Consider the following 103,828-nt stretch of genomic DNA (forward strand, 5'->3'; position numbering starts at 1 on the left):
GGGGAGACGTTCAGAAGCAGCGCTACACGCACGGCTGGTCCTCCTGACTGCGCATCAGGAGACCAGGATTAATGATCATTTCCATCAGAAACCCTTTAGAATGTTTGCTCATTATCTTGGTTGCCCATCAGCACAAAAAAAACCTGCTGTAAGCTAGAAGATAGAGAGCTGATCTTCGTTTTTGACACTCCGAAATCCCAGATGTATCTGCCCGTACGCCTGCTGTGGGCTGCCGTTGTTGTAGTCTGGATGGTTACTTAGAGACAAAAAAAGAAGAAGAAAAAAAGCACATAGTCTCAATAGTTTTTCTTCTGACATGTGAATTTAGCCTAACATCACTTTAAAAGATGGGAGCCATGTGGTTGATCTACTGTTGGGGGAAGACAAAACAAAGTAAATTAGACTTTCATTTGAGAGAAATAAGACACCACCATCTCATGTTGCTTCTATCTGGTCAACAAATCTAAATCCTAGAGAGAGAAAACTGAGTGCTTTGTCATTGTGATCTGTACCACCACTGGGCCAAAGAACATGACGGGCTTTGGTGTGGTGCCAGGGTAAAAGCCAGCAATTTTAAAGCTTAATGTGTGGAAGATGATATTTTGTGTTTCTCTGGACACTCTGCCACAGTGATGGGCTTATTCTGTCAGGTTTGGGTTTCATAAGAAACTGGAAACAGGGCATTTAGCAGCCAAGGATGATTATGTTTCATAAAAAGTATATTTTGGGTTTTTTTTTAACCATTACTAATCCTAGCCGTGTTTAAAGCGGTTCTGTTATGCTTTTCCTTTCCTATCATGTGTATACTGTTAAAATGATGGAAGCTCACATTACACAATGAGAAAATAAGTTAAAAATAAGGATGTCGCTTTCTGGGCAAGAAATCCCTGTGAGGAGCGGCTCAGTCTAAATCTCTAAATCTTCAGATGATTTTTTTTAAATACATGTGGCTACTTGTGTGAGAGAGAAAAACATATACCTATGTACTCACCGGGTATTCAGGTAAAACTGTTCAACAGATTTTTAAGAAAAATACCTGATCTGCCAATCACATGGCATCAGTTCAATCCATTTAGATGTGTAGACATGGTCAAGATGACCTGCTGAAGTTCAAACCAAGCATCAGAGGTGATTTAAGTGACTTTGACTATTGGTGCCAGACAGGCTAGTATGAATCTTTCAGAAATTGCTGGTCTCCTGGGATTTTTCCCACACAACCATCTGGAAGGTTTACAGAGAGTGGTCCAAAAGAAGGATATATCCAGTGAGCAGCAGTTCTTTGAGTGGTCAGAGAGAGAATGGAGACACTCATTCCAACCAACGTATACAGCAGAGCATCTCTGAACTCACAACGCCAAGACCCACTTATGTCAAGCAAGAACAGAAAACTGAAGCTACAAAGAAGCTTCTCACAGGCTTACCAGAAGATTGGAAAAACATTGTCTGGTCTGATGAATCTTGGTTTCTGCTGCAACAGATGGTAGGGTCAGTATTTGAAATCATATGAAAGCTTGATTTGTATCAACAGTTAGATACAAGTTAGACACTTTTGGGATCTGGGTACCAACTGAGTATCGTTTAAAAGTCAAAGCCTAGCTGACTATTGTTGCTGATATCTATGCCTATCTTACCTATCTTTTGATGGCTTCTTCAAGTAGGATAACATGCTGTGACACAAAGTTCAAAACTCATCTGAAATTGATTTCTTCAACATGACAATGAATTAAGTGTACTTGGGATGTCTCCACATTCACCAAATCTCAACAGAACGCCTTTGCGATGGAAGGATTCAGAATTCGTCACGGTGCAGAAACAGCATTAGTCAAGGTTAATAATGACCGTCTTACAGTGTACTCATCTCTGTGCTTGTCCTGTTAGACCTCCATGCAGCATTTGTTAACACTGATCACAATATTTTACTGCACTCCATTACAGTTGTTTGAATCGTATCCATCTAATACATTTCTGTTTGTTCATTTCATGCAGAGTCCTCTTCACATGCTAAGATTAATAGATTAATTAATAATGGAGTTCCACAGGGTTCTGTGCTAGGACCAGTTCTGTTTACATTATACATGTTCCCCTTAGGCAGTATCATTAGAAGGCATAGCATACATTTTTACTGCTTTGTAAATGGTGTCCAGCTTTATCTTTCCATGAAGCTAGATGACACATATGAACTAGTTAAACTACAGGCATGTTTCAAAGGCATATGTATAAATAAAATAAAATAAAACAAAGTTAAATTAAATTGGTGGAACAGGATATTCTCATGTGTGATGCTATCGTGCCAATATGGAGAAAAATCTCTGAGGAATCTTTCTGGCACCTTGTTGACTTTATGTAGACTTAAAGAATAAAACCGGCTTATAATAATATTTTAATTTAATAAATAAAACCTTCTGATTGCAGGGGCCAGCCAATCAGAAGAAGGTTAAGTTAAAGTTTAGGGGAAGGCCCTAAATTAACTTGTTTAAGACAGTGAAACTCAGGCACAGGCCTACTTCAAATAAATCAGGATGATTTTCAAAGATGAATCAAGCAAAGCTAATAGAATGCAGTAATAAAAATATGGTGCTGAAGATGAGCCTTAAAGATCTACTTTGAGGACAGCTGTTCCATTCTTAATGTACAAATGCTAGCATGTGTAAGGGTCATAGCTCACTTTATTTAATTTATAGCATACTAGCTTGCGTCACTTCAAATTATACAGGTGAGGTATTCAGTCATTAACCTACCTGTCTGGTGAGCACCAGCATCAGTAATCAAGCATGTCAATCAATGCCTGTATCTGAGGTACTGCCACCTCCACAGCAACTCAGCGGAAACCTAAAAACACAGCTTTCATTTGAATAACATTCATTTACTCTTCACTGGTGAATGATTGCTTGCGATGATCATGGAATGGAGGCTTGAAGGGGTGATTACAGGAAACCTTGGAGAGAAATAAAAGAGATTAGACAGTGAGTGGTGGGCAGAAAACACCAAAGAAGGGAAACAACCTGAATACCATGTGGCTTCTCTTCCTGGAAAGAGGAATCAGTTTAAAACACCTTGCTGACGACAGTGGAAAGGTTGCACGGTCAGCTGCAGAGACATCTCTCTTTAAAAAGTCACTTAAGACACCCATATTTAATCCATCACACCCTGCATATTTCCTGTAAAACATGTCTGCCTATGTCAACACTGACCTTGAACTAAAGATAAATTCTAATTACTCATGAAGTGGTGAAGGCTCCAGTTTATGACATACACATTTGTGATGTTTAAGTGGCAAGAGAAATTTTACTTAACTACAGAAGGCTGAGGGCAGCCATTTATATGTCTTTGAATGCACCTCTTTTTTTAATAAAAAGAGGAAGCAGTGTATTCAAACACAAATAATCGCATTACACACAAGCCTGGATAAGAATGCCTAAATGGGATCTTTAAATTGAAAACACTGACCTACTCTAAGAACAACACACTGCTCTCCCTTTTGCCTTGGCAGAACAAATCTTATGAAATACTGAATCGCAACATTGTATCCAGTTTATTCATTCATTGTAGGTGGGAGCAGATGGTGATGTATGCGCCTTCAGAGAAAAAGGTGTTGCTCAGACAAAACCGTGACTCTGATGCAAATGATACTGCTGCTTTCCCCTGAAAGCACACACATATATACTATTACATTCTTCAACGTGTTCAGATTAGCTGGTATGCTTGTCACATTTCGGTTAGCTTGAGTAATGTCGCTGTTGTTCAGCACCATGGACAGAGCCTCTTTTGATACACTATATGTGCCAAAAGTATTCGCTGGTGTGGCTTCACACACATATGAACTTGAGTGACAACCCATTCTTAATCCCCATATTTTTAAATAAAATGTGGGCCCACCCTATGCAGCTATAACAGCTTCAACTCTTCTGGGAAGGCTTTCCACAATGTTTGCAAATGTGTTTATGGGAATTTTTGACCACTGTTTCAAAAGCGCATTGTGAGGTCAGACACTGTGGTTGTACGGGAAGCCTGACCTGGCTTGGCTCCACTCTAATTCATCCCAAAGGTCTTCTATCGGGCTGAGGTCAAATATGCTTTTGTTGAAATATGTATTATAAGATCATAGTTAAATGTTGCTTTACAGGAATAGATTTTACAAAGAGGTGTCTTTCCTATTTAACTATTAAGCTGCATCCCACAATTTATAGCAGGGTGTTTAGAAACAACTCTTAATATAATGCAGCGATTGCACAGCTAAAATATAGAATTGAAGGAACTCTGGTTTGACACTGAGACGGATAATAATAATAATAAAAGAACATCAAAACCACAGGCATTAATGGACTAGATAGCATGAAAGAATGTCTGCTTTCTTGCCCTTTAATAATGTGGGTGTGCTTCTGTGATTAAAATCAAGGTAACATTTCACAATACAACATGCAACTAAGGGTGTGACTTCCCTAAAGTGACAAACACAATAATTTAAATGTATCACAGTCTGCACACCAACATTTTTGCATGGTTACAATGTGAGAAAGAGGTGGTTATAGTACGTTCTAATACAACCAACATTCATAATAGTAATGTGTAGTCTCAGTATAAGGAGGGGGGTAAGGATACTCTATAATATAGTCCAAACCCCATAATGATACAGTTTCTCTTAAAGTATAACCTGCTCCTGACAACTCTCTTTTATTATGCCATAACTAGATTTTAAGTATCAGTAAGTATTTTCAGTATTAAAGACATGGAGCCTAAATTTAAAAAAAGATGAGGTAAATATTTGGAAATGAATTATGATGCATTATGATGTGCACCCCCCCCCCCCCCCCAAAAAAAAGAAAAAAAAATCAACCCTAAATTAGAGCTAGCTCAGGCATTATCTGTTGCTTGGCAAAGGATTCCCCATTGTCTTCATTAGTGAGAACCTGGATTTAAAGGATACTTGGAAGATTTTCTTTCTGCTCAATAAAGCTTAAAACGCATAATAATATTGTCATAACTCACCTAATTTTTTTGCATCTGTACAGGTTCTTTTTCTCACCTGCAGCAAGGTGCAAAGAAATATCATTGACAAGGGAGAGCAGTTGGTCCTTTTTTAATTTACTTTAATTTATTTTTCTTTTAACAATATTAATTCATTTTATTGTTTTTAATGATAGGTGAATAAATAAGTGAATCAAACTGAGTCTCACAGATGATTTGCATACGACGGGACTGGTCCACACCACTGGTGTCCAGCATCATTTACTCTGTCCCACTGTGGCCAGCCAAAGCAGTGCCCTAGTTGTCCAACAGCCCCACCAATCAACTTAAATAGGTGGCCCAGACAGGCCAATAATGTAAAAGAGGTGATTGATAGCCGAATAATAACAATAGTCTGTGTTTCTTAATAGTCAGACTGGTTGGAAATACGAGACAGAAAAACACAGTTAAAGGAAAAACAGTAAAATCTCACTGAGTAATAAAGTAATATCTCTCCCTTCTCCAATTCCCTTCTCAACAGTAGTGTATCATTATCCTCATGGAAAAGATTTCTTATATCTTAGCATCCAATAACTGTTGCAGCATTTAAACCCCAGTTTCCTGATATGATGCAAAAGACATTCATGTTATTGTAGAAGGGAGTTATGGTTTAGAGAGCAGATACAGTATCTTGAGTTATTTCCACTCATGTGCCCTGTGGCCATGGACTATTGCAAGATGATTATGGTTAAAATGCAAAAGTGTTTATTCATAAGGTCTCCTTGTAGCAGTTATCATTTTACTGGTAAGTGCTTGGATGCTTATGTATTTGTGAGTTTCTCATTTCCAGTGCTGAGCTTGGATTTGAGAAACAGACGCCCTCTCTGCTTTTAAAGTGCATCTTAAAACTTTTCTGTTTGCTAAAGCATATAGTTATAGTTGGATCAGGTGACCCTGAATGCTCTCTTAGTTACGCTGAATTGGGCCAGGCTGAAAGGGGCTTCCCATGATGCACCAAGTGTTTCTTCTTCACTCACATTTTTCACTCTCCATGTGTTTATACACCACTCTGCATTTAATCAGGAGTCACTCATCTCTGGTTCTTTTCCACAGCGTGTCTTTTGTCCTGTCTTCCTCCCCTCAACCCCAACTGGTAGCAAAAGATGGCTGCTTCTCCCTAAGCCTGGTTCTGGTGGAGGCTTCTTCCTGTTAAAAGAGAGTTTTTCTTTCCCACTGTTGCCATGATTGTTTTTTCACTTTCTAATATAAAACATCTTGAGGCATCTCAACATCCCTGGCTCTCTGGGTCTCTTCCACAGCATGTCTTTCATCCTGTCTTCCTTCTCTCACCCAACCGGCCGCAGCTTATGGCCCCGCCCCTCCCTGAGCCTGGTTCTGCTGGAGGTTTCTTCCTGTTAAAAGGGAGTTTTTGCTTCCCACTGTCGCCAAAGTGCTTGCTGATAGGGGGTCATATGATTGTTGTTTTTTTTTCTCTGAATGTATTATTGTAGGGTCTACCTTACAATATAAAGCACCTTGAGGCGACAGTTGTTGTGATTTGGTGCTGTACAAATACAATTGAACTGACTTGAATCCTTGTGTCAGTATATGCTGCTGCTTTGAAGGCTGCTGCTTTGCTCGTTGTGCTCTATGGGAAAGGTAAAGGGAAGGGGATTCCTGAGACAATAAAAGCACAAAGTAATTACAAGAATAGCAATAGGTGGCTTACAAGTCAATGCATCTGTCTTAGTTTTACATGGAGACATAACTTTATCCCCTCAAAGAAAGACACAAAATATCAAAAATCTTCCAAACCCTACAGAAGACAATAAAGCTTGCATTGTTTTCTCTGTGATGACATCTTGGACTAGTTATCTGTCCAGGGTGTTCTCTGCTGCTCACTCCACGACAGCTAGAAAATGCTTCTGTCCTGCTGTAATCCTGATTTCAATAAGGAAAATAAATGGACGCATGGACAGGCTTTTATTCCAGATTAGTAATTACAGTGGTGTTTAAAACAAAAAGAATTGGATTGTGAAACATGAGACACGTGTTTCACATTAAACAACATCTCCCAAATCATCTTTGTACACTTCTTCTCAAATCAACACTCTCAGGATGATCAGAACAACCGAAAGGGCACAAAACATTTGATTATAGCAAAGAGACTAAAAAGCAACCTTCCAGGGTTTGTTTCAGTTGCTATAGCAACTGTTGCTGCTCCTGTGTATCCATGGATGTTAAAGACGTTTTTCATCACGGTGGTCATGCTGAGCGATTTAATTTTTTTGGCAGACACTTGTAAATTGTTTTCAACTTGTATTGAGTGTATTAAAAATGTGATAATATCCGCATCAACTGTCACTGTTGCTTTTACTGTACCTATCACAGTCAACCCCACAAAAAGTTTCTTGTATTTGACACACACACACACACAAAACAGCTTAGCATTTCCCGGAGACTTACAAATCCATCATATTGTTACATATGCACGTTTTTGTCCAGCATGAAGGGTTAAAAATGCATTTTAATCACTGTGCTGCACAGAGTCTTGTCAGGATTTTATGTTGTCTTCTATACAAGAACCTCCTTGAGCTTTTCCACTGGCAGCTTTGATGCCCAAGACAGCTTCCTGACAGCAGCATGAAGCTGTTTTGTGTTGCAAACTAACAACAAATGTACCACTTAGCTGTGGTAAGGTCAAATATATGCGTTAGGATTGTAAAGTGTATGTACGACTCTCCGACTTCCTGGCAGTTGACTCTGATTGTTTTTTCTGCTTACAGCAATCAATAAAACTGACATTTTATTTGGGACCAGAGGTCAGAAGGTCATGAGTCTTGATTTACGGCATATCAATAGCTGATGATTTCCTCACTCTTTAGTACTCTCGGGATGTTCTTTTACATCACCTCACTAAACACCTTCGACATCATTGTGCTGAAACAACTGAGACCAGTTTGTGCCATGATACTCCCCGAGGTCATGTGACCGGGGATAATGAGCTAATAAAGCATGCACATCTCTAAATTCAGGGGCGGACTGAACTGCTTGATTTGTTTTCTCTGATTTCTCAGCGAGGTTGCTTTCTCTCCCTGAGACTACCAAGCATGGATTCCTCAAATGTACAGCAAACACAAAGTTGCAGGACTGCAGAATTCACTTTAGGGTTCTTTATTTAGCTCCACATCATTAGTCATCTCAGGGCACTTATATAGTCAGGTTACGAATTCTGCTTTAGTGAGTCATTCCTAAGTCAATACTGCTGTTAGGCACCTAATGCGACCATCTGTTGCTGCCTCTGCCTCTCATATGTTGCCATCTTGTGGACAATTTAAAATCTGCCAGTCCTCATTTGTATTAATGCACCGAGTTAAAACATTAAAATGGTCTGAGGAAGGCTAAATGAATGACAGTGTTAGTATATGATAATAAGAAAACAACACCACCAACAACACATTTTTTATACATTTGGACATTTGATATATTTATACTTGTATGTATGTTTATTGTAGAGTCTGATGGTGAATAAAAGCACTGATGTGCACTGTCTGGTGTAAGTTCTGACTGACAATAAAGTGGCTATTCTAGTCTGTTCTATTCTATTCTGTTCTATTCTTCTTGTGTCTGCGTTCATTACATTTACATTACCATAATGAGGGGAAATAATACTCATAAATGTGGTTGACTTATATAATTAATTTCTTTCTTTCTTTTAAGATTTATTAATGGGCATTTTGTTGCTGGGTAGGACTGTGAAGCAAAAACAAAAGAAGGGAACGACAGCAGGCAGCATGAACTGTACAATGCCCTGTGGCACGTGGCTTTCCTGCTCAACCTTGTGCGTTAAAGCATAGCTGATTTATTTCCTCTGTATTTGCTTGCCATTTGGAATTATATTAGATTTACATATAACAATTTGACAGACTACTGTCCTGTAGAGCTAAAAAATCAGGGGTGTCAAACTCCAGTCCTCGAGGGCCAGTATCCTGCTTGTTTTTGAGATATCCTTGCCCTACCTGCTGCTGATTACCTGGATCAGGTGTGCTTTGCCAATAAGAAGTTACAAGGGCAGGTTAGTTGGAAAACAAGCAGGACAGTGGCCCTCGAGGCCTGGAGTTCAACACCTGTGTAATAAATGAATAAATAAATACATGAAATTTACTGGCATGGAATCTGCAGCCTGATCAAACAATTAGACTCAATGTGCTAATGACAATCAGCAAAGTTTTTAGTTTCAGGCAAAATCCTGAATGAATCCAGGTCCCTGAATGATTCTCACTTTTATTTTCATGATAGTTTGGTCCAGCCTTCCTGCTGAGCAGCTCAAATAAGGGAGCAAGTGTAGAATTTTTGCATTTTTAATGAGCAAAGGGTGCTCACACCAAATACTAATTAGTTTTTTGTTTTGTCTAACTCACAATAAAAAATACAAATCACGGCATTGAAAGCATCCTCCATTCAAATAGTTTTTCAATAAGCACCTAAAGCTTTTGTCCCCAATATCCATTTTGGTTATTCCTTCTCTTTTCGTCCGCCTTCTATCTGTTATTAGATGCTCAATATCAATATCATGCCAATAAGGCACATGCGATAAACCGTAAATAGTTATGTATCTGTTCTTTTTCATTCCTTTGCACATGTGTGTGGGTACTCTTGTGATGCTTTTGGGACCATGCACATACATGAGGTGCTGCAGTCACTGATTACTGCCACTAGTGGGAAGCCTAAAGCCACTAATAAGATAAGAGCAAGTCTTTCATGGTTTAAATGATTTTGCTTGTGCTGCAAGATTTGGATTCTGTTCAAGCTTGTTTTTGAAAAACGTGTCAAATAAAAACCCACGAAAACATCAATACATACAGACAGGCAGAGAGGGTAAAAAAGACAAGCCCTTCAAATCTGACCTTTATTTTGACACAGGTTAGTCGGTGACACCAAAGCCAAGTGGTGGCCTTAGAGTTCTGTGAGGTGAAAAAATATGGGGCTTGTTTTCCTTTTACCATAGACGTACACCCACAGTACATTAAATACGTTTTCCTGCATTTATACATACATGCAAATATAGATGTAATACCAGCCTTAAGATCAAGTGAGGTCATTTTAATCAGAGAAACTCAGGAAATGTTCACTCTGAGGGCCAGAGGACTAACCTTTTTGGACTTTGTCCTATGGTTTCTGGGCCAGAAACACTCATTTCATGCTATGAGTTCTGAGCTACTGGCTCAAGATGGAGCCAAAACCTCATTTGGCAGCCTTTAGGACCTGTGGCATTTAACTGGAGCTCATATCCAGTGTGACCTCCATCAGTCTTTCAACACAAAAACACTCAAAGGATGCTGATTGTGAATTGAACAAGCGAACTGTGTGAGATATCTGTGATACTTTTTTATTGATTGTTCACTGTGCTCCCTGGTTTACCAAAATAAATGACATCGGGATAAGGAGGCTGAAGGACAGAAAGTAATTTTGATTAAAAATAACATCTTGACACAGTTTGATCAGACTGCAGGGAACCCCCACTGCCGACAACACAGTAACCCAAAATAGACCAGCAACCTCTGCTTTCCTCGGCTGTCAGATGGCTAGCACACTTACCCAGACTGGCAAAAAACAAACAAACAGCAACAACAAAACACCTCTAACCTTTTAAACAAACCATCATCCAACTCCAATTTGCGAATCTGTGGTGTGTCAGTGTCAGTCATTGCAATACGCTCTTAAAGATCTGTTTTTGTTTGTTTTTTTTTAAATTAAGATTGGGCTGAGAAGCAGCTGTTAGTGTCTTTATGAGCTAACCGGATCTGGAGATGCTCACAAAGCACTGATCAATGTGTCACCCAATGTGATAAAGTTACACAGCCAAATGGAACTATAGTTTTATGGAAGATGAACAAGAATATCAGTCTGAGTGTTTTCTCTAACAGAAAATGTTACAACAGAAATGTTGCAGGATTGAAATCTATGTAATGACTTTTCTTCATTCTTTCCTTACGATCAGAAATAACAGACATTTACAATACCTCTTAATATTTAGGCTGTACTTATTATTAATGAAGCATAACAATAATATCAGCATGAAAGCAATGTTGCTCACTGCTGTATATCTTGCAGTACAGAAACATGGAAAGTAATAAACAGAGCGCGTCTGGTTATTGCAGTAATAAGAGAATCTCTATTATAACAACAATAAAATTAAATGTGATTTGTCTGAGTAATGAAAACTGGTTGATTTGAATAGTTAAAAAAGAAAACTCTGCCATTTCAGTTGTCAGTGTGACTGAACATTTACAGTATACTGTAAAATGTTGTGGCACATACATTTTGTGATAAAATGTCTGTTCTGTTCTGGGGTTTTTTTCCTTTAGAAAAAAAAGAAGAAGAGTGTTTTTAATTTTAATGTCGGTTGGTGCCAGATGGGCGGGTCTGAGTATTTCAGAAACTGCTGATCTACTGAGATTTTTCCACACAACTGTAACTAGGATTTACAGAGGATGGTCTGAAAAAGAGAAAATATCTCGCTGATGTCAGAGAAGAACAACCAGATTGCTTCAGGCTGATAGGAAGGTGACAGCAACTCACATTAAGCACTCGTTTGGGGAGGCTGTGGCTCAGGTTTTATGAATGAATGTTAGTGGATCAATCCCTGATTCCTTGAGCTACTGAACTTCAAGTTACCCCCAAGCACCTGTGAGAGTGTATGAATGTTAGGCTGTATGAATTGAATGCGTGAATGTGACTTGTAGTAGAAAGTACTTTAAGTGTTCAACAGAGTAGAAAGGTGCTAAATACATTATATTGCCAAAATTATTCCCTCACCCATCCAAATCCCTGAATTCAGGTGTTCCAATCCCTCCCATGGCCACAGGTGTATGAACTCAAGCACGTAGGCATGCAGACTACTTCGAAAAACATTTATTAAAGAATGGGTCGCTCTCAGGAGCTCAGTGAATGTCAGCATGGTACCGTGGTAGGACGCCACCTGTGCAACAGGTCCAGTCATGAACTTTCCTCACTACGAAATATTCCACAGTCAAAAATCTAATTGGAAGTGATTGGGAATGACAGCAACTCAGCCATCAAGTGGTAGCCAATGTAAAATCCCAGAGTGGAGTCAGTGGATGATGAGGTCACAAACTTTCTGTAGGGTCAGTCGGTACAGACCATCAAACTTCTTGTGGCCTTCAGATTAGCTAAAGAACAGTGCACAGAGAGCTTCGTGGAATGGAGATGCATGCCTGAGCAGCTCCATTCATTCAAGTCTTACATCAGCAGTGCAAAGCATTGGATGCAATTGTGCAAAGAACGCTGCCAGTGGACTCAATCAAGCTTCTCGGTCTGGCAAAATATACTGTATATAGAAAGTATTTCTACAGAGTATATCTACAGTATATAGAGAGATATTGTTTATACAGTGCTTAACTTAACTTAGTCATACTATTTATTAATCTTTGCCTCTCTTCCACAGCATGTCTTTTATCCTGTCTTCCTTCTCTCACCCCAACTGGTCGCAGCAGATGGCCCCGCCCCTCCCTGAGCCTGGTTCTGCTGGAGGTTTCTTCCTGTTAAAAGGGAGTTTTTCCTTCCCACCGTCGCCAAAGTGCTTGCTCATAGGTGGTCGTATGATTGTTGTGCATTTCTCTGTATTATTGTAGGGTCTACCTTACAATATAAAGTGATTTGAGGCGACTGTTGTCATGATTTGTCATTGTATAAATAAAATTGAATTGAATTGAACTTAATCCTTTAATAGACCAATTGCCATAAACACACGAAAACACAAACATTGAAATCTATCCATTGTTATTTATTAGGCAAACAATAAACAAATATCAAAATTTTTATACCAGAATTTGAGCTGGCACACTGGACACCTCGGATAAGTCCGATACTAATCATGGATAGCAGGTATGATCTTTAATTTGGCCTCTTAATCAAAAATAATGTGCCTTTCTAGTTTTTTATTAAATTGTTCTTTAATAAAATAGTGAATTTGAACATTCATGGATAGAATAGTTATATACAAGCATTAAAAATATCATATTGATGAAAGAGCCTACGCTGACTGGAGGAGTAACCATCACAGAAACATAAAAGATAAATACCAACACTGTTAATGTGGGGCAGCTAAAAAAGGTTGGGCCATGGCATAGATCCCTCTAACAGAGGAATTACTTTTCTGAATAAGCCTACATTGGCCACACAAATAATACGAGTATCAACACTTACATTAGGTGGCACTAGTGGATTCTGTTCATTAATAGAGTGAGAGAATAATCAAAAAGTGAGATTGAGGTATTTAATGAATGCACTGAGAGAATTGAAGGAAATGACAAATGACTGAGAACAACACCCTGTAACAGACAGAGCTATATTTTATGGCATGACAGATGACTGAAAGCGTGGGCGAAAGGGGCTAATAAGGAAGGGGGGGGCACACCAGACATTTGCAGCCTTCCCTGCCCCCTCATCAGTCTCACGGGAACAAGGGATTATGGAAATGTATAAATGCAAGAGAGGGGGAGTCTGACAGACAGAGAGGAAGAGAGAAAGGCAGAGGGGAGAGCAAACAAGAGCGGGAGGGAGACAGAGCGATGCTATTGGCTGACCGTTATAACATCAACCGTGATGGAAATATTTCTCTCGCAGTCTAAGAAATAGAGGAAGAGACAGCCAGAGACAGTAGACTCAGGAAGAACATTCAGGTCTGTTTTCAAAATCTTTGAAAGGGATGAAAAGAAGGGGGAGTTAAAGAAGAAAGAAAGAAAGAAAGGAAAAAGAAAGCAGGGTACACGAGGAGCAGGAGAGATGATAGTAAGGTGGACTAACTTATGACTCCTGAGGGCTGTGGAGATTTTTTTTTTACTTAAGAACAGAAGCGCTTTATTTTTCTTTTAAATCAGCACGAATGGGTTTCAACATGTAGACACTCTGCAGGCTTCTGTGTAAATATTTCCCTGCTAGAATTTAACTATTTAACCTGCACATCAGCAGAGACAAGGCTTCACGTCTTTCTTTTTGTTTTTTGGAGATAACTGAGGGATGCGCTTGAGACAAACATGCAGAGCAGACAGTTCTGACATGGTGTCGACCCAAATTGACAGAGAAGAGGAAAGAGTGGACTGTTCAGATGCAGACACGTCTCCTACCAGGCACAGGTATTCGCTACTCGATATTAAGGTCAGTCAAGATGTCGATCCATGCTAACTGAAACTATCAATAATGTATCGTGATGTCGCATCTCTAAGCCCTCTTGAAGTGCTAACTAATCTTTCGATTCAATTAGAATATCTGCTGCCTCAGTGATTCACCCTTCTCACTTTGTGAAATCAGCAGTGGCAAGTTGTGATTTGCTTTGTCAGAATATAACTGTGTAACATGCAAAGCAATACCTTGAATCTCAGCTAGGATGTAAATAATTACTCAGCAGTTTAGCCATCATTATAAGTAAAGACTCTGTAAATAATAACTCACAGATGTAAACCTGTTAACTATGATATGGAAATATATGCGTCATTAATTGTTCTGGATCCCGGAGCAACAGATGAACAGAAAGCCATACAACAAACTACAAAAACTACAAAAAGCCATAACCGACTGGGACAATAATTCTCGCTGTTTTTACTGCTCTTAGTATCGACTAGTAACCTGTGCTTCTGTTGTCGGCGTGTCAGTCAGACTCTTGGTGGTTCGTCAGTAAAAACAAAAAAGAAAAAAAAACCATGATGTGTAGGCTTTCTCTAAAGAGAAACTGCAGGAAGGACAAGGAGGAGACAGACATTTTCCCTGTCAGAGACTGAAAAGAGGAGCACTGGGCCAGCGGCAGACTACTGTGGCTGTGAACAGACACACAAGTGCTTCCTAGATCAAAGCAAGGAAGGAGCTGTCCTGCTGTCAGATTTACAAGAAGAGACAAAGACAGAAAGCAAGTAAGCAGTGGAGCTGCGACGTCAGCTGATTATTGATTGTTTCTAAAACTGAGTGCTTTACCCACCTGGACAATATAGACTCAGCTTGCATCAAAGGGGGAAACCAACAATAGCCTCTACCACAGTAAAAGGAGGAGGGGGAGTGACCAGTAGCCAGAGAGAGGCAGAGAGCAGGGAACCAGTTTCCTTTCTCTCCCTTCACCCGTGTCCTTGTCAGGCTGGCTGGTGCAGCCATGGCGTTCACCTTTGCGGCCTTCTGCTACATGCTCACCTTGGTACTGTGTGCAGCTCTCATCTTCTTTGTCATATGGCAGGTGAGTGGCACTGTGAACACACCAGAACTAAGACTGACACACGTAGGGCCTGCAGCATCCTCACTGTAGCATCCCACACAGGCAGACTAGCGCGGCCGCCTACACACAGGTGTACAGAGCTGCTGGCAACATAACATACACACTTCAGCCCCTCTAGAGATAATGATATGCATTAAAGGTGTAATTGTACTTATCAGACACTTCAAATGATCTCCTAAGAGCCACCCGATGACACTTTGACAAAAAGCACAGATTCCTGCTGGCTTCATCCCTCCACATAAAAGCAACTTATGATCCCAGAGAACTGATGACAAACATTTCCACGTAAGGCGTTCGGGCTTCAGCAAACTCCAGATAATGAGTACAGACAGTCAGCAAAACACAGTGATCATAAATCTCACCACCAGACTGTTGTGAATCTGTCTGCCCGCAGGCATTTTCAGTGGAATTTGCACAGCTATCGCTGGAGACCAGTGCACTCGGTTTGCCTGTTACACAGACTCAACAAACACCGCAGCTTTGATCTCTCACCTTTAACATTCCCTCCGTGGAGGCAGGAACACGGCGAAGCACAAAAACGCATCATTATGAATATAGGACTTGAAATGACTAACGTACCAATTGACTAAGTGGGTGAGACTACATATGACTCAGTGAGTGTGTCTGTGTGTGAAAGAGACAGCGAGAAGCCTGCGTCTGGCTCGGCTCTCGAGCATGTGACCGAAACGCTTATCAACCTATGATTTTGTTCACCCCTTCCCCCAGTCTGCTTCCACCCACGGGCACAGCACCCCAACTGTATGTGGCCGTCGACCAATCAGAACCTCGGTTCACTGGTATAGTAACCATGGTGCCCACTGAGGGGCTCATCATGTCGCCATGGAAACTGCATCTGTTTACAACAGAGCTAATTGTGAACGAAAACGAGGGCGAGCCATATAGGCTCGTACAGTATGTGGAAGGTGCTCTCCCCTTCGTGCCATCAGTCACTGCTGATGTTCACTTTTCTGCAAATGATGTCTGCTTGTTATGGCTTTTCAATGAGCCGTCAAAGGGAAGCTTAGCTCTTTAAAACCTGAGCCGATGATAAGCATAGCAGGTGGCCTTTACACTCCGAATTATTCGTGTTTTTATAGAGCTATTAATCAGGGAGCTAGTGAGAATAATTGTCACTTATACTCGCCTCACTGGAGGCAGTTAGAGTGTATTGGTGTATCTGAACAAGTGCCCTCAGTATATTATATTTCAATATGCAGAGAGACACTCAAGACAGTGTATGTACCAGAAATGTACCGCAATGCTCTTAAATATCAACCCAGCTAAAAAATGCTCAGTCAAAGAGCTTCTTGCATTTTAAATTTCTCAAGCACTTCTTGGACGACTCCTGGCATTTGTGTCTTAATATTAATCTTCCAATGTGAACTTAATTACTGGTCTCAACGTAAGAATCAACCCTTATGTAATTTCTTAGTGCAATGCATTTATCTACTCCTGCAGCTTTTCATAGGTTTTTTTTTTACAGGAATTGGATAATGCAAAGCTGTATGGGGTGAATTAACCATCCAAGCTGTTCTTATTCAGGGACAAATTTCAATCAAAAATCCTTTAGCACAAGCACTACTACATAATCACACATGATGTCAACACAACATGACCTTCCTAACAGCATAAAGGGCAATAGCAAATGTCTGCATTTACATATGCCACTAACTCACCATATGTACTCAAAGTGATCTGAAAGCAGCTGCAGCTGTGGATGTAGGGATCGCAACAGTGTTCAGCCGACTCAGCCGAACCAAATTTACGAGTGGCGAGAAGACAACAGCTACATTTGCATTACAGTTGCAGCGTAGTGGTGGTGAAACAAAAACAAGCTCACGTGTCCAATATTATTATTTTATTTTATTATTTTTTTCAGATCACTGCGTTTGATGAGCTTCGCACAGACTTCAAAAACCCCATCGATCAGAGCAATCCCACCAGAGCGGTAAGAACCCTGCTGTTTCACTTCTTGCAAGAATGATCAAACCTTCATGTGCACACAGAGAAATCCCTTCTTTGTACTTTCAAGGAGACTATACATTTAAGGTTTTGCCCCCCAAATATTGCCTATGCTGCATATTTTCCGAGCACAGTTCACAAAGTTTCACGTTCATTTCATAAATAAACACAGCAAACACTTTTTTCCAAGCCTGCAATCACCAAAAAAAATGAAATCATCATGTTATGTAAATGAGAGTTTGGGGTTTTTGGAGCGAAAGCTTTCATATATTTAATTCGGCTACATTTAGCCTTATTCATTAATATTTCTAAATCAAATATTTGCCCTACTTTGAAAACACTAATCCAAGCTTCCAGGTGATTGCTACAGTAACACCCAGGCAGTGTTTCCCTGAATGCTCATTTGTATGCAGATTGAAGCAATCAGCCTCCTACAAAGACCACGGCTCGTTGGCTTAATCAGTTACAGAGATTCATGCAAATGAAGTTGCTTTTTAGACAATGAGATACTGTAGTGTCGCCACAATAGGAGTGCAATTTGGAGTTTTCACCTCACCGTAACGAGAACAAACGCATTCACTCGATCCAAAGTGACAGATAAATAATTGCTGATTGAAAGTTAGCGCAACTATTTATCCTCTCATGTTGCAGAGCTGTTTGCTTACAGTATGTATAAGTTTTCTTCTGAAGATGAAATAACATTATCATGAGTCAGTAGTTCGAGCTATTATTCGCTTAGCAAGTTAACAGCAGCTGTGATTATCGTTTTCACAGGATAGCTAATGTTCTAGCAATCATGTGAACCTGCATCTGAACTGCAAAGTGAGAGTGATGAGGAGTGGGAGAGGAAACTGTGAAAGCAGACTGTAGGAGTGTGAAGGAATGCCAGCTACAAGGGGGTGGACACAATAACTGCAACACCTGTAAATTATAATGCAGTCAAATACAATGGAGCACAAAAGCCACAGTGGATCTTTTACTTTCCTCGGGACAACGATGGAGAGCTGTCTGACAAACAATCCCCATTAGAACTTTTCTGATTTCACAGCAGTGAGATAAGTATTGAGGCCACTCTGTAGGACTGGTGACAACCTAAACACGCTGTCTGATGTCACCGTTTCAAATGTGTTCAGAAATAACTGGATCTGGCAGGACGCGACACTGCCGGTCTCTCCCCAAAATCAATAAGCTGCACAAACAGAAGACAAGCGAAGGCAACAGCCATGGAAGATAAACAGCAATTATATTTGTGGTTAGCTGAGAGCAACACATGTTCACTAGAGTGCGGTTGTGTACAAAAAAGGACAAAAGCAGTCAATATTTGTCGGGAAGAGAGAGAAAGAAATGATAGAAAGACAGAGCGGAAGAAGCTAGACATCTGTTTTTGAATCAGGTTTCTGCGTAAAGCCTTTAATCACAGTAACACTCAGAGGGAGAACCACCCCATCCATAAAGAGCCCTTCTATGGCTACTTCCCCCGTTAAAACAACAAAATTAAACACATCATAGTGGTAAAATTTATTCCTTTTCAGGCCTCCTTTTATGCCATTAGCTCTAGAAAAGTTATGAGGCAGATTGTCAGGGAGATCACTCATTTGCGTCTCTGATAATAACGGCTTAATTAGATTACCAATCTAACTACAGCACTCTTTGCCCTGTAATTGTTGCTCCTTTATCTCTTCTGTATATTGTGTATATTGTGAAATGTCTCCGCTGCCTTTGATTAACATCCTCAGTCATGTTTCTTTATTGGAACTATTAAATATTCAGAGCAAATTGGATGACCTGACACAAATAGGGCCACCTCGGGGAGGCTACGAGCTGTAAAATCTGAGCAGCGCAATGATTTACACCGACAACAATAAACCATATGATGCACAGAAGCTAGGCTGGCACTTTCGCTCCTTAAATAACAGCACTGTGGAGGAAGGACTAGAAAGAAAGAACGAAAGAAAGAAAGAAGGCAGGAAATTACACTGAGCATACTAACAACAGTGAAGGTAGAGTGCCTGTGTCTAATTCAGGGCAAAATCCACTTTTCCCTTTCAGGTCACCAGTTTTAATTTATGTCCACAGACTCATAAAAGCTGGATGTTGCTCCAGCTACACTAAGCCGATATCACCGGTTGGTAGTCAAGATAGATGCCTCAATATGTCAGAATGACTAGACATGCTTATCCACTTGATGTATTATATTTAACAAAATAAATGAAGCCAAGCAAATTAACAGCCCTGTGATAATTATCTGACTATAGACATTATGGTTACACAATAAAGCAATAACTTTCTGTTGATGGAAACGGATAAACGGGGCAAATGAAGTAGAGCAAAACATCTAATTTGCCTTGCTGACTAATCAATGGACAACCAAAGAAAACATCTGCATGAGCCGAATATCTGATGTCAGGCTCATGTACTCAAAGACGGATGGCTTTAATTTTAAAACTGATAATTGAGCTTTCTATAATGGCTCAGAGACTCCGAGCTGATAGCTTTACAAGATAAGGTGGGAGATGTGCGCACAGGGTTTTTTCCCTGCAATATGAGATTTGCTTCTCAAATAGGTTTCAGCCACATAAATGAAAAACAAATCAACACCATTGTAAGTACTTTATTATTATTATTAACTGAAAATGAATTTATTCAAGTATAATATACAGTTTGTGTTTCTCAAATTTCATAAAAAAGAACAAGTCTGATTTCTGCCATAGGTGGGCACAGGTATGATTAATGACATTCATTAAGGCTCTAGATCAGGACTGTCACTAGTGTCATTAATAAAACCTATATTTAACTCATATTTCATGCAAAAGTTGTACCTGTTGTATGTGCCCAGATCATGGTTATGGCCTTATAGTCCACAGCCAAATGAAAAGTCCTGTCTGCACCAAACCAAGGTTATTATAAATAAAAATAAAAGACTGGCCTAAAAAACAAAAATAAATAAATAAATAAAACTAAAATACACTAAAAAAATCCATATGAATGTATCATTTTGGTCAAATTAACCAACAATACCAGAATGAAGAAGTACTTGCGTGTGTGTGTTTATTAGAACAGGGATGTCTACGCAACTGTGTGTGTGGGTCTGTGTATTTTAATATTGTAATACTGTTTTGTATCGTATTGTGTTGAACTTCTGACAGACACCACATGTATAACAACAAAAAGCTGCGGCTAAAAAAAAGAACCGAAAAACTGTATTAAACTTAAAATTATTAAACAATAGAAACTAAAGTGAAATGAGCAAACTCACTCTGGAAACTAACTTAAATAAAAATTTAAAAAACAGATCGATGATAAAACTGCACCAAAGTGTAAAAATATGTATTTTAGACGTATGATGAAAACAAACTCGGGAGTTTTAGTTTTTTAAAAAAGAAGGTAGTTAATTAATTACTATCAGTTGGTAAGTGTATTTTTCCATGGTACTATTGTTGGCCTGGTGATCTAATGTAATATACAGCTGCATATTACAGTATCACTATACCCATAATACTGATATTTAAGCAGGAATGCTAACATAAAACTAGCCATCAGGTCCAGTTTTTAGATTTTATCACTATATTTAATATCTGTCCAGTTTAAAAAATCCTCCAAAATAATAATAATAAATATTCACTCCAGTCTATGATCGTCTATTGTTTCTGCTATGAGACAGCTATTTCTGTTAGGCATTGACAGTAATATTGTTGACCGGACTTTCTTTATATCCTCTCCACAGAGAGAAAGGATTCTCAACATTGAAAGGATCTGCAACCTGCTTCGCAGGGTGAGTAATAGCTGTTTTTCATCTGCTGGTGGTGGATGACTAAAGCAGAGGGGCTTCACAGAGCCATGACCGTTTGTCTTTTTTCATTGTGAGGACCATGACACACACTGATTCATTTCACATGTAGTCCGTCCCCACAACACGCCATTACCTCTTTACAGGCACACAGTGATGGAGAGCACTGATACAGCCCAGATGTTGTCAGCTTTTTATTTCAAGGCTTTCAGAAAAAGAACTTTGTGTCCGTGAAAGATCACACACTGTGGAGGCCATTTTAAACATGCTTGTGCTTGAAGATGGCCAGTGCCATTGGGTTTTTTTGATTCAAAGTTAATGGATAAATAAATAAAAATATATAAAATTACAAGAGTTTAATTTAATACTACTACTACTACTAATTGTAGTATTAGGGTCTATATGCTAATGTAGTAAAGAGCATTTTCTGAGAAGGTTTGCCCTGGGTTCAAATTGTTACCATTTTCTCGGGTTTTTTTTACGTTTTTCTTTATATAGCTGCTCAGTGCAAGAAAATAAAATGCCACTGATGCATAATTACAATACCACCATGTTATTGAAAAAGAACTCTTATTGCTGCAGTGGAAATATAATTTCAATTACCCTTAACTGCTACACAGGTTTAATCTAGTGTGGTAATTAGACTACATATGTATTAGTGATATTTGCTCCAACCAATCACTGCTGAAATTGGTTCCACTAAAAATATTCAAATAATATTGAAACAGATTGTAATGATTGATGGAGCCAGCTAAGGGTTATGATGTCAGTCAAAGAAATGTAAGTTGTTATTTTGCAGCCATATTTTTGAACTAGCATCAAGATCAAATTGCTACGTGTATATGATGTGATAGTTCTTATTACATTAAGTTCACATTAAATAAGGTTCATTTGTATAGCACTACAAAGTACTTCCCAAAAACAGAATAAACAAACAATAGATTTTTATAAAAATTAAACTATTAATCACTTAAAATAGACCATGCAAGACTTTATAAAAGCGATAATGTGTAAAGAATAAATTGAAATGAACATAATTAAAAGTTAAAACAAAACTTGGTGTTAAGCTAAGAATCTTAAAGATAAAAATGTTATAATAAAATTTGCAAGAAACAGGTCTTTAGCAGTAAAACACTAAAAGAAGACACTGGCAAAACTACCCTGAATGCTGCAGGCAGGTCACCCCACAACCAAGAAGTAGTGATGTGCGGATCGATCCTGAAATATCGATTCCTCCGATACCAGTCATTTATGTTCTAGAATCGATTCTCACATTAAAATATCGATATTTTAGTAATTTAGGGTAAATTTGTAGTTTATCATTAACAGGAACACAGTGGAAAGAAACTATAACATTCGGATTGTCTACACTCAAAGGAACTACTTCCTCTTCCGCCTTTCATAGTCATTTGCGAAATAGGCTGTCTGTCTTGCAGCCCCTTGGCGTGCGCACTCACAACAATAGCTGAGCGTAATTGGAGTCATGTGCGAACCTATTTTACCTCCACAAAAACTGAGACGTGGTTTGCGATACATGTGGCAAAAACGTGAGGTGTTGTGGCCACACTAGGGAGACAAAGGCTATTGGGGGGATAAATACATTTTACAGTGTTTATTTATCGGATAAAATACGTTAAATGTCCGGAAACAGCGGGGGTGTCCAAATTCAGAGGCTGCTTCCACCTGAGGGCCCGGCCTTCGCGGTCTAAAGAAAGCCAGGTAGTACGGCACGAGCTCCCTCGGTGGAGTGAAACTGCCGTCTGCTCCTTGCTATCTAAAATATAACCGGGCACTGGCGTAAACTCTCGACCGTCTCACACTTCTGTTTAATCAGTTTTCTGTTTGACATTTATTCAGCTGTGTGAAAACCCCGAGGAACCCTCCTGAGGGATTAATAAAGTTACATTTTATTTAATCTAATCTAATAACTTTAATCTCAGCCAAACTGATTTACTCACAAACAAATAAAACACTGAAAAAGCCAAACCATAACATTTTTAAGTTATCTAAGTGACTTATATATCATGTTTAACCCGAGTAGCGAAAGACCGCAGGGGTTTGAAAACAATGTGTCGATGGGCTCAGATATTTGAAGTTTACACAGCTACATTCTCCCCTGAAAATATGTTAAAAGTTTTTTTGCGACCCAGAAAGAGAAATAAGAGTAATATTAAAACTAAGCATTGTTGGAAACAAGTACTCTGATGTCCTGTAATCATTATGACGCTATAATTTGAGCTACAATAAATAAAATAAGTTTTTGTACAAAGTATCGGTATCGGATCAGTATCGTCGATACCACCCTGAATATTACTTTGTATCGGATCGGAAAGGAAATCAGTGGTATCGCACATCACTACCAAGAAGCCTACTAGGGGTTACTGGTGGGGCTAACCATGCTAGCTTGTTAGCACAGTTAGCAAGGCACATCCACAGACTGTATGAGTTAAAATGAGAAACACAGATACACAAACCTTCTAACAAATATGAAATACTAGAATTTCACTCACCAAAACTGAAGTACAAAGCCACAGCATTATCTGTAAAACAGTTCTATTAAAATGTTCCCGCACACTGAAGCCCGAGTCTGACATCTGAATTAGCGCAGGTGAAAGCTTAAAAGATTTAAGGTGAAAAGACAAATAAAGAAAAATTCACCTCCTGTAGTCATTTTGTAGGGGTATATTAGTTATAGCAACCAAAACTCTTTTTTGGAACAAGAAAGCTCTTTAACGTAGGATTATATGGTTACTCACTGACTTGTAGAACAACTTTCAAGTGGCCACTTAAGGAACTTTCTGGTGCTTGCAAGCTGGCCTCATTTAGCCTAGACATTACAGCGTCGGTTCATTCTCAGTGCTCTCATTGCACTGCTTTTGGCTGCTACAGGCAGCTATTTTCAGAGAAAAGTTCTGAAAAGTGGTAACACACTCCCTGCCCAGCATGAAACACTAAAATGTTGATAAGTAAGTGTTCAGAGCTTGTTTCTGCTGCCCTCAAGTTGCCCCCCAAAAGTTTTTGTCCTTTCACAGTAAATGTAGTTTTATCATCTTTGTTGCTATCCTGTTGCCATCTTGAGTCTTAACCCCATCTCAGATTTTCCCAAATAGTATTTTAACAACCAAACGCTAGACTTTACATCACAAGAAAAAAAGGTCAGCAACTTACATCACCTTCTACTAATGTATAAAAAAAGAGTCCACATGCAAGTGAACATATATTTGCACCCGTAACAGCAGCTAGCCCTGACTAACAGCAACACCTTCCGTGCGAAAGTGTTTGCCCTGCAGTGTGGTCTTGTACACTGTAATTCTATCACATCAGTGTTTTCTAAAGAGTTGTTGGAGTGTTATCACTTAATCATTTCAGTTTCCGTCCTTCTTATATTTCTTATTAGTTGGTGGTACCAGAGTACTCCATCCACGGTCTCTTCTGCCTGATGTTCATGTGTGCTGGAGAGTGGGTCACACTTGGCCTAAATATCCCGCTGCTCTTCTACCATCTGTGGAGGTATGGTCCCACAGCAGATGTGTAACTAGTTTGTGTTGGTCTGATGGGTGAGTGAGCCAAACCTCCTGCTTTTTTCAGGTTTTTTCATCGGCCCGCTGATGGCTCAGAGGTCATGTATGATCCTGTCAGCGTGATGAACGCCGACATTCTCAACTACTGTCAGAAAGAGTCCTGGTGTAAGCTGGGCTTTTATCTTCTCTCATTTTTCTATTATCTCTACAGGTAAGTGGGAGATTTACAATGTTTCTCATTTCATAATGACACTTCAAGGAATCCTTAGACGTGTGTTACGATTCATAAATTTGTAAAATTAATTTTAATTTATCATCCTACACTATTTCTTGTAGTATGGTCTACGCCTTGGTGAGCTTCTAACAAACAGGAGAGATGAAGAAATAAAATAACTGTAAAAGAAAAATTGGAGAACAAACGGAGACACAAACCTTTACTTTCTCCATGTATTCTGACCTTTCTGGCTTTGGGCTTTGGAAGTCTAACCTTGGACTAAGCACGAAGAACAATTTGAGTGAATGTGAATTTTTTCGAAAAAGCCTCTTTTCGATTGTATCATTGTACACCCGATACTGCCGTCGGACAACCGGATGAAATCTTGAAGGACTGAAACGCAGGTGTTTGTGTTGCCTTTGACCCATTATACAATTTAACAATATTTCTGAAGGGCTGGATTTTCCCCACGCTGCTCTTAATAATCCAGTCGCTCAACTCACTGTGAATCTCCAAACACTTGGGGACTGGAAAATGAAAAATTATGTCTGTATTCTTTGACTTTGACAATGTACTAAAAGCAGGATTGTTTTGCATATGGAAACTCTGACATCAAACCGTTACTCTGATCGTGTTGCAGGAAATGGGTTAGCAGTGTAAGAGGTTTAACGAACCTGGCATGAGCTGGAGTCTGCACAGACACCTTTAACCAGGACAGAGGATAAAGATTTGCCTGATGCCAGTCTCTGCCAAATGCAAAGTCAAATCAGACATTGGTAAAAAGAAAATAAAATGAAATGAGAAAAAAGCAAGGAATTATCCAGGGTTGACTTAAATAAGTTTGACTTTAAGGGTCAATGCTTGTGATGTGCATTCAAAATAGGTGTGTCCAGAGGGCATATTTTACGCTATATGCTAGGTTCATGCTTTCCAAAGAGCGTTCAGCTCAAACATGCCAAAATGTTACCGCTGAAAATCATTGTGCCAAATATAAAATCAAGGTCAAAAGAAAAATGATGAGACTAGAAAGTAGTTGCAGTATTTTGTGCTCTCAAACCTTATCTTTAATTCTACTTTCTTTGGCACATTATTTTTTTGGCACAATATTGTTTTTCCTCAAAAAAAAGAAAAAAGAAAAAAAAACTTTAGTTTTGTTGTGTTTTTTAGTGTGCAGGAAGCACTTTATTCCTCTTTCCAGTGATGTTTACTCTTATTCATCTGCATTTATACTATAGCCATCTTAGCACAGCAACTCTTCTCTGATTCGAGGTAGAATAGCATAGCATAGTCATCTCATGTACAAAAAAGCAATTAATAACAGTAATCTAGCAATGTAAATTGAGTCATGAGACATATCGATCCAGTGTTATTCAGTGTTTGTAACAGTGAGTGGGACAAAAGTGGCAGATGAGACAATAACGACTCTATGACAGTGTTTCAGCTGTTTAAGGAGTGCAACGACAGCATCGCAATACATCGACAAACATACAGCTGCAAAGGCAACAGACGTAAGAGACACACAATCTTGCTGATGACCAAGATTTATAAACAGTAAAGCCTTTCCTCGGCTGGCCTTTGCCGCCATGTGTTCATTAGATGGATCTGTTTGCAGATAAGTGATGGTTCAGATGTGTGATATCAGTAGGAAAACAGAAACTCTGGGGGCCTGAGAACAAGCTGTGATATTTGCCATACACCAACTCCAGGTGTACTAAATGGTGGTGTTTGATAGACAAACTGTGGGCTCAGATAGGAAAAAATGAGGTAAGGAGTCTCCGGAGAACACGGGTGGGCATTTCTCAGCTGCTAGACATGGCTGGCTGTAATCAGTTACCTTGCCCCCAGCCCTGACTAACCACGTCTTACTGTCAAGGAATGCCCACTTAAAATAATGGTCTCAGCTGCTGCAGCCTACTGAAGTTCTTGTTACGTAGAAGGATTCACAGCAAAAATTGACAAACTGTCATGACATTTATCCAATAATTAAATAGTAGATCTGTTTAAATAAATTTAATTACATTTTATTTTGATAGCACAAAATCACAAGAAGTCACATTTATATTACAAAGTAAAGACCCTACAATAAAAGAAACAAAACCCCAACAATCAAACGACCCCCTATGAGCAAGCACTTGGCAACAGTGGGAAGTAAAAACTCCCTGATCATTCGATCAGTGATAAAAGTAACAGTATAATTTTCCAGTGTGTGTTAGCAATATATGAAATTTATTTCCAATGAAAACTATGTTTTCCTTAGAAAACGCCCACACTGCACTGTATGCCAGTGCTTGAGGCTGTTTTGCTAAGCTCAGCAAATTCAATACAAATGTTTGTGTACATCAGCATTTCACGCTTTCTTGCCCTGCCTATATTACTTAGCCACAAGCCTATATTTTTCACTGTAGTTTTAGCAAATGTCCCTCAAAACAGGAATAAATGCAATATTTCTTATAGAAAGAAACATTTTTGCATCAGCACTTTTTCCGGCAACAGCACTGTGTTTATCAGATTCATAAAACATTAGCCCCATGCACATTTGTCAAGCTGAAACACTGGGGGGAACGAAATGTACCAAGCCTTTGCTACAACTGGAATACTCACATCAGCTGAATTGTGGTTTGTTAATTTTCACAAAATGTGTTGGCAATTTGGAAAGGATGACTTTAATTCCTAATATTCAATTCAATTCAGTTTTATTTATATAGCTCAAAATCACAACAACAGTGGCCTCAAGGTGCTTTATAGGTGGAAGGTAAAGACCCTTCAATAGTAAAAAGAAAACAGTGAAAATCCCAGCAATCATATGACCCTCAGTGAGCAAGCGCTTTGGTGACGGTGAAAAGGAAAAACTCCCTTTTAACAGGAAGAAACCTCCAGCAGAACCAGGTGTAGGGAGGGGCGGCCATCTGCCGTGACTTTTTGGGATGAGGGGAGGAAGGTTGTGGAAGAAAAGCAGAAATTAATAATAATTAATATAAATCCATGAAGTGTCCAGAACGTACTTACAGTTCTAAAATCACCTTCATTGACTGACATACAGTATGCTCTACATTACAGGAAGCCTAATTTCTTCAAAAAAATATATCATATATTAGTCTTAAAGGAGAAAAAAACATGTTTTATAACCATTAATAACCCGTGTCGTTAATGTAGCTGCACTGTAGATGTTCAGGACATACACATACATAAATATAAACAAAGCCTTATCTAAGTCTGAAATCAAGGCACGCAGAGCAAATCAAACTGCCTGTGTGATCTGAATCGCAAGCACTGAAGCAATTTCAGTAGGCTGTCAGTGTGTCTGAAGACAAGACGGTGTATGCTGTTCCAAATAATGTCAAAAGTAATCACAGGACACTGAGACCTCAAAACTACAGTGTGAGTGTGTAGAGTCTGGACAATCGCTTCTAAAGCACAGGAACACGAGGAGGAAAAAAAGGGGGGAGGAGACATACAGCTTGGTTGAATGTCATGTAGTTGCTGTGAACAAAGCCTTTTAGAAAACTGTATTTGAGTATAATTATTTGTATCTGTCTTTTATACATTTCTCATCAACGTACGCTACAGTAAATATTGGTGGATGACTTTATATATATAGATATTAGGCTACACTATGATGTACAGCCGTGCCATGCCGTATTCTAATAAAACAACGATGCCAAAATGTCCATTTCTATGTCGATCATTTCCTGCCTGTTGAGGGTCAGAATTTATTTGTCCATCTGTGAAGAGTTGTCACAGAAATGCGATGTTTCTTCCGAAGATGTGCTAGAAGAGAAAAAATAAAACTGAAGGATGATGGGGACACTGAGTGGTGCATTAGACTGAGGGATAGGAGACGAACTGCCTCATTGAGAAGCTGTTGAAAAACAGCTGCATTTAGAAGTGGTTCCAGAGACATTCAGCCAGCCTCTCTAAAGGCACCAGAATAACTAAATACCAATACTGATGTGGAAAAAGCTTCTACTGGAGGGCAGCAGAGAGAGGATTAAAGCCTTTCATTAACGTCTGCACCTTCAGAATACTAACATTTCAAATTATAGAGCTCTGGATGCCTATTAGATTACATAATAAAATGAAGCTGACAGAGTTCGTCTCCACAGAGAGACATCATCACTTCTGAAAATGTCACTGTAGCTATATAACATTTAAAATTCACAAGTTGTGATTCCTCAGAGAGAGAGGGGGGAGAGAAAAAAGACACACAACCTAAAACACTGAGTGTGGGTCTAAACTGGCTCTGGGGCTCATTTGTAGAGTCTGAAAGGTTTGCCAGGTTATCACTTGTTTAAATAATGATTCAGACAGAAAACAGAGAAACAACAAGGCTTCAAGTTGGCGTTTTCCCCTCTGTTTGAAGAGGACAGATCATTCTCCGCTGTCACCATGGAAACTAAACTGTATTAGAAATTCCTGTTGACTCACTCTGAAGCTGAAAACACAGAAAAATCCAATAGAAGTTGGTGCACATGCCTGGCAGCACTGCTTCACTGCCCAGTGCATTTATATTTATTACATCCACTACATACATATCACTTTCATATAAGCAGTTATGACACTTGCTTACACCAAGACACAGACACTGACACGCGCGCATATATACAACATTCACACACACACTGAACCCGCTCACTCACAGCACATGCATCTGTTTCTCGTTCCCTCTCATCCCACGATTCACACTGTTTCACACTCATCATCTCGGGCTCTTCCTTTTTTCAGCACCCTCCACCACCATAATTGTCTCAACTCCTTTCCCCTCTCTCCTACGTCTGTGCACCTCTCAGCCAGGCGTTACCATGGAAACTGGCTAACAACTGATGGGCTTGAAAACGTCAGGATTGGCATGCACGATTGGCAAGCACGCGCGCGCTCGGAGGTGCATGCACAAACACACACATACATATTGTGCACATTCATTATTATACAATTCAAGCTTGGTGCATGTTATTCTGGCTCTATAGGCATGCATGCATAAGGAAACGATAGGTATGGTGAAGGGGTGCACACCAAATTTAAGGGGGGTGGGGGTTAATTTAAGAAAAATTAAAGAAAAAAGGAGAAGAATAAAAAATATGTAGTTACTGACTGTCCCTTTTTTGAATGCACACTCGGATTCCTGTAAAATGCAAAATGATTTTGGTTTGACATTCATCATAAACACTCTGCGCATGCAGTGAGACCTTTTTATATGTTTGAAAACTCAAAACAACAAATGAAAACGTAAGCTACTTCCAGCTGCTCCCTTAGACACAAGGGGTTACCACAGCGGGTACCTCCGCATGTTTGGTTTGGAGGATTTTCACACCGGATGCCCTTCCTGACATAAGCCCCCATGAAATGTATGAAAATCAATCAACCAGATTTGTCACTGCATATCATGGATGTATTACAAAATTAGCATGATGTTTTTGCATTTTTTTCTGAAGTCCTAAGTTTGTGGAAGGAGCAGATGTGCTGTCTTAGCAGTCTCTTTTTGTTTCCAAGGATGTGTCAAACCTGTTCACACTTATGTTTTTATTTGGACTGTGCATCGTCTGTCCAGACAGAGACACGAGCGTGACTCACTCTGTCAGCTGCTGTCTCACTTATATAAATAAATTTCATCAAACTAACTACTAACTTCATTTTCAGTAACTGGCCTTAGAAAGTCATGACTTGGCTGCTGTTGTCTTCCCCTCTTCACTGTTATGTGAGACTGCTTTAAGACGAGTCTGAAAGTTCCCGGGTCACGTTTAAGGCTGCTTTATAAACAGAGTATTACTCGCTTGTAACAGACTTTTTAATCAGCCACGTCTGCTCATATCTAATTTTAATTTTCAATTTTCAGATCAAATTGAATATTTTAAATGGATGAAGCCCTCAGGCTGAGAGTTTTTTTTTCCTTTTGGTAATGAGAATGGCAGTCTAATTTTAATCCTGATGACTACTGCAATGCTGATAGTGTAGTTTAACACCTGAAATATCTATATAGCATTTAATTAATACACAGGGAAAGCAACTTTTCACAGATTATACAGAATCAAAGTGACAAGCATTTACAGAATAATTTGGCGCTACGGGGAGTGAAGAATGACAAAGTCTTTACCCACATATGTCAGTTGTCATTATATTCATTAAAGATGGCAGTGTGTTTGCACGGCATCATGTCAAAGAAATCATGAGCTGATACAATGTAATATAATAATGCCATGAGATGGTTTGTGACGTCCTGATTTAAAGAGTTAAGCATTTAGTTCTTATTAAAACTGAACACCTAATCTAAGGGCTAATTACTCATTTTGTATAGAGACTTGTCAGTCACAAGTGTGATGATGACTTGCAAAGTAGACATCGTATTGTATTACATAATGCTTGGAACAATAGAGTGTATATAAAAGATGGAGGTGTGTCATTAATATCTAGTAGTCTTGGCTAAATACAAACATTGCATTTACATTCGAACTCCAGGTTGAATGACCATAAACAACTATATTATACAAAATGGTGTTGACCAGAAGTTAAAACAGGTGGGATTTAGGATTTAGCTAATTGCAGTAGTTTGCTGGTAGTCCTCAGTCACACTGACCTAGAAAATGGTCAGCAACCCCTTGGCAACGACCGGTCACTGGGGACAAAAAGTGTATTTCCCAAAAGGATGGGGAGCAGTTGCTGGAGACAGCTGGCAGTCGCTAGGGGAAATCTGTTCTGCACCTTGTGGTGGTCCCTGTGGTTATTATCAGATTAGCAGATTGCTGGAGTCACCCACAGTTTGCATGGAAGATGCCAATTTGTCTGCACACACCAACTATTTGCCTCTCTGTGCCTGTGTGACAGACCTAGCTGACATATATTAAGTGATTAAAGTAGTTTAATTACCTTTTGTCATTTATTGTGTGGCTAACTACTGCAACAACAACAAAAAAAAGGAAATAAAAGATATTTGGCTGGTTTTTAATGTTCTGAATCTGAATTTATAAGCCACTATATTAGGTGTCAGCCATATTTATTACTGATATATATTAATAAGAAGCGGCTTGGTGTAATAGCCACACCTGAACTTACTGACTTCAAAGCTAGAGTTTACATTCCAGGTGAGATTTGTCATTTCGTTGGTTTATGTATGAACACTTTTTGCGGTTGACTACAGTTACTTTTTGAAGTTATATTTTGTTATTATTTTGTGTCACATGGCACAGGTATCTGTGGTGTAATCCAGCCTTATAATTACCATATGAACAAAATATGTAATAAAATTTTAAAAAGAACAAAAACAACAGGCACAGTACATGCTGCACATGCACACAAATATTCGCATATCCTATAAAAAGCTAAGAAGCTTATGTAATAATTCAGCATGAGTCTAGCCACCATGTAGACACGCATTCACAGTATAGAAGCCCGTTCCTAATTAGCACTTAGCATTTGAAAAACAACACAAAATAGCTTGTGTAGGCGAGGCCAGAGGCCAACAGTACTGTAAATGGGTTTAAAAGGTGAAAAACGAAGGTGTGCATCAGCAGAGTGCTCTGTCATTTGTACGCACACGCCTCACTGCATGTGAGAAAAACATCATTTGCTAGTGTAAATGCAGGGTGATTTATAATGGAATAGGTCAAATATAATACAAACATTATTTTTAGACGAATCTGCATCGTAGCCTAATAGAATAGACGTCTCAATCTGTTTTTAAAAAGGGCAACAAACAAGCTCAAGCATTGAAGCGCCATAAAAACCAAACTGCTGATCATCGCACAGTCATGAAAGATTTTGAGATTGCCTAAACAAAAAAACCTCTTCTCAAAGTGATGCATCAGTTCAGCAATAATGTGGCCACCTGTCACCTCCACAGCAAAAGAAGCTACTCTAATGCAAAACCTCAAGAAGAAGTAATTATTGCTTTAGTGCTGACAGAGGCCATTTCAGCAGCTTCTGATTGCATTTACTGGTACTAATATCTGCCGTGTACTTGTTCCTTTAGAATAATTTGAAACAGAGCGAGCTCAGAGATGAAGCCTAACAAATGTTTAAAAAGCCTAGAGGCTTGGCAAACATCTGCTATTGTAGCTTGGAAGCCTGGAAAGAGAATCCATTTGAACAAGATGATAACAGGTTCTAAAAGGTTAGCTAGCTAAAAACAGACATGTTCATAGCAAGTGGCTCCTAATAGCTGCTGTGGTTTTACTACTAAAAATTACACTCCCTGGCCACTTCATTAGGTACACCTCTACAACTGCGCATCAATACAAATATCTCATCAACCAATCACTTGGCCCCAATTAAGTGCATTTAGACATGATTAAGAAGAGCTAGTGAAATTCAAACTGAGCATCAGAATGGCGAAGAAAGGTTGTTGGTGCCAGATGGGCTGGTCTGAGTATTTTAGAAACCACTGATATGCTTTGATTTCCCCCACACAACCATCTCCGTGGTTTGCAAACAACGGTCAGAAAATCTCCAGCGAGCGGCAGTTCTCTGGAAGAAAATGTGGAGGAAAGTCTGAGAAGAAGGGCCAGATTGATGCAAATGGACTACAGCAGCAGAAGAGCAGACCGAGCACCTCTCCGCTGAGTTGAGAACAGGAAACAGGCTACAGTTTACACAGGCTGAACAAAGGTGAACAGAAGATTGCAAAAACATTGGAGAAATGTTGTCTTGTCTGATGAGTCTGGATTTCTGCTGCTACACTTGGATTGTAGCATCTGAATTTGGTGTGAAACAATGTGGATCCACTCTGGTGGGGGGGTTCATAGCACACAGCCTCCCTGGGTATTGTTGCCGACCATGTCCATCCCTTTATGACCGCAGTGGACCAATCTTCTGAAGGCTACTTCTATGCTGCAACGTCACAGAGCTAAGATCAGGTCATACTGGTTTCTTGAATGTGGCAATGAGTTCACTGTGCTTGAACAGCCTTCACAATTACCAAACTCAGGCCAATACAGAACCTTTGGGATGTGGTGGAAACCCACTAAAGGGATGTGTCCACTGAGTGTATGAGTCACATTTTCACAAAAGAATGGGCTTGACTTCTGCATACATAATGCAACGATGTAAAACATCATCACGTTTTATCTTCATATTATAATATAATTATTTTATTTCAATAACACTTTCGAATACTTGGTGTTTTGTAGTTGTTTATTTCCAATGTAGTTTACTGTGGCACCACATTTTAAAAAACAACAACAACAACAACAACAACAACAAAACAAGACACTGTAAAAAACGCTTTTACGCAGACATTCTTTGAACAAAGGCACTGATATTTATGGATTTGTTTCTGCCGCCCAATCAGTATTTAAGTCATATTTGTTTTTCCAAAGAGATGTGGAGCGCAGACGCTAGTCATCTTTGTTTCACTGAAAATAGATTTGCATGAAATTATTGCTAGGTTTGTGTTCAATAAGTTGTACGGCAGTTCAGATCCCTCTCCTCCACATCTTCTTTTCTTCTTAGTATATATAAGGGAAAATCCTGTAAGGCACACGTCGGCAGTATGTGTCCCAAGCCAGCCCGTATTTGGCTCTACACTGTCTTTCATCACGGGCCTCTCGGTGAATCAGTAAAACGGTGAAGTATATGACGTAGAAATAAGGCAGAAGATATGAGAATCCTATAAATAAAGAGGCACATATGACAAAAAACACAAGACAGTATTATATGATTCAGTAATGAATGGTGAAAAAAAACTAGTACCTTCTTTTGCTACTGACATCAGCATTTGTGATTTGTATAAAACAAGCTGCAATCAAGTGTACATCCTCCTCTGCAAATAGCAGTTTACTTTCTATTCAGTCTTTACTGTACAAAAGCCCTGCAGTGAATACCAGTCTAATTAAGCTCTTAATATTCAGTGTTGATTCATCACAGTAATCAGAGCAGTACCCCTTGTCCCTTTAGTCATCGCTTCCTCAGTCCAGGTTTACAGGGGACCACTGAGCTCGTTTGTTAGGGCAGCTTTCATCTGTCATCACTTTTTTTTTGGAGTGCATATTTTTGCAGTTTGTGCTACAGCGATAAAAAAGGATAAAAAGCAGAAACTAAAGAATGCGTCTCAATTACAAAAGCAGAGAGACAAATGAGTCACATAATGTTGAATACCAATGAGAGTGTCAGCTATACAAAAGTCTGACAGTCACTATTTCAGGAAGTGGGTTTTTGAGAGAACAGGGCAATTTACAGAAGAACAAAGAGAACAGTTTCCTGCTGCCTTTGTTGGAAGCACACCAGTTGCAAATGTAATGCAAATATTTCATAAGGACATGGAGGTAGTCTGAAAAAAAATATCACAGTGCACAAGGCCATTAATACCTTATATAACCAAAACCACATCAAACTGTACTGAGAGCACACAAAATGTGGCATTAAATGCTTAGTTAGATTGAGGCTGTTTTCCATCCGGTATTTACCACAATGCAAAAAAAAAAAGAAAAAAGAAAAACAATAGTGGCTCGGTGAGGAGGGGTAAAACAGGTCTTAACTGCTGTTTGTTCCTTAAGTGCTGAGCAACAGTTCAGGGTACCCCTGCCATTAAGACTCCACCGTGGGCACCGAACATGTCATGGTCCCCGTATCTGCCTGGCTGACTCAGGTTGGCTACATATGTTTCTTGTTTACATCTACCTCTCTCACGCTTGCCGTGTCTCGCCGGGGCAGAGCTTATTGCGGGCTCCCGCCCCTGGCCCTCGCACCTGAGGTTAATCACACACCTGTGGCTCATCGCCTAAACTCATCCACTACTTAAGGCAGTGGCTGGAAGCATCTCGTCGCTGGACTACTGAGTAACCTTGGTAGTAAGCTCCGGAGTACTAGTCTCTTGTTGCCTTTTCGTATCGCTGACCCTTTGGATTAATCACTTGTTGTCTGTAAACAGGAATTCTGTTTCCCTGGAACCCTTGGTGTGCAGGCTTGCTGGTGTGCTGTGTTTTTTGTGAAGTCCCTCGTGTGTGAACAGCTCCTTTCCCGGATTTCCCTGTGCCCTGGATTCCCCCCGCCCTCTCACTTGTATATATTTGCACCTGGTGTTGTATAGTAATAAACGGAACTGTATTCTAGCTGCCTTGTCTGCGCTTGAGTCCATCCCACTTCGTGACAGAACAGGTGAGACCAGGTGGGGGATTGATCAGGATGAATGGCCTGCCTGATCTGAACCAGAGTGATGTTTATCTGTTGGACTTCTGTGCTAAGTACAGTTTGTCAAAAACAAACACCATGTTCAAGAAGAAGGGTGTTCGTAAGCAGGGTCCTGGACAGGTGTCGTGTACCCAAATGTACAGTGAGGACCATTTTGCAGAGCCCCCAGTCTGTGAGTGAGATTTTCATCCCAACCTCCAGCACAACTTCTGAAGCACTCAAAGGAAGGTTGGGTTAAAAAGAGGAACATGCTGCACGAATCTGCAGCTGCAAAGTGGCTGGTGTCTGTTCTGCCAGCAAAGAGTTCAGCCCTGTTAGTAGCTGAAGGAAGGTCAGGGAGGACTGGGTGAGAGCAAGAAACAAGACTTTTGGACAGCCTTGAAACGATTCAGGGATACTGTCGTGTGACAGAATGGGAAAGCAGCTGACCTCAACTTAATATAATCAAGCAGTGGACGGAATACTTCCACTGAGGACCCCCTCAATCTTATTATCAAACCCAGAGGAAGAGAAGAAGTGAGGGGGATGACCAACCCATCACTGGGGGTGAGGTCACTGAGGTAGTTTAACAGCTCCTTGGTCACAGAGCCCCTGGGGTGGATCAGATTCTCTAGAAGCATCTTAAGGCTCTTGATGTCCTCCAGGACCAATTACACAAGGATCACACTTTTAAGCCTCGCTGGAAATATTAAGCTACTAGATGTACTAGAGAAGAAGTTTGTCCACATTGGTCCTCCTGAAGCTCAGTTAAAGAAGTTGTATGTAGTGTATGTAGTAAAATCTAGTTTTCGTCCTGGTTGTGGAATACTGGACTGCTTCTTTATCCTGCTGAGCATGTTTGAGGGTGTATAGGAAGTTCTTTTACTTATGTATTAATCACATTATTTTATTGTAATGCCTTGGTGCCACTGGATTTTAACATGTCTTAAGACAAATGGTAGGGGGTGTAGTAAGGATCTTGGGGGAAACAGGAACTCCACAGGAAGAGTCTTTTGTCTCTTCGAGGACTCTGGGAGGTAGCAAGGGAGTGTGAACCTTAAGGTGTGAAACAGCTGTGTACTGCCTTTTGTTCCTGGAGAAGGTATTTAACTGAGAGCCATGTTAGACTCAGGGAGAACTCTGCTGACCGTCTGTCCCGCGGACATGCAGGGGCTCCATCAAGCTTGGTTGTCTGTTCTTTGTGTGCTTTGATTAAAGAATGTTAGCTACCGCTCGTCTGCAGGCTTTATTTAAATGGAAAACTTCCACAACAAGGGTGTGTGGGAGTTTGCACAACCAGTCATGTTCTTTGTGGACTTGAAGAAGGGGTCTAACTGTAACCCTCATGTGTATGTGCTTCAGGAGTGTGGGGTATCTGACCCATTGCTATGATCCATTTGGCCCTCATTTTGCAGTGAGAGCTTGGACTTAATGGCAATTATTTGCTCCTGGTGTTGGACTTGGCCAGGTTTTCATGGTTAAGTTTAAAATATTTGAAAATCCTTGGATCAGCACCCCATACAAAACGCTATTTAAATACCAAAAACACATCTTTCCAATCATATTATAAAGGTAGATAAACTCAAAGGAGTTGGAGCACGCCGCAAACACTCCCCTACTGGCCATAGATCTGTAAATCTCTACTTGTGCGGCAGCGACACACCCATTCATTCTCCCTCTCCTGTTTCTTCTGTTGGTCAGTCTTTCTCAAAGCGATCAGTTGTATATGCCAGGCTCACGAGTCACCCCTGAACCGATAAAGGCTTCCTCATACCGCAGCTTGCTGCTTCATTATCAATAAATGCATTTGGGGTTGGGGTCCTTGCAGCTAAATACAAACATAAAGATTTTCTTAAAACGACCAATTTGAGGTATAATGACAATAAAAATGAAAGATTATGACTTTTGCTATGAGTTACTTTGCTATGAATGTCACTAATCCAGGGATTAGTGACATTCATAATGAGGAGGTCAAAACTTTCGTACATGCATACAAGTAAAGTTTCCGAAAAAAAAAGAACCTGGATTTCACAGTGGATCATTAACACAACCAGCCATCATTATCCATACTAATAATAAACAAGGCTGAAGATGATTATTACTCAGCCTGACATTAATCTCTTATCCATGACTTCACCCACATATGCTAAAAAAAACTGTTATGTCAGCGTGGCCTTCTTTTCTAGCAAAAAAAAAAAAAAAAGGGCAGAGGGCTTTTAAGATGTCTTACCACACGGAAGGGACCAGGCAAGGGCCATGAGGAGGTCCCCAAGGTAATTGGGATGACGAACGAGACCCCACCAGCCGGACACCAGCAGTCGCTTCCCTGTTGCTGTGGCAATGGTCTCCAGTCCTGTAGGGAGTCGTAAAACGCACCGATATTTCTGAATAAGATTTACCAACTCTCTGTCTCCCTCCCCACTTTGATGTGAGGAGGAAATCAATTTAAAAAAAAAAGACTTTATCTGAATGCATTAAAAGATAAAGATAAAAACGGAGGGAAACAAACTGACTAGTGACACTTGGATGAGTGGGGTCCCGCCTGAACTGATTCTTCTGTGAGTTGGATTGTCTGAAAATGTAATATCCAATACCTGACAGCAAAAAACCCCCAAAAAACAAACAAAAAAAAGGTTCATTATTCATTTTCAGCCACTTTTCAGCAGAACAGCAGAAAAGAGCTGACAAGCGATTACCATTCAGTGCTATTATGGCTGCAGCCTTGAGTGAACTTAGGGTCTGGGGGTGCACAACCAGGAAGGCTGCCTGCAGGCCGTACGTGAATGGAACCCAGGCCAGATCACCAAAGACCAGCATGAAACCAAAACCATCGTGTACAATGTCCATGGTGGTCAGGACAGCCTCCTGTTACAGCAAAATGAAGCAGACATTAAATAAAAGCAGTGATCAAATAAAGTAAAAAAAAAAAAAAAAGTGTGACTCTCACCTCATTCCACAGAGCGTCCGCCACGTACAGCAGCTGGAAACTGTTGACCAGAATCATGGCAAGGGAGGGGGATCCTCGGAGCTCCACCTCCTTCATCAGCATGCCGAGGTTAATGACCACCTGAGGGGGTCGTGAATAATGATGAACACAAGTGGGGCTGCGTGTGTTCATTTGCACGGGCAGACAAATTCCTTCTGTGATCATGAGATTGCCAACTAAAATAAATGGATGCTGTCATTATTCTACTATTTATTTTGCAATAAATAAAAAGCTTCTTTTGGCTGGTCACTTATTCTCGTGTGGATGGATCCACATATGCGATTTTTACAGATGATGCCCTACCTGATGCTACCCTCCCAGGGATTTTCATCTCCTCCCAAACTCAAACAGGGGCTCTTTCATGTGTTAGGCAAATTAACCACTACACTACAGAGCCACTGTTTTTAGGATTAATAATCTGCCAAATAATGTCTCACTTAATCGAGTCTTTCGTTTGTGCGTGAAATATAAGACACATGTCCCATTTTCTGTCTTTCTAAATAAGAAAATTCCTCCTGTGATGAATTGATTATAAACATACAGTAAAAACCTACTCTGTATTTAGGTACATTTAATCTAACATAACATGAAACAGTATAGACTTCATTAAAAGTCAAGTCTTAGCCTTATCCATCCATGAGATCATTTGCAGGTCTTGTTCCAGTTTTCTTGAGTGAAAATTAAGAATGAATCTAACTTTTGGCAAACCAGTCATGTCGTCAAACAAGTCCTTGATATCTTCTTCACCTCCTCTGAATCACCTCAATCTGAATGACAGCTTGCAGTCAACTCTGGGTCACATGTGAGGTCTTTTGCGTAAATGTCCAATTTACATTTGAACTATTTGTGATTCAGGGCGACACGTTTAACCGTATCTCGCACAGAGTCTTTCCAGTGCTCGAATGAAAGCCCAGACTAGGCGCTGTGATCCATCATTTTATGTCAAATGGAATGAGCTGGAGTGCAAAGTCTAGAGAACAAAAAAATGTGCAAATAATTACAGCGTGCACGCCAATCAATTGTCTGCCATTTGGACTAATCGAATAAATGATTAATAAATGCATTATCACACTCCAAATGCTTTCTGAGTGAAGGATATTCTGCAGCTGCATTCATTCCCCAGACTGTTGTCATTTATGTTCCTAGTGGGAAAAGAAATCCATACATCGTGTACATTTTTCCGACTTGATGATACACGAGAATGCAGAAACAAAATAAATATTTCACACTCGAGCTATAAACACTTCCATAACTCAAACTGAGTTATTAAATATGAAGCTGATTTAGATCTAAGAAGCAATATTTGGCACCATTATACCAAAGTCCAAGGAATCCATTAAATTATTAAGAAAGCCCATTGTGCTTTAATATTTGAGACTTTATCAACAACTGTGAAATGCTGAACGTTAAAAGAAAGTAGTTTGGACGTTGAACAGGAAATGAAAATATCCCACACAGTGTCTGTAGCCAGTTGGTGGAGGCTTTTTCTGGGCTCTCCCACGCACATGGCTTTAAAACATTCACATGTGCAAAGGTTTTTCCTTTGTACACTGTAAATACCAAAGGAAAACGGCTGCTCGCATCAGTGCTTTACCGAGACGCTTCAACCTTCTGCAGTCTTGGTGCTGTCGTTTTTGTGACCGGCGATGACACTGAGAACCTCGTGGTCATTTTAGGGATCTTGTTTGAGGTTCTACAGCACATTTAGTCTAATTTAGTCTGATGACTCAGACACGGATAGCTGCGCGCACCCCAGTCCTCCAGCAAATGTCTTACTGTGTCAGGTCAGCAGGGAGAAAAGCTTTTGATTGTGACTGTGTCAAACTCACAGACTGCAAATTATTATGGAAGCTCAGAGGAGAGCAATACCGCCACCTGTTGGTTATGTTGGGCTCTTGGACAGAAATGACCATCAATGTTATTTAATGCAACGTGAATCTGAAGGTGTTTTGCACACTTACAAATACATCCGGGTAAGACTCTATTATCTGGCCGGGTCTTTCTGTGCAGAGTCTGAATGCTCTCTCTGCGGCTGTGTCGATTCTGTCCGAGTACTCTGACTTCCCCCCACAGTCCAAAGACATGCAGTTAATGGGGTTAGCGTAACTGGTGATTCTGGTGTGATGCGAGTGTGAACGGTTGTTTGTCTCTTTGTGTTAACCCTGAGACATAGTGGTGACCTGTCCAGGGTGTACCTTGCCTATAGGGATAGGATAGTGGAGCCACTTGGATAAGTGGAAGAGAATGAATGGATGACGACTAACTTAAAAGGACCTTGTTATCTCATTAGAGACAGTTTTCAAATGTGTCTCTTATAGAGTACTGTATTTATAAATCTTTGAACAGTGTTAAGGTGAGCCAAGTAGTTTGCTACTCTGGGTAAACTCACCCAGCCAATCAGACCCGGTCTGAGCTCGCAGAAATATTTCAGGTCAAAATCTCCAATCCGGGGGTTTAGCTCCCGCCCGATGAAGAAGTCATAGAGCGGGTTTCCTAAATCATATCAAAGAGAAAATCACAAAAATCAAATGCTATAATTACATGCTGACATAAAGGTAGCAGAGTAGCAAGTACAGGAGCGCTATCTCACTTAACAGTTTGCCTCATGCATAATGCCTACAAGCTCCTGTTGAGCGTGGCAGTTAGATAATTACCCACAGGAACACCCAAATCCTCCAGCAAACAATACAACAAGCCTGTGGACGCACTGAATGCTGCCAGCTGCCGGGTTCAAACCGTGTTTTAGCATGGATTCAACCTTTATTAATGATCCTCAACATCTCACCTGTGTTTCCCCCCAAAGCAAGCGCATGGGAAGGAGCCCAGAAGGAGCGGATGTAGAGGTAGATGGAGAACAGGAACGACACTGCTATTGCACATACTGCCAAAGGCAACAGCAGCTCAAACAGATACCCCAGAGGAGCCCCGAGCCCCAGTAACAACATCAGGAACACACCGCTGATGCACAGGCCATGAAAACCTGAGGGAGGGAAACAAACAACACAAAATGTTGTCGCCTGGAGGAGCGAGATAAGCAGGCTGACAGAGGCTTGCATGGAGAAAAAGGTAAAAGTTGGAAGAGCTGAGTATTATGTAACTTCAACTTTTAGATCAGACCTGTGGATTTTAGATTTTCTTTTCTTTTTTTTTCAAATACACTACAGTCAGCAACACAACTGTGAACAACACATTTGCAGTCAAAACATGTATAATACTAAAGAATAGCTGTGAAACATTGCAGATAGTGCAGCAGGATTACAAATTATTTCACACTTAGGTTTAATATTTAAATCTGTTTCTTGAAGGCGCACAGATTCTGTCCTAAACAGAAATGCTTGTAGTTATATCGCGCCCTGCTCAACGATACCATTTATGGGATACTTGAGGCGTGTTCCATCTCTGAGCACCAGCCCCTCAGACACCTGCAGGCAATAAGCAGAATACAACACAAATCATATGCTGCATACCTATTACAGTGTCATAAGGTCAATAATTCAACCCATTCTTTCTCATTTCTCATTTCTTCATAATTGTGCAGCTTAGAAAGTTCCTCTGTAAAAATGCTGGACTCTATAGGCAGAGAGCGCCTATAGCCACAGATGAACTGTATTATACAGGTCGCTGTATTTTATAAACTTCTCAGTATGTAGCAAAGGAGAAGTGTTGAGGCGTGTAGCTCTGAAAGAACTCTAATTGCAGAGTACAGTCATTTAACCAAGAGGATGATCACACCGACTGGAACTTAACAGACAATAATTATCTTCTGATTTATTAGTATTAATTATTACACACAGCATGTTATAAAGCTATGTTTACAGCTTCAGTATACACATAAGCTAGATCACAAACCCACAGCAGATTTCACTGTAAGTTTCACATTGAATTGGTCTGATGAACATGCCGTACCTTTCCTAATGGCATCAAATAGATGACTGCATGCAAAGCAAACCACCCAAGAAGAAGCACGGGGGCCAGCGGGTCCCACAGCTGGTCAGCTGAGGGGAGGGGGGGTGGCCATTGGAACAAACTGGCCTCAGGAGATCGGCTCAAACAGATCAGGAACAGCACCGTTAACGGAAGAAAGATGGGAATGCACACGGCACCTGAAAGATGAATACAATTAAAGAATCAGACAAAAGTATGATGACAGGTTAGGTGCGTGTTAAGACAGCATGGCTGAGACAACATGTAGAGAAGTGAAACAGCATCTGTGGAGATTTGGCATTGCAGCACATTAATAATGCATATGCAGGTAAACTGTGGTAACTCTAATAACTGCAGAGTAGCAAAACAATTCAGTCAGCTGACTGTAAACATCAGTAGTGGCGGATGTGAAATCTGTAGTTAGCTTAACTGGAAAAGCACGACATGAAGCATCAAGCACATTTCACTTCAGCAATGATGAATCTGACATAGGAGGCTGCCTTGATTCTTGATTAGAGGTGTAATGACGGAGATGATGCTGTGATGCCAGCGATCATTACTACAGTGCAACATCCTACATCCTATTAGTTTTACTGAGGCATCAATCTTATGGTCCACCAAACAAACTGCTCAATTTAATAAAACAACACATCTCTAGGCAGTGTCAGCATCATAAATAGCGCATTAGTGTAAACGTTCTTTTGTATGTCAGCTAAAATGATCACCACCGCTTATTTCTTCCTTTTATAAAATCAGGATCCTCTTAGCTTCTATCTAATTTGTATATAAAAACAGCATTTAGCTGCAGGGAAATGCAAGTAATGTGATAGCACTGCATTTGCAGACAGCAGCTTGAGCTTCAGAATGCATGAATGAATCAAAGGAAAGAAAAGTTGCTGTTGTTTTTCTAGTTTAGTGCAGCAATGGCACATGCTGCATCAATGCTCAGCACTGTGATCATGGCAACGTGACATCAAACTAAATCAAAGATGTCTACTAGCGCAACATTAAGACACACTGCTGTGACTTACCCAGGGTTCCTCCAAATTCCCTCTCTGAGTCATGTGACAGTTTGTGTTTGAGTGCTTGACTGTTTGGTCTCATTATTGTGCTCCTGTTTAAAAAGAAGACAATATATACAATAGGTTAAAAGGTTGTAAGAATGACAACACAAACCCCTCAGAGACTGTATTATTATTAAGATCTTGAAGCTTGAACTTTTTCCCTTGAGTATTTCCATTTTATTGGGCACTTTTTACCAACTACCAGCAATCAGTAATGATTATCTAAAACCGGAGATTCAAAGAGCATACACACTGCAATACACTTATAACTGATTTAATAAACCCTGTAAACCCACAGAGGCCCTCCTCAGGTTAGACAAACTGAGATTTCCACCAGACTGTACCAACAAGACTGTCAGCGTTTGAACTCTTTCTGTAACAAAGCTGTCAGGAAAGTGAAGTTGACTTCAAAGGCATCTCTCCTCTTTCAGTAAAATCTAAAGCTGAGGGCTTCCGCTTGCAGTAGAGTAATTTTTAAATGATTCTATTTGTACTTTTACCAGAGTAGATCCAAGTACTTCTTCTACAGGTGCATACTTTTCAGACTATATTTGATGTAAACCCCTCACACTGAATGGCGAGGCCACAATAATGATGCATTCAAATACTCAAAGGGAATTCTAAATGTGGGCTAATAATCAAACTTGACAAAAAGCAAGAGAAATGGTCAACGAGACGATTAAGAGTCATCAAAAAGTCATTATGGTTCGATTTAAAAACCTTTTCCTTATAAAATGTTAAATTGCTGCTTATTTCTGCACACCCGTGCTGGACTGTTGCCATGGGTGCCATAAATAAATAAGGCAAAGTGCAGGTCAAGCTGCTGTCAGTTCCTGAGCAGTTCTGCTGTGGACAGTGAAACACGGGTCGGACCAGTTACCTGTGAACGAACTGAAGGCTTTCCGCAAACACGAAGAGTGCAAATCTGTAGTCCTGTTTAGCTTCTTACCGGTTACTGCAAAATGGGATGTTTGCATCAAGGCAGCTCGTGAGCGTCCATCCAGCAACCTGCACACGGACACGCCCCCACTACGTTACCGCAGCACGAAATCCTCCCCGCGCCAATCAGGAGGCTCCGCGGTCATCAGAAGAGGGTGGGAGAAAAAGGCTTAGCCAATCAAATGCGATCGTCAGGTGGCGACAGTCAGCCGTACCCTCCAGATAGTAGAAAATGTTGTGAAATTCGCCTCAGTCACTCTCATGTTCACAAGTTTAGATCAGTGCAGAGCGCAGTGCTATATCTACAAGCTGATTTCAACAGGGACAGCACAACCTCCGAATCCCACATTCATACACTTTTATTGCAGACAAGCTACATTTAAACATTCCTTTCATGGAAACAAGCCCAGAAAACAGACTCAAACGACCTGAAGGTAGCAGGTAGACACACATGGATTACATAATCAGAAAATTATTATTCAGCAAAGCACTCTTAAAAATTATTTATTAATACATGTGATTTTCACAGGACACAGCTTCTCTCTGTAGTCATTAATATTATGTACTCAAGGTCAATATTTTATCCTTCAAGTGAAACAGGTGCTAAAAGCTTCAGCTTGTACAGTGGATTATTCAACTCTATCTTTGTATAAGGAGGAGATGGAGATGATTTTATTAGTTTGTAACAGTTACGATATCAAACCAAAGTGGTACAGGCTCATTTGGACTTTAATGACAAGCACTTCGATTTAAATCTGCCACAAATTTGCCGTCAGTTAACAGCTACTACTGTTTGATTTAGTGTTGAAAAAGTAATCATTCCTGACTCGTTCGATCTGGATCAACAGACTGAACAGCAAGTGTTGAACAGAACAGAAGTGTTTAAATTTGGATTCATGATTTCGGTGTAAATCTTTCCATCCCTCGAGCCTTAGCCTCTTTCACAGATAACTTCGATAACACTCTGCTCCATTGGTGCAGGATCCAGGCAGCGGTGGGCGGCGCTTCCAACGATCTCATCTAGCAGGAAGTGCACGAGATTCTCGTCGGAAACAAAGCGCCACAAGTACATCTGCAGGTAGTGGCAGTCCACCTGGATCTGCTGCAGCCCGTATCGGCCAAAAGTGCGCAGGCGGACACACTCCAGGAATGTTTTTAAGCTGATTTTGATAATTCCCGTCATCACGGACACCTGAGGAAGCAGAAAGACGTGCAAGTGAAAATCTAAGATTTTTCCTTTTTCATTTTGTTAAATGAGGACCATCTGCAGATCTGCACCCACCTTGTTGAACTCCACTGAGCTAAAGATGTCGATCCTTTCAGAGAACAGCTTGTGTATGTTGCTCAGCAGATTGGTATCCATGGGAGCACTGAAGGTAAACAGAAGACAAGTGTTCAAGTAAATGTGTTTAAAAATAAAATAAAAAAAGTTAAAGTATGATTAAAAATGCCTATGAAACAACTGACATCGTACTTTCAAGGATAATGTAACACTGTATCTGTGCCTTTTATTTATAATATTTTAATAACCACTCAGTGGTTATTAAAATGTCATTACTTTATGCTGACATTTCCAAAATCACTCTCTGTACTCTACCAAAATAAATAAATAAATAAATGAATCAAAATCAAAAACAGGGTTTCAAACATAAGGCCCATGGTCCAAAATCGGCCCAACAAAGGTTCCAATCTGGCCCTCTGACTGGCATAGAAAAATGTGAAGGCAAGCATCCATTTTGGAATTTTTATTGTGTTTTCAGAAGTTTTAAAACTTTTCTTACTTATAAAGAGCTTCCCTGTGGCCATTCACAGCAAAGTAAAATAATTAAGAAAAGTAAAGTAAGATGGGCAAAGAATTACAGAAAGATTCCTGTTTTTTCACTGTATATTGTAATTTTTACTGTGAGTCAAAAAAGATTTCAGCCTTATAATTATAGGACGGTATGGTAACAAGCTACCAGATCTTTCTCTGTAATTTTACAAATTTATTTCTCACAGTTTAAGCCCAATGAGTCATGCTGACAGTTTTCTTTCATTAACTGCAGCAGCATTTCTTCATCACGTAGAAAAACCGAGATGTAGTGTTGAAATGACACTTCTTTTTCTTATATTGGGATATATTAGGGATTAAATGTTTGGTTAAACTTCCGGGGCTCTTACGGTCAAAATAGGCTGCATGTGGCCCACAATATAAACAAGTTTGACATTCCTGATTTAAAATTTGCTTTCGCCCCATTTATAGGTAGCTCTGCACCACTGCTAGCACTATTATTAACTATTTTAAGGTCAATTGCTGAAAATCCCATTCTGTCCACTTGCACTGGTGTGTTTGCAGTGCACACTGGATCACATGCTCTGTGGTTAAGAGGACAAAGTTACAAGCCAGAGAGCCATAACTTGTAAACAGGTTGAACATGTGCTGCATGCTTACACACCAGTCAGTTAGTTTCTACAGAAATATTTATCTTCAGATACCTCTAGACATAGACCGTTATGACCTTGGAGACAAACTCGCAGCACAAAACTGTGTAAATGTTGCAAGTAAACTACACGAATTATGCATTTTCACCTTTGACCTAATGCACGGCCTCTGAGCTTGAACACTCCAACCTTTTCCACTGAAAACTCCTGTTTGGGAGTTGGTATTTGTTCTCTATGGAAGTTTGAAATCACAGATGTTCAAGAACATCCAAGTGCTGATTGAAAATCTTGACGGGAAACATTGGACAAATTTATAAAGGCCCTTCTATTGTTTCATTTTCTACACATTAGACTCTACTTACTCTACTTTTGCGCAGTGGTGTCCAAACCCAGGCCTCAAGGGCCGGTGTCCTGCAGGTTTTAGATGTGTCCTTGATCCATCACAGCTGATTTAAAAGCTAAATTACCTACTCAGCATGTCTTGAAGTTCTCCAGAGGCCTGCTAATTAACTAATCATTTGATTCAAGTGTGTTGACCCAGGGTGTTATCTAAAACCTGCAGGACACCGACCTTCGAGGCCTGGAGTTGGCCAAGCCTGGTGTGAACAGAACCAAAAAAAAACCCAAAACCACAACTGCCACCAGCTGAGCAGTGTGTGTAGAGCTATGGTACCTTGGGGTGTAGCTGGCAGCATAGCGGGCTTGCTGCCTGGAGCTGCTGTAGACAGAGAAAGTCCTTTTGCTGGAGTCGCTGCTGTGCGCTTTCCTCACGCCCTCTTCATACAAGAGACCAACCTATCATGCAGAAGGTTAATAAAACACCCCGTTCATGTGGGATCATGGGTGCATGAGGACATTGGGACAGTTGCAAAAACTCTCACCTGCACATCAATGGATGTGGTGTCCTCTACTACTCTCTTCATGACAGCGCGGACATTTCTTGGCTCAATAGTGTTAACCCAGTCTCTGGTTTCAACGCTTTTTCTTAACATTTGGGAAATAATCAGACCCTGAACCTGAAGCAAAACAAAAATAAAGCAACTAAATAAAAAGGTTGTTTCGCTTTTGTGACTTTTAAAGGTTGTTGATAAAAAGCCTACCTTGACATAATGGTTGAGTAGTTTCTGTGCTGCCTCCCTGGCTTCTGCACATAAAGTTGTAACAGGTGTTACGGGACTGTGGTGCTGAGACAGAGAGCAAAAAGCACATTCTTGTCATTACCTTTGGCAGAGTGACTGGCTGATAAAAGAGATCAAAAACATAATGAGAGCTAGTTCTCCTTGTTTTGTGATACCTGTACAAGGAACTGTTCATCTGTGAGAGTAAGTATGTAGGAGATGGTTGAGGTTTCGTACTCCAAGCAAAGACGAGACAGCAGCAACAGAAGGGCTGGGGGAGTTGAACCTCCTTTGTCTCCGGCGGTCTCACAAAACTGCCGAGAAGACTGGCATACAAACTTGATAAAGCTCACCACCAGGCTCTCACGTACACCCTGGCTGCAGAATTCACCCTAAAAGGGGGGGAGACACACACAAACCGGTATCACTCGCACAATGTAGAGACAACACGCAGGGTTACAGTAACACATGATGTCACACATTAGTTCAAACAAATGAAAATTATAAAAGGTAGTTTGGGAGCAGAAAATGTTCACCTTGAAGTACGGCTTGTTAGAGAATGTGATGTCCTTAGCTGTAAAGAGATGCACTGATGCCAGCACCGACTTAATCTGATTGAGAATTGAGGCTGACAGGGAGGAGAGCAGCTCTGGTAGGCTGGTTGGAGCGTCTCTGCCAGAGGCTGGCCCAGCCACAGAAGTGCCAGCCACAGAGAGACGAGGAGTTGCCAGAGCCTGCCTCACGTCTGTCAAGCTGTCCATGTAGAAGCTCTGCAGAGCGGAAAGGTACTGCTTGACTCGCTCCGTCGCCGCCCGTATCACAATCTCCGTCCCCTTGTTTGGCACAGCTGAGCCAGGCAGAAGTTTGGCCACAGCCTGGAGTCTGCGGTGGAAGCGGTCCAGCGCACGTACAAGTAGGGAGTTATCCCCAACCCCTTTCTCCTCTTGTATTCTCCGCTCGACAAGCATGAAATATCGAGCAGCCAAATCATCCACAAAGGCATGCAGCTTGCCATTTGCCATCTGAGGAATATTTTTGGATGCCAGCTCGCCCTTTTGAGCATGGTTGATAAACAGTTCTTGATAGGAAGTGATTACCAAGCATAAGCTGCTCACAAACTCATTGCAGCCTCTGTCAATGAATTCCAGGATGTCAGTATTTGATGCGGGGGAAGGCAGAGAGCTGTTTTTGGGGGAGCCGTCGGTCGGCGATCCGGGGGCTGTTGCAGACGACAACCCGTGCGCGGAAGCATCTTTTGTGGCTGTGGACGGGTACGGCCTTATCTCTGCTTCCAGGCCCTGAAGATCTGACTCAAGGCGAGACCGCGCGTGGCTCAGGAATTTATCACAGAGCTCTTCTGCAGGCTCATCCAACTGCAACAGAAGCTCCACACACTCTGATAAATCTTTGGCACTTGACCCACCATCCCTATGATCACAAGAAGAAAAGACAGAAGCAGAAATGTAATGAAACGTGTGATTTTTTTCCATGAAGTTTGGTCAGTCAACTCAATTTGTGTTTATTTATTTGTAATTTTAATATCTATGCAGTTGTGTCAAACATGCTGTTTATCCTAATTAAAATTATTTTTCTTATATATTGTAATAACTAGTCATTGTCACCTGAACTTCTGTCGAAGCTCCTGGGCCAGCTTGTCCATGATGGCGTGACAGTCATCCTGAATTCCCTTGAAGGAGGGCAGGTGGCTGTACTGCTGCAGTACGCAGCGGGCACGGCGGTGGGTGTTCACCGCCTGAGCGTAGGCCTGCAGCTCCAAACATTTATTCAATCTTGCGGGGAGTTCAAACAGAAACTGCAGCTTCCTCAACAGAGTGTGAACACCTGGAGTGAAACATGGTAAGACCCCCAAAATAAATAAATAAAATATGAATCAACCTATTAAAAAGTTTAATCCAAACAAACAGTCAGGTTAGGTCTCACCAGAGAGTTTGGTTATCTGCGCGTGCTGGTCTTGAAGAGTGCCGCTGATCCGAGCGCTGAACTCTGTGATCGCAGCCATGTTAGCAGACAGACAATCCATTTCATCTTCCATTTTCTTGAAGTCATTCTTCATCTTTCTTATGGTGTCTGGCAGAAGGAAAGAAAGAAAGAAGGATATTTCAGCTATCCAGGTTTGCACAATTTAATGTCAGCTTACGTTAGGGCAGCAGTGTGTGTGTTTATGATGTTCCTTCACCTGTAGCAGATATAAACTTGTTGTAGTTTTCATACACCAGGGTTTGCATGTCGCTGTCCAAAGAGCGGATCTGCCTGACCATACAGGTCTCCTGGTCCATCAGCTCCGTGAGAGAGCACTCCCTCCTGAGCTGGATTTGGATATTTAAAATAAAAAAGTTACTGTACGTATGCTCAGTGGTCATTTGTGTTTTCTAGATATAGTGTGATATAGCATTAAAACTGATTCATTCCTCACTGTTTGGCAAAGACAGAAGCAGATTTTTAAAAAGTGTTTTAAAATTCACAGCCATCTACATCTTCACCTGTAGTGACATTACAACTGGGACAAATGAAGGAAGTAACATTACTGCAATCTGCACTGTGTATAGTATTGTCGATTTCAGCATTTCATTTTCTATTATCTGGCATCAAGCTTACGCTAAAATTCTGAAGCAGTCCAGCTTTGTGAGCCACTGAGCGGATTACAATGACAGTAGCAGTTTCGCACCTTGTTGAGATAGAGCTCCGGGTCGAAATGAGGCCCATTGATGTCGCAGGGATCCAGGGACTCCGGCTGCTCCGGGGCCTTTCCTTCCTCATTCAGCCCGTAGTAGATCTTCAACATGCCGTGCACCCTCCGCCTCCTTCCCGGGTCTTCAGCCACCGGCACCGAGCCCTCGTCCATAATGAACGGCGGCCAGCTGTGAAACGTTTAAAGTAAAATAACGATAAACAAAGGCGACGACAAACCAGCTGACAGGAGACAAACGACAGCCACTAGCACTAGCGGCACACAGCTCCTGTGTAATCGCTGTGTGTTTAGCCTCGCTGCCAACTGGAAACAACAAACTCATTCAGGATAAATATTCAGAAAATGTCATATTTTCTCTGAGACAGAAGCAGCTAGGTGGAAGCGCTGTTGTTTCCGGGTTTCTAGCCTATCCGGTGTTACGTCGTCCACCAGTGCACGTAATCTAAACAGCCAATTAGAGCAGTTTCTCTTTGTTTAGCTTTTTATTCACTAAAGGCTTCAAAATTTATGTATTTTATGTAAGAATGTATTTTTTGGCAAAGTATAGACAGAGACAAAGCTCATAATTGTTCAGGTAAGTGTTCTAGTTATGCGCACAACTGCGCATGTCCTAATTGGCACGTAACGCCATATAAAAGTGCTTAGATTGGTTGTAGGGAAAATTAATTGATGACACCAAAATGGATTAAATGTGTATGATAAAATTAACATACAGCCCTGATTATACTGCAATCTGTGATCATAGCAAATCCTACAGTGTTGAAATCAAGAAAAACACAAAAATGTTAATCCCTTGAGTGCTCAGAGGAAAAAAACACTTTTATTATAAGATTTAAAATGTGACAAAAGTCTATATTGTATCATGAACATAAAAATCATAGAGGAATAATAATCTGGGATATAGTTCAGGTATTTGAAAATCATTTGTATAAACAGAAAATCAGAGGTTTTAGGTGCATGTTAAATCATTTCCACAGGAGCACTCACCAAGCTTTCTACAGATATATATCAACTCTTATCATACCTGCCATATATTAAAACATAAACATTTAACAATGAACTTATTTCCTCAAACAATTTGAAATGGATCTAGTTAAGATGGCCACTCAACTAAGAAATTTACATTTACCATTTACAACTGCAAGTGTTAAAGTAAAACAAAATGCCACAGAAATACTGATGAGAAGTTTGCATGAAGTTATGTTATTAAATCATATGCAGAATAACATGTTGGTTAAAATATGGCTTTAGTACACTTAAGCAGCAGCACTGAGGAAGGAATATTTGATGACAGGTATGTTCAGAAAAACGGGGCCACTTTGCATCATCCCATAATTTTAATGAAGGCTGAGCTGACAACCGAGAGGAATTACAGTACACCGTTCAACATCCGCCATCCAGTTACTCAAATATACTCACATCAGATAACATAAAGGAAATACATCATTTTAAACCATAGCAATACCACAACTGTCCATTTTCTGGTTTCAATGCACCAAAACAGTAATTTATATGCCAACTTAGTAGAAACAAAAAAAGGCACTTTAATCTTCTGTAAAGTGTTTGAGACTTATTTCTTCATTCACATATACAAACACTGGCAAGTACATGAAAACAAACCAAAAGAAAGTAAAAATGTTCTCTCATAAAAGCTAACAAACAATACAAAACAAATCTCCTGCTGTAAAATGTTTAGAAACAGTGTATTAGTATTAACAAGTGCAGCATCACATGATGTGTAGACTGTCGGAATGCCTATCCTACAACGTGACATGCATAGTGTTTGTTCGCAACAACATACTGTGCTGCTGGCGTTAGTATACAGACAGCAGCTGATACACAAGTCGAAGCATAGAAAAGTAAGAACATTCTGCCGTTTGCGTGCTGAGGAGAGTCGGGAAGAATAGACCGCATGTGCCGCCACATCTCCAACGAGGGCACGTGTTCAAGTGGAAGGTGCTATTACAGAGATGTGGAGACAGAAACTGCCTCCGTTAGCATTAGGGTGGGGTTCAGAGTGACACCCGGGGGACTCTGCCAAGTGCTGGAGGCTAAAATCTGACTCTGCAGCGTTAAGGTAGCATACACTTGGTTGCAGCATGTCAGGCAGGCTTGCTTTGGTGGAAAGACTTAAGATTTTCAACAGTGTGGCCACAACTTGGTCCTTGTTTTGTGTTCAGAACACACAGCCGCTCTCTAGTCACAACTGTGTCAACAGACTGGGTAGCTTTTGGAGATAAAGTGAAGCAGAAATTGTTTTAATGCTATATAAATCTAATAATCTAGTAATGAAATTCTTCGCATTGTCGTAAAGCTGAAAACGAGGCCTTTTCCCCCCCCAATGATGTCAACAGTGACCGTGTTTGCAGAAAACAACAGTTAGTTTCTTTAATGTCTACACTTTCAATTTACCTTCTGTCATGTCAGAAGTTGCACAAGAACAGTATTGCATCAGTTTTCTTGCTCATCAGGTCCAACAGTCAGGTTAGACTGTGTGCCGAGAGATCGCTTGTATTAATCGTCCATGCTTTGAAATTTAACATTTGAATACAAGCATGGTGCGGCAGTGCTGGATGATCTTTAGATGAATATATTTTTTCCTACACAGGTTCTACAGTTTTATAGCTTTAATTCGATTCTTTTATTAGTGCAAATCCATTTAAACACTTGATACTGTGACCACAGAGTTGCAGCTTCTTTAACAAGAAGTTTTAAAACTCACATTTTTTAAAGCAGGTCGGTCGTGCCACCTCTTTCAAACTAGCTGCAGATATCGCTTAATATTGACTTTGTCAAAAACTCCTGTACTTACAAAAGTCCTCCACAACACAGCCAATGTGCTCCCATAAGGATTGTTTATGGTCAGGATAGCCGGACGCGAAACGTTTCTACTTTTTCTGAAGTGGCTTCACCCTTTCTAGAGATCAAGGCACTGGCAGTTTGAACAAAGCAGAATAGCGGAAATGCACCCTTAGATAGTCCCCTGAAAAGTGTTTGTCATGCTGACTGTTGCCATTTGTGGTATCACTTAAAAGTCTGAAGTGGAGTTACGAAAGCTTTAAATATTCTTAATGCTCAATCCCCGATAAGATGAGTAGAGGTAATGCAGTGGTTATACTCATTTGAGGTGCAACATGTTTGAATAATAGCAGTAAATCCGCTTCCAGAGCGCTGCAGAAAGGTCAAAAACAGTTATTGACTGGAGTCACTGTTTGAAGATTGTTATAAGGCTCGTCTCACACTTATTCATCATATGATCTTTACAGTAGGCTGTTTAAGGAACAGCCACTTCAGTTGAACCTTGGAAGCATAGCTGCTAGATCTTTTTTCACATTACTGTACTCGCTTAATGTACACAACTTCAGAAGATAAATATTGTCACTCACACTTGGATCGCTGTCATTTGGTCCTTTACATGTTCACATATTAGCAGATAAGTGTCTCAAGCTCAAAGTAAGTCTCTCCGTTTTTTTTGTTTTGTTTTAAATCTCAGTGTAAAATGTTCAGATTTGGTCTCTGAGAGGATCGGGTCAGATCTGATGGGCGACTTTAACCCTGCTCCAGACTCTCTGTTTGCACTGCAGAGTACGACACTGCAGACGCCTGTCGGGCGAAGAAAGACGCAGCTCTCTTGGGCTTCAAGCGTTTGATTTCTTTTCCTAAAAAAACAAAACAAAAAACACAAAAATGAACAAAGGCTAAAAAAAAATCTCTGACACTGTGAAACGGCACAGAAGGAGCTACCTCCAGAAAGGATAACGGTGCTGTTAAACAAGTTTGGCCCTCACCGTCATCGACGTAGCTGATGGTGTTGAGCGATTGGACTCGGCTGCACACAACGCTGCCTTGCCTGTGCAGCATCCCGCGCCTTCCGCCGCGCCCATTCTTGCTCCTTTCTTCCTGTCCGCCGGGCTGCTGTGACAAACTCACCTCGCCGTCCATCTCGGCTGCAGCTGCCCCCTCGGACGCAGACTTAAGCTCCACGCAGAACTCGATGAAGCCGCTCATGAGCTCCGCCTTGTTGGAGGCGGGGAAGAAAAAAAATCATAACTGAGTCTGCTGTAGTCTGCTGTTTAATGGCCTATTACAGAACCCAGACATCCTAAGACTGAGGGGTGGGGGATCTAATATCACAATAGAAGTCACTACTTCACCACAATATAGTGCATTTTCTGTAAATTCAGTGAATAGTTTATATAATCGCCACACGTAAAGTACAAATTCTTTTTTACACTTAAATTAATTAATAAAAAATGAACAGTACTCAGTCATACGTGATTATTTTTGTGCTTTTATGTATAACATCTTGACATATGTTTGACATATGACACTTTTCAATATCAAATGACTAAAGACCCAACATAAAATACTCACAAAATATATGAAATGCAAATGCACATTAAAAACGATATAAGGCTATTAAACACTTTAAACAAAATAAATATGGGTCTTATGTGGCATCACCCTTTGTGGCACATACTAGATGACCCTCACACAGTCCCCATGACTCGAGAGCCTCCCTGAGGGCTCTGGCTAACATTTCCCCTGCATGGTCCTCAGGAAAACAGCACGTCTGCAAACACTGACTGCAGTGTGTCGGTCTCGGATGAAGTGCACTGTGCATACATTTGATGCTGCAGTCTAGCATGACACACTGTAGATTTCCTCCAATGTTTTGGCCCGACACTCATAATATAAATGAGGCAACTGGACTTGTGTGAAGTGTTTTCGGCTGGACATGTCAAGTGTTTTGACCAATTTAGAAATCCCTGTTTCTCGACATTCTAAGTTAGGACCGTGTCTTTACAGATAAAAGTTGCAATAGCTGCAAAAGCAATAATTATCTCCTTCCATCTTTGTGATGTTCTAACACTTGACTCCGTTTTATTTTGAGCACCTAACAGTTCTTTTTTTTTGCTTCTCATTCGTGAACCCTCTCCATACTCTTTCATGTGATCCTTGCGTAGGTGCTAGAACAGGTTTGTTTTGTCGGAGTCTGTGGTGGGGACTGCTTTGTGGTATAATTTTGCAAAGTATAGTTTTCTGGTCCATGTCAGACTTTTTACAACACAACTATGTATATGCTACAGAAGTAGCCCCTCGTTTAGGAACAAGCTCTTTGATTTGTTTTGCAGTAAACAGTGTGCGTGTGACAGCACAAAATAAACAACAGTATACAGTGGGGCAAAAAAGTATTTAGTCAGCCACCGATTGTGCAAGTTCCCCCACCTAAAATGATGACAGAGGTCAGTAATTTGCACCAGAGGTACACTTCAACTGTGAGAGACAGAATGTGAAAAAAAAATCCATGAATCCACATGGTAGGATTTGTAAAGAATTTATTCGTAAATCAGGGTGGAAAATAAGTATTTGGTCAATAACAAAAATACAACTCAATACTTTGTAACATAACCTTTGTTGGCAATAACAGAGGTCAAACGTTTACTATAGGGCTTTACCAGGTTTGCACACACAGTAGCTGGTATTTTGGCCCATTCCTCCATGCAGATCTTCTCGAGAGCAGTGATGTTTTGGGGCTGTTGCCGAGCAACACGGACTTTCAACTCCCGCCACAGATTTTCTATGGGGTTGAGGTCTGGCGACTGGCTAGGCCACTCCAGGACTTTCAAATGCTTCTTACGGAGCCACTCCTTTGTTGCCCGGGCAGTGTGTTTTGGATCATTGTCATGTTGGAAGACCCAGCCTCGTTTCATCTTCAAAGTTCTCACTGATGGAAGGAGGTTTTGGCTCAAAATCTCACGATACATGGCCCCATTCATTCTGTCCTTAACACGGATCAGTCGTCCTGTCCCCTTGGCAGAAAAACAGCCCCATAGCATGATGTTTCCACCCCCATGCTTCACAGTAGGTATGGTGTTCTTGGGATGCAACTCAGTATTCTTCTTCCTCCAAACACGACGAGTTGAGTTTATACCAAAAAGTTCTACTTTGGTTTCATCTGACCACATGACATTCTCCCAATCCTCTGCTGTATCATCCATGTGCTCTCTGGCAAACTTCAGACGGGCCTGGACATGCACTGGCTTCAGCAGCGGAACACGTCTGGCACTGCGGGATTTGATTCCCTGCCGTTGTAGTGTGTTACTGATGGTGACCTTTGTTACTTTGGTCCCAGCTCTCTGCAGGTCATTCACCAGGTCCCCCCGTGTGGTTCTGGGATCTTTGCTCACCGTTCTCATGATCATTTTGACCCCACGGGATGAGATCTTGCGTGGAGTCCCAGATCGAGGGAGATTATCAGTGGTCTTGTATGTCTTCCATTTTCTGATGATTGCTCCCAAAGTTGATTTTTTTCACACCAAGCTGCTTGCCTATTGTAGATTCACTCTTCCCAGTCTGGTGCAGGTCTACAATACTTTTCCTGGTGTCCTTCGAAAGCTCTTTGGTCTTGGCCATGGCGGCGTTTGGAGTCTGACTGTTTGAGGCTGTGGACAGGTGTCTTTTATACAGATGATGAGTTCAAACAGGTGCCATTCATACAGGTAACGTGTGGGGGACAGAAAAGCTTCTTACAGAAGACGTTACAGGTCTGTGAGAGCCAGAGATTTTCCTTGTTTGAGGTGACCAAATACTTATTTTCCACCCTGATTTACAAATAAATTCTTTACAAATCCTACCATGTTAATTCATGGATTTTTTTTTCACATTCTGTCTCTCACAGTTGAAGTGTACCTCTGGTGCAAATTACTGACCTCTGTCATCATTTTAGGTGGGGGAACTTGCACAATCGGTGGCTGACTAAATACTTTTTTGCCCCACTGTAATATGAAACAACAGGCATTTTAATTCCATCTTCCGATATATTTCGCCATATCCTACAGCCCTACTAAGGCTTAGAGCCTGGTGATTATGGTAATAATGCTTTTACTATTAGGTAACAACTTTTTGGTGCCACGTTCACCGAATGAGGACGATAAACCTGAAGCACAAAAATGACTTGATATTTTTTAGGCTTCAGCACCTATATCAATTGTAACACTCATCTAAACATAAATATGCACAGCTGCTTCATTCAATCCTGGAAATCTCACAAACAGCAGGTGCTCTTGACAAGTGACTGCATCTTTTGTCCAAGTTGAAAACATCTCATTTGAAACTGCGTCAGAGGACTACAGCTGACAGCCATAAGACATGCTTGAATAGAGCAAAGAAAGTGGAGATATTCACACCATATTATTTTTTTAATTTCATAAAAAGTTTTCAAACAGCTGGCGTCAGTAGTTGAGCACAGAGGATAGTGGATAGAGGCTTTCTCCAAATGGGCGTAGGCTTCTCCCTTAAAGATAGGGTGAGGAGTTCAGGGCTCAGAGTTGAGCTGCTACTCCACTGTATTAAAAGGAGCCAGTTGACAAGGATGTCTACTAGAAACTGAGATATTCTGAGCATGTCCTACCAAGAAGATTCCCCAAGGCCTGGGAATGCCTCAGTGTTCCCCTTGGGTGAGCTGAAGGAGGTAGCGAGGGGAACACAAAGGAGGTTTGGACTTCTCTGCTAAGGCTGCTGCCACAATGCCTCAGCCCTGATGGATGGATGGAAAAAGTTTCTTACCTGTTTTGAGTAGATCTTTAACAACTTGTTGACAGGAGTGCCGTCTTCATCTCCGTCAAACTCCAGCCACAGGATGTGTGAATCCCCCTCCTCCTCGGGGTAGCTGTGGTCCCAGGAGAGCTCACTAAAGCGCAGGCCAAGCAGCACGTGCTGCGGGAAAACATTTCCATAACAGGAACAGAAACCGAGTGAGAACCACAGCAAGTGTGGCTGCTGTTTTACAAAAGGTGTGAATCACTGCTCACCTTCTCTTTGACATCCATCACATAAACACCTTCCAGGCAGATCCCGATGTTGACAGCTTTACGTTTTCCCCTTTGCAGGATCCCCTGCGCTGGTTTGTCAATCTCCCCAAAGAAGAAAGCGCACCTGTTTTCACATTTAAAGTTAATCATTTGCCTTCTGTGGAAAATTACAATGCAAAAATGTGTCATTATGCTACATCATACCCATAATAAGGCAGCGTGTGACAAGTGTTGAGGTACTGGTGTAGGAGCTGCGTGGGCTCGGGAGAGCTTCCAGCAGATGTGCAGATCTTACTGTACTCCTTAAAAAGGTTCTGCTCCAGCCCGACCTGACGGCTTGACTTCCCTCGCAAAGTAGAGAACAAGCCTCCACTCCCCATGGTGACATGTGCAGGCAGATAAGAAGACAGCTTCTTCTCCCTGTGGAAAACAGAGGACAGAGGTTTGCATCGGATCTGTGAAGTATTTTCTCTCGTCTGCTCCTCTTTCCTAATTTACCCAACTGTCAATCTTTCTTCCTTTCATGTTGGTCTCATTTAAATGTTCTTCGCAGCGCGTCTTACTGTGACTTTTTGTGAGACCAAAGGACAAAATGCACTCATCTCCCAATTAAATTGTCTAGAGTGTAGCTCTAGTTTTTGACCTTTCCTCCTTAAATGCTACCACTCACATTCTTAGATAAACACGCTCCTTAAGTGCAAGAGGACTACTTCCTTTACAGAATCTATTTCATATAATTATGTAGAAATCTTCTGATAAGAGCATCTAGATTTAAAATAACCCATAAACATGCCTCAAAGAATTGCCCGGCTTTGTCTCGTCATCGGCCATCATAGGAATCTATTTTGTTCTACTTTGGACAGTTAACGAAAATGTTTTATGTAGAGGACAAAGCAAGTATCTCGTCTCATTTTTAAACTGGTTGGGGTGCAGCATTATTGTTTATGTTCATGCAGTAAGAACATCGGATTATCTTTCGAAGTATAAAACCTATGGATCAGTCAGTAAATTGCTTTGAAACAGCAGGCAGGAAGTTCAGACACCAGATAAAAACACACAGTAGGATTTTGCAACTCCATAAGCAAAGACTTCCTTAAAAAGTCTATAAATATGCATGTTTTTGTGTAGCTGTGGGTGCCTGTAAGATGCTTCTAAGAGTAGATAGGTTACACTGATAATAATATACCTAATGCTGTATTGTATGTGCAGTGTCAATTTTTAGTACTTCACTTGCAGTGGCTCTTAGACAACCTGACAGAGAAGAAACCAATGATGAATGTTGTCATTAGAAATGCCTTATCCCACCTGCACACCAACAAGTACTTAGAAAAACACTGCAGTGTTCAGGCAACTGTTAATATAAAAAAAGGCTTCTTAAACAAAAGGACGACTGACCTTATTCACAGTATCTGTGTACCTTTTACAGGACTGCATCACATTGTCATAGACTGTAGTGAAGCACTCAAAGCTACTCAGTCTATCAGATCCCTAATTGAGGAATATGCGGGCTGTGGGAAATGGTTTGGGTGGTGCTTTTTACATTGTTTATTTTTTCTACTACATTAGGCTGTGCAGTAGAAAGGAATCATCTCAGAGTCTGACAGATTTATGAAAGGCAGATCGACCATTTCTTTATAAATAAATGGAAGAGAGATACTGTTTCATTTTGCATAAACTGCAAAGTCTGTGTGAACGTGTATGAGCACATTCTCTAAGTGCAAGAGTAAACATACACAGAGTAGAATACTGGGAAAAACTTAGTCAGATTAAGCAAGGATTACTTTTCTGAAATGGCACGCAACTGGCTCACTTTCACAGGTATGTATTAACCTCACTGACTCTGCAGTTTCCTTCTCTTCCATCTATGCTTTAAGAAATGTGTTTTAAAAAAAATGAATCCCACTAAATTATGAAGGCCTTAAGCAAAAATTATTTTAACTACTTTAGGTGGAGGGTACATAATGTGAATAAGGCAATGACTGAATGTTGCCAGACCACTAACAAAACACATAAAATAAACATCAGTAGGGTCTGGGGACCGATTTCTTCCTTTTCTATTATGTAAAGAGGAAGATATAACTGAAGTATGAAGAAGCAATTGCTTTCAAATTGTCATTGTCCTGTAGATAAATGACTGAAACTGACAAAATCTAACCATTCCTTAAGCTTGTAGCTCACAACTTACCCCCCCAAAGCTACAATTTCAGACCCAGAAGCACAACTGATATAAGACTTAAGACATATCGGCCAATACTTTTTTCTTTCAGGCACATGAAACATAAACAAACTCCCCCTAGCATCATCATGTGTAGTTATTTATGAGCAGTTGCTTCTCACCTTATAGTTGTAGTAAACTGTTGGCTGTCCAGACTAGTTCCCTCATCGAGAGCAATAGACAAAGCTCCAAGACTAGTCCAATGCTCAGGGTCGCAGGGGTATCGACCGGTGAGGATGTTGCTCCTGGCTTCCTCATAAAGAAGTCGCAACACTCCCTCCTCTTGTATCTGCACCGGAGTGAGACAGTAACTCCCAGTAAGCACATTAAATTTGAAACTGAAAAAGAGTTTTTGTCTAATTAAGTCAAAATTTGTATTTCATTTAGCTTCGTTTGATTTGATTTGACATAATATTATGAGTCGTCAACTTTAATTTGCTGCTATGTTTGTAACACAAGGAAACACTGTTAGTTTTAACAAGCCATGTGAAGTCAATAAATTAGACAAAATCTTCAGAAAAATGAAATGCAGACCTCGGTTACCCCTGGAGTATAACACCGTTTCCACCATTCTAAGATTAGTTTAAGTTGTAGCAGAGTTAAGAATACCTGCAGCTCTTTAGATTTCGGATAAAACACACTGCGCCTGTACTGGAGACATGGTTCATCTGTAAAAAGGCAGAGGACAATCATGCTTTACTGTTTCGCGAAGTATTCAAGTCCACATTGGATGACAATCAGCCTCATCATCCAGTGTGGAGGAGTGAGGGTAGAAAGACAATGTGAGTCCCCTCAAGCCCACTCTGCTGTGGCTCACAGTCCTGTGCCGTGGGTGGAATTTACTCCACAGGAAAAGTAACAGCTTTTAAGGGATTATACAATACCTGTGTGATACTTTTTATGCTTTATTAGTGGAAAGCTGTCACTGTAGACTAAAAGCACCTGCCTGTTCAACAACAGCAGTTCATGTCAATGCCTCCTTTTCCATGTTTCTCTTTTATCACATCCAAGCAAACCTGACAGCCCTTTTATCCATTATTTACCTCAAGTAAGCCAGCAACCACCATTAACGTATAAGTAAGCTAGAAATAAAGAGGAAACAGCTGCAGAAAAAGAAACAAGCTGTTGTCAGCACGTAAAAATGCTTTGTTTGGAGGCAGAAAACCAGGCTGGTGACAGAAGTCAGCTTAAGGCAAACAGAGAGTGCCAATTACTAGACTGGACTGATGTTTACGTGCAGCTCATTGGTAACTACAGTGTATTAGAAACTATAGAATAACATTCTTCAGTCTGTAGAGGATTGCAGCTGTTTAATTGTAAGATTTATGGCAACAAGAGGGCATACTCCGTAAGCAAAAAGCTTTACTTTATCTTATTAGGAAGGATTTACAAGAATAATCTACCACTCAGCAGCGGAAGCCATTATCTTTCCTTTCATCTCTTTGTACACTGCAACACCCTTTTCCCGTACAAAGTTCGAGTCATGCTTTCATTACAGAAACTAGATTTCTTGCGTTGACAGCTTTTCTTTAGTCCAGTGTTTGGTGGCGCACGCAAGTCAAAACTCTGACCTTGTGAAATGTCTTCCTCTGAAGCCTCGGTGAAGCGATACAGCAAGTCGTGCCACTGCCGACACAACTTGTACGGTTGATGCCTCGTCTTTAACTGCAGTTCTGAAGATAGGGAGTGAGGAAAAAAGTTATGCAGCAGCATGTTTTACTCATATCAAGTGATATCACATAATACAGTTAAGTGATAGAAATATGAGGAGGAGGGTTGAGGTTCTAACCGAGCAGTGGAGAGCAAAGCCAGAAGGCAAAAACATCCTGTACAGACTCAGGAGTATGGAGAGCTTCACGAACGTTGCGGCCCAGCTCTTGCACGGTGACAGTGCCGAGCCCTTCTAGAGTTAAGTGTACTGCACTGTCACCAAACAAGTATATAAGCACATCTTGAGCTGTGTGAACAAACATAATTTAAAAAAAAGCAAAGAGATTAATAACAAAAACAATAATAATAGATTAACTACTTTGGGGGTTTTTTGCACGATAAAATAATCTGGGTGAGACTGTTTGACATCATACCACGAGATAGTGTTGCAGAGGAAGCCACACTTCCTCTTAGCGAGTGATCATCTGATGAATCTGGAGGAAAACTGCACTCATCTCCTTCCATCTCTAACCTGAAATGAAAACACCAAAAATTCAGATGAGTAACAACACAGACTCACGACAAGATTCTTTACAGGGAGGAGCAATGCAACGGGAAGGGATGGCTAGAAATCTACCCAAGTGTCTGACGGGTGAGACAAAACAATCACCAGGAGTGAAAATCAAAACAATACTGTAAACTGCACTTGAGGAACACAAACACGTCGCAGTTGAACACAGAAGTGGCAACAGAGGCAGCACACCTGCAATATATTACAGTCCCACTCCCAACCCAAATGGACTCTCAAGTTATTCATCAACAGTATACTAAAAGGAAATGCCAGCAAAGCGGTGTAGGCGTGTGTGCTGCTTATACTGACATTCTTACACATGTGTGTAATAGCTTGGGAATAGCCACATAATATATCTCTAAACAAAGCATTACAGCTAAGTAACCTCTTCAGAGATAACTAGACCAGCAGGAATTCAATTCAATTTTATTTATATAGCGCCAAATCACAAGAACAGTCGCCTCAAGGAGCTTTATATTGTAAGGTAGACCCTACAATAATAGGGGGTGCATCTTTATCACTTTATTCCATTTGGTGCTCTTTCTATTATATTTTGTTCAAAACAAAAGTCAGGGTTCAATACATAACCCAGCGCCACCTCGTGTTTTTAACCCGAGAATGATCCTATACGATCACTACATCCCAGTCAGTCGACTGCTGACCTCACCCTGTTCAACTGCAGTGCTCCGTGAGCACCAACATGTAACTGTTACGGTTTTTAACGTGGCTTCGAACATTTCTAGAACAGCCTTCATACCGTTACAGAGAGACAACAAACACGGGCGTCGTTGAAACGGGCAACATCTCGCCGCCCGTGGATAAAATAATAGCTAGCTCCTCAGTTTTAACAGGGCTGCCCCAAACTCAGCCGGGGATGAAATTTGTGTGACATTATAGAGAATAACTCAACACACAAAAAGTGAATTGCGTAGACTATTATCTAAAAGGCAGTTGAAAACACCATGCTAGCTAAATAAGCTAGGCATCGGAAATATTACCAACACTGGACGTCACTGCGATCATTTTAGACGTGTTAATGCGCTTCATTTATCTGCCAGTAGGAAACAATTTAGATGCCGAAGCTATCTGGCCCATTGGCTAACTTTGTGTGTGTTTTGTTTAACAGAGTGACCCACTATTAATAGCAAGTGATGAAACTACTATGTTCCAATGTCTCTGTTGTCCACCTACCTGCCAGTTCCTGTAAGTTTCCGTCCACTCGCTTCTCTCGATGGGATCCTGTTGATTTTGTAAATACTGTGGCCAAGTACACCAACTAATTAAAAACCCGCTGTTATTGCCCTCACCACAGCTTCCCAGCTACCCTGAACTAGCTCTTCTAGCAGTTGCAACAGTTTCAAATTGTGCGACTCCCGAACGACTTGATTATTCTAACCCGTTCCTCATTACTTGGGTGTGACAGCCAAGCTAGAAGATTTTTTTAACCACAGCAATTCAAATATTTCTAAATTAAACAGTCGCGGAGGCAATTGGAAGCGAATATCCATACATGTTCCATCTGGAGGTAGTTTGAAAGTTCACTGACTGACATAGAGTGTACACTTTGAAGTCGTTCACATGAGATCGGGTCAAAAATATTTGATCCTCAGAATGACGGGGAAAATGAGGCGAACGTCAGAGAGTGCGTCGTCCCGTCACGTGACTGAAACGTAATCGCAGCTGTACTTCAGCAGGCAGCGGATTAATTCTTTTTATCTGCTGACTGTCATTAAGTTTACCTGCGAAAAACAGATTACAGCCACGGTAATACAATCGATTCCACGCAGTCACAGCTTCAGACGTCCTCATGAATCAACTTTGATCTGATACAGTCTCAACCCGTGTCTCACAAAGTGGTATTTATTGGATTGCATTTACTCACAGTTTAATATCACCCATTGTATTTCCCCATATTTATAGCCTTCTTAAATTGTATGTGTATATATCCTTGGCAGTATATTGACCTGTTATTTAAGTTTAATGCACCATGTCAGGGAGTATTGCCATAATTATGTTATCCTTGCATAATGACAATAAAGAGTCATGAATCTTTTCAACAGATTTAAAAACAGTGACTCTAAATATACACCGACCAGGCATAACATTATGACCACCTGCCTAAAGTTGCGTTTGTCACATGTCACCCTTTTGCTGACCCATGGAGGCATGGACTCCACTAGACCCCTGGAGGTGTGCTGTGGTATCTGGCACCCAGATGTTAGCAACAGATCCTTTAAGTCCTCTAAGGTGCGACATGGGGCCTTCATGGATCGAACTTGTTTGCCCTGAACGTCACACAGATGCTCAACTGGATTGAGACCCGGGGAACTGATCAAACCTTATCAAACTCTCTCAAATCCTTACATTCGCATAATTTCCCTGCTTCTAATACATCAACTTTGAGGACAAAATGTTCACTTGCTCCCTAATTTATCCCACACAATAACTCTTGCCAAGATGAATAGATAATCAATTATGCCTGATAGGTGTAAATAACATGATGGAAATACTGCAATTTGTAATGTGCAAAAAAGGCATGTATGTAAACAGTAAAGTGATTTTTTTTTTTTTAATAAACTGCCTTGTACAGTTTTAGGGAAATGCATTACATTACATATTGGCATGCCTATATAACTTTGTGTTTGAATGATTATCTCTCAGCTTTACCAGTCTTCCCTTTTACCAGTCTCAGTATTATTATTTTTCACCTTTTCAAATTTGTATAAGGAGACAAAGCCTTCATATGGTTCACCGTTCATCTGCCAGCCACCTGACGCAGGCGTCTAACTGCTAAGGCAGCAGGCTGGGTATTAACTAATGGGATTTGGCAGCTAAGGTGTCAGAACAGAGGACACACTCGATGGCTTTCACTGCATTACTGACAACGATTAATCAGCCTTTGTAATCTGATTCCTTTCACTGAGTGAGAGAAGAGAGGCGAGGAGAAAGTGCTATCTCACAGCCACTGTCATGGAAGGTGACAAGTGAAGTATTTTAATGTCTCTGCGTGCTGTATTTACATCACAAAGAAAATAAGAAAACAACTCCACTCCATGAGACATTTAGTAACCTCAAACTTTAATAAGTCATCTTTTATATATTATTGTCATAATCCTGTTGCGCAGCAGAGCATTGTGCCTCATGTCTCTCTACAGTCAGCTTTACATCTTCCACAAAATATATAATTTTTGTACACTTGCTCTTCGATTAATGTTTATCCTCTGATTGATGGGTGACTGCTTTATTGCGTTTCAGACAAACAAGTCTTGTGAGTGTGTAATTATAATCCAAACCACTTTCAAAAGCAATATTGGTAATTGCATATATTTGTAGGACTGTAAACAAACAATCAAGGATTTGTTAATCTTGTGCAGTGAATAACAGGCAAAATAAAAGTGATAGACAATAAAAAAAAAGTTCTTATTATTTTAAGCATCTTATTCATTTTAAGGAGTACAAGTGTCTGAAAACTGGATTAATCATAGCTGCTATGGGTACATTTACTGGCAATAAAGACACCAAGATAGAATTTGACTGGGAATTAGAGTAGATGGGTGGATGGTCATCTGACAATAAAAAAACAAAAACACTATCCCTAAATTTGTGAAATTCACAGAAATTTGTTATTTGTGTTCTTTTTTAAAAATTGAAATCATTCCTTAGATGCCGTCTTGTACAAGTTATTTACACGTGATGTTTGATGTAAAATGTGGTTTAGGTGGGAGTTGTTGTGGCTGCAGCACTCCCTTCTTCGACCTGGTTTTTGAGCAGGAGGAACTTCAGCACAGGGTCGAGATACTCCATGATGGTTTCTTTCACTCCCTTCTCTAGCAAGTACCCTTCTGTCTCGATTTCAGTGTTTTCCTTTCCTGCCACTGCCTCCATGGCTGTCTGCAGGAGGCGCAAACTCACCAGCACAGAGCCCTGCAAAAGTGAGAGCGATTGGGGAGCAAGTTAGACAAGGGTAAGCTCTTTAAAACCCAGTGTTGTATGTCTCACATTTTATAAATTACAAGCTCGCTGTGGCACCACAATCTCTGCCTGAAATCATGGTCGGGCTTACCTGTAAGAGGAAGATTGACAGAACTCCAGCCCCAATTGTGTTCATCAGGCCCATGTAGTAGTTGACCAGAGCCTCTCTGCACCCCCGGAGGTAGATGTTGAGCTCTTCGGTTTGGTAATCATAGTTATAGTGAGCTGAATTGTTGGTAAGCTGATACTGCATGCACGGCCGTGGAGAACTGGGGTTACAGCAACTGAATGGGACTCCGTCTACCAAGTAACGGCCATCCACGTTGCTCTTGATGCGGCTATAGAAACAAATGAGGGATTACTAACACTGTTACCACATGATTGTCTTCTTTAGTCACACTTTTTCAATCCAAACTCTTTCATTTTTTAAGAATATGCACAAATGTGAAACCCACTACCCTCCAGCCCCTTACTCTTTCACTTCCTTAGAGCTGAAATCAAGGTAGCGGTTGCTGATCCACTGGACCTCGAACCAATCCCTGAAGTCATTGTTCCCACAACACTGAAACTCCATCTGCAGACGATCGATGTTCTGCTTCTGGAAGCAGCGGCCTGGTGTGTCTGTATCCTTGTAGAAGCGGATGCCATTCCTCAGGCCAGCCTTTAGAGAAGACTCCAGACTGCCCTTCATTGCGTAGCTCATGATGACAGCTAGCAGCATGAGCACGGTGAAGAAGCAAGAGACGGCAAAGTAGGGCTTCAAGAAGTTCTTCCAGCGAGGGAATCGCCCAGCGTCCAGGGCATCCTGACAGATCTTTGATGCAAAGTAGTTGATGCCCAAGGAGGCGAGACCAACAATCATGAGGGTGTTCGGCACAATATGAATGTCTTGGTTATCCATTACCTGAAAGTGAGTCACACAGCAATGTGTGGAATATTAAACCATTCAAATTCATTTCAATAATTATGCAGAACAAATAAACAAAATTAGTGAAGTATGAAATTCTATGAAAATCGCACTCACCAGCCACTTTGTGAGGTACACCTGTTCAACTACTTGTTAACAAAAATACCTAAGTAGCCAGTCACATGGCAACAACTCAGTTCATTTAGGCATGTAGACATGGTCAAGATGACTTGCTCAAGTTCAAATCGAGCATCAGAAGAAAGGTGAGATAAGTGGCTTGGCTGTTGGTGCCTGGTCTGAGTATTTCGGAAACTGCTGATATACTGGGGGCGGGGGGGGGTGTTCTACACAACCATGACTGAAGATTGCTTGTAGCCAGTGAGCTTCAGCTCACACAGAAAATGTCTCTGTGATACTAAAGGTTTAAGTAGAAAGGCCTGACTACCTCAATCCGATAGGTAAGGAATGGTGACTGAAAAAAGAACACTCGTTACAAACAGGGTATGCAGAAGAGCATCTCTGAGTGCACAACACATTTAAGCAATGGGCTACAGCAGCAAAAGACCACATCAGGTACCACTCCTGTCAGCTAAGAACAGGAAATTGCGGCTACAATTTGCATGGCCTCTGCAAAATTGAACACCAGAAGACTAGAAAAATGTTGGTCGGGTGAGTCTCGTTTTCTGCCTTGTATCAATGATTTACTTTGTTGTTTTGGGGTTGTAATGATGTGGGGATATTTTCTTGGCACACTTTGGGCCCCTCAGTACCAACTGAGCATGGTTTAAACCCCAAAGCTTACATGCTCCTGACCATGTCCATCCCTTTATATTCACAGTGTACCCATCTTCTGACGGCTGTGGCCTTGTACAGGACAACACTCCATGTCACAAAGCTTAGATAATCCCAAACTGGTTTCTTGAACATGATAATGTTCACTGTCCACAAACAGTCTCCACAGCCACCAAATCTTAATCTGGCACCTTTGGGAGTGATGCAACACCAAAATTCAAGTCATGGATGTGCAGCCAAAAAAATCTGCAATAACTGTGTGATGCTATCATGTCAATATGGACCAAGCTCTCTAAGGAATGTTTCCAGCACCATGTTGAAACTTTGCTATGAATAATTAAGTCAGTTCTTAAAAGCAAAAAGCAGTTGTGTCAGGTGAATGTCTAATAAAATGTCCAGAGAGCTTATGTTCACAGCCATAAACATAATTGCATGTATATGTAAACTTTTTAACCAATTTTTCTCCTCTAATAAGTCAGACTGTTCTTCTCCAATGCCTACTATTTTGAATATATAGACACTAATGCGGAGAGTACAGTCCTGAAATGAAAGTTAACATTTTTGACATCACAACATGCGTTGATGAGGCTTAGAAGGCTTAAAAGGATTCCACCTTTATTTATGAAGAGACGTCAATTTGTAAATGTGCGTAAATATATATAGAAATAAAACATATTGTCAGCATTACTGTCAGATGCTAAATGTCATAATGAAGAACTAGACCAGAATGTATGAGCCACAAGCAGCTGGGGCTTAAAAGTATCGTTCAAGGATACCTGTCGTACATTTAGTAACTCAGAACTCAGTTTGTTATCCACTTCTACCACACAGAACAGACACAAACACCACAACTGCATGAAATTGCAGCCACTTCCCTTTTAAATATGGTAGTGAGGTTCTACTGAATGCTGCACTATTTGTCTTTGGTTTGTCTTTGGTTTACGTATTTGGTAAACCAATGTGATTCCAATGGAACATGTTTGTAGAGCACATTTCCTGAAGCTATATGTCAAGCAAACTAACATCCTCAGAGATTCATTTTGGTAAAATGGAAATTTAAAAAAATAATTTCATTTTGAAAACACAACAAAGTCTTGTGTTCAGTCAAACGTTCTCTGATGATGGGATTAAACCTTTACTGTAATCTACATAATAAGATAATATTTTCTTTGCATTTTTCAATCATTCCAAGCGTGTGTAACAATAAAACTGATCATACAAAGCTATGGTGACAGCTTTAAGTAGCAGTAGGGATTAGGGTAATTAAGACTGACGAAGCCTAATTTATGAAATGATGAGTCAGGATCCAAAGTGGGTCACAGGTGTGTTGATTGCCGATTAGCACGGAGATTTCATTTATCCTCTAAGACTTTTTCCTTTTGCATTTTCCCTGAAAATCTAGTGTCTACAGTTAAAACCCAACACAGAAGGCATTTGTTGAGTGTACTCAGGAATATTCACACCTGGTATTATAGCGTATAATCAGATTCTTTAGGCAATTAAATATAGCGTCCCTGATATTTGATGCACAACTTGATGTGAGATTAGAAATATTAGCACTTATTAGTGGTTTATTATTTGACATTATTTGTAATAGTTATCATTGCAGACAACAATAATTTTAATGACTTTCTTCCCATTACACACAGTTACAGTAACTATGCATACTCTTAATACTACATTTCATGCAAATAGTAGTTACCCAGTAGTAATTTTCAGGCATCCTACAATGGGTAAATTCAAAAAGTATAAGAAAGTATTCACTCTAGGAGGTCAAATTTTAAGTACCTCTGCCCTCCTGCGGAGCTCCGTCTTGAGGATGCACCCCAGGGTGAAGGTCGTGGCCCCAGCAACCGTGGCACACCATGACAGGATCCACAGTCCCTGGGCTAGCTTCACCCTTTTCTGAAAGGGGAACTTCATCTTCATCACCACCATGGTTGCAGCAGGGGAATCTTACCAGGTCTCACCGGGGGGTAGGGGAAGGAGAGCGACGAGGCCGCGGGGGACGATGCTGTGCTCTGGCTGTGAGAGAGGAGAAGAGATGAGAGGGAGGACTCCAAAGGCTTAAAGATGAAGATGGCAGAACTGAAACACCCCTGTATAAACAGTGTGAGGACAGTTCAGACACAAAACAGTAGTTTTGTGAGAAACAAACAACCAAACTAAGAAGTAGAGAGGTTAGCAGAAAGTCCCTGGAAACTTCTGAGTTTTAGAGCTTTACATCACAAGTGGTGCATCTTCAATTAAACTGATGTTGGTGGGTCAAATTTTACCTTATTTTTTCCTAAAAGATTCTGAAAAAAAGTCCAGTTATCTCCAGCAACCACTGTGTACCGTCCAATGTGCCACACAGTGGATTTGGCACACTGGATTTGGTAAACCTGGATGCAGGGGGGCGTCTTACCACTAATACCTACCTATCCTATTAAACTGGTTTGTGGATCCAGGCCATTGTCTGCTCAGCATCTGTCACTCATACAGAGGGACATGGATGACAAGCCAAATTGAAATTGACAGGGAGGTATTATTAATACACAAGTCATTATCTGTGTAATGCAGACACTTGGGACACATCTACTGGAAAAAATTACAAAGTACAAGAAAATTACATGAGATTTAAAAAAATATTTAGACAAATAGGTCTAAATATTTATTTCCATTTTCAATTTGCCATTATGTAGAAGTCTACAGGTTGAGAAACAGTCAAAGTCCTCTATTGGACCCAGAGTCACTGGCTCTCAACTCTGTGTAGTAATATATGAGGGGAAGAGTAGCCAACTCTCATTACTGCCTGACTGATACTCTGAATCCAAGTAGCATGGTCCCAAGGTGGCAAACATTCTCACCTCCTCATCCATACTGGTACCAATTTTCCATTAATATTTCTGGTCAATATGGTCTCTTTCATTTGCTCTGACTTTGCAGAACTCCTCTTATATGTAAGCAAACAAATCTACAATGAATATTTGTCTCCACCTTCTTAATCAGAACATGTATACAGTGAGATGATGATTTATTACAGTTCACAAAAGGCATCTGAAAGTGTATCACTACTGTTGTACTAATTTTGGTATCAATCCAGGATCAAGTAAATACAGGGTAAGTATTGACATTTTTGCTTTCCACAATTATTAGTCAGTGCAACAAAACACACCTTTCAGCTTTTCTTGTATTTTGAAACTGTAATTTTTGGAGACCTGGAATGTAAAGTGCTTTTCTTTAAAATGTGATATAGGCCATAAATAAAATAGATGTGACAGCAATGCTATAAGTTTCAGACGTTTTTCATGTTTAAGGTGTATCTATAGATTTTTTTCATTTCCAAAAAATAATTTATTTAACTCAATTCAGTGGATTACATCACTTAGATAATAGAAACAAAGTATCCACGCTGTCATGCTAGTATTGAATTTTTACTGTGGGTGGCTGTAGCTCAGGTGGTAGAGCAGGTCATCTACTGATCGGAAGGTTGGTGGTTCGATTCCCGGCTTCCCCTAGTCTGCATGCCAAATATCCTTGGGCAAGATACTAACCTGAAATTGCTCTCCGATGCATTCATTGGAGTATGAATGTGTGTGAATGTCAGTTGTGCTTGTGTGAATGGGTGAATGCACAAGTTGTGTAAAGCGCTTTGAGTGCTCAGAAGAGTGGAAAAGTGCTATATAAGAACCAGTCCATTTACTTCTTTTTTTTTTTTTTTTGCTTTGCTCTGCTCTACCAATAACTACCGTACTGGTCCATGAAAAGCGCTATATAAATCCAATCCATTATTATTATTACTACAGCTATAGCCTGTACATGCTTATAGTTATAGTATATTCATAATATACCTTCATACCGTGTACATTGTAACATACCTATAATAGATCTATATTCTGTAATATATCTATATTATTGCTAAAGCACTTTCTGGATGGATGCAAACTGCATTCCGTTGCCTTGTACTTGTGACATGTACAATGACACTAAAGTTGAATTCTATTCTATTCTATTCTATTCACAGCTGAAACTGTGTCTCACTGTTTTGTTTTGGGTTTGTTTTTTTCATTTCAGTTAGATGTGACATGGACAGAGACACAACTGTAAAATCTGTTCATTTGCAAGCTTTTATTTTGGCAGGATATTGTAATATGAGGAAAACAGCAAACATAACATAATTTTCACATTTTAAAAGCTATAGCAATACCGTATTTATAAGTATATATATATATTATCAGTAGCATGTAAGGCAAGCCTATCATAATTAAATTGTACTATAAACTGAAAGGAAATCAGGTTCAATATAATCTTTTTAACTGTTTTAAATTGTGCTTGATGTTGTTTATAGCATTCAAGAGTATCTAACAGTAGCTAGCTATGTAAATAAGTATAACTTATATGATGACTTTTTAAAATTCTGCAATGATGAAAAAAGAAAAGGAACTGCAGTAATCAGCCACAACATTAAAACCACCTGCCTAACATTGTGTATGTCCTCCTTTAGCCACAAAACCACATTTGACCTGTTAGAGTATGAACTGTGGCTATTTTGTTGTTTCAGCAGTGGAACCTTTGGCTCATGTGGGCTCTGTGGTGGAGCCTTGGAGGCCCACCTGTCAGTGGTTTTGGCTGACCATTCTATTTGTATCTATGCAACAAAAATACACATTTACATTTTACAATGAATTAATCAGTTTATCTAAGCTGTACAGGATTTTCCAAGTAGTGGAAAATATATAGTATATAGTATAGTATAATATAGTATTCATCAACCAACAATCACTTTCAGCAAATGCCAGCTATAATAATTTAAAGCTAGAAACTCATCGCTTTTATTGAATACACCAATTGGACAGTAGGAAAGTTTATCAAAGTAAATCCATAAAATCTACTTTTCAAATTCAGAAATTAAATTACATCAAACATCAAATTAATGTGGCTGAATCCATAAACCACTAAAACGAGCTTATTCATTAAACTTGCTACTACAGCTACATTAAATTAGGATTTTAGTGCAGTCATGTTACTGTCACAGCTTTGTTCGCTCTCCTTTCAGCACCTCATCTGGAATCCCTCCTATCCAGCCATGTACTTCAGCCCTGTCCTGCTCTCTTCCCTCTGTAGTGTAAGAATCACATATGAAGTGGTTTAGCATCCGCTCGGCTGACTGCAGGCTGGCCAAGCTGCTTTCTGCCTTTGACATACTGCTATCTATTGGCCTCCCAATAACCCTGTGGTTGCTTGTGTTCCAATGATGAATGATCTCATTATCTAAATCCTCAGTAGCTTCATTCCCTCGATGGCGGAGGTCCATCATGGCCTCTGTGCCTCTCAGCTCTTTTTGCATGTGATGGCATGCCAGAGGAATTTCCTCCAGGCTTGCTGACCGGATAAGAATGGCAGATCCATGATTTGGACTAGAGGACCTGTAACTTCCCTCACCTGTAATGTCATCAGAAAGATTCTTCATGCCAGAAGGGCGAGAACTAGTTTGTGGTGCAGGTAAATTGTCACTGTGGGAGGTGAACTGAAGATGAGGTATTTGCAGTGGGCGTGGAGAGTGTGGTCTGGGAATTTCCTCACTTCCTGACTCGCTGTCTCTGTCCAGGTCTGCTTCCCGGTGTCTCCAGGTCTGACCCCTGTTTGATCCTGTCAGTATAAGCCGTGGGGTCTCTTCTCCCACTTCAGACCAGTCAGATTCCTCCTCCTCTGGGACTGACCCTAGAGGTTGCTCCTGCCCAGCAGCTTTAACCTTTCCATAATTATCGTTGTCCATAAACTGAACTGGAGGGGGAGCGATTGGGAGAACCACCTGATTAATGGTATCATCTGACTGAAAATGATGGTTGTTTTTGTGTATTGCAGAAGTCACCTGAAATGAGAAGAGAAACTGATCAGTTCAATGGAATTTGGAAATAATAAATATGAAATATGATTGAAAGAAAAACAAAGGTTTTGTATGAACAAAATTATACTAATGCCGAGTGCTACGCTGTCCTCTAAACTATTTAAGACATAGGAAAAACATATTTATACTTCATACTGTATGAAAAGACTAATATAGCCTGCATGTCATGTGGACTCTGAAACCTCAAATTTGACATTTTGGTCAATATCATCTTCACAGACATCAGAAATCACAAGGGATGAATGGATCCGACTGAGAAACCAACGACACTCCACATGCATATGCATTTTGTCAATCACAAGCTAGAAACACCATAAATCATGTGGTTTGTCATCTATTTAACAAACTTACAACTAGAATATCAAATTATTATTGGGGTATTGAATTCAGTGGGAATTTAGGTATTTTTCCATAAACGGTAAATGGACTGATTCTTATATCTAGCGCTTTTCTACTCTCTCCGAGCACTCAAAGCTCTTTATACAGCTAATCCATTCACCCAATCACACCCATTCACCCAAGCACTTCTAAGCTTAAGCGCTACGTATCTAACACTCGGATGGATATATCGGAGAGCAACATGGGGTTAGTATCTTGCCCAAGGATATTTGGCATGCAGAATGGAGCAGCCTGGAATCGAACCACCAACCTTCTGGTTAGTGGCTGAGACGCTCTGCCACCTGAGCAATAAGCCATTCCTGATATCAAGAGTGCTGCGGGCCTGCTTAAAAACCAAGAATTCCAGGGCTACCGAATCATAAATCTCACTCTAATCAAAATACAAGAAAGAGTGATGCATTTGAAAACTGTATTCAAAAAACATAAACTACACAGGCTGTTGGTTATAAATTGCTAATCCTACTCAGACACAAGTGTTTAGGCCAGTGTGTGACCCACTTGCCTCTGGGACACAAACTTCAATACCAGAGTGGTACATTTAGGTGAGAGTAATTATTAATATCACAAACTAACCCCCACCCCCTTGTTACCAGTTTAAAGTTATTTTTTATATAATGAAATACATTTATATAAATATCTAACTGTATGTGACTAGAAAGTAATTTCAAAATGAATTAATTTTATTACTGCAGCTCACTTGCAGCACCTAGAGATATTTTCCACACTGATCTAAACAATCAGATTTTTTTTTCTGCAACCTTAGCAGCCGCTACTTTGATATTTGCAAGGAATGCCAGAATTAAATGTTACTAATATTTTCCAGACCTAGAAATGAAAGAATGCCAAAGAGCTTACACTGAACACTTCGCCAGAGTTGCCAAATTTCACATTACCAAGCTGCTGTGTCAGCTCTGAAATACGACAGTTCAATCTTTGTCGTTCTTCTTCCATATTTTGAGTCTGAAACAGAAGGAAAATGGGGGAACAAGATGTAATAGCTCACATATATGTTTATAGTAATGGATGTCTTACATCAGATGTACAGCCATGCTTGCTTTCTCACCACTGAGTGAAGCTTTTGCTCCAGAACATTATTAGTCTGCTGTGTGGACGAGCAGTTATCATGTAGTCTGAAATAAGGCAGAGACAGACTTACTCAGCAAACATTATAACAGTTATCACTATTTGCAGTTAGTCTCTGGAAAAGGCATTCTTCACCTCTTAAACCTCTCTGTGAGGTTGCTGAGCTCTGTGCGTGTCCTCTGAAGTTCCGCCTCCAACAGCTTTTGGCTACTCATGAATTCCTCTCCCAAACACTCCATCCTCACAGCTGTCTTCAGCAAACTGTGGTGCAGACCTTCATTTTGTTCCTGTATTATCCTAAAATACAGACAGACAAAAGCAAGAGTTGTCAAGCTTTGATCCATTTATTTTTAAATCGTTGTTTTTCTTTTTAAATGAACAGTTCCATATTTTCTATGTTACACATCCAAATACCCAAACACCCAAATGAATAACATTGCACTTACATGATTCTACCCAGCTCCTCTTTCTTCTCCTGCGTTGAAGTAATAAATACATGAATTATTTTTTTTTAAAAAAGCATTCAACGGGTACTCTGTTAGGCCTAAAGTGAAAAATGAAATGAAATGAAAGATGAACACATAATATTAGTCTAGGATGTCAAATTGATTGCTATTAGTTTGTATTTAGTAGCTAATCTATTGTTCTGTAACTAATCTATTGTTCTTTAACACGTGAACGTCATTTGCAGATCTATTGTCTGCCATGACGTGTAAGCTGTTGCCCAAATCAATATGAACGGAAATTAGATGAACATCATTACATAACCAGATAATAAAAAACATAAAACACAGGCAGCCATGTGATCCTGGTAGTTACTTGTGTGTATGCACATCATAATAGAAAACATTTTCAGTGAGTATAATAATGCCATACTTGTTGTAATGATGGGCCAATGAAACTTGTTCGTTCCTCTTCGTGGCTGCTGGGGTTGCTTGTTGTTGTCATGGAAGACTCTGGTTTAATGGAAAGAGGCTCCGTCTTCCTGTGTGCCAGTGGACTGCCAGCAGAATGCCCCTTCAAATGAGTGTGGTGGTCATCGTGGTCAAAATCATTGTTTCTTGAGTGGTGCTGGTTGGGATGCAATTCATGGTGGTGATGACCTGATCTGTAGTGGTCTCCATGTTGTGCGCAATGGCCTGGATTGTGCTGGTCTCCATGATGCTGATGTTGATGAGATTCCCCATGTTGATCTTCATGGTGATGATGGCCTGAACTATCAACATCATCATGATGATGATCTAGACTGTGGTGGTCATGTTGATGGTGAATGTTCAAAATATGATGGTCACGGTGACGATAGTGATGCTCTGGACTGTGATGGTCTCCATGATGACGATGATGGTCTGAAAAGTGGTGGTCTCTATGATGATGGTGATGATGATCTTGACTGTGGCGGTCTCCATGATGATGATGGGGATGCCCCAGATTGCGGTGGTCTCCATGATGCTGATGCACTGGGCTGTGGTGGTCCCCATGATGAAGTTGGTGTTCTGGGCTATTGTGGTCCCCATGGTGATGGTGATGGTTTGGTCTGTGGTGGCCCCCATGGTGATGGTGATGGTCTTGGCTATGGTGATCTCCGTGATGATGGTGATGGTCTGGCTTGTGATGGTCCCCATGATGATGGTGATGGTCTGGACTATGGTGGTCTTTGTGATGATGGTGATGGTCTGGACTATGGTTGTCTCCATGGTGATGGTGGTGACCTTGGCTATGGTCTTCTTGGTGATGATGGTGATGGTCTGGACTATGGTGGTCTCTGTGATGATGTGGATGGTCTGGACTATGGTGGTCTCTGTGATGATGGTGATGGTCTGGACTATGGTGGTCTCTGTGATGATGTGGATGGTCTGGACTATGGTGGTCTCTGTGATGATGGTGATGGTCTGGACTATGGTTGTCTTTGTGATAATGGTGATGGTCTGGACTATGGTTGTCTCCATGGTGATGGTGATGGTCTGGACTATGGTCTTCTTGGTGATGATGGTGATGGTCTGGACTATGGTGGTCTCTGTGATGATGTGGGTGGTCTGGACTATGGTGGTCTCTGTGATGATGGTGATGGTCTGGACTATGGTGGTCTTTGTGATGATGGTGATGGTCTGGACTATCATGGTCTCCTTGGTGATGGCCTTGGCTATTGTGGTCTACATGATGATGGTGATGGTGATGAACATGACCGTATTGCTTGCCATGGTGGTGATGGTGTGCATTACTATGATGATGGGATGGGCTATAGGGTTCTCTATGTCGATGTTGCCCACGGTAATGGTGATGTGATGCAGAGTGGTGATCTTTGTTGTGGTAGGTATGGCTATGTGAATCTCCATGGGGATAAACAGGACTGTGGTCCTTTCTGTGATGATGGTGAGGACTTGGGCTATTTCCATGGTAATGATGATGGTGATGGTGACTAGAAGTCTCATGGTCTCCTTTGTGGTGGTTATGGTAGTGCTTAAAAGAATGGGAGTGACGCTCAGGAGATTGAGACCATGAGTGACGTCTTCTAAAACAGCTGAATTCTGTGCAGCTTTTTGGCCTATGATGCATGTGATGGGGTGACTCTTCAAAATAGCGACTTTCACCGTGGAAAGATTTAGACTGAGACAACTGCGAAGAGTGTGAATATTTGCTGGAGCTAATTGAGTCCGCACTGGTGGGCCGGCTTCTTTGCTTTCTAGGTTTGTCAGTCCTGCTGTCCGCCTTCCTGGATCTAAGAGAGGCCTGCCCTGGACTGCAGGGTCGTTGCGCATCTGTCACGCCAAGAGTGGTTAGCCTCATTGGGCTGAGCACCTGCCGAGTAATCTCATTAAGAAAAGCAGAGAACTTCATTTTTTCTTTCATTAAATTCTTCCTGGCTTCATTTTTCCTCTTCTCCGATTCATTTTCATCCTCATTTCCATGTCCTTTGTCTTTGGGTGTGGTGAGAGCCTCCATTGATTTGGCCTTGCGGAAACTTCCATCATTTTCAAAGCTTCTTGCAATTTTCTTAGGGCTTTTTGAGGTTCCCTTTTTGGGGCCACAACGAGAGGACTTGCTTTTCTCTTGTTTCTGTTTGCTGGGCAGCTCATTTAGATTAGCTGGTTTATTTATCAAAGGAGCCATATCATCTCCTTCATCAAAGTACTTGTGTTTTCCAGAGATATCGGTCCAGGATTGTGAATGCTGTGGCTTCCTGAAAGGATTGCTATCTGAAGTGTCACTTCTGCTGCTGTTCTCAGAAGACAGACTAGAAGAAGAGGAAGATGTTGTAGAAGAGGAAGAGAAAGAGGAAGGGGAGGAGGAAGAAGAAGAGGCGGACAAAGAGGAAGATGAGGATGTCGATGAAGATGAAGAGGATGAAGAGGATGAAGAAGAATGGCTTGAGGAACTTGAGGAAGTTTGTGAAAGAGAAACATGACGATGGTTTTGCTTGTGGTGGTAATGGTGAGATTCGGACTGATGTTGACGGTTGGTATGATGATCACTCAAAATGCTCTCCTCTGCTGTAGAATGAGTGCTATTTCAAAAAGAAAACATGGGTGTTAAAGGGCACAGTGTCTACAGTAAATTAATTCTGATACTTGGTTAGCCTAACTACCAACCAACCCCAGAGATTCATTCCCCCAAGACAATTTTAAGAAGAAACAAAAATTCTATTCTGAAAGCATATGACGTGATTGGTGAAAAGGTTACTTCTCATCACTGATAATGGAAAAGACCTCACATGATTAATGTGAGGTCTAATTAATGTGTGATTAATTTTGTAAAAATAAAAACAAAATCTATATGAAATGCTTAAATAATTACTGTTAACATACAGTTAGAAAAAGGATGGACTTACTCATGACTATCGTTGCCATCTGACCTTTGTTTATTATTGTGACGCTGATGGCCTTGATTTTGATGGTGGTGCTTCACATGTGGACCTTTGGAGCCGGCTGGTCTTCTGTGCTTGTGCTCTTTTTCTTGATGATCACACATTTCTGCCTTGTGACTTATGATCTCCCTGGTGTTCTGATGAGGATGTACAGGTCTGAATTTTTTTCCATCAGCTGGCAATGCAATCAGGAGTCCTCAGAAACTTGCACAAACTCTGTTCCTGGGAAAATATTTGCTTTATTTACAACTTTACAATATAAATCCCTCTGCTTTGATCACATTATTACCTCTGCTAATATAAATGTGAAAGGTTTTTCAATGAATTGTGATAAAACATTGTAGGGGTGTAGAGTAGGATATGTCAGCAGTCCATTAAAATTTGGCTTACATCCACCAATTCTTCAAGGTCAATGTAATGATTTATTAGTCAAGAATTGACTAAAAACCTTATAACTTAGAAACAAAATTGTGGTGTTTATTGTACCATAGAAAGATTTAAAATATTATGTCACATTTAACCTCTAACCTTTGCTTCAATGTGATAATAATGATCTATTTAAACTATATTTCTTATTGTCATTGTTTGTACTGATAAGGTATTGGTATGTAGTGAATGATATATGAGGATTCTAAATATCACATTACTTTGGACCTCTGACTTCTTCAAGGCCAAATAAGGTAAAACTTTGATAAAACTTTCTCTTAGACTATGCTTAAAATTCTGTTGCCTTTGTTTGCGTTGGCAGAATAAAGGAAATGAAACTGGTATATGATGGGGATTCTTACATTACAGTTTGTATCCAAATGTCATGTCACATTTGACCTCCGACCTCACGTTTACATTTCACATCTGCCTGTCTTTGAAGTTGACCCCAAGAGAGTGAGCTGCCTTAGTGGAGGTTTGTGCTTTCAGTCTTGCTTATTTTTCTATCATATTCAAAGTGTGCATAATAACAGGAACACAGCAATACTTCATATTTGCATCTATAAAATCTGAGAATGCCTGTTATAATACACATTCAGTGATTACAAATTCATAGATCTATTCTAGATTACTGCAATCTAGATCCAGAATGAAAACAAATAACATAAACTTACTTAAACTTAATTTAAACTTAAAATTACAGCATTGACATCAGTGTCATTTCTCACATGTAATAAAAACCAACAGGTTTCGAGAGGATGAAAAACTGTTTCAGCTGCTTTTTTGTGACTAACTAAGCTGCCATAGAGACAAGAGCTGTACTCACAGTCTTCCACGGGCCCTGACGTTCACAGAAGCTTCCCTTGTGTGATGAGCCTTCTAATTGAACTGGGAGGCACATGTGAAGCACACACACTCCCATTTCAATTTATACTCCTGCACCGTCCAATGACAGAAAGGAAAGCTGCCACGAGCAGCTACTTTGAACTCTATTAAACTCTATTGAATACTCTGTATGACACCTTTTGAATTTAAAAATAACCAGCTGAATGAGGAATGTATTGGTCTGTGCATGTACAGTATAACTCCAAAATCAATACAAGCCACATGTACACATTTCTGCAGTGTACATAAAAAAAAAAGCCTGAAACATAAATTTTCACTGCAGTTTTCATTCACTTTCATTTTTTTTTTTAAATATTTCTGGATTTTTGTACAAGTTTTGTTCTGCTGAAGCTGCAAGACATCGAAGCAGCGCTGCATTATTTGAACTTTGTCTTCCTGTCTCAATATATCACCAAAGAAGTCTCAAAAATCACAAGAATCTATCTTTATTTTGGAAATGGCCTGAAGACACAGCGATAGAATGAAGCCTTAATGTCACTGATGTGAGCTGCTATGCCAGCCAAAAAAACACAATGGCTTCCAGCATTCATTGCTCAGTGTGCACAGGGGCACGTACAGCTGGGCTCATCAAAAATAGGAACAGCAAAGGGAACAAAATGTGAGGTAAACTGTTTTTGAAGCGAGTCTGTATGACTGCAAGGCATGGTGGTGGGTGGGTATCAGATGTTATCTTCTTGTATCATACATTTCACAAAATGCTCTTTTTTGTCTGTTAATGTGTTAGAGATGGGGAAATGAAAATTCTTCTGTTAAAAAGGCCAAGCTAGCCTATAAAACTCACTCCAGATGTGAGAGTTCATTACAAAGACATTTTTACTGCCTACGATTGGCATCAGGAGTGCAGTGAAGTGCAGGAAAAGTGTGCAGCGTGTTAACAAGAAAGTGTGGACGTATTGATCAGGATGTCCCTATTATGTCAGTGCAATGGACAATCTAATAACTCAGAGTTACTGAGAAATACATTGAACTCCGATAGAGTGACAAAAACCATTAGACTTCACAAAGCAGTCAAGCGGTTATGTTAAACCACCAAAGAAAATTTTCATGTATCGAGTAACATGTTGGAGAATACAATCAAAATATTCTGGTGTATACCACAGAGCTGTGATCCGCTTTGTAATTTTTGCAACATGTGCATGTTGATAACTGCTGGCAGGTCTCCCCTCATCAATGTAACCGTGGCTCAGAACCACAGAAAATCAATAGCATGCACAATGGAAAGCTGGGAGAGTCAGATAATGCTCATGCGCATTGGTGGATATTTATAACACTAATATCTGCACAGGACTCAATAAATCAGGATGTGGCAAAGTTACATCACGCAATAAGTCACTGCAGGCAGAAATGAATGCTGTACTCTCCACGCTAAAAGACTGTGACTGTCCTTTTTCAAATACATTTAATTATTATAGCTTTTAAGTAAACTTTTTATGCAGGGAAAATATGACTGTTGAATGGGTATCTTGCCCTATCATGTGATGCAGGTTCACTTGGTACATCACATGAACAATCCAAAGCATGCCTTAAGGTCACTTCCTGAATCTCAGATCATTTTAATAATAAACAAACAGAAGTAATAAAGAGACTTTAAATGTGGTACAGTTCCTGGTGCCAGGTGTGCTGGTCTGAGTGTAGCTTAGGAACACCAAGCAAGGGAAGGGCCAATCACAAGTGAGTCACACAGGTGATTGCTGCCAGCTGTAGGGCCTGCTTCCTGCCTGACTTCCAGATCTGACTAATACTTTTGCCAGATAAAATGAAATGACAGATATTTTATGAGTAGTTTTAATAATTGTAAAGCTTTACTGTTTCTGTATTGGTGTGTTTTGTATTTATTAATTCATACATTACTTTTAATTGTAGGCAGAAAATGAGCAGAGCACTGGCTGCCTTTTATTTAAGGATTGTTTTAGACGCCATTCACAGAACTGACTTGTTTAGTAATTCTAGCGGCTGTATTTAGTGTAGATTTTTAATTCCTTGTTTGCTTCTAGGACTGCAGCTGGTGGTTGCCTCCAGTCACGGGAGTTGTTGCCATACAAGGAATTCAATGACTTTTGCGGTCATATAATTTCTTTGTATGTTTGTATGTTTCTAATAAATGGCCAGTTGTGGTCTGTTAATTGAAGCTCCTGCATCCTATTGCCATTTTCACATGAATATTTCATTGTTATTCATTTCCACATTGGCATTTCCCCACCCAGCCGTCTCCGGGGTTTACAGAGGATGTTCTGAAAAAAAGGGAGAATATCCAGTGAGTGGCAGCTCTCAGTGTTGTTGCAATGTTGAGACAATGTTGTTGCCAGAACAAAATGCCCAGACTGCTTTAAGTTGATAGGAAGGCAACAGTAACTCAGATAACCATGCATTACAAAGTATGCAGAACAGCATCTCTGAATGGAGAGCACATTGAACCTTGTAGCAGATGGGCTACAGAAGACCACATCAGGTGACACTTCTTTCCGCTAAGAAGAAGAAGAAACTGAAGCTACAATTTGCACAAGTTCACCAAAATTGGATAATAGAAGAGTGGAAAAACATAATAACAGCAATAATAAAAACATTGCCTATTCTAATGTCTTCTGCAACATTTACATGGTAGGGTGAGAATTTTGAAAAATGAAAGCATGGATCCATCCTGCCTTGTATCAACAGTTCAGGGTGATGGATTGTTTAAAGGTCACAGCCTGCATGAGTATTGTTGCTGACATGTCAGTGTCCTTTATGACCACAGTGTCCCCATGTCCTAATGGCTGCATTGTTGCTGATCTATGAAGTAAATATGAGCCAAATATCACAAAACCAGAGGAACGTAGTATTAGCAATGTGTTCCTAACAAAGTGGCCAGTGAGTGCGTGACGAGATGAGACTAAAAGGTTTAGTTAATATGATTCTGGATCTTTAAGCCCCAAATTGTAACTATTATGCTTTTGAGCACTGACTACTGTCATATGTACACAACTATTCAGGAAAACCCTGCATAAAGTATTTAATTAATAATAATACATTTTAAAACAGGGGAACTGGAAGTCTGTTCAGAGGCCAGACTCTGATCTTTAAGAGCAAAGTTAAACCAGCAGGGGGAGTTGAGTTAGAGTTGCTTGCAGTCACATGGTTTAGCACCGTGTATTCATCAGGCTTTGTCTACACCATGTAGGCCTGCCTGTATTTTTTTCCTAATGTATCAAGTCCAAGCATGCAGCTCCTTCAAAACATAATTCTAAAGCCCATGCATACTCCCTGTGGAAGAATTTAAAAAAAAAGAAGAAAAAAACAGTATGATTTTAAATATATCCTGATTGAAAAACATGAAAACCTACTGAAATAAGATACAAACTCCAAAACCTTTCAAAGTCACCATTTATTAGAACAGATGTACTCTATATGTAGTGTTTTGTCACAGTGAGATACTGTAGAAGAGAAGACGCACTCCTGCAGGCTGCTGTCTGCCTGCAGTTGTTTTTTCCTTTCTTCCTGCTCTTTGAAGGCTGGAGAAATCATCCAGAAATGTTGTCATTTATGTGGGATCTTATTTACTCTTAAAATCACTGGTCTGCATCGCCAGCAGTCAGCAGGAGGTTCATTAAAACTGGGCAATAAGATAATAAATACGTTTGATATACGACACTATAAAGTGCAATATAACATCCCCGCTGAAGCTATACAAGTGGCATTTCAAACATAGCTCACGCATGATTTTTGTTGCGCACAGCAGAAGAATACATCACCATAAAATAAAATAAAAAATACTGCCTTTCTGGAGCATTTCTATTTAATGGCCAGTCAAAAAAACATCAGGAAAAAATGTACACACGGTATGTATGGAAAATCTAAAAGCAAAGCATTCAGTTTTCAGGAGTAATGCAGACACTTGTAAATAGTTGTGTATTATGTGTGGGGTACAACTCCAGTTATGAGGGCAACATTTTCTCAATGAGAGATTCACAACCCTCAAAAACAAACCTGTAACTGGAATCTGTTTACATCTGGGTAAAGGTGGCTTTTTTTTGTTACATTCTGGCATTTCTGCCAGCTTAAGATGTTCTTTCAACATCAACAGTGTTTAGTTTCTAGTAAACTTGAGGAAAAAGAAAAACAAAAAAGAGAAAATCAAATTATAGAGATCAGTGACAAATATTATACAAATACTGCCCCTCTTTATCAAAGCAACAGTTACCAAATCCTTTGCCAAAACACACCAAGCCTTGGTCACGTCCCCAGGTCCATGGCCCTGTGTAACAGAGAGAAATCAGGGATTGCCTCCACTATAAAGTACAGCCTCTTCCCAGTGGGTAAACAGCACCCTCTGGTGAGCTAACCCTATAATAGTAGTCCAGTTTCAGCTCTTTTTCTACACAGGCATACGTTGTGTAACGCATGAGAAAAAGAAGGGGTCACTGCATGTCATTAGTTTTTCCCCACACGGATGTTGGGGTTAAGAAGAGGATCTAAATTTGGGTCTGAGCCAGCCGACGCGCGTCCAAGTTTAGCCATGATGATTATCAACGTAAAGAATCCCAGAACTCCGACCAGCAGAAGCATGAAGACGCGCTGTTTCCAGGAAAGAGAGCTCCGCTTTCCACCAGTGCGGTTCCTGGAAAGATCACAAGAACATTCCCATATTATTTTCTGTCACAGCAAATAAAGAAGTCTCTGTCCCAAAATGCTGTCATATAATACTAACTTGAGTATTTGAGCAAACCAACTTAACGCTGGTCGCCGCCGATACTTGTCGTCATCAAAGTCGATCTGTGTCACAGAGCTGTGACCACCGTCCCGTGTGTCATAGACCTTTCTCGGTGATGACGCTGGAGGAAAGAAAAGGATCACGTCTCATCAAGAAAGGAAAACTGCTTTCATATTATATTTTGAGCTACTGAGTTCAATAAGGTTCTGGGCTCAAACCGATTAGCCAGCTAAGATCTTTTTATGTGGAATGTGCAGGTTCTCTCCAGGTACACTGGTGATTCTAAACCGGCTGTAGGTGGGAATGCGAGTGTGAATAGTTGGCTGTCTCTCTACTTTAGCGCTGCCATGGACTAGTGACCTGTTCAAGGTGTACCTGCTCATTTCACCCTGACAACCGACACAGGCTTCAGCTCCCCCCATGCAACCCTGAATTGGACAGCTGGAAGAAAATGGATGGATAGAGTTTTGACAGAAGAAATTTATGACACGTCCTCCAGCTGCTATCATGGCTGTCCCTGAGGACGCAGCACAGAGACGAATGGGGGAGAAATAACGGACAGGCATCTTGGCCCAATTTTGTAAATTTCAATTTCTTGGCCCAATTTAGGCATCAAGGTTGACGCACTGCTCCACAGCATCGTGGACTGTCACCACTAGAATCTTAATCATTGTCTGTACAAAGACATTTTAGGACAGCACTTGGGGAAACTTGGGGTTGAAGAGGTTGGGTATGGAAGTCAGATGGTGGTAAAAGGACTTATGTTTCATACCCTGAATGCATTTTGGCATTTATGAGAATGCTTATGAAAAGTTTAGCTTTGTTTGGCAAAAAAGGGTGGAAGGTCTAAGCAGAGAGTGGGAGCAGATTGGGAGGGCTTTCTGAGCACTGTACCTGTGTGTATTGTGATAGTGTCACCGGCGGTGCCAGTAGTAAAGTTGATCATAGAGTGCTCCTGCATGTTTGGATCCCCATTCTTATGAGGACCTCCAATGTCTCCCTGTTGTGGAGGTGAGATGTAATTAGATGGTGCGCTGCTGGTGTAAGAATGGCTGGGGTACATGTTGCTTTGTTCTTGTGCTGTAGAAACACACACAAAAAAAAAAAGAGAGACAGCTGATCTGATCTGATGTTTGCTACTTTTATTACAAATGAAAACACTTCAAATAGAACGGAGAAGGAAACGGAGTAAGGCTTACAATCAAATGTTGACCAGTCTGCATAATCTGTGACATCATTAGATGCAGTCTCATCAAGGACCTGGACAGGCTCCTCAATCTGAGATAGTCAAACATCACTCGCTTCATTATCTCAGAGCATCACACGTGTAAACTTGATATTTAAATACAACCAGAAAATGCTAAGAATGGCTGTGTATGCTTTTTTACTTTATTGGTTTTCAGGATACAACGACGAAAGGGAGATTACACAACAACGACTTACCAGTGGCAGCCCCAAACCAGCTCTAGCCCAGTTAACAGATGACAACTGTTCCTTCAGCACATCAGCAACTGGGCTGGCCATGTTGGTAGGGGGGAAAACTGGACCCTGGCAGGTGGGACACTGGTATCCTGCTGGGGCCGTATGGAGGGGCAGTCGAGATGCCAGGTTATTAAGACATGCCCAGTGAAACACATCTGTGAGGGAAAAATAAAGTTTCACTTTGCAGAGATAGGATCAGAATCGTATTTATTTAAGCTATGAGCACAATTTTTTTTTTTTTTTTAAATATTCCATTAATCTTTGCTGTTCTGCTTACAATGAACTGCTGGAAAAGAAGGAAAAGAAACTTGAATCTCACCATAGCAGATTAGTCTGACAGTGTCCTGTGCAGCGAGCGGATTATTGCACAGAGTACAGTTGGGGTTGTAATCACTGTCCTGAAGCCATTGCAAATATGATTGCACAATACACTGAAGGAGAAAATGTTAAAAACAAAAAAGGTTACTGTGATGCTACAAGTTTTGCACAAATATGCGTGACACCATGCGTTCACCCACTAACCTTGTTGTGATTGGAGACAAGGCAATGCTCGCACACGTTCACACGGTGTTCGAAGCAGAATAAATTGGTCACTTTTCTCTTTGGACACTTGCAGAGACCCATGGCCACCTGCAATCTGCTGAGGACAAACAAGTAGTTTGTGTTGGACTCCAAAAAAAAAGCATGAGCTCAGACTGAGGATCACAATTGTCATTTTGTAACTTCAAGGCTATACTCCATTTTACTATGAGCAGAAGCTACAAACATGAAGCATGCCTGTAAAACATGAGACTTTTAAAGGCTCACATTTAATCTAGTTATCCTGAGGTCAGCTGCACTTTAAATACAGCTTAGAGACAAAAAATGACAGAACTTTATTTGTTGATGTTTTCCTGACAGGAAATGTTTGACAAAATTCCTGACATTGAGTGTAGAAATCCTCCTGAATAAAAAAAAAAGTAATAAGTCGGGTTTTAACTTATGTTGTGCTCAAGAAAATAAACCTATTCAACATCTGGCATGAAAAATATGTAATGGTTTTAATACAAATTTAATTTATAAAGAGCTAGCTTTGTCTGCTCTCTCAGTCACAAAGAGAAACATATATATTTGGTTTGAACCAAATATATTCCCCAAAGAATCTTTGTTTCCTCCTGGGATCAGGAGTTCCAAAGAACAGATCTTATGTTGATATGTTACAGTACAGTACAGAGCAGGGATAGCTCAGTAGGTAAAGTGGTCGCCCCATGATCGGAAGGTCGGCGGTTCAAATCCACTTAACGGCTACCCTGAGGTACCCCTGAGCAAGGTACCGTCCCTACACACTGCTCCCCGGGCGCCTGCTTAGTGGGCTGCCCACTGCTTCACTGAGTGAATGGGTCAAATGCAGAGAAAAACAAGTAATTTCCCCATGGGGATCAATAAAGTATCCATTATTATTATTATTATTATTATTATTATTATTATTACTTCATACAGAGTTACAAACGATGTTAGTATTGCAGGGGCTGAAGTAAACTTGACTTCAGCTTTTCTGAATTTAGAATTCTATTAAATATAAGTGACGTTTGCTGAGTGTTTTGCCCTAGCTAGGTGATAGTAAGTACAAAGGTTGAAGCATGGGTGGTCTTCATAACTACTTCGCTGATGTCATCCTGCTGTCATATCACAGTCAGCAAATGAACTGTCCCAAACAAACCTAACACTCTTTGGATATTATAACGCAGTTTAAAGGTTGGGGTTCTTTTGTCAACGTGCCACAATTTATATATGAGCAATATACCACTCAAACACGGCAACAGATGCTACTCATTGTATTTACTGTCAGTACTTTTCATTTCTTTATCTGTAATAGTTGCACGCAGTGTTTGGACGTGGGAACTTCCCATAAGTAATTCGGAAACCCAGCTGCTCAGCATCTACGTCTTTTTAGATATCAACTAACACGTCTTGACAGCTGTAACACCCGGCCACAGCTTAATTCTAACATTTAACTGAGCTAACAGCGGCTAGCTGCTAGCTCAACTGGAAGTTACCGGGTAAAGCAGCGTTAGCGAGCTAAACTAGCTAGCTGTTTGAGTTGACGAAGTTCAAATATAGACAATAATTACTGACGTTACCTATCAGACAGACATTAATCGAGTCGCTTTCGCTTTAGGTGATGTGGTACGCCTGTCATTTAAGCTTCCTTGCTGAATTCACATGGAAGGCGGCTCCAGAGGTTGTCATCAGTAAAACTGTTTCCTTCCTCCTTCTGTTTATGTGCCACGTCTCTTCCGCTTCTCTTTCTTCTTCGTGTGTTTTTGTAAACAAACCGATTGGCGTATACTGCCATCTGCTGCGTCGAAGCGCACAGGACTACCCTGTTAGAATGATTTGTAAAAAGCTGAATGTTGTCATATCGGTAATTAAATGTACTAAAGTGATAAGTATAAACCTTAGCATGAGCCATGCTTTGTTTTGTAAATCTGTTTCTAATCACAACCCTCTTTGGCGCTTATGCCAAACAGACATAAGTTACAGACCCTGGGCCAAATGTTGGCACTAGCCGACATGTTTTTTTCCTACTTCAAAAATTACTCATGATACAGAATACTTGGAGTATGGCATCTGAGATGTAGATTAAAAGCAGCGTTTTTCATGAAACGATAACACCATTATACCCCCCACCCAACCACCCACCCACACACCCACACACACACACACACACACACACACCTCCCTTTTGTTTCTCTTTCCCCTTTTCTCCTAGTCTGCTCTCCAGGGGCTTGTGTCTGACTGATGAAATAAATTTGTCTTCCCTTTCTATTTTCATAATACTGACTGTACAATTAAACTAATTATATAATTCAATCAATCGATAGATATCGATAGATAGATAGATAGATAGATAGATAGATAGATAGATAGATAGATAGATAGATAGATAGATAGATAGATAGATAGATAGATAGATAGATAGATAGATAGATAGATAGATAGATTTCCTGCATTTTCTATCAATTAGAAATCAGCTATAACGCCAGATAAAGACATTAACCTTTCATCATCAAACCAGGCTGCACAATATAGATTATCGCCCTATGTTTGTGCATGCATTTTTTGAATAGCTGATTAATGATTGTCTGTGCTCATTTACTCTTGTAGATCCCAGCGGTTTGAGCTTCAGTTTGGTTTAGTAATATATCATGAATGCAAATGGGAGTAAAGAAATACAGCAATAACAAACGTGCGTAGAATACTTGATCATTTCAGATGGACATCAGTTGCGAACAAAAAAAACAATAAAAGAAAAGAAAAATCAGAGCTTCTGCTTTAAAAAGTAAAGCGACTTCACATCTTCCACATTGGCCACCATGACGGATCTCAATCCTGCCCTGACAAGCAGCTTTTAAATGCATGGTAATGACATCCCTGCGGGCATGATGCTGCCTGCTCATGCATAATAATGACTTTTTGTCTTTACAGATGCATGTATGCTTGCGTGTGTAAATGGGCATGGATGTATTTGAGAATGAGGATACAAATTGTTTCCTTCACAGTTCACTGCACATGTGAATTGCCTGCAGAGGGAAGCGTTGAGAGTAAAATGAGAAAATGAAAAGTCAAAAATAAAACTCCCCCAAAACAAACACAATGTAAAAAATGTCAAGGAAAGAGACTGGCATGTGCTGTATAAGGCTCAAGCCGCTATTCCTCATAGAATTGAAATGTCTTTTTTCTTTAAATTCTCACTTACAACTTAAGTTCTTTTAATTAATTTTAGTGAAATTGCATCAACAAGGAGATTAAAAAAGTGGAGCAGTTCACTCTCATCCACACACTTGTGTGTCTGGGTGGTTTTCTGAAGCAGCATTATTAAACAACTTTGGATACATGTGGGACTGTATCACCACGAGTGGCAAGCTGCATAATTCCTTCAAAATAAAAATATGAAAATGAGATTTAATGACTTTGTGCAAATGAGTATGGACTTGTAGTGCCCTTGCTGACAACCAGGGACGAGTATAAATCACTGACAGGGGGTATGAGGGCATGTGGAAAGGGCATTTGAAAAGATTGGAGCTATCAGATGGAAGGGAAATCTAAAGACAAATGACGGAGGCACTGGAGGACAAATCACCCCTGGAGCTGATGCAGCTCGGTCTGAAACAGCGAAAGAGCGTTTAGTTGGGCGAGGCTGGGGGACATTGATTGATCGAGTCTGGCAGTTATTGATCAGTTATCAGCCCTATCTTTGAGGGAAAGTGTTAAGACTCAGGCATAGCTTCTTTGATTTATCTGTGTCACTGTGAAGTTTTTGTGTTATTTTAAATATTTCTACATTTACATTACTAAAGAAATACTAATTAAGAAATCCAAACACCATTTAAATGAACAAATAGCTTTGTTTCAGCAGCGTGCATGGCAGGTTCAGGTCTGTAACGTGGAAGAGAAGATTTAATCATCAGAGCTCGAGATTTGTCACAGTTTCTTGGACCCTAGACAACAATTTTCTGTACACCAAATTATGACTGAACTATAAATCTAACCTTAATTGTAAGTCTTGCAGCTGCACTGTGGAATAGAAACAAATCCACATATTAAAAATAAACTCTGTGTGTTCCTGCAGATAACACAGAGTTTTTTTTAGATTGTGAATAACACACTGTGTGGCCGATTGCACAGTGGTGCAGTGGTTAGCACTGTCACCTCACAGCAAAAAGGTCTTGGCTTCAAATCCACTGGTGGGCTGGAGCCTCTCTGTGTAGAGTTTTCATGTTTATCCCGAGCCTGCATGGCTCCGACTTCCTCCCACTGCTCAAAGACTTGCATGTTAGGTTAATTGCAGGTTCTGCACCGTCTGTAGGTGTGAGCGTGAATGGTTGTCTGTCTCTGTGTATTAGCCCCATAAATCTTGATCTTTCCAGGATGTACCCCACCTCTTGCCCTATCCTGCTGAGACCCAAGCCAATTTTTGTTTGTTGTTTGCAATGTTAATTTCTCTTCATTCAGTTGTATTTGATAAGTATAAAAACCAAGAATAAGTTTTAAAAAGTAATTTAAAAAAAAAAAATGAACCAAAAGTAAAGACACTATGAGTATAAAACACTTTATTGAGCAGAATCAAGTACAGTTCTGTGCAAAAGTTTTGAGCCACCCCTCATTTCTTTATATTTTGCAAAGAAATGGAAAAATATGCAGCTATTTATTAAAGCATGTGAAAAGCACATATGGAAATGTAATATATATGATAAAAACAGAATTTGTACAATTCTAATGAACTTGAAAGTCAATATTTAATATGACCACTCTTCAACACAGTCTGAACTCTCTTAGGCAGCTTTCTTGTCATTTCTTTAAGTAGGCTTCAGGATGATTATTGAGCATGCATCAGGATACGAGGCTTCAGGAATACTTTTCCAGGCTTCTTGAGGGGAATTCAAAGCTCTTCTTTGGATGTTGGCTGCCTTTTGTTCTGTTCTCTGTCAGTATGATCCCACGCTGCTTCAGTAAAATTAAGGTCAGACCTCTGGGGAAGTCAGTCCATGACTAATAGTGTTCCAAAGTGTGTTTTTCTATTAAGGTATGTGTTTGGGTTCATTGTCATGCTGGAAAATTAGCCATTCAGGCTTTGCAAACAGACACTTTTCAGATGGCATTGCATGATGGATCAAAATAAAATGGCACTTTCCTACATTCATAATTCCATCAATTTGTTAAGATTCCCAGTTCCACTGGTTGAACTGCAGCCACAAACCAAGACAGTCTCCAACACGTTTTACAGATGACTGTACACACTCACTGCTGTACATCCAGTCTTCCTGTACAGTCCAGTTCTTGTGTAATTTGGCTACTTAAACTTCTTGACAGACACCCTTCCACTGGGACCATTTCTGTCGAGGCCCACATGCACCTTCCAGGTCTTTGCTTGATCTTTGTCATTTTGTTTCTTATGTGCATGACTTTCAGATACTGTTGATCTGCTGTAGATTAGTTATTTAGACCTGGCTCTCCCACTTTTGTCCTCAGATTTTGTTAAGGACACATTACACAACACGCTGAGATGTGCTAACTGCTGTACCTGTAGAACTATTGCTAAAGGCCACTATAAAACATTACAAGAATGTCTGAAGGAAAAAAAACTATAAAGAAATGAAAGGTGACTCAACACAATGCTGTAATCTTATGTAAAACCTTTTCCATTAGGAAACAATTTCCCACATGCTCTGTTTATGAAAGACATGCAAATGAAATCCTTCCAGTGATGTGAAGTTGGACATTCAGGATATTTAAAGGTAAATGTTTGTACATGTGAATATATGAATATGTTGTATAATAGATGATATAAACCACTGCAAACTACCATCCATTTGAAAACATAGATTTAAGCTTGTGAATAAAAAGAATGCAAACATTATTGGCTGAGCAAATTTAACTTTACTGAATTGAATTCAATTTTGTGTCAATGCGCCGTTGTTTTTGTTCCTCTTGAAGCATTCCAGCAAATCCAAAATAAAAACAATCCTGTTTACCCCATTTCTGAGTTTGAGCTATATGTTTGCATTTCCCAATGCGATGTATCTGTTTGCATGTGCTTGTATTTTCTCTGTGTGCGCGTGATTAGTGAAAATGACGCAAAATCGAATCCATGGTCACATAATCACATCATCTAATTCAGAACATAATTACACTCTGGATACTGTTACTTTATCAGGACGGCAGCTCAGAAGCAAATCCATCAGGCTTTGCTCTGAATGAAATTGGACTGACTGATTGATTTATGTATGTCAAGTGAAGGGCAAAGAGATGGACACAAAGAAACCGCAGAGTGTGAGGGAGTGGGTCGGGGGAGGGGAGTCGCAGATATATGGATGAAGCACGGGCCCCTGATGAGGGAAGGAGAGGATTGAACCTGACAGAGACAAATGGAGTGTGAGAGACAAAGAAATTTAGACATATGCCTGCTGACCTTAAACCTTTTTTTTCCCCCAAACTAATCAATAAAGGGAAATGCATGTGTTTGAATGTGTGTGTGCTGTTTGGAGGGAGGGGATGGAGGTTCTGTCTGTGCTCTTCTCAATAAAGCAGCAGAGCGACAGTGACATTACTTCAACCCTGCCTGACTCTTCCCCGGCCCTTTAACCTTTGCACATGCCTCTATTTAATTTTGGACCCGGTAATCTTATAAAAGACGGAGAGGTCCCGAGCACTTAGACTGTTCTCATCACTGAGCTGAGTGAGGAAAGTAGGAAATGTAGAACATCACTGCTGCAAAAATGACTCAGGCCAGGCGTGTAATGCATATACTAAGACTGCACAAATCCTTCCCATGTGTTTAATGCAGTTTAGCAAATAGAGCACTTTATTGAGCAAAATTATTGCAAAGAACAAATAAAAATGGACGGTTTAATATTGTGTGATTCTTTCTTTTTCTTTGCCTGGCTGCTCGACATTCTCTCCCACTCACTCACAGTGAAGAAAACACACAGAGGCTGACAGAGAAAAGACATTTTCCAAGGAGTAATCTTTTTTGACAGATGCCTGCTGCATTCTCTATACTGCTCTGAGCAGCAGCAAATTCCTCAGAGTTCCATGTATCAGCTAAAAAAGCAATGTTTTTCACCAAGGAATCTCTCATCAGCACTATTATTACCCCAACCATCACCAGCAGTGTTTAGGAGAAAAAAAAAACTCATCTTCAACCAATTAAAGGAACACCAGCACTACGCAAATCCAGAGTGCAACATTGGCATATTGCACCACATTATGCAGATCTCTTTAAATAGCAGATAAAAGCAGAGATGTTGGCTCTGCAGGTAAATACAGAGAAACTCTGTGAAATCAAGATAAGACACAAGGAAAGCAGCCTGGATCTGACAAAGTAAAGGCTGATGTTTGGCTTCAGCCGTGAAGACAGAGAGCGTGTAAAGATTAAGTGCCCTGGCTGAAGGGGAGTGGAGGTGTGCAGAGGACCAAGGTACCCTCCCCATCCCGGCTCTCAGCTGTTATTGGTTCTCTGAATAGCCTGTAATCACCATTAAAGTCTCAAAGGGCTCAGCTTTATGAGACAGTAAATTAAATTGACACTCCTCGGTGGGAGATCCTGGTGAGCATGCGATAAAGCTTGAGGCACTTGTGATGGACAAGAAATGCTAGAGACCTTGAGCAGGATGTCACAAAATGTCACAAAGACCTGATTATGGCATGATGATAAATTGGCAGCTCATCACCACACCGATGTCTGTGACACATCAAGCGACTTACCTGGCAAGAATTGACAGTAAGGTACTTGATTTCTAGTATTTTCACACTGGAGTTATACAAGTTGAGGCCCACAAAGAACACAGGGTGTACAGAAGCTTAGAAAAACGGACCAGAGTTCCTACGCCAGGCCAGATGACTTACATATCATATCTCTGTATCCAGCTGTTGACGACTGAAGTTGAAAAGAGTATCTTATGTTGCTAGAACTCTGGTTAAGAAGTCCATCACTTCTTCCAAAGATTTTTTTGCACCATAAAATGTAGTGAATATATCTTTGAAGAACGCCATTAAAAGTTGGCTTTGAAATCCTTTGTTCAGCCATTTTTTCCTTTTCCACTGAGACAGACAGATGGCCGTCCTTTTTACTGAGACAGAATTACTCAGTGATGTCTGATTATACTGTTGCCTAAGGGCTGTGCTGCCTCATTCTCTGGAAACTTGTGTGCTTGACCTGCTATTAGCATCCTCTGCTCACCACTGGGCTGAATGTTTGAACCCAGTCTATCAAATCCTGCACCACAAATGTTGTTTATTCTTGGAGAAGAAGCAGAGTGTTGTTGTTACACTTATCATATTTTGAGATAGGAGGAGAATGCGGGATTTTGATTCATGTTATGACCTAGCATCAACCTCCAGACCTGAAAAATGAAGCCAACACAGAAGTGCCAAAAACATACTGTGGAGGAAATGAATGAAGGAATTCATTATCTGATCCTCAGCTGAAGAGTTTCTCTCTCTTAAAAAGAAATGAATAGTCTCTAATGTTTTATTGTAGTTTTGTTCTAATAGGGAGACACAGAATATCAACCAAAACGTTTGAAAAACTCAATACATAAAATTTATGAATTGATTTGCATTTCATTGAGTGAAGTAAGTATTTGATCCCCAGGCTGGAGATGTTTTATATGTTGGTTTGCACACGTCTCAGGACAGATTTTGGTCCACTCCTCTTTACAGAAACTCTCTAAATCCAGCACATTTCCTGGCTGCTGCTTGAAGCTTCACAGATTTTCTATAAGACTGAGGTCTGAAGACTGGCTACCACTTCATGACCTTAATGTGCTTCTTCTTTAGCCACTTCTTTGTGGTCTTGGCTGTATATTTGGTGTCATTGTTATACTGGAAGACCCATCAACAACCGATCTTCAGTGTTCTGGCTGAAGGAAAGGGCTTCAAGTACAGTACATCCAAGATTTCACAGTACCATGTCCGTCCTTTGGCACCTCAATGCGGTGAAGTCATCCTGTACCCTTGGCAGAAAAACAGTCCCAAAGCATAATGTTTCCACCTCTGTGCTAGACTGTGGGGATGATGCTCTTTGGGTCATACTCACAAAGAGCTCGATTTTGATTTCATCTGGCCACAGCACTTTCTCCCAAACCTACTCTGAATCATTTAGATGTTCACTGGCAAACGTAAGACGGGCCTGTGCATCTGCCTGGTTGAGCAGAGTGCTGCATGATTTTAATACATCATGTTACCAGTGTCTGTCTGTGAGCCGATGAGGGATCTGTGACTTACTGTAATCAATATCAAATTGCACTTAACCGTTCAATATGAAAGCACAGTTAACAATCACCAGCCACACCTTCTGTTGATGAGAAAAATAAAGACTAATGGATACGAGTCAAACCTGAGAAGAGAGAGTTTTTCTTTTTCTTTTTTTTTTTTTTGCACAGCTGGTGTCAGTGATTTAATGAGTATAATGGATATGTTCATTCAGAGCAAAATTAGGTGAATCATTAAAGTGATGTGTCAGTATCGCCCATCTTCGAGGTGCTTGATCAGAATGGCTTTGTTGACAATATCAGAGCACCACTCAAGTCTCAAATAATTAAAACTGAACACTCCCCTGGATGTGTCATGGATTGATAATAACTCATAATAAAAAAGGTAAGTAGTCACTGTCAATTTGTCACAACTGTTTCTCTGACTCATGGCCAAAAGATAAAACTGACAGACGGACCTTCCTAAATGTTGGTAAGGCCGTCTACAGAACCAGATAAAGCTTTTCAGCTCCTGAGGCTATTATACTTTCTTCTTACCGCAGCAGAGAAACACCCACTGCCAAAATGTTTCAGCCCACACTACACTCTTTGTTACGGCTGTATCTTTAAATATAAATGTGACAGCCAAACATGAATTATATCTCAGTGTATGAAAATGTATGTAGCAAGAAAGAAAGTAGATATTTACACGTGGTTGTATAATGATGACTTTGATGGTTAAAGGGAACAGAATGGTGTTAAGAGCTGGGCTGACATGGAAATGTCCATCACACTGAAAGCAACTGGGAGGCTGTACTGTAGAAACTGACATTTGATTTAGCAAAAGAGTTACTTCCTGTTTGTGTGACACTATGTGTTGCATCAAAATAACATTTGCCTTTTATTTGAGCTATAAAAGTGTTAAGGGATGAGCTGAATGTCATAAGTCAAGAAAAATAACTATTGATAGCTACTGAGCAAACTGCATCACATGGCCTTTGAGTTCAAATACTAAGGTACTTAGAAGACACCACGACACATCAACTTTATTACAATAGTAGATTATTAATACCAGTTTCAGCCAAGGTACAAGTCACTCATTCAGTATGACAGATGTGCCTCTATGGCCTTCAGTAAAAGCCACGAGGTAACTGCATCTTGATCTCTCTTTCTCCCTTTTCAGCTTCAGAATATCTCATATCCCAGTCCTGGTCTGGGATCAGACCGGGGATTTTAGAGAAACCATCTGCTCTTTAGGGGCGTACAATTGGAGTCCAGCAATTCCCATAAAGCTGGGATGCTGTGTGAAATTTGAATAGAAACAGAATTCAAATCTCTTAAACCAATTTTTAAATTCACCTTAGAACATAGAAAGCATATCAAAAGTTTAAAATAAGACATTTCCCTATTTCATGAAAATAAACTTCAGAGTGACTTTTTTGAACTCACTTTTGTAGAAGTCACTTGGATGCGCAATGAAACGTTTCTCCCACTGAAAACGCTACATCCAGTTGAACAGAATCAACTTTTTTGGGGTCAGTGATACGACTGGGTATAAAAAGAGCATCCCAGAAGTAAAGATAGGCAGGGGTTCATCAAACTGCAAAAAAATGTGTCTACAAATTGTGGAAGAGATTCAGAATAATGTTCCTCAATGTAAAACTGTGAAATTTGATATCTCATCATCTACAGTGCATAATATGATCAAAAGATTCAAAGAATATGGAGAAATCTACATTCACAAGTGACAGAGCCAAAGATCAATAATGGACACCTGTAATCTTCAGGCCTCCGGTGGTACTGCTTTAAAAACAGGAATGATTCTGTCACTGAAATCACTGCATCCCTGTCTGTGAATACAGCTCGCAGTGCCATCCACAAATGAAGGTTAAAGCTCTGTGATGCAAAGAAAAAGCCATATGTGTATGTGATCCAGAAAGGCTGTTGTCTTCCCTGGGCCAAAGCTCGTTTAAAATGGATTGTGGCACAGTGGAAAACTGTTCTGTAGCCATACGGCTCTGGACTAAAGAAGAGAGGGACCATCTGGCTTGTTATCAGCATTCAGCTGAAAACCCAGCATCTTTGATGGTATGGGGGTGCATCAGTGCCTGTGGTACTGGCAGCTGGAAAGGCACCATCAGTGTTTAAAGATACATGAAGGTGTGAAAGGTGTATACAGGTTTCCAAGCAATATATACTCTCATTCAGATTAGGCCTTTTTCAGACAAGTGCTTGCATATTTCAGCAGGACAATGTGAAATCACATACTGCACCTATTACAACAGCACGGCTTAGACTAAGTAGAAGAGTCTGGGGCTGGAATAATGGGCAGAGGTTGGCATGTCTGCAGTCACAACCTTTTCACCAACCGAAAAGTTTTATCACATCATGAAATGAAAAATATGGCATAAGAAGACCCCAGACTGTTGAGCAGCTAGAGTCCTATATCAGACAGGAATGGCACAACATTCCTCTCCGAAATGTCCAGAAGCTGCTCTCCTGAGTTTCCAGACATTTACAGATTGTTGTTGAAAAAGAGAATATTACGTGGTTCCATCACAGGTTTCTTTGATATATATTGATCAAATAGAAAATGTGCTTCTTAAAGTTGTCATCTAATAAATAAAAAATAATTTAAATTATAAAATTGAAAAATAGTTTGTTTTTAATTACATTTTACACAATGTCCTTTTTGTGGAATTTTGTCTGTGCTTACATCCCTGGCATTCATTGGTCATTAATGAAGCAGACTTTAAGTCACATGTCTTAATGAGATTAGCGGAGAAATTAATTATTCTATAGAAGCCAACAAGCAATGTGAAGAAATCACGTAAAACAATGTGAAAGAAATTAGAGATGAAAAAACAATAAATGACTGAACATATAGAAGAGGAAAGCAGCTATCTTTTAACAAGACTAATGCTATACTGTGATGATGGTGGTGGTGAGTCTGAAAGGTCAAAAATTCACTGCTTGTTAGCATCAGTTCAGCTACATTGCAACTTTAAGAAAATTTCACTTTCCCAGCTGTCATTAAGATTAAACAGTGACGTGACCACAATTACCAGTTTGTGGTCACCAGCCAGGAACCTTTGGGCTAAATCCTAACAGCATGCTAACATGCATAAGTACAGTGCTAGCATGCTGATGTATAGCATAACTCAATACAAGCCCTTACTTACAACCTTAGTTTAGCATGTTAGAACAGAAAGAACCACTGAGGATTCTGTAATATTTTAGGTTTTAATTAAACCGACGTATTGGACAGACTGACATTTGGACCTGATGATCCTGAAAGGGACATTGCTAAAGCAGAGTATTGCTGCTAACATGCTACAGATTACTGAAAACTAATAGATGCTAAAATGGCCATCAAACAAGCTAAAACAATGAAAGTGTCATTTACTCACCTTGAATTTCATCAACAATGACCTTTGACTGCTGAGTTTTAAGTGTCATTTTTGAAATAATCGTCATTTTGGGGGGAACAAAGCTCATCCTGTAAAGGAATCGAATAAATTCTATTCTATAGTTAATCTATAGTTAATCACACAATAGCATCCTTGCTACAAAAAAACAAAACAAGCAAAACCCCAGTTTCCTAGAAATATTGAAAAAATATAAAGATTTTTTTCATTAGTGCACTTAAAACAAAATCCAGTGCACTGGCTCACACACTGAGGCAAATATAGTCTGACTGCCTGTCTGCACCTGCCCACATCAGGTCCAGTCCCTATTAAGCAGGATGTTTTTCATAAAGAAAGGCCAAAAACTTAATCTCTCCAAGTTGCACAAATTCTTCAGTATGCACATATACGTTTTTGTAATTGTATTAGTTTTATTAAGTGGCTGCTATAGAATGTATTTACTATCGACCTCAATATAGAACAACTGTGTCAGTGATATCCTCCTGTTCTAATTGTGAAACAGCCACGCTAAATTGGTTGGCAAAATGTAATTTTATTCCATTCTGGAGCAGCACCTCAGTAATTTGAGCCACATCACAGTGATTACTACCACTCCAGAATAAATAGCTCACTTCAAACAGATGTTATGCTAGCTACAGTAGATTTGCTCAGCAGCAAATTTGTCTTTGATAATGCTCCGCTTAAATCCACTCCTGAAGTAAATCTCTCACACCTACGCACAGACATTATGTCTCCATTTATCTCCCACATTAGCTAATTAAAAAGAATGCAAGCTTAATAGTAGCAAGGCAAGGAAATAATGCAGAACGTTTGAGCATCTTGAGCGACTGCCTCTGAAACCTTGAAACAGATGAGAACAACATGAGTGAGTTAATGTAATATTGCTGTAAGATCATCGTGCAGTAATAAAGCATCTAAAGCATTATTACCTAAATAAATTAAAGTCACAGGGTAACTGCAAAAAAGAGCATGCTGTAAGATGTTTAAAACAACAACAGAAACCTTCTTTTTTTGTGCTTTTTTACATAACTTTGGATAAGTATGCAGCTTCAATGATGAACCAGCATTAGAGCTCAGCTGAAGTCAAGACAGGTTCAAGAAGATATAGAGCAATTCCTATAAAGCACTGACATCCTCTTCATTCCACACTCATACCAGTAAGCCCTAGCTAACAAGCTCAGCCACGTCCCTCTGGGACACGGATTATGTCTGGCTCCCAATCTGCAGTTGTCTGTTTGTTTGCTGACACCAAGGCTGCTGGAGCACCATCAGTGTCAAGAGGGAATTGGCAATCCAGGAGTTAGTACTGTAGGGTTTCCTGCGACATTCTTGTCAATGGTCCTTCCTTCTGGGCCATCAAAATTAGGTCCCTGCTGATGCATGTAGTACTACATGTTCCATCTTCCTTTGCTGCTCTTATGTAAAATTTCTACACCAGCTCACAGGGTGAGAGCTGTTTATTATATTGAGTTCTGCTGAGATTTGTAGCTGACATTGGACATTGTCAAATGTCTTTAACACCACTTCCTTGTCAGTCAACTCTGTCCGTTGCTCCAATTGATAGTCACTTAAATCACTTGCCTCTAAGATGAGGAAAGTTTAATCTACGCACTTCAAATCTCTGTTATTTTGGCTGTCAAACCGTCATACTGCTGAATTTTGTTGACAGTTTGTGATTTCTGGCTGCCACATCGGTGTTAGTGTTAGATTATAGTTTGTGAATACGGGCAAACAAGACAAAGACTGGATATGGGTGTCATCTTTAGTGCAGAGTTGTAGCTACAGCACCGCACTGAAGTCTAGAACGTTTGTTTTTTTTTAATAAGAAAAAGAAGACAAAATTAGAAAAGTTTAGGAAAAAGTTTCACCTGCAGAGTCATCAGTACAATTTGTGTCTGCACTGTTCGAATCAACAAGGTCATGCCTCGGGATTTTAGGAGCTTAGACAAGGCGTTCCTTCCAAAATCCCGCAGTATTATATAATGCCTATCTACGATGATCAGACTGATCAACTCTTAACTCTTGAAGTCTTGTGAAAACATTATTAAAGCGTCTGCATTAGAAACCAAGCAAGCCCATCTGCTTTGAGACTCTTCAACAGCTCCCAGCGCCAACATTTCCACTATCTCCACTATTCCCTTGCCATATCCCCCTTTGGCCTCATTTTCAATATTGTATTTCTCATATTTCATTCCCCTCACATTTTTTTGCAAGAACACAATGAGATTTACAGAGACTGGTCTTAAATCGTCTAGAAGTGAGCCAAGAAATAGGTTACGGCCCAACCTTCAGGTCACTGTTATTTGAATTGTGATCCGGCTGACCATGACAATAGGATACTCTTTCATTTCCAGAAGCACAAAAGCTGTTCAAAAGAAGGAGTGCACAGTCCGAGATCAGCAGTATAGACATCTGTACTGTTGGCAGTAAAGCCTTTCTGGGTGATATAAGGTGAAGTGATGGCTCTCCTTTAAAGCCTGCAAAGGTTAAGGTATTTCTAAAACAGCTTAATGTGTTAGAGCTCCAGTTTGCTCAGTAGGCCTCCTCTTTCTCTCTCTTGCATTCTTTTATATGCAAGTTTCCAAATCAATCCTTACCCTTAGAATTACCCCTGCTTGAGTTTCTGTGACGCATTGCATTGCATTCCTAGCTTTAAAACTGCATTCTTTTTAATAGCCAGCAGGGGGAAACTGCTCTACTTGCAAGTAGAAGTCCAGCTGTACTGAAGTCTTTCCTCTCCTAATGAGTTTAATGAGCTGGTCTCAGTTGCTAATTCAAGTGGTAGCTAATGGGCCATGGATATCATTGGCTATCTTGTGATTTACAAGGAGCTGCAAAAAGATGCATGGTTTAGAAAAACATGACGATGACAGCTAAAATGCTCGACATAAGTCTTTAAAACAAGACTGCTCTAGTAGCAGCCAATGTAGCTTCAGTCTGTGAGCCTTGGTGGACGTATGGTAAGGCTCACTTATTTCCAAACCCAACTGACATTGAAAACTTGATAGAGTTTCCCTTTAAAACCAGGCTTGCTTTGTGTTCCA

The 103,828-nt window shown here is 40.3% G+C and overlaps 6 protein-coding genes and 1 long non-coding RNA gene across 10 annotated transcripts; 1 reads left to right on the forward strand and 6 right to left on the reverse strand.

Moving 5' to 3' along the window:
- The first annotated feature begins 13,496 nt into the window (after positions 1 to 13,496).
- Positions 13,497 to 27,433, forward strand: cnih2 (cornichon family AMPA receptor auxiliary protein 2). 2 transcript variants are annotated; one of them, XM_026182782.1, is made up of 6 exons: positions 13,497 to 15,187; positions 17,106 to 17,174; positions 20,913 to 20,960; positions 24,373 to 24,485; positions 24,564 to 24,707; positions 24,833 to 27,433. In XM_026182782.1, the coding sequence occupies exons 1-6, from the start codon at positions 15,107 to 15,109 to the stop codon at positions 24,858 to 24,860; spliced, it is 483 nt and encodes a 160-aa protein (XP_026038567.1). In that variant the 5' UTR covers positions 13,497 to 15,106; the 3' UTR covers positions 24,861 to 27,433. The 2 variants fall into 2 exon arrangements, with proteins under 2 accessions (XP_026038567.1, XP_026038566.1); XM_026182781.1 differs by having other exon boundaries at positions 13,497 to 14,124.
- Positions 27,434 to 33,812: 6,379 nt separating this feature from the next.
- Positions 33,813 to 44,840, reverse strand: tm7sf2 (transmembrane 7 superfamily member 2). Of its 2 annotated transcripts, none has more exons than XM_026182551.1 (11): positions 44,728 to 44,840; positions 43,746 to 43,828; positions 42,697 to 42,893; positions 42,158 to 42,212; positions 41,576 to 41,770; positions 41,180 to 41,283; positions 38,752 to 38,871; positions 38,501 to 38,669; positions 38,318 to 38,398; positions 38,035 to 38,157; positions 33,813 to 34,305 (listed from the first exon to the last, which is right to left on the reverse strand). In XM_026182551.1, the coding sequence occupies exons 2-11, from the start codon at positions 43,816 to 43,818 to the stop codon at positions 34,145 to 34,147; spliced, it is 1,278 nt and encodes a 425-aa protein (XP_026038336.1). In that variant the 5' UTR covers positions 43,819 to 43,828; positions 44,728 to 44,840; the 3' UTR covers positions 33,813 to 34,144. The 2 variants fall into 2 exon arrangements, with proteins under 2 accessions (XP_026038336.1, XP_026038335.1); XM_026182550.1 differs by having other exon boundaries at positions 44,659 to 44,840.
- A 218-nt stretch (positions 44,841 to 45,058) lies between these two features.
- On the reverse strand, positions 45,059 to 51,404 carry vps51 (VPS51 subunit of GARP complex). Its single transcript, XM_026182823.1, has 11 exons — positions 50,943 to 51,404; positions 50,454 to 50,583; positions 50,198 to 50,344; positions 49,879 to 50,098; positions 48,793 to 49,684; positions 48,433 to 48,648; positions 48,239 to 48,322; positions 48,020 to 48,154; positions 47,812 to 47,933; positions 46,000 to 46,087; positions 45,059 to 45,909 (listed from the first exon to the last, which is right to left on the reverse strand). The coding sequence occupies exons 1-11, from the start codon at positions 51,117 to 51,119 to the stop codon at positions 45,649 to 45,651; spliced, it is 2,472 nt and encodes an 823-aa protein (XP_026038608.1). The 5' UTR covers positions 51,120 to 51,404; the 3' UTR covers positions 45,059 to 45,648.
- An 880-nt stretch (positions 51,405 to 52,284) lies between these two features.
- Positions 52,285 to 64,895, reverse strand: frmd8 (FERM domain containing 8). The gene is made up of 11 exons (XM_026182240.1): positions 64,408 to 64,895; positions 63,080 to 63,177; positions 62,785 to 62,952; positions 62,567 to 62,668; positions 61,605 to 61,663; positions 61,118 to 61,284; positions 58,985 to 59,200; positions 58,781 to 58,904; positions 58,536 to 58,685; positions 54,755 to 54,983; positions 52,285 to 54,625 (listed from the first exon to the last, which is right to left on the reverse strand). The coding sequence occupies exons 2-11, from the start codon at positions 63,168 to 63,170 to the stop codon at positions 54,516 to 54,518; spliced, it is 1,416 nt and encodes a 471-aa protein (XP_026038025.1). The 5' UTR covers positions 63,171 to 63,177; positions 64,408 to 64,895; the 3' UTR covers positions 52,285 to 54,515.
- Positions 64,896 to 66,273: 1,378 nt separating this feature from the next.
- On the reverse strand, positions 66,274 to 71,279 carry rom1a (retinal outer segment membrane protein 1a). Its single transcript, XM_026183178.1, has 5 exons — positions 71,164 to 71,279; positions 70,676 to 70,912; positions 67,662 to 68,092; positions 67,280 to 67,526; positions 66,274 to 67,140 (listed from the first exon to the last, which is right to left on the reverse strand). Exons 2-5 carry the CDS (start codon positions 70,823 to 70,825, stop codon positions 66,931 to 66,933), a joined length of 1,038 nt encoding a protein of 345 aa, XP_026038963.1. The 5' UTR covers positions 70,826 to 70,912; positions 71,164 to 71,279; the 3' UTR covers positions 66,274 to 66,930.
- Positions 71,280 to 79,577: 8,298 nt separating this feature from the next.
- On the reverse strand, positions 79,578 to 81,511 carry LOC113031005 (uncharacterized). The gene is made up of 3 exons (XR_003273673.1): positions 81,374 to 81,511; positions 80,086 to 80,343; positions 79,578 to 79,761 (listed from the first exon to the last, which is right to left on the reverse strand). It is a non-coding gene; the product is annotated as an uncharacterized LOC113031005 (long non-coding RNA).
- A 3,288-nt stretch (positions 81,512 to 84,799) lies between these two features.
- zfpl1 (zinc finger protein-like 1) lies at positions 84,800 to 89,965 on the reverse strand. 2 transcript variants are annotated; one of them, XM_026182868.1, is made up of 8 exons: positions 89,743 to 89,965; positions 88,145 to 88,262; positions 87,942 to 88,053; positions 87,584 to 87,777; positions 87,340 to 87,418; positions 87,035 to 87,220; positions 86,138 to 86,261; positions 84,800 to 86,047 (listed from the first exon to the last, which is right to left on the reverse strand). In XM_026182868.1, the coding sequence occupies exons 2-8, from the start codon at positions 88,244 to 88,246 to the stop codon at positions 85,861 to 85,863; spliced, it is 984 nt and encodes a 327-aa protein (XP_026038653.1). In that variant the 5' UTR covers positions 88,247 to 88,262; positions 89,743 to 89,965; the 3' UTR covers positions 84,800 to 85,860. The 2 variants fall into 2 exon arrangements, with proteins under 2 accessions (XP_026038653.1, XP_026038652.1); XM_026182867.1 differs by having other exon boundaries at positions 88,145 to 88,259; positions 89,743 to 89,956.
- Positions 89,966 to 103,828: the final 13,863 nt, after the last annotated feature.

This window comes from Astatotilapia calliptera, chromosome 10 (genome assembly GCF_900246225.1).
Source record: "Astatotilapia calliptera chromosome 10, fAstCal1.2, whole genome shotgun sequence".
Lineage (NCBI taxonomy): Eukaryota > Metazoa > Chordata > Actinopteri > Cichliformes > Cichlidae > Astatotilapia > Astatotilapia calliptera.

Excerpts from the sequence above, each read along its gene's own strand:
- tm7sf2 (XM_026182551.1), bottom strand. The coding sequence starts at position 43,818 with ATGAGACCAAACAGTCAAGCACTCAAACACAAACTGTCACATGACTCA. Across the intron at positions 38,872-41,179 it reads GACCGGGTCTGATTGGCTGG|GTGGTCATTAACCTCGGCAT; the intron begins GTGAGTTTACCC and ends CGACCCCCTCAG. Across the intron at positions 38,158-38,317 it reads CACTCATCCAAGTGTCACTA|GACTGGAGACCATTGCCACA; the intron begins GTCAGTTTGTTT and ends GACTCCCTACAG.
- vps51 (XM_026182823.1), bottom strand. The coding sequence starts at position 51,119 with ATGGACGAGGGCTCGGTGCCGGTGGCTGAAGACCCGGGAAGGAGGCGG. Across the intron at positions 50,345-50,453 it reads CAAGTTTATATCTGCTACAG|ACACCATAAGAAAGATGAAG; the intron begins GTGAAGGAACAT and ends TCCTTCTGCCAG. Across the intron at positions 50,099-50,197 it reads GCAGATAACCAAACTCTCTG|GTGTTCACACTCTGTTGAGG; the intron begins GTGAGACCTAAC and ends GTTTCACTCCAG.
- cnih2 (XM_026182781.1), top strand. The coding sequence starts at position 13,987 with ATGCGCTTGAGACAAACATGCAGAGCAGACAGTTCTGACATGGTGTCG. Across the intron at positions 14,125-17,105 it reads ATTCGCTACTCGATATTAAG|ATCACTGCGTTTGATGAGCT; the intron begins GTCAGTCAAGAT and ends TATTTTTTTCAG. Across the intron at positions 24,708-24,832 it reads TTTTTCTATTATCTCTACAG|TATGGTCTACGCCTTGGTGA; the intron begins GTAAGTGGGAGA and ends TATTTCTTGTAG.
- zfpl1 (XM_026182868.1), bottom strand. The coding sequence starts at position 88,246 with ATGGGTCTCTGCAAGTGTCCAAAGAGAAAAGTGACCAATTTATTCTGC. Across the intron at positions 87,778-87,941 it reads TGTCAGACTAATCTGCTATG|ATGTGTTTCACTGGGCATGT; the intron begins GTGAGATTCAAG and ends TTTCCCTCACAG. Across the intron at positions 87,419-87,583 it reads CTGGTTTGGGGCTGCCACTG|ATTGAGGAGCCTGTCCAGGT; the intron begins GTAAGTCGTTGT and ends TGACTATCTCAG.
- rom1a (XM_026183178.1), bottom strand. The coding sequence starts at position 70,825 with ATGGTGGTGATGAAGATGAAGTTCCCCTTTCAGAAAAGGGTGAAGCTA. Across the intron at positions 68,093-70,675 it reads AGCTCCGCAGGAGGGCAGAG|GTAATGGATAACCAAGACAT; the intron begins GTACTTAAAATT and ends ACTCACTTTCAG. Across the intron at positions 67,141-67,279 it reads TGTCAATCTTCCTCTTACAG|GGCTCTGTGCTGGTGAGTTT; the intron begins GTAAGCCCGACC and ends TCACTTTTGCAG.
- frmd8 (XM_026182240.1), bottom strand. The coding sequence starts at position 63,170 with ATGGAAGGAGATGAGTGCAGTTTTCCTCCAGATTCATCAGATGATCAC. Across the intron at positions 62,669-62,784 it reads GCTTTGCTCTCCACTGCTCG|AACTGCAGTTAAAGACGAGG; the intron begins GTTAGAACCTCA and ends CCCTATCTTCAG. Across the intron at positions 59,201-61,117 it reads CAGTTTACTACAACTATAAG|GGAGAAGAAGCTGTCTTCTT; the intron begins GTGAGAAGCAAC and ends TGTTTTCCACAG.